Source organism: Ischnura elegans, chromosome 2 (assembly GCF_921293095.1).
Source record: "Ischnura elegans chromosome 2, ioIscEleg1.1, whole genome shotgun sequence".
NCBI lineage: Eukaryota > Metazoa > Arthropoda > Insecta > Odonata > Coenagrionidae > Ischnura > Ischnura elegans.
This window is the reverse complement of record NC_060247.1, coordinates 54,602,565-54,746,743: the sequence shown is the minus strand read 5'-3', so window position 1 is coordinate 54,746,743 and position 144,179 is coordinate 54,602,565. Positions and strand designations below refer to the sequence as shown.

General features: G+C 37.1%; 3 protein-coding genes across 10 annotated transcripts; 2 read left to right on the top strand and 1 right to left on the bottom strand.

Moving 5' to 3' along the window:
• Positions 1-18,102: 18,102 nt before the first annotated feature.
• On the bottom strand, positions 18,103-22,346 carry LOC124174060. Its single transcript, XM_046553196.1, has 3 exons — positions 22,224-22,346; positions 21,192-21,590; positions 18,103-18,865 (listed from the first exon to the last, which is right to left on the bottom strand). The coding sequence occupies exons 2-3, from the start codon at positions 21,581-21,583 to the stop codon at positions 18,331-18,333; spliced, it is 927 nt and encodes a 308-aa protein (XP_046409152.1). The 5' UTR covers positions 21,584-21,590; positions 22,224-22,346; the 3' UTR covers positions 18,103-18,330.
• Positions 22,347-35,455: 13,109 nt separating this feature from the next.
• Positions 35,456-64,138, top strand: LOC124153751. The gene is made up of 6 exons (XM_046527100.1): positions 35,456-37,462; positions 42,599-42,833; positions 45,108-45,278; positions 52,174-52,463; positions 56,107-56,406; positions 61,963-64,138. Exons 1-6 carry the CDS (start codon positions 35,657-35,659, stop codon positions 63,064-63,066), a joined length of 3,906 nt encoding a protein of 1,301 aa, XP_046383056.1. The 5' UTR covers positions 35,456-35,656; the 3' UTR covers positions 63,067-64,138.
• Positions 64,139-66,108: 1,970 nt separating this feature from the next.
• LOC124153749 (HMG box transcription factor BBX) lies at positions 66,109-108,119 on the top strand. 8 transcript variants are annotated; one of them, XM_046527092.1, is made up of 12 exons: positions 66,109-66,578; positions 66,702-66,798; positions 67,797-68,106; positions 68,255-68,581; positions 78,797-78,953; positions 80,027-80,208; positions 81,235-82,172; positions 84,969-85,241; positions 97,921-98,001; positions 98,086-98,246; positions 101,604-101,777; positions 106,188-108,119. In XM_046527092.1, the coding sequence occupies exons 3-12, from the start codon at positions 68,092-68,094 to the stop codon at positions 106,277-106,279; spliced, it is 2,400 nt and encodes a 799-aa protein (XP_046383048.1). In that variant the 5' UTR covers positions 66,109-66,578; positions 66,702-66,798; positions 67,797-68,091; the 3' UTR covers positions 106,280-108,119. The 8 variants fall into 8 exon arrangements, with proteins under 8 accessions (XP_046383048.1, XP_046383054.1, XP_046383055.1 ...); XM_046527098.1 differs by having other exon boundaries at positions 66,132-66,578; positions 98,098-98,246; XM_046527097.1 differs by having other exon boundaries at positions 66,133-66,578; positions 68,258-68,581.
• Positions 108,120-144,179: the final 36,060 nt, after the last annotated feature.

Sequence of the window (144,179 nt, the reverse complement as noted above, 5' to 3'; positions counted from 1 at the left end):
CAGTAAGTACGGAGTTCATGGGAGTATTTATTTATACCTTTGTGAAAATGATTCCCACTGAATTCCTGTACATCTTCCCTTCTGCTAATGAAATATTATTTAAAATAATTTTGAGTCAATATTGTTTGAATGCGTAGAAGAAATATCAACATATGATAAATCGAGGCGCCCGCATATTTAGGTGATATTTTGGAGATAAAAATTTTAAATGAAATCTGAACTCGTATTCCAAAGTGCAGGGCGATGCGTTATTAGTTGAAAAGGTGAGAAAATTTGAACCGCGATTTACGGCCAGGTTTTCGGTAATAAGGTAATCAGATAAAAATTGGTACCTTGGTATTATGCTCCTTTCAGCGTCCTCTTCTGGCTATTCACATATGTATATCGCAAGATCTGGACAGTTAAGAGATAAAAATCACTCATCTCAAGACTAGCGTACACATCCGCTTTAAATGCGTTTTTTCGTCGATTTTGTGTCACTTTTCCGCAGTATGTGAGCGTGTCACGAAAAAATAATTATCAGAAAGGGTAGGCTTGGTTTCCAGTCACAGTGCAGTAAAAGGAGAGATATTTTAGCGATGGAAAACTCCGATATCAGCGTGGTCTTTTTCGACGTCGCTCCTGATTTTTTGCGGAATCGGAGGTTACTAGAAGTACGATAGGCAGGTACTACTACATCTCTAATATGTGCTGTTATAGAAAACTATGCCGTACCTTATTTTCCTGGGGGTAACAAGAAATTTTTGGAGCATCAAACACAAAATCTTTAAGTTCCATAAATACCCTTTCATTGTTATTTGCATATGTTTTGCATGCTAATAACTGTGAAATTTCAATTTTAAATATAAATATTACTTGATAATGTCTTTGCTTTAAAGCGTACCAAGTAAAAATACCTATATGTATTTTTCCTGCTGCCAATCATTCCGGGTTTTGGACCTGGATTATAAGGTTTAAAATAGAAAACCAATGTAGAATTAAGTGAAATAAGTAGAATATGTGTAAGATTAACAAGATATTTTCGGGACTTCAGGATACTCATAAAGTGTCAGTTTCAAAAAGATCCCTTATTGGTCATTACATCTAGCATATTTAGAGATATAAATGATATATTTGTCTTACATTGTGCGAAGTAAAAGTACCCTTTCAAGCACATAGTTAAATAAATTAACACAAAACATTTCCGCACTCCAATTAAATTTAAATCAATCAACTGTTGCTACTCATTATTTTGGATTTTAGCATTAATTTCATGACTGTTAAGAGTTTTTCCTTGTTTTATCAAAGATTTATTGGGAATTTCGGGATTGGCTAATATTTTCCTCGCGTCCACATCTGCAACGATCTTATCTAGACGCAAAAATATATTCAGTGCATTGTTTACATGGTTTTTCTGGAAGTAGGTCAAGGGGAAAATGAAAAAGACTGGGGTTGCGTTAGGATAAAGAGTATTGAGTAAGTTCCGTCGCTGGTTCTAGTTCTGTGGATGTTTTTACAATTTGTGCATTGCGGGTGACTCCGTGAAGTTATCACCGTGGCTAGTCCCGGTATCCTTATATTAGAATAGAGCGGTGGTTTGATGTACTCGGTGGCCCACCCTGTTAAATCTTTGTTAGACTGCAATACCTATCGGTATTCATAAAATGATTATATTACTCTCTAAAAGTTTCTTCATAATCATCATCATTAGCTAACAATCCGTGGAATAGTTTGATGCAGCCCTCCATTCATCTCTCCTAAGCCTTTTCACAGCTAAGTATTTCTTCTCTTTTACATCCGTTATAACCTGTCCTCTGCAACTCATTCGGAGCCGTCCCTTTCCCTTCTTCCCTTCCACTTTTCCCTCTATGATCATTTTCATCAGGCCACCGTGCCTCAAAATCTGGCCTACAAGGTTATCCTGTCTTCTGCCTAAGGTTTTTGGGAGGCTTCTCTTTTCTCCCATTCTTATTAGTACTTCCTCGTTACTTGAACGGTCTATCCATTTTATCTTCATCATTCTTCGGTAGCACCACATTTCGAATGCATCCTCTCTTGACTTCTCTGCTGCTGTCAACGTCCAAGCCTCGCTTCCATAAAGAAACATACTCCATAGGTAGCATCTGATGAATTTTTTCCTTACTTCTATGCTTGTATTCTCAGCTGTAAGAAGATTCTTTTTGTAGAAAGCCCTCTTCACTTGCGCTATTCTACTAACTAGTTTTTTGCTTTGTTCGTCCATCGTTGGTAATTCGGCTTCCTAGGTAAGAAAACTCTTTCACCTCTTCAAGCTTATGCTTTCCTAGGTTAATCTTTGTCTTAGTTTCCTACATCATAAAAAGGCGCTTTTGGGTAGTTATTAAATCATTTCATTGATGTATGTAGTCATCTGCCGTGTAACATGATGATTATGAATTGAGTTCACTCTTTGGGCACAGCTTGGCTTCCGGATTGTCCTCCGCGTCGATACATCTTCGTAGATATTCATCTCGATAGATAACTCCATACATTAGCCCTTAACGTTCACTGCGGGGTCTGTAGGACCCCATAAAAATTTGATTTTTAGTTTCCTTAGTGAAAACTGAGGGCGGAGAAATTTTATTGCTGTGTAAATTAGGGTGGCACTCCTGGCTACCCCCACCGTCGCGACTGTCAGTACTTTGTGTCGACTTTTTACGTAAATGATATCTTTTGTTTTTCTTAATTTAGATACAAATAATGAGTGATTTCTCAAAATGAGTCAACTTGCAAATGAGGATATACTAGCAGCTTTACGTGAATAAGATGGATGGAGGTGGTTGTGAGAGTGACCTTGGATGAGATGATTCAGATCTGGACCCGGACTATTAGCCAGAAGAGATGGACGAAGAATCAGATGAATTTACAGTTGATGCAGATAGTGAACAAAGCAAAGGTGAGGTTGAATATGTAATTCAAAATACGACAAATGAAGGACAAAGTGAAACTGAGGGAGAACCCGGTATTAATAATATAAGAAGCAATTTGCTTAGAGGAAAAAAACTATGTTTGGACAACTAAGGTTCCTGAAAGACGAGGCAGAACTGCTGCTCGTACCCTGCTAAAATACCTTCCATTCCAAGGGGACTGCCAAAACTGTTCGAAAATCTGCTTAATCGTGGAACTTGTTATTTGATAGCCATGCTTAGGAGGAAATAACAATTACAACAAAATGAAGAAATTACAAGACTACAATCTCTCGAAGAAAGGGAATGTACAATCCAAACATATCACTACCATACAAGTGATGAAGAGATGCTAGCCTTTATTGGCTTTCTTTATACGGCGAGCCTCTTGAAGAATGGAAAGAGAAATCTTATTGCATTGTAGTCATCTGACCTGGGAAATCACTGGAGTTTGTGTGAACCCTGTGTGAGCTTGGTGTAACTATTACGGGGGTGTGAACGTTGAAGGTTTATGAAATTATTTAAAAACTACCCAAAAGCGCATTTTTATGACGCAAGAAACTTTTAACGTGTAGAAAGATGAATTGACGCGGAGGAAAACCCAGAAGCCAAGCTGCGCCTACTGAACCAATCCGCGGAAGCGTCCATCGACATGAATTCACTCTTTGCCTAATTCGCTGTGGTAGCATGCGAGATAGATCAGTATGACTGTTTGAATATGCATTGAGATTCACTTCAGTTATTGATTTGACGAGAACGAAGCCCCTTTTCTGTGGAATTAGTTAGGTATTAGTTTATATCGGAACACTCCATAAATCCAGGCTTTGCAGAACCCTCAAAATAAATTATTGGATGCGTCGACCCACGCACGTGTTTCAAAATCCTTCGCTAATCTCCCAATTTGCTACAAAATCTCACGTACCCTTTCAATCCGTTAATTGCTACGGCAAAATATGTGAAACCACTAATTAGGGAAGCTTGAACGCAGTCAAAATTCTGCTTTCAATTCGGGCTGTGTAGCAGAATGATGTTCAACTCATCTATTTACCATGAAATCCGTATCATCACTCTTAGAGTGTAAGCCTCAGTTGTTTTTCTTTGAGCATGAAATATTCGCCTCAATTCCTAAATAAATACTAAATGTGCATTTAAACCAGGTTTAATTAGAAGTATTTGTGGAGTGTCTTTTTGTTCTTTTTTGAAATTTCACTAGCAATAAATTGGCCATTTTTGTAATGCGTTGATTTTGTAAAAAAAACTTTACATTTAAAGGATTCATGTTAATTATTTGGCTTCACTAAAACAGTAATCGGCTATTAATATTAATTTAATAAACTACATAGGAAAATAAAAGGCTTAAATAATTTTCCTCGGTCACAATACGATTGAATATGAAACTTTTAAAATTTAGCTCAGCAACCTCGCAGAATTATTTTTGATGGCAATTTTTCGATAGGTGCGCAAGATAACAAAAGTATTGGTCATGCTTAATCATGCCGTAGAAGAATGAATTTTTTTGGTGTTCCCATCGCGGTGATATGGCTCATTTTTTTCAACTGACTGAAGCTTCTTTTGAATTCCACCACATTCTATAGAACCCAAATGTTGAATGAGTGCTTGATTGCCTTATTTGTGTACTGTTATAATTTCAGCGCATTAATTCATTATGCCTTAAATGAGGCTCCTTTGGCGCCTTCGTGAACCGGGGAACACTCTCGCATACTCGTCGTACGGTCGGGTTTTATATTTGCTTCACCAAACTGCCTACATTCATTCGTGTCCTCGACTCCGATTGCAGAGAACTACGCTGATAAACCAAAAGGGCGTTTAAGTTATAAGGCGTCTTAATTTAGGCGCGAGAGCCTATCAGGGTGAGAAAGAAAAGACAAAGCGAGAAAAGAGGAGAGGAGAAGGAGGCGTTGGGCCATAAACTGGAATCGGTGTCATTTTCTGGGTTCAAAGTGATAATGGAGCTGCGCGGTGGGGGTAGGATAGACCTTGGGAGAGGATAGCTATCCGTTTTACGAGGGTTGAATCGTTAGCGAACGTCCCGGGGAGAGATAGCGTACTTAACGACCGCTCGTATTTAAGCACCCCGACACCCGAGCGCTTCGATCGCTCGCATGGTCATTGCTCGCCTATGCCGGGAAATTCTAGCGTCGAAAATATACTGACGCCGCACATTTGACTGCAATGGAAAAATAGGGGGAAAATTATTTTTTTCGATGTTATTTTTTTAATTTTTTAACTGAAATTTCATAAAGCGATACCAAACTACCATTTAATTCATATTTTGACTAAGCACTTTGATAATTTATCGATCGAGTATGTTAGCGCTTGAATTCTTCAAAATATATCAAAATATAGTTGATTGGTACAGATGCATTGTTGAGCCGCGTAATTTGGCGTTTGGTGTCCAATGGAGAGTGTCCATTGGACATCAAACGCCAAATACCTAATATACAGTGTTTACTCATTTTTCGTTAACAATGATTAACGCCGCGGCAGCAACTACTTTGTAAAATATACATAAAATTGTCGGATATTCTTGCTAAATTGAATGATAACCAGAATGCAGGGTTAAAGGACAGAAATGACGGATGAACATAAGATACTTCACCCAATTTTCCCTCGTTGTTTTCCATGTCCGAGGCTGTACCTCATTTCCTTAGAAAAGAGGAAAAGAATGCTGACAGAGAAAATATTTGGTTTTCATAGTTGAAGTTTTAGGGTACTAACAGGTCTCCATTTAATTACTGTGAAACTTTCGCCAACTCATTCAGTATATAATCAAGACCCTCCTCCTTAGTATTAGTCCTCCAAGACATAGCCTAGTCACTAATTAATTGTTTCAATGAGCTAGTCAGCGTGTATTGTGCAGTGTTGAATATATCGATGAAATGATATCATACTGAAATCAAATCAATATCATACGAAAAGTGTGAAAAGATCGATAATGTCAACCTTTTTCAAGAGTCTTACGTAAAATAGTTCTGGTAATTGCGACTATAAAATTTGAATTGGTATCTTCCATATTTATTTGGAGAAAATAAACATGGTATTGCAGGTTTTACTTATCGAAAACAAATCGATCGAGCACTATTTGTCGAAAAACTTTTAGATCAAATATCGAATACAAATTATTGGATTCAACTGATATGGTGAGAGGTATGGCGACGGCCACAATGTCCTGTGCAGTCATTTTTTAATTTATTTAATTTTAAATTAACTCAGAGAAATGGTTAGGCATGGCACACCTTTTATGTACCTCTGCGAGGTACGTACATTTTTTTTCATCGCGCATCCAAGAATCTTAATCCAAATCCCAAATTCTTACATCAAAATTCCAGAAGATCGCGTGTAAAATATATTCAATTCTGACGTTTAGTACACGTGGCAAATTAATTGGCCGAAAAATGTATGTCTCGAGTTTGGTATTCGACCCCCTTGGCCTGTGGAAAATGGGTTGAAATTCGTGATGAACGTTTATCCCATGAGATACCGTGTTAAAGTGGATTTATTCATTTCGAAAATTATCAAACTTTCCTTTTTTCGCTCTTTCAAAATGTGTGACTTGTTTTTTTAATTCGGATCAATGCGTCTCACGGTTTGTGCTACGAATTTGTATCAGTCGTACAATACAAGCGGTTACCACTTGAAGTAAATAAATTACCGCGAGCGAAATGGTAGCACCGTTTGAGAGATAAAAGATGTAATATGAATAATATGTGAATTAAAATGCGAAACGATTTTTAATGAAAGTCTAGTATTCAACGGATTAAAAATTTTATTCTAATTTTCGTGCATAAAACTCGCCATTAATTCCCTAATATCTTTATGATTTATGCCTACGTAATATTAAAATCTTATTATACAGCCATAAAATAATGCCAGTTTTAGGTATAACTGAAATCAATTTCTCATTTTATGATTACTCAAACATGAAAATTTTGCATTTCTTACCTTAATGTAGAAGTCTTCTCCTCGAATGGTGACATTAAAATTTATTTAAAAAAATAAGTTATGAGGACAGTCGTAACAAGTCAGCCCCTTAATACTTTACCTACTTACCTCAAATATGTGATATGTATTAAATGAGCCATTATAAATATTTGATTCTATTTACGTCGGTGGTTATTTTTGTTTCATATGATGTATATGCTTTGAAATGAAATAGCAAATGATTCATTATTTTACTATAAAATTTACAAACCATTCACAGCTAAGGTTTTCAGCCACTTTTATGGTACAGGGTACGGCAACGTAATTTTCTTTTTTCAAAAGTTTTTAAATCCCATTTTATCGATTATAAACTTTTTACTTGTTTCTTATAATGCAGGCACGTATCTAAAGTTCTGTTTCACACAATTTTGAAGACAAAGCCAAGTAGGTGTCGTCCCCCATTCTCCAGACAATGAGTAAACCATTTTCTGGCGTTTGCCATGGCTGTTACCAGCATATCAGGGGGTACGCTGGCAAATTCATCCCAAATGTTGGTATATAAAGCTTGCAGGGTCCTTGGACTGTGCATATAAACATGAGATATCAAAAAATTCCATTGAAAAAAATCACAAGGGGCCAAATCGGGAGAGAGGGCCGGTCATTCCAAATCGCCCCTATAGTCTGTATACCGTAAGTTGGCGGACGGGCCCGCGAAGTACCTGTGCCGCGAGCAAAGGAGGGGAGGAAAGGACCGACAAAAAAACTGTATGGGACCGACACAGGTAGCTGGCGGGTCCGTTCTCCCGTCCCTTTCCTCCCCCCCCCCCTCGACGAAGGCAACTAGCACCTCTAATAGAATTATTAACTTTTTTTACTTTCTCATAATATCTCAATCTAAATAGCATAATTGTAAAGTACTAATAAAAAAACTAAGAAGAATGATATAATACACGAAGTGCTCCGATCATAAATAACGAAATGGTCGAAAGTTAAAACGAAACATACAGTATAACGGCTAAAAAATTACTTTCGACCATTTCGTTATTTATGATCGTAGCACTTCGTGTTTTATATCATTTTTCTTGGCTTTATTAGTACTTTACAAATATACTATTTAGATTGAGATATTATGAGAAAGTAAAAAAAGTTAATAATTCTATTAGAGGTACTACTACAAGTTGCCTTCGCCGGGGAGAGGAAATAGACGAGCTAACGGACCCTCCAGAAACCTGTGTCGGTCCCATACAGTTTTTTTGCCTGTCCTTTCCTCCCCTCCATGGCCCATGCTCCCCTCCTTTGCTCGCGGCTCAGGTACTTCGCGGGCCTGTGCGCCAACTTACGGTATACACACTATAGTTGAGATGAACCGCTCAGGGAAGTGTTCCTTCAAAACAGCCGTCTATGCTCTTGAAGTGTTAGCCGACTGAACGACGCATGATGGCGATTGAATTTTTCATTAATAAAACTTTGTAGTCATGCCTCTCGAACGAGACCACTGGCGCTCCGCTACGACATCAACCGACTGAATGGCGACCATTTAAAAAAAAGAAGTTATGTTGCCGCACCCTGCATATTATATCCAATTTGAAATCATTTCAGTTTATTACGCTATTAATAAGCTTTTCACGGTTATCTGCCAGAAATTTCTTAAAACTGTCTCGGGTCTTTTCCCTCCGTGTGTACTTTTCTAAAGTCACCCCGAGCTAGTGCCCTGTCCTTTTAGCCAACGCGGAAGCAACGTTACACGATTGAATTCCGTTGCGTGCCAATAGGCAGTCGATACGGAAAAGTCCTCTTTCTGTTGAGTTTTACAGATGAACCGGAATCCGTTGCGACAAACAGTGACAGACGTGCCAGGTGGGTGAAAGTAGTGGAATTCCATAATGCTCTAGAAACGGCTTCCTCCCGGCGCGACGCGTACCAACTAAAGGTCGGCTGAAAGAAAATTATGGTCACCCGTGAAAGAAAAAAGCTTTCCATTTCTATGACCTTCGACTAGGTGGACAGTATTCTTAGAATCTCAACGGCTGACACTGAAGAAGGTAATATTTCATGTGGCATCCTGTGAGCGTATCCGCAAGGCCCTTTTCTTTGAGAAACTGACAGTAAACCTCCACGCGTAGGGGCTTAACTGGCGACCAATTACTATTTATTGGGTGATTTTAATTCATCCTTTGCCTTAGTCTTAGGAGGAAATTTGGCTATTAATTCTTTCCACCTGAGAACAAATTTTTTACTCGATCGAGTTGTTATAACTTAAACTATTAATTTTTTTTAATTTATAATGGCATGTATGAATAATTATGCGTTTATTTGCACTGTTCATATCTAATCTAAACCATTGTCAATATCGTTTTTCTGTGTCTTTAACCTAGTCACAACATTACATTGAGTGTAAGTGAATGAGCGGATGTAATGCGTTGCGGTTATACGTTGTTATATCGATGTGGTTTATTTCCACATTATCTTTTCCACTTCCCGTAAACTTTTCATTTTGTTTACTGCCGATCTATTACGAAAGTGCACTCTGATCCACATTTAGTGAAAGCCACTGTTTTGGAAACGATGGAGCATCAATGCATAAATATAAAGCATAAATGCAAAGCTCGTTTTAACCGGAAATTCCGAAATACTGCGTAATCTATGACTATGTATTTGTTTTATGCATTCCTAGAGGACGCCAGGACTTCCTGTTATGTTTTTCCGATGGGCGTTTTCCAAAATGGGCAGGAAAAATCCAGTGCTTTAGAGGGCAGTGTCGTTTAGAGGAAACGATAAGCCATAATTTTCAATTATGTATAACCGTTGTCCAGAAATATTATGGAGTGAAATCTAAAACAGTAGGAAGGTCTAGAAATCCAAGAATTTCTGGTTATTTAGCAATAATATAAATAAAATAAAATGTAAACAAGCTTGTTTTACAAGAATAATCTTTTATTGGACCACTAAAACATTTCCAGCTGTATTCCTCGTGGCCGTATTTTAGCAAATAATCTCAACATTTTATTTATAAGTAGTAAGCATTATTTAAAAGCTCCTTATCTGGTACAAGCAATATCTAATGGCTTTCTCGTAGGATTTGCGAAAGGTTGTCGATTATTTAGAAGAATTGTATTTTTAGAGAAGTAGTCTAGTTGGAATAAAATGTTTCCCAACGACCATAAGGATGATACCTGAGTGTAGAGGCGGATCAATTACGGTTAAGGGTAAAGAAAATGAAGTACAGGAGGATTCCATGCCTAAACAGAGTGAAAAAGTGTTTTTTAGGGTAAAACATTGTCAAAGCCGGATAAGAGATAATTATTTGGTATCATATTTTTTCCCCCAACATCTTTTGAGAAAAAAATTAACAATTCAAAAAAATATTTCATATTTTAGAAAACCTTTAGGGAAATTCTTTCACCAAAAAACCTCATTTAGCAACCAATTCCGGGTATCATAAAACCTATGCGCTAACACCTTTTTTCCTCCTACCCTCCCTGTAACACCTCTGCAGATGACTCAATGACTTTCGAGGAATTATCATCCGTATCAAATATTTTTAAACATACAGGCATGCACTAACCGGAGTAAAGGTAAACTCCCCGATATTCAGTAGGCCCTCGTAGTTACGTATTTATTTTTGGCTTTAGAGAAAAGAAGACGAATAATTTGGTTCTTGTCTCCATCTTGGACAGTTGTCTGGTCAAATGGGCACAGTTAGATCTCCGGGGTGTCCTCCGTGTCGATTCGTCTTCGTGACGTCAGTTTCGCCGGCGTTGCAACTGGCGCCATTAGGTTTGAAACCTCAGAACTTCAAACCTGAAGACACCTGGTACAACGTCGGCGAATCTGTAGTCACGAAAATGAATCCACGCGGAGGACAACCAGGAAAATTGGCTCCACCTACTGCACTATTCCACGGAAACCTCCATCAGCAATGTCTGGTCAAATTTTGAGAGATGAATGCGTCTGCACATTTGTTCCTTTCGTGAGATTTTTTTCTAACCCAAAAACATATCGAATACCACAAGTGGTTTGGCATGAAGCACTATCAACTTCTACCTTGAGGTGGGAATCTACATAGTTGGCATTTATTATCTTTAGGTTTTTTTATTCCCCTCCAGATTTGATGCGCGTTCAGGGTAACATTTACGTCTTTTCCTACACCATACTCTTTTGGTATTTTTTTTTTATAAGAGCATTTTTGTATTGCCTACTTTTTTTTACTTCCGTCCACGTTCAGTCGGCACGTGCTCATTATTTTTTTCAGCAAGTCGCAAAATCCCCGGCATGTGTGCCCTTTAGTATCGCATGCATCCACTGTATTCTCGATTTCCCGTCTGCGCATCTCGCCTGGGAATCGCTCGTCATTATATGCAGAAAACTTACTCCGCGGTGAGGTTATAAAAAAGATCCTCTTCCGTCTCCGGGAAAATATGGGTGTAATTATCTCCAACTTGTCCGGTTGCTATTACTGAATTCCGGAAGCTATCAGTGTGTTACATTTCACTGCTGAGAGACTTAAAACCTGACAGAAGCTTCAGTGCGTGTGCATATGAATGATATTTTAAAATTTTTCGACTCATTCTTAACATGTAATTCCAAATGATGTTTACTTCAAAGTTGCGCTACAACACATGTTGCTTTGGTGAGTTGGATGCTCTTGATTCTTTGATGGGTTAGTATATTTTCATGCCGAGTAAAATATGGAAAATCTCCCATTTGAATTCTCGCAAAATCTCTAAATCTGTCGTATTACGACAACGTACTGAGTGTGTATTATAAACGATTGTATGGTTTGTTCCCTTTTGCCAGGAGCGTGACGTCGTGAAACCTTATTTTCGAAAAGCTATATGCTTTCATTTTTTACTGAATGATATTGTTTTTGCGTGGCATAAAAACCTAGTATGCTAAAATGTAAGAATTCCAGAAAATTGCCACAGCTGTGTCATTACGGAAATCCGCGATATTATATCCGTTAGAAAGCCTCTTTCACTACTATTAGGAAAGATTGTTCTGTGAAGCCTTGCGATTTCATTTTTGTATTGGAATTAATAGATATAAATTGTAAATTATTGCTCGAGTGAGCTTTCCTGGAAAATTTCTAACAGTATATATACCTCTTATGAGTAGAATTAGAAGCTCTTCGGCGATCATTTAGTTCAGTGCAGGTGTTGGAAAATTATATTTTTTGTCATGATGAATGGCAATCCATATTTATGGACTGAAACCTTGGAATCCCTTATTTTAATGGTTAGCTAAAGTCTTCTTGAATTGTCTTTCCGTCAATACTATCTGTCGGCCGTTTTGAGATTGGTTGACTAGAAAGTAAAGATATATAAAAGTCAAATATCGGTCGAAAAGAAATATTTGATTTCTCTTGAGCTGGTGAGTGATCTTCTTGCGTTGAAGTATTTCTTTATTCGATTTTTATTCGATTTTTATGAGCATTATTCAATGTGACCTTAAAAGGTGGATACTAATTTTTATATCATCATCATGACGCGTTTGTATTGACCCTTTTGAATTCCAAAAAATTTCATTTTTCCGAGTTTGTTCACTCTTTCTTCAGTTCCTTTTATTAGCACCTCATGACGACTCTTTTTAATTTGAATACTCCACTTGCATTTTTGAATGATTTAAAGAATGTAAATATTTACTAAATCTGTTAGATTTTCTCTCTCTAGCGTGTTTCACGAAGTTGCTGTATTTATTTAGCAATAAACTCTCTTCATTCAATAGGAGCTGGGCAGACCAAAGAATTAACCAAAACCACAGAAATCTTGACGAAGGGAAAACCTGTCGCCACATCATCACATTCGAGATTTAGTTTTCCTCCCGTGGCACCCGGCGATTTCCGATAGAATATTGGTTCCCTAGCATTTCATATTGGCGAGGTTCCCTTGCCTATGCAGTGGAAGCAAACTTTTTTTGTCGAACCGGCGGAAGACCAGTCAAATAAATGATTTGTGAGATTTATCCATGTCTCTTTGTTTCATTCTTTGAAAAATTATTTTTCAGCGTCTAATGGAAGTTTATTGCTTTATTCAGAAACTCAAATTGCATTTCACCTACGATATTGACAATTTCGCTTTTTCACGCTCAAAACATGCATTGCAAAAGCACTGTTACAGAATAGTTTGACCACGAAGATTCGTATGTTTTCTCTCGAACTTTTGTTCGGATCAACAATCATTAATGAACAGATATGTTGAGCTGAGAAAGTAATGCGATTGATATCAAAGTATAAGTTACCTCTAATCACCTTATCCGTATCTTTGTGAAAATTGTAAACGCTTTGAAGGTATCACTTAATGCAAGCTCATGTGATATTGGATTGCCCTTTTTGGTCTCTGCCCTTAGTCTTTATTTGAACAAAGAACTGAAAACCAGTCTCACAGCGGGAAACCATTGATAGAAAGTTATTTACTTTCAAGGCTGCCTCAGGTGACATTCTCCGGGATTAAACCTCGTCGCATTGTCCGAAAGTTAAAAATTCAATGAATTATGCTTGTTTTAGCCGAGTAGGTGACAGGGATTACAGTCGCGGTGGTGTAAATTTGTAACCTACATCCGTTCCACTGGAATTTTATTATTTATTATCTCTTCATTAACTCCACTTCATTAAAAACTGCAGCTTTAATTGATTTCCTCCCACATAAATTTCTGATCGGAATATATTCCAACGCTCCGTTCAGTTTTATTTTTCCCATGACTACCATGAGTTTAATACTTCCCTTTGTGTGTCGTACGAATACGCATTCACTAGCGTGTCTACTCCATGGCATTTGGATCGTTGCCATTCCCGATACTCAGGGATTCGCAGCTGCTGTCAATCCGTAGCGAGCTGAAATAAATGAGAACGTCTTTTTTTTCGACATTTTTATTTCGTACATCGTTATATCTTCCATCGCTTCTCCAGCGGAAATAATCTCTTTCAGTTCTTTCTGAAGAGGGTTTTTTTTCGCCTTGGCGAAGATTTTTAAAATGCAGATCCTGCTTTTTCTCTCGCTATAGTCACGACTTCATCCACCGTATTCAGAGAGGATGGCTTGGTGCTGCGGAAACCCATTTGTAACGCCCCATGTATACTGAATAGTCGCTGTATGTACGAGTATTTTTATCGCAACTTAGTAGTCATCTCCATGGAATAGCATTTCATTATATGACTTACCCACTGAATATTTTTATATCACAGCACGTTCATTTTCATTCCAGCAGTCTACCAGATTCGAATTCTCCAGATGTTTTTCTCGTCGCAAATTTCGCACCACTGCCGACTTATCAAGACTCTACCTCGCATAGTTGCTCAAATTTTACGTAGCGTATTCACCGATTTAAAAAATGAAAATAGACATTTTTTTCAATCTCAGAAGGGCGGTCCATGATGCTCAGACAAATGTCATGACAAATAGACCTTTTATACGAGCCAGTTGAATCTTATCCCATTTAAATGTATTTCATATCCTAATAATACTTTCGTAACTTTCACAGGAATAACTGCATTTTCAGTCTGTGACAACAAAAATGCACATAAGAAGCTCTCTGTCGACTATGGTATTAATTCAATTAAGCATTGTATGTTTTAAGTAGAAATTTCGAAAAAAACGCATTTATATTTCCACATGAAGTCATTTTTTTCTGTTCAAGTGTGTATCTTTGGGATAAACAAAATTTTTACAGTTCAGTTTATGATAGTAATAATAATAATAATATCGCTTGATAAAGCTAACTTATTTTTGTGCTAAATACCTACGTATAACCAGAGTCACATTAAAACCACCGCCTGAGCGCAAAATGACGTTCATTTAAACCATGGAGCGCTAACGAGCTTCCGACATGGCAAAAACGATTACCAATTCAGTGAGCTTTCTTTTTCCATCGTGAACAGCACCACGACCTCTTTTGTTGGCAGCGAGAATTTCTTAGTGACTGCGTGCAGCGGCTAACACAAACTTCTGTAGATTTCAGTTGTTTAGGCCTCGGGTTATTAGAGGAGGCCGCCTACTTGGAACAAATTTCCAGGATAGAAATACAATAGAGAAAGTGAATTGAATTTTCTCCATTGAATTCGGACAAGAAATTGGGTGAAGGAAAAAATGAGGCACGCTTCGATGGCATTTTCCCAGTACTTCAATGAATAAATGCAATTTTTTAAACACTAGGAACCGATGTTGTACATTCTCCTTCCCCTTTGAACTAATACCGAGGCCGTGTCCTCTTTTGACTACTCTCTTACCTCTCCTTAAGTTTTAAAAATACGCTTCTTACTTGCAGGCTGTGTAAAATGTACACATTTTTATTTACTCTCAAAATTCCAGAAAAATGCATGTAATTTTAGCAGATAGATAAATGAAAATTAATACAAATTATACCCATTACATCTAATATTTTACCTGTAAAACAGTTTTCTTTTAAGGAAATTTTTAAGTTTTTTTAAGGAATTTACTCTGTTACAGAGATATTTTGAGTGTAATCTTTTGTTTTACAGGACTTGTCGATCTATAGTGAGCTATTTGAATCGTTGATGTCCATTTCATACAAATAATTTCACGGCAATCTCATCCCAGATATTTTTGGGGTTATCAGTGGAATTCAATATCGGGTTTGCCCCGTTGTAACCACTACATGTGAGGGAATCTAGGTACTTGTTACAGACATACTTCTCATACTATATCCGCTGTCATTTAATCACCATATTACTCATTTTTTGTGCATTGAAGTTATTTGTTCTGAAGGAAGGGAGTTAATCAACTTTCTGTTCGCCACTTTTATGGTTATTGAGAGCACGATTTTAACTTGTCCATTGTAGATGAAGCAGTGCGCGACAATAGGAAATAAAAAGAATCGACATGTATCGTTCCAAATTTCCTCACTTACCTTAAGACATGTCATTCTTGTATATTTTGGAATTAGATGACGAAACTGGAGTTTAGTTAAGATGAGACCATTTTTGGGACACAAAATAAATGTTGGTGTGGGCCACAAAATAAATACTCTACCGACTACCGCTAAACCTAAAATTCTGTCATGACAAATAGTTCGAAATTTATGAAATATTCATTCTTTTTTTTTTCATTCATTCATTTCATTTTCATCGCCCCTTTTCTCTTGTTATAATCTTTCTGATGATCCCATAAAATTAATTTTAACTTGTATCTTTCGGGAACGATGGAATTAAAGACGCGAATCCAAATTCCGGATTTTTTAAAATAAAGTATCGCCTTGGAAAAGAAACGTGGGAGGCGCGAAATTCAGGAAAAACAACTGCTACTTTCAAGTAATACAGAATTATCATTTGTGGGTCAAATATACTTATGGGAACGTAAACAACTGAGGCGAATATTTTATTGAAATTTGGCCTTCTATTGATTTTCAAAAGACTAAAAATATATTAATTACGTGGAGTTTCGTCATGAAATTTCTGTAAATAGTAGCTGTGGATATTACCTAATAAATTAAGTAAATATATTTCCTGCCTTTAACGGCTTTCCCGATTTATCTGTAGAATTTTTTATCCGAGACGCCTGAGTTTTATGCTATCTTGCATGTCTTAGATGAATACTAGGTGGCATTATATGTGGATTCAGGGAAAGTATGCGTCTTGTTTTTAGGGAATGAATTGTAGGATTAGTGGATCTATTTTTAAGGTGAGCCGCGAGAATTACTTATCTGCTTGTGAAAGTTTTCGATTTATCAATGTTTCCCATCCTCATATTCTGTGAGGGCATACGTAATTGTAGATTTTTTTCTGCAAATCAGTCTGAGTTTTCGATTGAACGATTTCATCGTAAGAAATAAGGTAGACTATCCCTATCTTACTTTATATCCGAATGTTGATGCCTGCTTACTTTTTGTCAATATTACAGTCATCTATAATATATACCGTTTCAAATGCACGAAAAATCTGATTTTTTCATACTCTTGATTCTGGTTATTTAGGAGAAATTTATATTGCATTGACTAAGAATTAAAAGCATTTCCAATTACATGAAGATATTTCAAATATTCTTCAAATCTCAAATAATATTTTTTATCTTCGATGCTTAGGTGGGGAGCTTGATGGCCTAATGGATAGAGCATTTGGCTACAGTCATGAGGATCCCCCGTTCATATCCTGGTGAAGCCGCAGCACACCTAACCAATAGGGTCGTTTCCCAGTTCTTTTGCCTAAATCGAAAAATTATTATTCCTAGAGTACGTGTTTTGCGCTTTTAGATTTTTAAATGACAATATCTATTTTATGCGATAAAATGAAAAGTGAAAATTTTCAAGTGTGCGAAAATGCGATGGCTAAGTATGAATGCTGGGAAAACCCCGTGTGACATCATTCTGGTTCCAGCTGCCACCGCCTGAGGCCACCTTGGTTCGAGGCTATGAGCGCCGATACGATGCAGGCTGCTAGCAGGTAGCATAGTACCCTGGTAACAGGTAGCGCTTGGCTTAAATAAGGATTATTAATACCATATCAAGCAAAGGAAACTTTCCAACCATAGGCAATTTTAATAAGTGATTGTTAAGAAATGTTTTCCTGAGCCCTGTGCCACATGCGTGCATTGGTAATCTCAGACGCTGTGAAACTCCTGCACCCAGAACCTGTCAGTTTGCTTTTATAGCAATTTTGCTGAACATATGTTGAAGCAACAGCCCTTGTACAATAGAAGTGCTATGGGAGTGAGGATAACTCAAATCGGTGACTACCAAACATCAATTCAAAATGACATTCAATCAGTATTCGCCAAAAAACCATGGGAGATCACTTGGTGGATTGCCAGTTAGTTCATTGGTGTGATATACCTACGCTATATTAACGCTAAATGAATTTTTTTCTAAGATTTCATCACACAGGATTCTCATTTTTCAGCCAGTTGCTGTTTTATTCCCAAATGTTATACTCATGGCAGATTGACGCTATGGATAGTAGATGACACTAGCTAGTCAGTATGTACAATCAAGGGCCAAGGATCAATTCAGGAATTTTTTCTATGGGGGGCACAAGAATCTGAGAGGCAAACAATCTCACTCTTAAGATTGAAAAAAAGATACAACAATTACCTACTATACGAAATATTATCTCCATTTTAATATGAAAGTTATTAATATGGAATAAAATTATCAAGATTCTGTGATACTCAAAACAACATAATGATAACGTATTAAAAATTTTGTCTTTTTTTTAAGCTTCTGGGGGAGGTCCAGTCCCCACTCCCTGAAATCCGCCTATGTCAAGGGCTGTTCAATTCATGCTATCTTTTTCAAAATTTAAGACAGCAAATTATATCTCATTATTTTAATTCTGGTATGATTTATATAATTGCTATAATGAATGGTTAATGTAATTTGGGACTGAGCAAAGAATTGAATGCAGGAAAAGGCTTCATGATAAGGTGCAACTAAAATTTGTCTCAAATGAATGTGAATTATTTCCTCCTTAATGTAAAATCAACATGATTATCTTGCCACCTTTCATTCAAGGAATTATTTATTTTTATTGTGCATATTTTTAAGGCACTTCTTTTGCTTCACTTTCATCTTTTTCCTTTTTCACGGCTTCCTCATTAACTTCTTGCTCTCTTTCTATTTCAATTAAACCTGATTCATTTGTTCCAGCTGCATTTGAAATAGGTGGCTCATGGTCAACTTGCTTCTTTTCTTCTAATTTATTAATTTCCCTTTTCCTCATCATAACTGGTAGGGCATAACTGTCACCAGTACACATCAGTCTTTTCCTTCTTTTTTTAGACTTGATTGTTTGGCCTTTTTTGGTACCTCTCTGAGCATAGTGATCATCATTCCTGTTAATTTTGGATAGTGATCCTAATAGCTGGCCTCTGTTCTTTTCCAAGTTGATTCCATCATCAGCCTCAGTCTCAATCAAGGAGAGATACTGAGCATATGCCCGTAAATCTGTGGGCTCAATGTTTCTCACAAGGCTTGGCAATGATTCATCACCAATTTTTTCTCCTTGATCTAGAGAAAGTTGGTTTTCATCTCTTGAAAAATCATCTGAGAGTCCCTCCAGACTCCATAGTGTGATACTGTTGACAATAAAGTCATATGAGCATTTTTTTGTGAACCCAGCATTTGAAAAAATGCTAAATTTATTTACAATAACAAACCAGCAGTTTTAACTTAAAAAGTATTCCAAACTCCAAAATTGCGTTTATGTAATTAAGCCAGCATATTTTGCTTAGTTATCAGAGACCATAAATGAAATCTTTAGCTAGGCCAGTAGCCTCAGGAAGGGTGCCAAAGCAGCCCCCAAACTTTTTTTCAGCTTTCCCAAGAATATTAAAAGTGACCCACTTGACTCATCTTGAATATGCTGAGAGCATATGGGATGCGTCGCAGAAAGACTTAATCCATGAACTGAATGAAATACAAAAGAAAGTTGGGCGATTTGTCAATAACTGCTAAGGGCATTAGGCAGGGTTACCCAGATGTTGAGCAAATTAGGCTGGGAGTAACTAGAGACTTGGAGACTGCGTGCTAGGCTTAGATAGCTTGAACAGTTGAGAATATTTATCTTTAGGAGCGACAGGGAGTACATCATCTTAGAGCCCCACTTTATTTCCAGGTCCGACAGAAGCGATAAATTAAGAGAGATATTTTGTAGAACAGATAGATATGGGAATTCATTTCTCTCGCCAATCATAAAGGACTTTAATAAATGCTAATCATAATTTTGTTCGAGCATTTGCTTAATATACGTAAACGGCTGGTGTCCCAACAACCTCTGCCAATAGGCATTTTTAGGGGGCTTGGAGGGTATTATGTAGATGTAGATGACACTTGCATATCTGGTCATTCACATTAAAACTTGTTTTGTTTTTAAATGCATCTGTCCAATTTTATGTACATCTCTCAATAAATTAGGCAATGTGTCAATAGAATTATGTAGTATGTATTTCAATTTAATTATTTAGAAGGCATGGTTGAGTTGCATTAGACTTGCTACCTCCATAATCAATATCTAGATGTATTTGCCTCACTTAAGTTATTAAGGCTGTGATGTGAAAAATGTTTCGAGGTAGGTTCATTTTGAGAGGATTCATTCAAAACAATATTTCCCAAAATATTTGGGAGGTTTGAATCCCTTTGCCCCCAGAGCTCAGAGAAATTTTTAAGTTAAATCTATTTTACTTAATTGGATTAATATTGCTTATAGAATAGTGTGAGTATTAACAAAATATCCTTCAGAAGGCCGTAAAACTCATCATTTTGAACCATTTATCTCAAATTCTTTTCTGGCGGAGAGCCCCCGCACCTGCCGCTTACCCTGGCGGGTATACCACACCCCCAGGCACCCCAGCATTAGTTGTGCCTGAAACCCCCTCAGCTTTAGCTAAAATTCTTAGCTGCACCCTGTTGTTGAGCTCATTTGATGAGGGGTTACTTTGGAAGAGAATGAAAAAAAAACTTAAAACTTAGGTTGGGTTAATACGTAAGGAAGAGGAAGAGAAAAAGACCCATAGATAGAATTAGGAGTTAACCCATAGTTATCTATTGCAGGTAAAATTTAAAATTTCTCTCCAATTCATCATTTGAATGATATTTCTTAGAATTATGTCATTTCTGGACCACATTCAAAAGTTTCTTTCTGATGAAACCCTTCCTCATTACCATCTGGCTCATCCTATTCCTCTGAAAAATCCCTTTTTCTTCTCCCTCTTTGCTTTGGAATGCCTTTACCAAGGTTCTGGTAAAAAATTGCTACCATGGATGTAGCCATTCATTATAAAATCAGTCAATATCCATGTCTATTCTTGCCTTTCTGTCGGCTTCCTTTCATATCTCAAGAGCCCAAATTGTTATGTTCTGTTACTTTTCTACAGCTTTTTTTCACCAGCAGTGAACGAGAAAAGATATTTATCATGTGTGCCAAGAAATATGTTTCTGGAGTTATGTAATTGTTAATGTTTGAATGCTTTATTCATTTATGCACTGAGAGCCAGTGGTGCAGCGAGAGGGGGGTTTTGGGGGATAAACACCCCCACCCAGAGCTCTGAGAAATATTTAAGTTTAATCCATTTTACTTAATTGGATTAGTATTAATTATAGAATAGAGTTAGGATTGATCAAATATCCCTCAGAAAGCCGAAAAACTTGCCATTGAACCATTAATCTTAAAATTTTTCTGGAGGAGGGCCCCAGCAACTCCTGCATACCCTGGTAGGTATGCAATACCCCCACACCCCTAAGTATTAGTTGGGCATATAACCTCCCCTAGCCTTAATTCTTAGCTACTACCCCTGCTGAGGGCTGGAAATATTTTGTCAACCGGCAAGAGTGTATGTACAAATGTATATGTAATTTCAATGCCTTTGGCATGAGAAAATATAAGAAGAAATCATATTAACTGACCGTTTAGGACTTCCTTGCTTCTCTGCCGCATTTCCATCATTTTCTTCAATATCTTTTGTTTTTATGGCATTTCTCTCAAGTTCATTATTTGAGACATATACTTTAAAATTAATTTCTGGGGCACTGTTCGAAGTTTTTTTGTGATGAAATCCTTTCTGATTATCTTCTTGCTCATCCTTTTTCTGAGAAAAGTCTCTTTTTATTCTCCCTCTTGATTTTGTAATGTATCTATTCTCAGACAGTTTATTACCTTGACCTTGATAATGAACTCTGATCACATCAGATGTTTCATCAGGGATATGTAAATTCTTTCCAAATGCAGTGTACTTGCAATTGTTGATATTTAAATGTACAACCAACAGAAGGAATAGCAATAATTTCTCTTCTTTCATCTTGGTGCTAGAAAACAATGCATTTCTACTTATTATATTATTCAAAACACATATCCAAAATACCAGCATCTTGTTACATGTCTGAAATGTTCAATTGGCATGGTAAGGTTCTAACTGCAACATTTTGGTGAAATATGAATTCATGAGATAGGAGTTAAGCCTCTTTGACTAACTGGCTCTCCCCGCAAGTTCAGGCAAAACACAAAGAAAGCTTCAGCTGCCAATAAATTCATAAATATGACAACATAATATCATAACAAAATATGTATATGCAAGAGAGGAACTCAATTTTCTCAAAACTAGCAAGCTTGCAATATAGTTAGAACCCTGTCAAACTAATATTGCAGCCTTATACATAGTATTGGGCACAGATACCTCTATCTACGTTTAAATAGATATCCACTGTCATGTTATTTACTCTATTTGGTGTATGATTTTTCATTCAATATCAGAAATTATTATTATGCCTGTCATTAAATGTCTCTTAATGTCTGCCAATGCAGCAAATGCACATATCTTGTGTCTTTTGCTGATGGATTACCCAATATGTATGTATATTTTCTCAAGTGGAAATGTTTAAGAATTTTGAATTGGTTTTTCTGAATAAATAGTTGCACCCTATGTATATAGATTTGGCTACCTTAATATGCTGTGGTGAGAACACTGTCCAATTCAATCTCATTCTTCCATGGTTTCTGTCAAATACTATTTTTATTACAAAAAATACAGCAAGTTATTTCTGATTAGTCTGTAGTAATATTAAACAAATGCTTGTTTCCATGGTGAAGATTGGCTCTCATGAATGAACAAAAATCCCAGCCAGCACATGATAAGTCATTGAGATAAGGTGAAAGGAGGAAATAAGGAAGGCGCTTATCAATTAGTAAGCTTGTTATTGGTTTCTTACGGTTAGATGCCAAACTTTCAGTTCTTCCGTAGATGTTGTTTTTATTCCATCGTTTTAGAGTATTAATTAAGGGATTTATGTATAAGAATAATTTTTCCATTCTTGGCACTTCTATAATATGAGTAGAAATTGTAACATCAAATGGCCATAATAAGAAAATCATTCACATTTATAAACTGATTGCAAAACGACGGTCGTAGGAAAAACACATAATTTCTCGAGAATAGCAACGTAGAATGATATGAAAATGTCGGTAGAAATCTCTAGTATATATATATTGTATTCATCGGGGTATCAGACCATAAATTAAAATTCATAAACGTTATATTGTGTGGACCTTGAATAATTTCAGTTTTCCATGCACCTGCCAGCCAAGTTTTTCTACATAACTGGATTTTGAAGTGGTAACTACATCATTCACAATCATCAGTTGCCGTGGTGTAGTAGAAGCAGCGTGAAGAGCTATGGATGCCTAGGTCATACGATTGATTCTCCCCATAGTTAATTTTTTTTCTTTCTGCATTCTGATTCTTTTCAAGGATAAAGTACTTTTAATATGCTTATTGTATCTTCGCCAGCCGGTCACTTGCAGTTGTTAATTTTTTTCTATGCACAGGAAAATCTCTTATCAGTCATTAAGCTCTTATACAGACTCGCTGAATTTCACTGGTAGGCTTTAAATTCATGTTGGGTTGAGAAGCGTAGTATGTATAGTATGCTGTTCAACCTTTGGCACTCCAACAGAAGCGACTTACGTTGTCTGTGGATATTTGACGGCATTCCTTACCTATTCTTCCCTAAATCTTACCCTTGCCTTATATAAGCCCCTTCGCTTACGACAAGCTGCTTATCAACTTTTTCCATAAGAAACGGATAACTCTCTTCCTTTTTTTGCGCTATCTGAGATAAATTCAGAGATGGGCAAAATTCATTTGAATTGTATGTTGTAACTAATTTAGACACAAAATGTGAAATATGTACTCCTAAAAATTGTATTTTTAATGCAAAATTCAATTTTAATTTCAAAATAATCTCTTAAAATACAAAATGCAATCAAACTGTGTGCTATGGACTTCAAAATTTTCAATTCCGCAAATTAAAATGCCTTTAGCTTCTATCATTGTTATTGGAATGCAATAATTTAGTTCTTCCATGCGAATTTATTGAACTTGCTCGTAAAAGACACTGTACTCTGTTGTAGGATCTAGCATATGAGTGAGGGAGAGGGAGGGGTTGCAAAGGGGTAATTGAAGTTGATGGATATGAGGGGAGAATTCCCATCATGCAACAATTTCGTTTATGAGGAATAATTGTTTTTGGATCATTGGAAATATTCTCCATTATAAATTTGAAAGTGTGTGATTTGTTGATTTGTTTCCTTTCTCTTTCACATGGAGGATTTGTGTGTCCACATTTGACAATTCACTTTTATGTGGGAAACTCATGTCGCAGTAAAAGTTTTTATTTATTTTTTTGAGGAATTGGCAAAAGTTATTGATGCATTAATGATGGTCAATGGCAAATCTAGACTGGGGTTGGGGGAGCTATAGCCCCCCCTTGGGTATCCAATTTTCACTAGATATAGTGGTAATATCATTTGGACCCCTTGTCCCCATATTGGACCCAGCGCTGGCGATAGTTTTCACTGCCTGGGTAGACTGAATGCTCACACTGTTTGCCGCAACCGATACCTCTTGTGCTGTGCAGGGATTGCATTGGGCATAGGCTTGCCTCTCCCTTCATACTGCAAAATATATTTAAAGGAAAGTTTTTAGCCTCCGAATATCTTTAAGATATCAAGAGCTGACCTATAATGAGGAGTTTCAGAGCATGTTCAAACACCAATAGGCTCGTTCGTCCATGTTTTAAAAATTTTTATTGTGATAGATAAGAGAAATTTAAAGGCCTGTGTTTCTTCATTTTGTAATGCATCACCTATTTCCTGACCTATGTATTTGCAGAGAAAAATAGATGGCCTTCACCCTTTCATAGACAAATTAAAAACTTCACACGCTCTTGCCAGGCAGACAACCTATTCTCAGCTACTCCATTCCTCAACACACCAAACATGTGCAAGATATATCTTACATCAATGAGTTACAGTTAGAATTTCAGAGAGAGTAAATTTATGTTCTGTGACGGTGAAATCCATCAAGTGCGTATCAATTTTTCTTGCACTCTGTCGTGGAATAGATGAATCTCTTGATCATCAGACATTAGGATAGGTACTTTACAAATCAGCTTCACCTTTCACAAAATCAATTTTTATTGATTTCTCACTTGAATCAATCAATTCAGCCATCAAATATTTAACCCTTTCCTAGTGGCGCGTACAATAGAAAAACGTTTTCGCGCTACGAGTAGCATAAGAATATTTTAAACCTCTTTGCACAGAGCTCTTTTTTTGGGGGTGAGTTGCCTGGGTATTTTCATCCCTCAGGGCGCCCGTCTCTTACCCTGGCCACTGAACTTCACCCTCTAACCCTATCATAGCACGAAACCACTGTCAACTTATTGCGTTACCAGTTTTTTTTTTCAACCAAACATTGTAGTTGATTTTAAATGATTTACTCTTCTAAAAGAATTACTAAGGTTTTTTTAAGCATTGTGGAATTTTAAACGGGTTTTTATCGTTTATTACAACAAAGTTAATAAATATAAGGTAATAAGGCTATAAGTCTGGAAGTCCATTATATTTAACGCTAAAATTCAATTTAAAAATTGCTTGTGCACAGAACAAAACGAAGAATTCATTTCAAAGTATAAAAGCATAGCAGTACCAATAAAATATATGTATCACTGAAAAAACTATTGAAAACGTAACTACTATGCAACGGATTCCTGCGGTGAGGATGGTCATAAATGAGTGGGAGGGTCGGGCTTTATTGCCTAGGAGTGGCCCTAAGGACTCGCTAAGCTGGGTCTCAGGTGGGGCCCGAATGCATCGGACAATTGCTATCTCAGCGGTCACTTCCCTTCCCTCGCGTCGGCGGGAGCTGACATCCGGTCGTCCGCGAAAAATCCGCGACAGCTATACCCGACGTCAGGTGATCTGCGTATGAAAATGCCCGTCAGCTCCATCTGACGTCCGGCACAAAAGGGTTAAGATGCACATCCTCCTTGACAGCTTTGGACAGGGTAACGAACTCTTCCTCAGTCTAAGACGTGGCTGCTGTATTCTGCTTTTGAGCCTCTCATTTAATTGCCACATCGGCAAGCTTGTAAACATACCCTGTACATCATTGGCATAACTAGGAATATGCTTTGAGGGGGTGGAATAATAATAGGGGGTGGAGTCCAGGAAAATGTTTGAAAAATGACAGTGGATATACATTTTACATCATTTTGGCATAAAAATTTAACTTTAAGCAGATGCAGTTATTAAATTTCAAAACTAGGCCATAGTTTTAATGAACATTTTTATTTCTCTGAGGCTTTAGTGGGGATCTATTCCCTCATCCCCCTATTGTTACACCACTGCTGTGTATGATTTTTCATCCCTGTCATCAATGGTAAAATATTCATCATTAAAACCCATAAATTAGTCTTTTTATACTCAAGGCTCTGATTTAAAGTCCCTTGAGGTACCAGATCTGAATTATATACATTTATTTTCAAAACTGCCCTTCTCTAAATTCATTTAATATTTACATTTAAGCATTATGCATACTCCTACACATACAAAGCACTTACATTATTTCAGACAATTATAAACTCACATTTTCATCCAGCCTTATTATTCAATGTCCTTAACCTTTTCCCTACTAAAGACAAAAATATAAGTCTGGATGTTTCTTGACCCAGGAGACGAAAGCCGCAAATTTTCATCGCAGATTTTCTTACGTAAGGGTACGAATGCCGAATATATAAGTTTCCTTGCTCTCCCCCTTTTATGACGGTCGCTGGCGTGCGATGTCTTTGTTTCGGGACCCAACACTGCAGGGCTTAGGCTTTACTCTCGAAATCTGGGAGCAGGTACCCCGACCCCTCGTCAGATATTACCCCTCTCAGCAGTAAGGGACCGCGGTCATACAATTGTTTATCCAGTCATTTTGTGAAATAAATATTCGTTCCTTTCTCAAAGGTATAAACTAAGAATTGAATTATTTGTCTTTTGAGCAGTGTTTGCAATTTTTGAATGAAATTCTACGATAAATATAACTATTATCTCAATTTCAGTATAAACATCAACAAGGAAATTTTTGCTGTATTAAATGCATTAATATTGATGGTAGAGTGTCATTCAAAATTTGACAATTCCCAGAATAAAACGAGGAATTCAATTTGAATTCTGCAATTTGCGTTCAAGCAACAATTATCCACGTAGCTAATTCATATAATCAAAGCATGATTGACCGTGAACCAATGCGGCTGGTAGGGTTATAAACCCCAAAAGGAGGGAGCCCAAATACCCTTGGAGTCCAAGATAATGGGTACGTAAAGTAGATAATCGAAAAAGGTTGTTGCTGAGAGTGTGTTGATTATCTGCGACACCCTTCTTAACGAATGTTCTGCAAAAATGCTCGGTATGGAGGGGACAGAAGAATCTCTCGGGGCTCAGTCCAGAAGTCATGCTAGGGTGAGAACTCCACCGTCTCGAAAGGTTTAAAAATTCAGAGTATTAAATAAAACATCGAAAAGGCTGGATACTTAAGAAAAATCGTTTTCATCATATCTGCAGAGTACATCCAAACAAATGTTTGCTTTGCCATAGCTCAGTAATTAAGGAGTTGCGACCCTATGTTTATGAACAAAAAATGCTCAAAATTTTCTCTCCTACCATGCCTACTGAAGTATTGCATATTACTCCTCAAACTCCTCCTCCCTTATTCCATTTCCCTTTTTATATTTTTTAGCATATCTGCCCTCATCATTGTCCTGACATTCCATTCATTGCTGCCTTCCTCTTCTCCAACTTCTTGTACTTCTTTTCTCCTTTCATGCTCCAGATAAGTCTTTGCAAGAACTTTGCATGATACGGACCTCAAGGACCTTGCCAACCTCACTTCTATCTACGACACCCACTCTTCCAAGCCGAGTCCTACAATTACATCTGAGGCTCATTTGATCAAGCTCAATGTTTTCAGGGAAGAGATACATATGTATGTAGTTGGTAGGCATTCCCACTCTCATTCCAACAGTGTTTACAACATGACACCATGACGTAAACTATCTTTTGCCTGGTTTCTACCCTTCAACTTATCTCGCCCTACCAGGAATAATTGCAAATAAATCCCTCCAGTGCAGCTCTAGGGGTCATCGTGATGTGCTAGCCTCTCCCTTTCGACAAGATCGTAATCCAAGGGAAAGAATTTTCAGCATAGAATAGAAATTATTCTTTTTAAAAATGGAATACAAGTTTATTATACATGCATAATTACCCATAAACATGCGTGCATATTTTTTTCATTGGTTTGTGTTATACTAATGATATATAGTTAATGAAACTCTGGAAGCTCTGTTGGATGCTGAAAGACTTTTATGAACTGACATATGTATGTACTGGTAGAAAAGGAGTATATGGGAAGGACAGTAACAACTAACATAAAGAGCATTCTCTCTCACATTTACGGGCCAGTAACATACATTATAACACAGAGTAAGTATATACTTATACTCTATGATGATAACTAGATATATGTTATTTTTATTTTTGGCGTCAGTTAACGCTGTTGTCGTAAATTGCTCGGCTGATTGCCTGATTTCGGACATACTCCAGGTGTGTGTAATTCAATCCTTATGATAAATAATAAATGCTTCCTTTATTATACCTTTCAAATTTCCAAGTGAATTTCATTGCTATGATTTCATCATGGCAAAATTTGTTTTTATCACTATGTTTATTTGCTGCTACACTTGAACCCAGTGAGAAATGGGTGGTGGAATCCACGTGGAACCCACGTGGAATCCACGTTGAGTGGTGGATATTTGGTGGTGGTGGATATTGAGTGGTTGGACCCACGTGGAATCCACGTTGATTTCAAGTGGATTTGTGGTGATTATCATAAAATGTTAAACAGAATTTCTAATTTGTGGAACTTAACTCTCTGGTGACATTGCGTCATTTATCATCCTGAAACCACGCTAGTTATGTGAAAATGTATCGCACATTCTATTTTTATATAATTCGTGGAAAGGCAGCCATGAGAGCACATGAAAAATCGTAGACACATATATAGAAGGTTTAGATATAGAGTGGTTGAGGTTTTAATGGTTTTAGGACAGCACCTACTGCTGTTTTAATTTTTCCACCAAATTTCCACGTGGGTTCCACGTGGATTCCACCACCCATTTCTCACTGGGTTGATTTTTTCCATAATATTCGAAATCCTTACAAGCATTTCATTTGGCATCCTCCCCAACAAAAAAATGACTAAGAGATCAACTTCCCCTAACCCAGTCTCATGCCGCCGAACTCGGAGAAACTGATCAGGCCCGAGGATATAAAATGGGCAATGCGTTTCCTGAAGGAAAATTACTAGATGGAAATACTTAACCATAGAAGAATTTCCCCACTTTTTGGCCTTATTTTTCATATAAGAATTATCAAAATTTCCCGTATCTCCGATTATTGAAAAGCTCATCCTTTATATGACTTGTATTGCTTCAGGAGAGAGATGTTGCATGATCAATTCATGTCAATTCTCCAAGCCTTTCAAATCAACGAGAACCTATATCTACGTTCTCTGACTCTAACACTCCTCTGATCGACTGATTATTAAAAATTAGCCCCGTTATAGATGCATTCAAGGAAACAATGGACAAAGTTGTGACCCCCTCACGTGACCTGAGTTTGGAATAGTATATGGTTCCATGGAGAGCTAGGCAGGGATATAGGGAATATATGAGTGGAAAGCACTACAGGTACGCAATAAAGTTGTATATGTTGACGGAAGCTAACTTTTATAACAGTGTAGCCAGTTCTAAATTCCATCCAAATGGGAAAAATAACGTGACGGGGACACATGAGGAGAGACAAGAAAGGTCTACCTCTATCAGTTTTTGCTTCCCTACTTTTATGTTAGTCTTGACTTCTTCCCTTCTGCTGCATACTAAGATCTTGGTTTTCTTTGTGCTTATTTTCAGTTGATATCTACCCATTACCTTACCCATATATTAATCAGAATATTTTTTAAATCCCTCTCTGTTTCTGCTGTAACAGCTATGTCATCAGCAAATCTTAGAATGCTAATTTTTTCTCCATGGATATTCACTCCCAATGCCTTTTCTTTGATTTCATTAATGGCTTTCTCAATCTAAACGTTGAAAATTACGGGTGACAATGAACAGCCTTGTCGCACTCCTTTCCTAATTCTTGCTTCTTCATAGCTGGGCCTTGATTTTATCACTGCTACTTGGTTTTTGTATAAACTGTGTATGATTCTTCTGTCACTATAAAGAACACCAATTTCCTTTAGAATTCCAAGCATTGTGCTCCAATCCACTCTGTCAAATGCTTTCTCTAAGTCCACAAATGCAATGAACATTGGCTTGTTCTTTTCCATTCTCTTCTCTGTGAGCAGTCTAGGGCCAATATTGCTTCCCTTGTGCCTTTGTTTTTTCTGAATCCAAATTGGTCCTCATCCAGATACTCTTCTGCTTTTCGTTCTATTCTTCTATAAATGATCCTTGTCAGTATCTTCGACGCATGAGTAGTCAAGCTTATGGTCCTAAAGTCTTCGCAGTTCTCCGCTCTTTTCTTCTTAGGAATAGGGATTATAATGTTCCTCTCAAAGTCCTTTGGTATCTCACCTGTGGAATACATTTCACTAATGATTTTGTATAGCTGCATACCTTTTATATTTTTATTAAAAAAAGCATACCTTTTATATTTTCTATTTGAATGTTTCTTTTTAAAAATCATATTATTTGATAATAGTAAGAAAATAGATTACAGGGGCATATAGTATAAATCTATATCATTATACATAAAATCTTTTACAGAGGATATCAAATTGTTCAGTCGCATTTTCCATCATAGGGAACAACACTTTTGCAGGAAATATTGGTAATATGTACTCGCAGTATTTATTTCAGTGCAATAAAACATTTAAAATTGTATTTAAATGTATCATTTCCAAATTACAAAATTAATATTAGCTGCATTACTATTTTCATTGGTTTTTTCCAGATAGTGATAAAGTCTGAATGGGTTTTCACTGCAGTACTGACAAAGAGCAAAGAAATATCGGGAACATGTAGGTGTATTGCATGAAGGTATCACAAGTTTGACAGGATGCTTGGAAAATTTTAATTTCAAATTTTTAACAAACGAAGGATTACTTTTGGGAAAAAAGTGTGAAAACATGTACCCAGCATCACAAATCATAAGATCACGTTGTTAAAATAATAATAAAAAAATACAAATTTTTGCCAAAAAGTCAGCCACAGTCTCCAAAAAACAGTCAGCACGGAATATGTTAATTGCCGTGCACAGGAAAACCATACATATATGAAATGTATGGCTTTCCTGTGCATGCAAATTGACAACAAAATATCAGTATAGGCAATTTGCATTCCACCATAACACCCACCCAGTGAGAAATGGGTGGTGGAATCCACGTGGAACCCACGTGGAATCCACGTTGAGTGGTGGATATTTGGTGGTGGTGGATATTGAGTGGTTGGACCCACGTGGAATCCACGTTGATTTCAAGTGGATTTGTGGTGATTATCATAAAATGTTAAACAGAATTTCTAATTTGTGGAACTTAACTCTCTGGTGACATTGCGTCATTTATCATCCTGAAACCACGCTAGTTATGTGAAATTGTATCGCACATTCTATTTTTATATAATTCGTGGAAAGGCAGCCATGAGAGCACATGAAAAATCGTAGACACATATATAGAAGGTTTAGATATAGAGTGGTTGAGGTTTTAATGGTTTTAGGACAGCACCTACCCAGTGAGAAATGGGTGGTGGAATCCACGTGGAACCCACGTGGAATCCACGTTGAGTGGTGGATATTTGGTGGTGGTGGATATTGAGTGGTTGGACCCACGTGGAATCCACGTTGATTTCAAGTGGATTTGAGGTGATTATCATTAAATGTTAAACAGAATTACTAATTTGTGGAACTTAACTCTCTGGTGACATTGCGTCATTTATCATCCTGAAACCATGCTAGTTATGTGAAAATGTATCGCACATTCTATTTTTATATAATTCGTGGAAAGGCAGCCATGAGAGCACATGAAAAATCGTAGACACATATATAGAAGGTTTAGATATAGAGTGGTTGAGGTTTTAATGGTTTTAGGACAGCACCAACTGCTGTTTTAATTTTTCCACCAAATTTCCACGTGGGTTCCACGTTGATTCCACCAAATTTCCATGTGGATTCCACGTTGATTCCACCAACTTTCCAAGTGGGTTCCACGTTGATTCCACCAAATTTCCACGTGGATTTCACGTTGATTCCACGACCAAAAACACGTGGTATCCACGTTACATTTCCACCTAATCTCCACCGTAATTTCCACGTGGGTTCCACGTGGATTCCACCACCCATTTCTCACTGGGCAGTGGAAAATTTCTGGCTACTTATAGTATTTTCTTATGTTCAACCTTCGTTCGTTATTACATTGATATGCATTGGGATTTCTTAAGATGCTTAACCACAACTGAACTTAAACAATCTTTTGCATAGAATGCATATACATACATATTATATGTACTATCACACTTCTTGCACTGAAAACATCATCTTTTCATTTTAGATTGTCATTTCATTTGAAGGGTTGGATTAAGATCATAGTTTTTGAGGGGTACCTATAACTGTCCTTCAGTTATCATATTCTTGTAACTTCAGTTATGTCAAAGGTATTCTCAAAATACATTCTCAATTATACGTTCTCAAAGGATCCTTTCTTCGGTGATTTCTAAAATTTCATCCATGATTCATGGCATTTTCTTGGAATTTTCTCACTGAAACTTCCCTTGTGACCTCCTGTGAACCACTTTTCATATTTTTCCAGCTATCTTCCTGTGATAACTCAGTCAGATGTTAATCTATTTTGTTCTTTTCTGCTCTTCGAAATGAGTTTTGGTAATGTTACTTAATTTTTTTCCATTCTTCACTTTTTCTTGTATTTCAAATGGTATTTATCATTACTAGATTATGACTAATGTCAACATCTGTCCCACAGTAACTATTTTCACCTCGTTCACAAAACTTCTGCTTCACTAAATAAAATGTAGTCTAGTTGAAAATTTCTTTGTCTCCTAACAATTTACATTGGTAATTTCTTTAATCGTGATTTTTAAGCAGTAGGTTGCAACCACTTACTTATCTTCTGTGCAAAATTCCAAAAACCTTTCTCTCCATTCAATTTTTATTTCTTAATCCATAATTTTCATTTAATCTTTGCCTTCACTGAAGACAGCGTTCCAATATCTTAAAATAATGTTTTCTTCGCTTCTCATGTGTTTTATTCATTTCATAATATCTTAGTTCACACCTTCAACTTCTTTACCTTTGTAGCCTATCTATAGGTAGATATAGATATACATAGATAGATGATCATGGGCATACAATATACAATCCTGTACCATTGTAATATCTTCAAGTATAGTCTCTAGCTATCTTTATAATAACTATCTTTTCATTATATGTACTTCGGGAAGCTTTTTTGGGGACAAGGGTCATGACCACCCCAAATTTTATCAAAAATTATTATTAGTTTAATAGTTTTTGTATGCCTGAATGTCAAATATGTTCTCTATCTTTTGTTAACCCTTTCGCGCCGGATGTCGGGTGGAGCTGACGGGCACTTTATATGCAGAACACTTGACGTCGGGTATAGCTGTCGCAACCTTTTCTACACAGACGACCTGATGTCGGGTATAGCTGTCGCGGGGGATGGGAACCGACCGCAGCGGTAGCTATGGTCGGTGGTATTCAGGCCCGGCCCGAGACCCAGCTTAGCGAGACCCTTGTGCCTCCCCTTAGGCAATTAAGCCCGACCCTCCCACTCATTTATGATCCTTCCCACAGCAGGAACTTGCGGTGAAGTGGTTGAAACGGCAATGGTTTTTGCAAAGAATAATTTGTTGCAAACTCAAATTTTTTATTTATTTTAATGAATTCTTCGTTTTGTTCTGTGTGTAGGCAAATTTTAAATGAAATTTTAGTGTTATTTTTAACGAACTTCTCATGTGAATGCTTTAAAACCTTGTTCTTTCATCTTACGGGATGAAAAATATGTAATGGGGAGATGCTGTTGTTTTATTGTTTTATCGCTCATGAATGTTACAATCCAAATAACTTCCTACATTACATACCCTTTATTTTCTGATCCATTCATTTTCCCCCGAGTAATTACTAATACGCCGGTATTCTAAAGTAATGTAACTTGCACATCCAACTTTATACCTACGTTGTATGCCCTATTGTTAGCTACTCATTTTGGGTGGAACATGTGCTCAGCTGACTGACGATGTCTTGGGTAAACTACGTGGAAAAACCAAACCTTCCACTCTCACAATGGTATCGCACGTGCATTCATACAGTCCAGGTGTTGAGCGCTAATGACATTTTCGCCGAATTTTTCGATGGCCCTCTCCGATTCTAAGAAAAGCGATCCTCAATATGCTATTGTGCTAGTTCTTTCATGGGTTTTCAGGCTTGCATTCCTTTTTCCCTACCCTTTTTCCTTTATTGCTGAATGCATCCTCAACTTCTATGAAAACGTTATCACTAAAACCCATTTCTTAGTACTTATGCCTGCCCATACGAGAATGCATTCCCTCTCTAATTTCTCACCTTACCGTCAAAAAAACTTCAAACATCTAAAACCTTCTGAAAAATGAAAAGGTCCTAACTAGGTTATTATCAACGCTAGAAACCCATTTAAAATTTCACAATGCTTAAGAATATGTCAGTTATTATTATGTAAGTGTAATTTCTCAGAAGTCGTAATCAATAATTATTTATGAAAAAACACGGTAAAATAATAAGTTGACCACGGACTCCCGCTATAAGAAAGGGTCTGTGGGTCAGGTGAGAGGCAGGGATAATGGCCGGGTGTCCCATTGAGTTGGGTCCCAAATCCGAGGGACGAGTCCGGGAACCTGGGCAACTCACCCCCAAAAAAGAGCTCCGTACGGAGAGTTTTAAAATGTTCTTATGCTACTCGTAGCGTAGTAAAGTTTTGCTTTCGTAGTCTCCGGCAGGAAAGGGTTAAGAATAAAAATTAAATTTAACCTCACAAATGTGTAAAAAGTGGGTAGGTATTATAAAAAATTTTACATGGTAGAATGCCCCTCTCCCAAGGGGGATTTCCATATCCCCGGACCCAGATCATGACAGAACAGTTTGATGCAGAATCCAGCCTTCCAGACATACAATAGATACATTTTGTGCGGCGAGGGTGAAAATATTACGCATTGGTACCAGAGTGTAGAATAGACAGTATTTAGGCAAAAGAAATGTTTTTTCCAAATGAAATTTTCGTTTTTTACTTTATTTACTCAACATGGGCAATGAGATGCTCATTGGTGTCAGTATTTTCAAGCAGTTATTTTGTAGTTGCATGAGAAATAATAAATTATGAGGTTGAATCATTATTCGTGAATTCTGTGTTAATATTCAACAATTTTAAAGCATTATATTTGAGTCATGATATCAAAATTATAACTAAAAATCACCTATTCCCACAAGCAGTAGGTATTGAACTCATACTCTATTGCATTTTTTAAGTCTTCTGGAGGCATGGCCGAAACATTTATTTGAATTTCGTCCTTCGCGCTATATTTCAGTTTTTGCCGGCATCAATTTTTCAAAATGTTAAGGCTCCTAATATAAATTCTCTTTATTACTCATTTCCATCAAGTACAAGATCGAGGTCTCTGAGTGATCCTTTAGGCCTTTTTAAAATTCGCGGTTTCTGTGGAAACGCTTCGTTTGTGAATTTTGCACGTTGTTTACCCTGCCACGTAGTTCCAATAGATGGCACTGTATTTCTCAGTTGTAAATGGCGTAGAGCATTGGGTTTGTTTCTCATAGACGACGCCGTGCATCTGGAAGTTAAGTAAGGCACGTAGTAAAGTAGTTGTTCATGTAGAAAATCATTGCTTTCTATTTAATCTTTCGCTGTTCTGTAATTGAAGTGGAATTTCTATCGTGGGCTGGAGTGTGGAAATGAAAATTAGAACCCCAAATAATGGGAGACGAAGATCAAGCATCGCAGCACCAAACGCGAGTTCTTCTCGTAAACGGGCAAACGGTTATTCTTCAGGGAAATCCTGGAGATAATGCCATTAATGAGATAAATGCTGATATTCTTCAACAAGCTTTGCAAGAAGCTTCGGCTATCAACGATCCTCCTGTCCCCGAGGAGACCCCTGTTGCATACCCAACTAACGATGCACCTCAACCTGAGCAGCCTGCAGGTGACAACTTGCTTGCCATCTTCTCTGGAGACCAAGGTGAAACGCATACTATACGCTTAACAGTAGAACAGGCTGAGGCCTTGGGTCTACATTTCACTGTCGATGGCGAAGAGAATGATTTAGGGGGAAATGATGATAATAAGACAGCTATTTCAGAAAGTAGCATAGCTAACCAGCAGTTAAGTTTTGACAATCCGCCTCAGAATGTGGCTGATGGCATACTCTTGAACAACAATGTCAATGCTGGAAAACTAACAACCACAATTCAACCACCTACTTTGACAACTTTGCAGAATTGTGAGAATGTAATGCCAGAACCTGTTGTCCCTAGCACAAATCAGAGCACAATGATCACGGGCGGTGTCAATCCTCAAATATCATTGATACCGCATTTTGTGGATGGTACCATGGCGTACACTGTAAAGATTGGAGAGACCCCTGGTAGCTTGTGCCAAACAAATGCTAATTTGAATTTCCAAGAAGCTGTAAGCGAAGAAAATTCTGTAAGCCTCGCAAATCAGTTGAACTCGGCTCCAAACATTGCTCCAAAATGTGTTACTTCCCTTGCTACCACTGTGATAGGATCAATTCCTGACATTATTAGTAGCTCAACAACTCAATCAATCCCTTTGTTAGAACAAAATGACCCGTCTTTGGATCAGAATAAGGTGTCTTACATTGTTTTGCCTACTCGAAATGCTGGCGAAATGATCACTACAACAGCGAAATTGAGTGAGATAGGACCCAACTTAGCATTTAGTGATAACAGTGAAAATCAAAGAAAAGTTCCAAGTCAAGTGAGAATCATACCGAAAACTGCCATTATGTCCTCACTTAGTATTCCCAGTGATGGGAACCGTTTGACTTTGTCAGGAAATACGCAGCTGACTACTGTGACAACAGCTGCCCCAATTTCCACGGCTGTGGTTAACACCTCTCTTGGGACTACATCGCTGGATCCCATCGTATCTAGCACCCCTACGGGAAGTGGTATGATACGAGTGGTTGCCAAGAAAGACTTCCCAAACAATGCACAGGGTAGTGGTGTGAGTGCAACCAAATTAATTCCGACTAAAATCAAACCCTTGGTAGAAGCAAATGGAAGCACCAAGTTAGTCCCTGCAGATGGAACTCAAAGTGCTGCAAACTCGTCTGTGAAACTTCCTCTTCCTAACTTCAACAGTGAAAAACCTCTGGGCTCAAGTGACAATCCTATTCAGTTGGTTCAACAGGGACAAACTTTTCACAGCATGCAACCTCTTAGTCGGGAGCAGTTGAAACAAATTGCGACTGTGTTGCAGCAAAGACACTTTGATACCACCAAAAATTCGAAAAATGTTTTATATGACGCTGAGACAAACACTCGCATAATATACCGTGTTGTGTACCCTGAAGATTGTGATCTTCGTGACCCTCGCTCTCCGAGTGATTCCCCGGCTGTTCAAGCGTCCCCTTCCCCGGCTCTCGCTTCTGTAAGAGGAAAAAGCCGACGAGGACGGCCACCGAAGTCAGCCATGAAGCCCGCCCCTGTCAAAAGGGTTGAACCAGAAGAGGTTCCTGATATCGACGTCAATAAAGTAAGAATATTTTCGTAATCCAGTTGTGTTTTCTAAGATCTTTAATTATGTTTATTTTGTATTTCGCACATTTAGGTGTTTAGAAACCTTATGATTTTAATTTTGAAAATTATAATTCTTTGAGTAATGCCATGATTTGTTACCAGATTCTGTCTTAATGGCAGGATATATTTATTTACTATTTTCATTATTTCTATTTTACTGTTTGTCCTCTCCCTCAATGGTAGATATACGTTGGGAAGTGGTACCTAATGATCTCTGAGCAGATCACAATATCTGAGACTGCCCAGAAATTGTCTACTTTTTGAGGGGATTACCTTGACTTAAATGCGTCTGATATAGACTTTTCTGCCTCCAATGAGTGCTCAACGCCCTTTGCATGTGTGTTTCTCATTGATTTTTCTTTTTCTGTGCATACCAACTTCTATCTGTCTATCTTCCTTTTCTATCAAGCAGAGACATTGTATTATTGTTATTGGTGTGCCATTAGCTTATGGTAATGAGTTTGTTGATTAGCTACTACAGTTATTTGATGCAACTACTCGGAGGTTCTTACCTATTCTATTTTATGATCAAGCTAAGGTCATATTCTGGTGCCTGTGAGCCAGTATATAGCTTGTAAGTAGTGATGAAATGTCTAAGGGAACGTTATGCTTTTTAGGATCTATAGCTTTAGCCCTTTTGGAGATGTTCTCAGTTGATTAGAATATTATAGCTGGTGTAGGATATCACTAATTGTAGGTATAAATGTCTTTAGTAGCAAATGTGAAAAATGATAAATTTTACGCTGAGAAACCGTGATTGGAGAAAGTTACTTGAAGCATTAGTTCTGTGAAAGCATATCACTTAAGGTAATTGCTTGCTTATTGGCTCAGAAAACAGTACACATTGATTGCCCTGAACTAGAAATCGAACCACAAGCCTTTGACTTTTCTTGGCCACTGTTCAATCACTAGCATATCTAGTTTACTGGAATTCTATGATAATTGACCAGGGTCCTCTGTACCTAGTGCTAGAACCATGGAAATCAAAGAACCTGGATTACGTTGTGGTCTGTGCAGTGGCTCTCTGCTTGGTTCGATTTCAGGTTGAGGGGAAGTTTTCCAGTGGGCATGGTGTGAAGTTCACCGCCATTCTCGTGATGAAATGTATTTAGTAAATAAATATATAGTTTGGTATGTAGTAGATTAAATATAAAGTAGATTGGGCCACATAAATGTAATAGGCATCTGGTTCATATTTGTGGAAGTGTTTGGAAAGAGAGCTTTCTTATCAATGGAATTGGTGGATGTTATACATGTCTGGGGTAGAAAATATGCATATGAGGCATCTTCTTGATGTTTGGACAGTGGTTGAAAGTTCTGAATGGGTTGCATCTGTAAATATGCTAGTATTATCATGAATGAGAAAGTTAAGATGCTTGAGGAAATACCTGAATATGAGCCATTAGGAGTTTAGTGGAATAAATTAGCTTTTTATAAGATGAGAATCTTCATGAATTCGATTCTGGAGGGAAAATATTGCTTCTTTGTAATGTAAATGACATACAATAGGGAATTTCCTTTAGAATGTCATTCCGATTGTTTGAGATTTGATCGGCAAAGCTTGGATAGTATTTAATGAAATTATAATGTGCTACAGAAACAGAATGTAGCTATTAATTTAGGTATAAAAATTATAATTTTCACATGCAGACTAGTTGTGGTTGCATTTGCATGACTGATTCCATTTTGAGATAAGGGAGTGAGGGAATTAGTGTGGGGAATTGGAGATGTGAAGTATGGGGAAGACCGTTATGTGATGGTCTCTGTATTGATTCCAGTTTAAGACCGCCTGGAAAAATGTTAGTGGTAACTAAGTGAGGATAGAAGTTAAAGTTTTGTCTGATGATTTTTGTGATATAGAATCAAATAATAGGAATGGAATAATTGAATATATTGTCATCATGGCATTGAGTTTTGTGAGTGTAAATGAAACGCGTGGATAGAAAGGAAAGTTCTAAACTTTACACACGCATATCAATGTAAGTAAGGCTTTGTGTTTCAATTTTTAGTTAGACATACTTAATCTGGAAGCAAGTTATCTAATTAAGTAACAACTCTGGTTTTCCTGTTGAGTAATTTGGATTCCCATTAGGTTGTTCATGTTGAACTTAATATTTGGTTGAAAGGGTTGAAAGAGGGCATTTATCGTATAGAAATGAATTCTATGGAATGGAAATAACTCAAGTAGCAATCAGTTGGTGTAGACAAATTGTGAAGTAACTATAACCCGGGAATGACATTGCTGCAGAGAAATTGCTTTCGGTGTAAGCCCATCTATCTTTTGGTGCTGAGGGCTCTATATGATTAATGGAAGAACTTTATAATTATTGCGAGGCTGCAAAGAAACCAAAATCAAGAATAACTGAAGTTCAATAGTTGTAGGCGGAATGATATAATAATAGTGAAATTGTTGGAATTAGTTGGAGAGGCTTTAATGTACTGTGATCTAGTAATTGTTACGGCAGGTTAAATGAACATATATGTACAAGAATTGCCATGAGAAAAAATTCCCCTGGACCGGGAATCGAACCATGGATTTTTGGCTTTCCGGGCTAATGTGCAGACCACTACGCTATCCAGGTTCTTTAATTCCAATCGCAATTATACCGAGGCTCATGATACTAGGTGTAAGGTGTTAGGTTATAGAAGGTTAAAAGGTAAAATGTTAAGAAGGTTAAATGAAGCATGGTGTGGTATAGGAATTATGAGGCAAAGGTCATGGGCAGATTTTTACGTGGATTCAGGGTGCCTGCAAACTGGGAAAAGACAGGAAACGTTTGGGATCTTGTAATCTTTTTCGAAATGTAGCAATTAATAATTAGTCAGTGCCATACACTGTGCAGCATATAGTGCCATGTAGGTGTAACTTCCCACTCAACCACATCGGTTGTCTGGGCTGCCAAAGTTGCCCCCTTCTTTTCCTCTCACTTTGCCTTCTATGCTCTCCTATTGACGACTTTGCTGGACATGTTTGCTTGGAGGGGTTGTAGCCCACAGTATTCCCACACAACTTGTGGAGGAGTGTTGTGAGATGGACAACTAACTAACAGATAATGACATGCAGTATGAGTAAACCTTTTCAAAATAGTGACTTCCAAATTCATCCCTTCATAACTTAATGCTATCCTTCACCCTGAATGGCATAGCTTGTTGCAGGCAGACAAATGGTTTGTGAACTCTTGGATTGTAAATTTAGGTTGGATTAAAGGAACATTGTGGTCTCCTTTGTGAAGAAAATAGTCAAGAGAAACCCAATGCTGTACAAATTTACCTAAACAGCATCATATCTGGAGCATAACAAAATTCTTAAAAAAGCCAGAGCTGTGTAAAACAGAAATGGATTCATGTGCCTGCAAAGCACATGAACATTCTGCAGGCAGACCGTGTTGATATCTATTTCTAAATGTTTGTATCTCAGGTGGATAAACAGGCAGGGATATTGATGGACTGGGATCAGTCTGTGTGAGCCAACATATCTAATGAGAGGACCTAGTTATGTAGGGGCAGCTGTTAAAATTATTTTGGTGTTCTCTATCAGAAATACTTTTTTTGAGAGTGGGTTCTGTGTGAATGAAAACATGCTTGAGAACCTTCATGAAGACTATTCTATTTATCTGAGAAGAGTTTGGGATAGAAATTTTCGTATGGGATGTGAGGCGTTGGTTAAAATTGATCCAGAGTTGATTGGATATGGGCATAGAGCAATTGCCAAGTACAGAGATACACTTCAGAAGACGCTAGAAACTGAAATGGCAAAGATGTGAAAAGTACAGGGAGAAGCAAAGGAAGAAACTCGAGCCATATAAGTTAAAAGCGGATCAAGCCCTGAAAGAAAAAAGAATGAACTGGAGAAAATATTAACATGACCAAATGAAAATTTTTTCTTAATTTTAGTGATACTGACGAATGTCACCTGCATTATTGCTTTCTGAACATTTAGTGTAGTACAACAAATTTTCATACAAAGTTCCTTGCTATTTAATTATTTTTGTCTGATCTTTGAAGCTGAAGGATTAATTGACATGTTTACTTATTTTTCTGTTGGTACTGTCTCTTTTTTTTTTAATGTTTCATTCTTATGGGAATATTTTTTCATAGAAATGTCCGATTAGAAATAATCAAGAAATATGTTGATTTGTGCTCCCATTTACCCAATTTCATTAAGGTGCATTTACATATTGAAAACTTGTAGTGAGCAATTTCTAAGATGCTATGGAGGAAAGTGCTTGGGAAAATTCAGGGAAATGATTAAAAAAAAGTGGTCATACTGGGATTTACATATTGTTATCGTTAATGAGAAATTCAGATGCTTTGGGAAATAGCTGAATACGAGCCAGTAGAAGATGAGTGCAATGAATTAGTTTTGCAATGCCCAGAGAAAAACAATTCATACAAACCTAATTTCCCTAATTTTGAGGCCTCAGTTTTGGAAAAAAATTAAAAACACATGCTTGAATATAGTCCTCCATGTATTCAGATAAATACGGTATCTGTTTGTGCTCTCCCTATGTTAGGATATATAATCCTGACCCTGCCTTCAAAGTTGATGTTAGGCCCTTATCAACTTGTACTCTTTTTCAGTGTCTCATGTTTTAGCTTCTTGAATTTTTTAAGGCCATTTATACAATAAAGCTGATCTCTAACAAAGTTTCCATGCGTACTTTCACTTACTACTTCAAGTGGCAGACAAGTATATTGATTATTGTTTAAGCATAGGTAACTTTTACTTTAAACTCTTTGAAGTTGAAGATGCCTTATAATTAACACGTTGCGTACGGATGGTGAGAATTCTCGTCATTTTTTTCCTGAATGTTCCAGACGGATGACGAAGATTCTCGTCATTTAGGCGCGTCAACCTAAACAATTTTAAAGCGTACAATACGTATTCGCTTTCGATATGCTTTAAAATTGTTTAGGTTGACGCACCTAAATGACGAGAATCTTCGTCATCCGTCCGGAACATTCGGGAAAAAAATGACGAGAATTCTCGCCATCCGTACATGTGATGAGACGATATTATTCTCTGGAAAATTCTCATTGAAGCGAATGAATTATTTTTGGTAATTCATCCATACCTACTGTTTTACTTTAGGGAGACAAGGATGAAAGAAAGAAGCAGCTTCCAAGGACTCGCTCTGGTCGTCTATCCCGCCCTCCTCGCCATATGGTCAAGGATTATAAGCGACTTCACCATTTAGACTTTGCTGAGCCAGACCTCGATGATTCTGATGGTGGTTACTCGGACTACCAAATCAGTGAAGCTGAAATGGAAGACGAAGTGAGGAGCACTAATGAAGATATGGAAAGGAATGAAGCGCTCTTAGCAGGTAAGTAATAAAGGAAGCTCATGACAGGGTGGCTGCTCTCCAGGGAAACTGGTAAAGTTGGTGAATTTCATGCCATCTAGAGACTTACAGGAAGTCAGTGTAAAAGAAAAGAACTTTAAAAAAATTACGTTAAGTGTAGAAGTCAAATGTTATTTTTCATTGTCCTGTAATCTATAGATGAACCAGAGTTCAGTAATTAACATTAATGAAGTCGTCCAATGGAATTACCACATTTAATTTGGCAATTTCTTCTAAATTTGTTGTGGTGTTTAGTTATTTGCAAAGGCGTTGGCGGTTATTTTGGCCAAGTGGAATTTTTCGTAATTCAATGAATAACAAAACTATGACCGTCGTTTATCAAATAATAGACCTATGAAGGAATAAGGTGCCAGGAGCAGTGGCATAGCCAAGATTTTGAAATGGGGGGGGGGGGGTCTACTTGAGATTTTGGGGCCCTTCTGGGGTGTGTAGAAAACACCCCAGGGCAAAGGAGGTCTGGGGATTTTTTATTTAAAAAACACGATTTTTAGGACTCAAAAATAGTAATTTTGTACGAGCATTTATGAAAATAAAGAATTTTTTTATTTATTGAGGCTACCTCGTTATTGACACCTCTTTTAAAGGATCAAGGGGGGATTGTAACCCGGAAATCCCCCCCCCCCGTGGCAATGCTACTGGTCAGGAGTCTATGACATTCCTATAGAGGTAATTTAAAATGTATAAAAGAAGATTTTTAACCCAGCTACTCATCTGCAAAATTTACTCAACAGTTCATATGCCTAGTGACTTTGAGAAGAGCAATATTTGAATTCCCATAAATAAAATAGCAATAAATTGTGAAGATTTTAAGACTTCACATGCCTCAAAAATTATAGAATCACTTGCTGGAGAATATAACAAAGAGCACAAGAGTTGTCAGATGAGTAGTAATTCAAATTCAGGAATATGAGGTGTAGTAGAGGAGAAATATTGGTTCTAAGTACAGTCCTTTAGAATCAAGAAGAACCGAACATCCATAGCATTTTTGTACTCGAAGAATGCCTTTGACAGCAAAATGGAACAAAAATATTCATTAAAAAAGTAATTGTTAAAGAAGGCATAATAATCGATCAGAGGAAATTAGAGTGTATTCTTTTAAGTGCTATTATTTATTGATTAATCTCATTTCTGATTATCAATTGGAACTTCCATAATTTAAGAAATTCTAACTTAACTGAAACAAAATAGCCATGATCGCCAGTATTCCATCAAAATCTGGTCTCTGGTTTCCAATAAACAATTCTTAATTAATTATTTTCTTTAATTAATTCTTAATTAATCATTGAAAATTACAGAACAGCAAATAGTCATGTCCACCACACCATGATTTATGCTTATTAGTTCCCTTTTAAGTCACTCAAATACTTGCGGTCCAATTCTTTTTGCCTCCTTTAAAACTAAATTTTTAAAGGCGGCCATGATATAGGCCACCATATTACTTGCTTTCCTGAGTTATTGGGCAAAGTATTCGGAGATATATGGTAATTATTTTTCAAAATTAAACAGGGAAATTAGGAAATATCTCCGTTAGGGAAATTTTTTTAAAAAAATTTCCCTAACGGAGTTTCAAAAAAAGGCTTTGTCATAGAATTGTGTTTGCCTTATGCAACCCTCGTGTATGCAATGACCTCTTAATCCCCCCATGATATTTTGGCACTCCGAATGAGCCCATAAGAGTGTATCCACTGTATTTTCATGAATTCATGAAAATACATATTCATGGAAATACAGTTGATGCACCCTTATGGGCTCTTTCGGAGTGCCAAAATATAATGGGGGCATAAAGAGGTCATTGCATGCACAAGGGTTGCTTATCCTCCGTTCAGTTTATTTTCATTACTTAAGGAAAAGGTGATTTTAGAGACCTATCTGTACTTCTCTGTGGTTCTTTAAAGTGGGAAGTTAGCCTGATCTAAGTGAGAATACTGTATTGGGATCGAATGTGCCGCTGTAAGTCATGCAAGTGATAAAGTTTGAAAGCCATAAGATAATTCTTATAGTCCTTTGCAAATATTTTAATAAATATTCTCTCTATATTCATCCTCTTGTTCTGTTCATGCTATTCATGGTCTGTTAATTTACCAATAAGTTCTTAAAATGGTTAAACATTTGTGCTATATTCTCAGTCCCCTCGGTATCCATTTTCTTCAAGTCCATCTTAAATTTTTGTAAAGTTTGTAAAGCTCTGAGTTGCTTTTATTGTGGATACATTTTAACCCTCAGTGTATTTTGCAGGTTTGAGCACATCAAAAAGAAAAATATCCTCTCACTTCCGGTGTCCAACTTGCCAAAAAGTTTATCTTGGGCACAGGAGAATGGCGAGGCATTTTGAAATGTATCCAGATCATGGCAGTATAGAAGATCTCCCTAAGCCTTCACAACCTCAAGCTGCTGATCCAAACAAAGGTATAAATCTTCTCTTTAATCTCCACATTTATTATTCATATTAATGAACCCTTTTTTTAAATTGGGTGGTCGACTCTTGTCACAGTGAAGGTCTTTTGAGTGTGCTGATGGATATGGGAAGTATGCCATACTATGTTGGTTTGGTTATTGTAGTTCCTTTCATATTTATGTTTGGCTAGAAGAAAGGGCTAACTAATGTTCGGCTAACTATGGTGTATTTAATTGCTGAAGTCGTTTTAATAGTCTATCGATTACTTTTTTTACTGTTTTGAGATAAAAAAATGGAGTTAACTCTGTTAATTGTTAAAATAAATTAAAATTGTTGTTCACAATGAATTGAAGCCTGAAAAATGCCAGTAAAGACAAATTAGGTTTTTCCTGGGAAGGAAAATAATTTCCTTGATGTATTTTAGAATGAGGGCTTGAAAAAGACGTATACAGTCGGATCCGGATTTAACGTCTTCGCATCTAACGTTTTTCCGCATTTAGCGTTTATTTTTTTGGTTCCTGATTCATTCCCTATTAGGACAATGTAAAAATTATCCGTATTTAGTGTTTCCGCATTTTGCGTTTTTCCGCATTTATGGTCGTAAAAATTTGTCCCGCTCAAGATTTTTTTTGCTCGATTTTACGTTTTTTCATGATGGTTCATCCAAATCTTCGAATTTATGCTCATCAACAAGAACAGTCTCATGAAAGTTTACCAAGAGTCGATAGAATCTACCGGGGAACGCTTCTTCAATTGCTTTCTTCCGTGAGCCCAGCGCTGCGACCTTCAACTCGCAAGCTGGATGATTTGTCTTCTCGTAATGTTTCGCTCCCCTTCTGATCCAAACACCAGGCACTTTTTGTATCATATCCGATCTAATGGAGCAAATTCATCCCTTAATAACCTCGAACTACCTTATCCTTCACTTCTTGAACTTGACTTCGATGATACGTGATGACTGATGACACGAGTTATCCTCCGAGGGCCGGTACAATAATGTTTTCTCGTAATGTTTTCAATCGATGGCTTATGCCCCTTTCAACTCTACTCCCTAAGGGCAGTCCATTATTAGCCCAATATTTTTCCAGTCGGCTACTTTCTCTTTTCAAAAGAGGAGGTTCAATATCAATTGCGCAGTTCACTAGAAGATTCTTTCTGTAATCCATTCCAAGGTCAGTTTCCACGGAGGAACAGCGAAAGAACAGAGGAAGTGTTTCCCCTGTCATGACCGTGAGTGAGAGCATTCTTTCCCTGCGGAACAGCATTATTTTACATCGTAATTTAGATATCCCGGAGCCAATTTACCGACATTCGGCTGGTTGATATCGATGTCGATTCAAAAATATCTATCTGGTGCTAATTAATGTCAAAAGAGAATGACGATCGGAGTTTTGACGAACTATCACGGTCCATGACTCAAAATAAATCGCTCATACTGGAAAAAAAATCACCGCTTACTCACGGTAGAATAGATGAGCGCGGAAAAATACGAAAATCCAGCAGGTATCCCTTGGTGGTTGACTTACGGTTGATAACCCTGATGAAATTGCCAAACTCCAGAGGCACTGACAATTTTTCTGATGAAATCCAGTTTTGTTGAAGATTAAACCTTTTCACTTAACTTAAAGTTTAGCTAATCGTTATTCAAGGTCCAACCAAATTTCATTAAAAGCTGCCGAGAAACGAGGTGAGTCGGAGTCAAGGTGATCATCAACAAACAACCTCTCCCGGTTCCATTCAGACCTGCATGAGGCCGCGGATATATGACAACGAATCTGGTGCCATCATCGAGTTGAATCACCATCGACTTGTACGCATACTAGAAATAAGATTCTCCTTTTTTGGATGACCTCGAAATCCAAAATGTGCGCACGGGAGGCTTTTTAAAGGCTCATAAATCCCTCGTTTCGCCGAGGCAACAGAAAACGTTAAGTTGGTATGATTCCAGAAAATCTCCCTTTTACTAGATATTCGGTAGTTAAGATATCGGGATTAGCGATCTTCTGCTGTCCCTTTATTTCACTCATCTTTATAGATGCAATGACGATTTTTCAAGTACCTACTTACACCTTTTCTTATTAAATTAGAAATGCTATAGTCACCTACATGTCGCTTTTACAGAAAAAAATTTAAAATTTCATCGAGACCACTGAAATGTACGTAAAAATGGAATCACTATAATTTCCATAATAATATTCCGTGTGGGAATGCTTTTCAGTTGATGCATATTAAAATTTTCTTAAAATATTTCTTTAAAACAATTGTCATCCTCTCATTACTTATTTTTACTACCCATTATTTAGCTGATTCCTGAAAAGTATTATCCAACCTTCATAGGGCTGAAAACACTTAATCAATGAATTTTTTGCTGCATGCAGCACCTTTTAGTTATGTAAAATAATATTTTTTATTCATAGAAAGCCATTTCAATCATTACAGACCCTAAAACCTGAAAAAAATGGCAGGTCCTCATTTAGTGTTTTTCCGCATTTAGTGTTTTAAATGTTGTCCCCCCTGAAAAACCTAAAATCAGGATTCTACTGTACTGTTGCATCACAAAATACAGTGCAACGTCGATAAAACGAGATTCCACAGTGCTCAAATAAACACTCCCTGTTTAGCGAATTGTCACTTTAACGGAGGTGGAGCAAATAATAGTCAATATAGGTACGTATTGTAAACACTTTACAGGAATAGGAATGATGGCGCGGTGGAGAAATTCGTATCCTGTTAACGCAACCTTAAATCCAGATGAAAGGCGATGTCTTTTTGCATCATTAAATTTCCTTACTTTAACAACAGCTATTCAAACAATTTATAAGCGCCGTACTGAATAAAAATCATGCAAGGCATTGCTTTGCCAATCATTATGCCAATGCACAACTGACAAAGCCAGTTTTCTATGTACTACTTAATTAGTGCATTTATGTGATCATTCAATTATTTTCCGCGGAAAATTCAAACAATTATTGATAAAACTGTATAATGGTTATTTAACCATTGGTGTATGTTTATCGTTCCTGTACATTACGCGGCAGTTATGTGAAATAATGTATTGCATTTGTTTTCTGCAGACGAAAAGGGTGGAAGGTGGTAGAACGATCCTGTGTCGGAAGACCTTTTCTATCATCCAATGTTATGTCTTCATTATCTGCGGTAAAAAGTCTACTTAGCTTTCATAATGATGTGGTTAAAATTGCCGATGTTTCGAAGAAAAGGTCCATTTTGAATGTTACACCTGCGACGTCATTGAAATAATGCACAGAGTGTACCCACGGCACTGCAATAAAAACAATTTGAATTAAAATTGGTAATTTTAGAAAAGATATTTACTTGATATTATTTTACGAAAACTATTACGCAGATATTATGCTGATGTCACTTAAGTTAAACAAAAGAAAGCTGCAAGAAACTGCGAGTGAAATAACGCACATGAGTAATATATGCGACAAAGAAATGAAAAGGAATACGCATCTGATGACCATAAGGCCAACAAAACTTATGAGTATGAGTTTATTGATTTAATATTCTGAATAATGACTGCGAAACATGAAAAAGGAATATAGAATTTTTTAAATTAAATAAACTAAAAGCACAGAACCAGCTCTTCACACGATCCATCGTTAAGGCGCATTATCTGCCTCTAGAACCATCATTGCAAGAAATACCTCGTACTGCAAGTATTTTGTCAGTTAGTAGGCTGTAAAAGAGTTTCGATTCAGCTGCGTTATATCTGGCGGGGAATACTTCTTAAGATATTCTGCTAGGATCAGAGTTTTTTCATCCACGACTTCGGGTTTACACCACAGACATCTCCCGCAATTATGAAGGGAAATAACGCTTCCGTGCTTACAATTAGTATAAACAACTTTCCGAACGCTTGAAGATCTCCATTCTCAATCTATCACTGAAAAATACTCCACCATATCCATTTTCTCAGTATATAGTTCCGACAGACTTAAGTTGGCAAAAGCACCCGGACAAAGCTACGCTAATCATAAGCTTCTTAGTCTTCATATTTTGCATTCCTTTGGCGCTTTTGCTGTGAAGGTTTGTCCTCCCTCACAACGGCAGACCTAATCTTCACTTTTTTTTAAATTGAGAAGAGCGAATAGGTAGATAAATTAATCACGCCACTCTTGTATTTTTCTATTATATTCCTTTTTTCGCTTTGACATGTTTTGCGGTTTTGACCGTGGTCTCTACCTTCAAATGCTCTTTGTTCACGAAACTCACGGATGTGTGAGTATGCTTTTGACTGCTTTCTGCCGCCTAAGGAACAAAAGAAGATCAAGCATTCGTGAATGTTAATGCCACAATATTTTCAGCAAAATGAAGTACTTACTGATCGAATGACAGTTTACCACATGAATTTTAGAAATAGAACTCCATGTTACCTTTATTTCTAACAGAATGCCAGCAATTACACCAATTAGGGACTCTTGGTGAAGGTTTTCCAGTGATGGAAGCATTCTTTATGGCGAGTTTCAACACCAAAAGGGTCTCGTAAAACCGATTTTTTTTACATGTTAATCATAGGGTCCATTGACAGTGCTTCGACTTTCTCTCGTAATGGTGGGGGTCTCGCAATAGCCTTTACTCGCTTTAACAAGGTTCCACTGTAGTTAATTTTTAGCATAAAATTATTTAGGCTAGTTGAAAAACAATGCTGCTCATTTTAGGAGTCGTCTCATAACTTACTGCTTGTAAATGAAGGCAATGATCGCCATGGTGGTTGTCAGAGGCCTTCTCATGCTCAGATGGAGTAAGAATATGTACAATGCATGCGTAAAATCAATAACTCCCTTAAAAGGCTGGTGGCGCAACAGAAAATTTCAGCCTTATGGTTTGCCTTTCTGCGTAAATCATCAGGAATTTTATTTGCCGTCATAACAAACAACTTTTGATGGCATCGGTGACTGCCTGAATGGATTAGCTAACTGATGATAGATGATGGCCCTCAATGACCAACACTATTTGGATCGCTACCTTTGGCAAAAATCTAAATGTGGCCAGAACCTGCTTGTTGTAAAACGAGTAATAAAAAGAAAAGAAGAGTAACTTATGCTATTTGCTTTTGGTTTTCACCACAAAAAAGACTAAGGACTACTGGTTAAACATATTATGTGTATTTCAGGGGGAATGCCAGTGCGTCACCATCAAGCAAGTATATCCCCCTGTAATTTAGAGGCTTCAGTTTTGGGAAAAAATTTTAAAAAATGCATAGGAATATAGTCCCCCCTTTACTTTTACTACAGGTATTTTTGGAAAAAAAGGGGGGACTATATTCAGATAAATAAGGTATACGTAAAGTCCGAAGCCCGGTCAAGGTTTACTCAAAAAGTCTCTTGAAATTTGCTGGATGGCATCTTAAAAGGGCTTTGAAAATCTCTCATTTGCCAATGCTGCTCATGTTCATCGATTGCCATTGCTCTTACTCCTAGTATGAGGTAGTCCAAAGCGAAAAATCCATCAGCCATTCTTGGAATGTTTACTATATAACTTGCTTTACATGTGCATTCATCTTCAAAGATCCATACCGCCCATATGTTTTAAAAACACTACATAAAAAGCTTTACCTTGGGTAGTTCTTGTGGGTTGTTTACTGCATTCACGTCGAATGATGGCTCTCAGACCCAGCAGTGGCATAAGCGGCAAAACTCAGTGACAAGCAACATCACGAATGCCTTTTGTCACTCAAACTGACATGAAAAATAGTAATTGTCGTACAGTGGAACCTCGTTAAAGCGAGTACGGGCTATAGCGACACCCCCGCTATTACGAGAGATAGCCGATGCACCGTCAATTGACCCTATAATAAGCGTGTTAAAAAATTCGTTTTAACGAGACCCTTTAGGTGTTGGCTCTCGCCATAGCGAGGCTTTCACCGCCGGAAGACTTTCATGAAGACTCCTTAACCTCTGTAATTGCTAGCGATCTGTTAGAAATGAAGTTAATGGAGTGCTCAGTCTCAAATTTATGTGGTAAACTGTCGTTCGATAAATATAATGATTGACGAAACAATGCTTTGCATGATTTTTATTCAGTGCGGCGCTTATAAATTGTTTGAATAGTTAGTCGTTATTTGAGTAAGGAAATTTAGTGATGCAAAAAAACATCGCCTTTCGTCTGGATTTATGCTTACGTTTATGGGATAGATGTTTATCTGTCGCCGCACCACTCCTGTTCTTGTATATCTGTTCGCAACAGGTATATTGGCTATTATTTGCTCCACCTTCGGTAAAGCGACAATTCGCTATAGCGAGTGTTTATTAGTGCACCGTGGGGTGTCGTTATATCGAGGTTGCACTGTATGTGAGGCTCTTACCTGAAGGACGCGAACAAATGATGGCAACTGGCAGTACAGGTGCTCTGCCTGATTTAATACACCCAGACTCTGTATTAAACAAGTAATACAACTATTAGACAAGTTTCTTTTATAGAAGTAACATTTTTTTCGCATTGCAGTAGTTAAAGAGAGAGCATAAACCTCTTTGTACTTCGAACTTTGTGAACAACCTACATATATCTTTACAATGTTTAATCATAATTTACTTACTTATGAGTAGGATTTGTTCAATGTTAATGAATTATGTTGGGCTCAATGAAAGTTATATTTTTACCTACAAACACATTGAAAATTTGGTGAAAAAATATAGAAGCATCTCAATGAAATCACTAATTTTTTTGTGCCCCATGGATTTCAACATATACTAGGGTTCGGTGTTTTAAAGAAATTTAAAAACTATGTATGTACTATGTATTTAGAAACCCAAATAAATGAGTTATTGCATAGAGTGACACTACAGTGTGTATTTTTTTCCTAACTTAGCTTTTTGAACACGTACATTATTGTGCCTCTTAATTTTTCCTTATATTTCTAATTGATAATTTTGTCCATTCTAGAACTTCCCCAAGAGACTGGTGTAAATGATAGGGGTAGTGCAACAGCAGAGAATGCAGATGGTTCAAGAGTCGCTCCTCCTGCTGCCGGTGAAGGTGAATCAGGAACCACTCCATTATCTGCGCCCTCTGCAACATCAACACCTCAAGCACCCCGTACCATAATTGGTGGACCAAATGGCATAGTCAGGCATGGTGGCCCTCCATATAGAAGGCGAGGGAGAAGAAGGGGACCTCATGCTTACATGACACCAGAAGCCAGGAGTGAGCGAAGGCTGGCGAAGCTTAGAGAGGTATGCTCAGTCAGTTGATTAGTAGTTCAGTCTGACAGTGGTGGCAAGGTGTTAAGTTCAATTATGTCTTATAAAAAACCTTCGAATCTAATCAAGGGTCAATAATTTAGCTCTGCCTTTATGAAGTACCATATTTGTCTGAATATAGTCCCCCCTTTTTTTCAAAAATGCCTGTGGTAAATGTTAAGGGGGGACTATTTTCAGACCCATTTTAAAAATTTTTCCCTGAAACTCAAGCCTTAAAATTAGGGGGGGGGCACTATATTCAGAGGGGGACTTATATGGAGGAATACGGTATTTTCATTCGGGTAAATATTTCATCTTTTTGTGACTGAATTCTGTATGAGTGAAATAGTGGGTTTCTGAGTAATATTAATTGAAATGTAATATGTGGTACATTTGTACCTTGCTAAGCACAGATTCACTGTGATGCAATTGTTTTTCATAGATAGGTATTTCTTGCTTAGATCTGGTAAATTTTCTACGTGAAAAAACTTCAGATATTCATAATCCTCTCAAATCACCTTCCCCTTTAGTATTGAGTACTGTTGTGTATCGAATATGCAATCCTTGTGTATGTGATAACCTCATATATATACCCTGATATTTTTGGACCATGAATGACCCAATTAGAATGTATCTATTTCTAACCTCCAGTAACTTTTCATCTATGGAATGGCCTCTGTTATTAACCATTTTATTCCAGCCCTGTGCAGGAAATACATCATTTATGTAACTAATGACAGCGTAGTTTAATTTTGTTGATTGAGATTCATAGTCTCACATTTCCAATTGAGAACTCAATTGTTGTAGAAAAGTCCATGCCAAAAAATGAATAGCAAAAATGGCTGAGGGATAGTGAGGTAATTCTTGTGTTTAAGTTGACTTTCGACGTTCTAGTGAAAATATCAGAAAACATAAACACCTGTGCATTTAATGTCTTTTTGTGATTTATGTCTTTTTTACTACTGTCGGTGGAATGGTATGTGGTGGAGATTGTATTTATTCAGTAAGGACTACGGTATGATCCATGGCAAAAATCTTATGGGAAAAGCACCTGACAGGTTCTACTTACGTATGTGTGTGCCACTCCAGCTGCTGTGATGCACCAGTTGCTGCTTTTAATTGGGAAAAACCATTAAATTATCATATATTTGTTACTCTAAAGTATAATTCTTATAAAAATGCAGTAAAAATGTTCTCCTGAGTGAAGGAGTTGGCTGTAATTCCATAAGGTGAAATGTTGATGAAATTTTCGTCTTGATAGCTGTCATGCTAGCCATTAATTATACACATGTTTTATGCTTGTTGTGTTTCAACACTTGGACTAGTAGCCTTCAGTTTCTTGCTCCCTACAGTTGGGTGTTCAACCTTTGAAATTCTGTGCTGAACAGTGTCCTCTTAGGAGAAGAGTGCGTTACAGCAAATGCAGCCATGGTTGAAACAGTGGGTTTTGTGTAGAGGAACACGGTTTGCCCCATGAAACGCTGTTTTTCAAACTTGATTTAAATACGTATAAAATTTTATCATGACCATCATATGGCATGAAAAAGCTGATAAAAAATTTAATATCCTCGCATTATTAGTTGCACCATTTTTTGCACACACTTCATGGGCCATTAGTTCGGGCTTAAAAAAATGTCCTCTGTTTTTGAAACCTGTCGCATTGAATTTGAATCCCATGTATATGAAACTTGACTCATAATTAAAACTATAGTAGTAGCGAGACTTGAGGAAAGCAGGAAGGTTTTGAGTACTGTTTAAGTTTCAAAGTAGTATGTTCCGCTGGTGATATGAGTGCACCCACATAAGTGCTTGAAATGTGAGGTGAAAGAGGGGTTCATAGGTCAGAGGTCTTGGGCCATTCCTTCTGCTGTGTCAGTTGAAGAGGTATTTTATGTTGCCCACCTTTTCATCATCAGCATTGTCTATGTAGAGGGAATCAGAAGCTGTGCTGAAATAATACATGATTTCATTACTTAGATTTAGTGAATGAAAGAGAAAGTTGGCGAAGAGAAATAGAGGTTTTGAAATACCTAATCATTCTGTCTGCAAAGTGTCACTCCACTTTGGATGACAAAAGAAATCCTTCAGTCAGGAGAAGTGCAGTACCACCTGTTGCACTAGCAAAGGTCCTTAAATCTAAATTTCCTGATGAGAACCTATTTTTAAGAAGTTTTTTGATGTGATTGCAAAGGAGATAGATCATCATATCTTCATTGTTATGTTGGAAAACTATACATTAGACTCTCGTTAATATGAACAATATTACTACGGAGTTCTCGTTATTACGAAGCATATCGTTGGTCGCGACAAAAAGGCCCATCCAATCTTCAGTAAAAGAAATGTTATTGCAAAATATTTGTTATTATGAAATTACAAACTTCAGTCCCAGTCCTGGCAGTTACAAAATGAACTTCATTACGAAGTTCCACGAATAAACAATGGCATTTAGGTGGATATACACTAAGCTTAGTTTTTATAACTGTGCCACATTTAAGTTCTCCTCATGTTCTGTGCCCAAGAGCGTCAATTATGGTTCTTTCTTTGATGTACACAAAAGATCTTCATTCCAGAAATTTATTCTTGTAATTTTTCAAATAGTATTGCTTGTATGTATTCACATAATACTGCTAACTATCAGTTCTGGTTCCTGAGCATGCTTTCAGAATTTAAGTAGTGAAATGATGTTTCCTTTAACGTGCAATTCACAATAGGGTGGTTTCCTATTATTTTTTTATTGCCTATATCGGAAGATTATTACTCCTGGAGTACGTATTTCACGCTTTTAGATTTTTAAATGACGATATCTATTTTTCACGATTAAATGAAAAGTGAAAATTTTCAAGCGCGCGAAAACGCGATGGGTAAGGAAATCTCTCCGTGTGACGTATTTCTGGTTCCCCCTCCCGCCTTGTGAGGTGACCTTGATCGAGGCTCTGAGCGCTGATAGGACGCAGGATGCTAGAGGGTAGCTGAGTACCTTGCTGTCTGGTAGCGCTTGGCTTAAAAAAGGTTTATTAATACCTTATCAAACGAAGGAAACTTTCCGACCTTAGCCAGTTTTAATAGGTGATTATTAAGACATGTTTCCCTGAGTTCTGCGCCTCATGCATGCATTGGTAATCTCAGACGATGTATAACTCCTATCTTCTCCTATAGAAACTAGGTCCCTGTGACGTCACGTGGAGTGGCATCGCATGGGCGCCAATCTGGCCCTTTTCAAATGAGGATAAAAATGGACCATTGCCATTCGTCTAAACCGGTATTTCTAAAATGAAATAATTTGTATATTATGAATGCAGTAATTGTGGGTAACAAATCGCAATCAATGCCTTTCGGTTTCTTTGATGAAGGAAACTACCCTATTCTGATCAAAAGTTTCCTTTTGAATTATATGTATGTATGTATTATATAAGCTGTAAATCAGATGCCCACTTTTTCCTCTCTTTTCAAAATTTTCTTGATTATTCGTTCTATTTCTTTTGTTAGCATTGTTTTAACCATCCTCTTTAAAAATGACTGATCAGAGCTCTGCTATACTTAGTTCAAGTCTTGCTCCTTGGCCATGTACTTTTTATTATCCTGCCGCTGTGAATCATCATAATCTAATCCCAAATGTTGTTTACACTTTTTTTCACAGCTTGTTGGAACTTGTGAGCCTCGGGAAGTTGTTGAGGTGGCTGGGTCCATAGTGGCTGACTCTTTGACATCATGGGAGTTACTCCTATTGCGTGCTGAAGGATCACACCGAACTGGTACCACAAGTACTGCTCATATTGGAACAGTTTGTCAAGAGTTACGATCTTTGCTGAAGGAAGCTAGCAATGTAGTGGGACCGATGCTTGTGCCTATATCCACTCCTGAATCTGTACCTGCCACCACTAAGCTAGTTGATAACGAAGCTAAGCCAAAGAAACCTATTAGAAGTCATCGCCTACAGGTAACAAACTATGATTAATTCATCTCCAAGCTGATATTGCTAAGTAATTTGTAATTTTTAAGTTTGCTGTTAGTCTTAGTGCTTAAAACTATTTTGACACACATGATTGATGTTATAAAGGTTAGCACTAAGCATTATTCTATTTAATGGTTGGTGTGTGAACTAATTAAGATGCCTCTTTTTATTTATTTGCTGATAATTATTTTGCTTTCTTAGGGCTTGAGAAATCATTTAATGCTCACATAGCTGTAAAAGTTGGGCCATTAAGAAAACCCCTTCTCAATTTTATTTCATTGGAGTCAAAGGTATTGAGCCTCTTGAAATATAATTAAAATAAAAATTTTGATGGATTTTCAGATTATAAAGTAGGTTACTGGTCCTCAGTGAACCTTTCAGCCAATTTTCCGAACTGTCTGACTTACTGGTTAAACATTCGAAAACTTGACAAAACTGATATTGTCGGCATGATGTATTTGCAAAATTATCCAAAAACTTCCGCCGCATACCAAACATTGATCTAGACTAGTTTCGCTGTTTTTATAGCTTTCTTCAATGATAACAAATACAAGTACACCCATGTCTCATATAGCGCAATTTCGATTAGCGCAATTTCGATATAGCGCAAATTCGTTCCTCGGGGAAATATTGCAACGCAGTGTAGCCTAATCACAAATCTTAAACGCTCTCGTGATAAAACGTGAACTTGCGCTAAGTACACACGAAATTTCTATCATTTTACGCATATTAATATTATTGCTTGCCTTATATCTTCTTTTTTGTTTATATATTAATCGAAATCCATTGCTGTGCAATGACCAAAAGTATTACTCGTCATTGGGTCCAGATAGCCGGCCTACCGAAGTAATTTATCTCGTCTCCTTAACAGAATGAGTTAATTTAGATCATTAATTAAGCGTGGGGCTAGTGGAAATGAGTTTTTTTTTAAGCAATCCCGGTTGAGACGTAATTTTTGCCGTCATAGGTTATTGGGCGATTGACTTCCAGGTAGAGGGTCTACGCTAAAGCCTTCAAGGTCATCGCTATTCACGGGGGGGAAATGGAGCGGTGGCCGAGTTGCGTATGAATAGCACCAACACATAAAAGGTTCCGCTATAGAGTCTCAAACACAATGGCTTCGTTCCCTCCCCGCAGTCGTAGGCCCTCTGCGTCTCAGGAATACAGTTCTGCAGTAGAAGGTGATTTAGATAGAGACATTCAGAGTAAAAACCAAGAGAATATGGCAAAAAATAGGAATGCGTGTAGAAAAATCAAGAATTTATCAAGAAAAAACATAAACATAGAAGAGGAATTGAAAGAGGTCAATTGCTTTGAAAATGGAGAGCGTCAAAGCGATATTGCGCGGAAGTTTAAACGCACGAAGCCTTATTCTGAATAAAGACGAAGTTAAAACATCAGTGACCTCAGCCGCACCAACTTCAACCAAGTGGTCTACACATACGGAAAGTTCATAGTGAATCATTACAAAAAGACGAGAGTGGTAATTGCTCCCGAGACATTTAGTGAAAGCTCCGATTGGTTCCAGAATTTAAACTGCAAGCAGGTATTTTCAGTGCGGCGATATCAGGTGAATCTGCAAGCGTTGATAGCGCAGCCACCACAACATTTTCTGATGAACTCCAAGCTGTGGTTGAAAGTGGCTCCTTTCCCCTCAACTAGTTTTTAGTGTTGACGAGACGATATTCTTTTGGAAAAGAATTTTCAGGGAAGGAAAACCTGGGTCAGGTTTCAAGGCATTTAAAGACTGTTTCACGTAGCTGCTAATGACTCGGAGGACTTCAAATGAAAATGATTTATCACTCATAAACTCCGCTAGCTATGAAATGGCATTCAAAGTAGCATTTTCCTGCCATTTCGGTGAGCGACAAAAGGGCCTGGGTGACACGATAGTTGTATTTAGACTAGTTTGAAAAATCGTCAACTGCCGGCAACGCATTACGAACCCCTGATATAGCAGATGTTAGCCCACCCGCACGACAGGAGGGAATTTCAAAAGCACGTAAGAATTTTTTTTAACGTGAATAAAAGTCTTTGAATGCGAGCATACTATCTTTAAAGATGTTTTAAACTATAAACATTTATATAAATAATGTTTTATAAGGCTTTTTATGGGAATATAGATGTTTTAGAGGAAATTCAATACCCTATACCTATGCTACCAGGAACGCATCCCTATCTTCCCAATGTTAAAACGCTCTCGTATAACGCAAATTCGTATAGCGCAAAGACCCCAAGGAACGCATCCCTTGTGCTATACGAGACATGGGTGTATGGGAATAAATTCACGGAAACTGGGGATTTAATATTTTATAAAATTGAAAATCCCCAGTTTCTTTCTTTATATATGTTGATACTCAACTAGATTTTGTATGATAATGACTCTTAAGCTGTTGAACTTCGTTAAATACCACGGAAACAAAAGAAAAACTGTAACACGAGTGATAATGAGACTTCTGTGGGTTTATTGAACACCTTCGGATACAACGAGTGCTCGGTTTTGCAGGTAATTTCCGAGGGATTATGAGCACTCATTAAACCGGGCTTCTACTGTATGTGCTCTTTCAACCTAAAGTGCTGCATCAAGCCACCAGTACAACGAAACTAATTGGTATCAACTTACATTATTGCACTCCAAGAATAAAATCAGATATTCAGCAAAATTATGGTCCCCTTTGCAAATGCGTAATACACAAGCATTCATTTTAGGGGTCCTTCATTTTCAGGCTGGAACCAATGTAAGTAATGAAGTGTAGAACTGAATCAAGGAAGAAAGTAGTCATTTAAATTAGAAATAGATAGATTGAAAAGGACACAATGGCAGCTATGGCATTTGATGATAAATAATAGCAATTGCTTACCATCACTATAGGAAAGGTTTTATGGTGAATGAAACAAGGTTGAGGAATTTACTTCCCTTGCAGTGTATAACATTTGGAATACTTAGATGGCCCTATGAAGACACAACCCTTCTATCATCTCTCTACAGTGAAGTCATGCTTATTGCAGTCCCATCAAATTCATGCTTATTTCAGTCCCATCATTGTATGCTGGTTTTATTGCATTCAACTTGATTGTCAATGATGTTAGCTTTCTTAACACGTTGTGCACGGATGGCAAGAATTCTCGTCATTTTTTTCCCGAACGTTCCGGATGGATGACGAAGATTCTCCTCATTTAGGTGCGTCAACCTAAACAATTTTAAAGCGTACAATATGTATTCGTTAGTACATTTTCAGTTGTCGTTCATTATTCATAATGAATTGATGCATCATAACGTTTGATTGGGTAAAGTTATATTCTAAACATTAGCTTACCCCGGTATGCAATGTGTTAACAGTCATTGATTGTTCTCAGTTAGTTATCTAGTGGTAGGAAATTACTACAGAAAAATTCATACTTTGCACCTTTCCAAATTGTAGCTGTAATAAATATGTAATCGGGAGGCAATGATGGAAAAAGAGGTTCATGGGATTAACTTCCTTACGAGTATCAACTGACTGGCTAATAGGTTTACATCCTATTCTCTGCTTGAATCACTGAGTGAGCATGAGGTTAGTGGAAATGGAGGATATAGTAACTTCCATTTTCTGCTTGGTTGTACCCTTACATGTAATGGTGTTATTATAGCTGGCTTCAATTTTAAAGACTCATTCATCCTATTAAAATCAGGATGTAAAATTTTAATGCAAAATAAACTATTGTTTAAGCATTACTCACACGCCTCCCCCTGCCACATGCCTTTTAGGCGGCTTGTGGGGTATGATGTAGATGTACTCATCAACCATCTTGCACAACCATAATCACACTTTCTTGGATTTTGGGAAGCTCAATAGTTACAAGTCCATAATCAAGCAGTTATGAAGAGTTGAAAATGAAATTTGATTGAGATAGATTTGAGAAATGAGATTGAGAGACTCATGGAATGGTACTAGTAATATCTCCTGATCTACCAAGCCACATCAGCCAGTGGCGTAGCCTGGAGGGGGTCCAGACCCCCCCCTGATTTATAAAAACACCATACAGTGCAACCTCGATAAAACGACACCCCACGGTGCACCAATAAACACTCGTTATAGCGAATTGTCGCTTTACCGGAGGTGGAGCAAATAATAGCCAATATGGTATACCTGTTGCGAACAGTTATACAGGAACAGAGTGGTGCGGTGACAGATAAATTTCTATCTGATAAACATAAGCATAAATCCAGACAAAAGGTGATGTTTATTTGCATCACTAAATTTCCTTACTCAAACAACGGCTAATTGTTTGGTGTTTTCTTGGCCATGGTGCCTGCCATCAAATTATTTCTATTCATGCAACTCATGGACGTGCGGGTATGCTCACGACTGCTTTCTGCCGCACGAGGAACAAAAGAAGATCAAGCATTTGCGAATGCTAATGCCACAATATTTTCACCAAAATTAACTACTTATTTATCAAACGACAGTTCACCACATAAATTTGAAACTTAGCACTCCATTAGCTTCATTTCTAACAAATCGCTAGCAATTACAGAGATTAAGGAGTCTTAATGTAAGTTTTTCCGGCGGTGAAACCCTCGCTAAGGCGAGTGCCAACACCAAAAGGGCCTCGTAAAAACGAACTTTTTAACACGCTTATTGTAGGGTCAATTGACGGTGCATCGGCTATCTCTCGTAATAGCGGGGGTCTCGCTATAGCCCGTACTCGCTTTAACGAGGTTCCACTGTATTTTCCTTCTTTAAAGTAAGCAAAAAATCATGAATTTACAAAATATTTCTTTGTCCAATGAAGTTTTTTGATTATGAAAAGTGTTAAAATTAGTTTAAAATCCTCTTCTTAGTACCCTGTTTTTCTAAAATTTCCCCCACTGCTATCGGCCGCCCTCCCTCCTCTCCCCCCCCCCCCCCCCCCCCCCCCCAAGCGAAATTCCTCTGATCTGATAATCTGATGCAAATTGATGATATGTGCAGGGAGGATGAATAAGGACCATTGAAATGCATAAACTTGCTAGGCGAACATTAAAGATTGTAATGAGAATTTCTTGATTGTGTAAATGGACATTTGATCATTGTTTTAGTAATTAGAATTATTTAAAGTTGGCTCATAAAATTATTGAATGAGCACAGAACCATGAAGTTACATTTCGTACTACTGAATGACTGGACTGAGCAAGACAAGACTAACATGTACGTATTTACTGTGCACGTAAACCAAGGGATTTAAAATGACTCATTGCCCATCCCTTGAGCTTCTCATTGAAAGCTGTCCTCACTTTACAAGACATCACTGTATTTTGATCATCTTCATTTGCTTAAAAATGTATTGGCATATTTAGAAGACTTGAGGAGCTAAGAAATACTACCTAGAAGCGCTGAATAGGACAACTAGTAAGAAATTTGACTCATATCATTGTCCCTTGATGTTACTTTTTTTACATTTGACTCTCTTTGCCACATAAACATCATATCTCATAAAATGTTTATCATCATAATAATCACAGTGTAAAAGCTTATACGTGACATATCTGAATGGTTTACGATATATATTTTTTTTCAGATTGAAGATGAAAGGATAGCATCAATGCTTGGTGTTAAGTGTGGAACTTACCTTGTGAGCGAGTCTGATGACCAAAAGTTACTCTATCGAACACCAGTGAGAGGGAATCCCTTGGATGAGTCAGTTACTCCAAAAGAGGAGAAAGATTTGGAGGACTTAGTTAGTCCTGAAGGTGAAAAGAATGCTGACATGCCACCTCCATCAGCAGAGCCAGCAGCGAAGAAAATGAGGCTTGATGAAGGTGATGATACCAACAAGGATGGTGAAAACAGTTTGTTAAAATCTGACATATCTGGCTCAACTGGAGATGAATGGAGTAAAGAAGATAGTAGTAGGAAGGATGATTTAGTAGACATGTTGTCAGGTGACATGTGTGAGTCAAGTGAAGATAGAGAAGTGACCTCATTGACTTTACCAAGTGCTTCAGTTACCAGTGATGAGGTGGTTTCTGCTACCTCACCTTGTGTTGCTCTTTCGGAAGTGGTAGATGATGTGGGAGAGGTTTCTGCATCTGGAGACCATAGCTCAGTCCAGGCTGTGGATGAGCTTGTTAGTCAGCATCTGAAAGAGATGAAAATTGAAAAAGAATTAGATTACACCATAGACCCTAAGGCAGTACCCGTGACATCTATGAGTGCTGTCCCTGATAATTGTGGTGGCAGTGTTACATCAGCTACTATACCCCCTGCCTTTGAAAGTCTTCAGGACCATTTTCAGACATCAGGGGCAGGAGATACAGTTCAAGCTGAGCAAATGGGAGTAAAGTGTGAAACTCAGGATTCAAGAACCATCCCCAGTGAGTCATTTTCCTCTACGCTAGGGTTGTCAGAAGTTGTCAGTCAGCAGGTTGATAACTCATCAAAGTTGCAACATGGACAGTGCATGGACAATGTTATTCCAGGGGACAGTGTAACTAAAGACCTTCACACTGATCATGCAAGTAGTAAAGTTGAAATTAATTTTCAACTTCCTCAAGATAGATCTATGAACCTGGATTTGACTGGCAGTAGTATTGATATGAGCTTAGACTCAAACATTGAGAGTGGTCCTGAATTGGATTTTGAAGCATTAAGTGAAGAGTTCAATAGGAATACTCAGAGTTGATCCATGAGCTCAAAGTTGGTGTAAATATGATGTAATGGTATTTTGTTTATACTAGTTTGATATGACTTCCTCCCTAGGTATGTTTTCAATTTCCTCTCATGTACATTTTACCTACTGTACAAGGAATTGGCCTGATGAATTTTCCTCAGCCTTCTATTAACTAAGCATATATCAGAATGCTAAAAATTTTATAAGAAATTGTAAATATGTCTGATGAATTGATGTACAGGAATTTATTTGTATCTTTCCTTAGCTCCTCCAATTTTTCTCAAGAAATATGGTACAAATCCACTTTGGAAACATAGTTTTCATACATTGTTTGGGGTAAGTATTAATATATAGCATTGTTTTTTGTTATGTTGTCATAACATGGCCATTATATTTTGCACTGAGTTATACCTTAGTGTTTGCTCACTCTCTGAAGTTAACTGTTGTATTTGTGCCAAAAAGTTTGGTTATCACGAGCAATATTTTAATTGGAAACAAAACTCCAGTGGCAAGTGATATGTAATCATGGTTTAATGTAACGATAATGATTTAGTGACCTTTTTATGTTTCTTAAAAATAATAGAAATTGGAATTCAGTTCAATGGGACATCATTGCCTTATATTTTAAATAAAATAAATTTCTTGGCTTAAAACATGTAATAATTTTAAATTTGCAAGTGGAATTTTGAGTGTTGAATGAAAAGGGCATACTTCGTGTGGATCATGAATTTATGGATAATCTGAATTTTATTCATTTTATTTTTGCTTAAAATAAAATGGATATTTTCATTACCTTTTATGTAAGGTACTTAATGTATGATTTCTTCAAGAAGTTACTTCGTTAAATCCTATCTGAGATGGGTGAACAGACTTTTAATGGTTAAACTTTTCATTCCATTCCATGCAATAACAACCTTCAAATCATCATTGGTATTGCTTTTAAACATGAGGTGCTAAGAATATATTAGGGTCTCAAAGTTAATTTTAATTAAAATTTTGTTTATAATTGCTTTACAGTGTTATGTAAATGAGGAACATAGTATAAATACATTTCTTGACAATAAAATATTTTGGTTTAATTATTTTTTATGGCATGATTTGGATTGTACTGCAAGTCCACCTATAGCTATTGAAAACTGTTTAAAGCTTTTGTGGATTATCATTTGGGGCGATGGATTGCTAATTCTTCATTTAATTTTGTTTCTCTGATATCCAAATTCTGTATTCTGAGAGATGTATGTGTTGAAAATCACAGAGTTAATTCTCTTGTCATTTTTTTGGAATTGCAATTAGACTTTAATTGAAGGTTGATAAAATGTACAGTTGGGTTACAAGAGTTTGGGTTGGAGGAGTAGATTTGAGACTCTTGAATGGTTGGTGGTTTGTTAAAGAGGCAGTTAATATACTACATATGGATGTTTATTTAAGGGTCTTTTGGGCTCTGGAATATTTTTTTAATAGAGTGTAATGTATGCTGAATTTAGGCCTCACCCAATCGCATTGTGTGCACACTATGAAGATTTCATGCTCCCAAAAAGGGTTAGTTATTGGTTTTCGCCTAAATGGTTGGGTAACTGCTAGTTTGCTTAAGTTAGAATAAATTAAACTCCTAACCTAACTGATGATCCTTAGTGCCTTCATCTTTGTCCTTGTTTTGGCATATCACTCTGGATAGATAACAAAATAGTGCCACGTAAATTTTAAACTGATAAATGAACGGAAAATCTTGTCCAAGTATCTCTACACCTAAGGTGTGAGTCAAGGAGTGGAATTGAGGGGCATATATATACTATCCTCTTAGTTACAGAATATTAAGGCCGTTTTACACGGTACACGGAATTGTGCAATCTGACGTACGTGTGAAGGCACAATCAAAATTGTGTCGTGTAAAGCGGTGAATTGCTAGAACACATGCGTGGATGCGAGACGTCAATGTAGCCCCTGTTCTAATTTCGTTCATGCATTCGCACAATTCTGCACCATTTTAGAAATTAATGCAGCTCTAACCTGCGCAATTCCGTGCCCCGTGTAAATCAGCTTTTACTAAGTGTTGTGGACATGCATTTCTCAGAATTATTTAAATATTGTAACAGGAATGGGGCCAATTTACTGGATAATTATTCTGCTTGAGGAGGTTATGGTTATTCAGTTTTTCCTGGGGAGAGATAAGAATTTTGAATTGTCCATCCATGGAACTGGAGTGAGCAGAATGGCAAATGAAATTGTCTCCATAAATTGAGTTGAACTCGGATGTTAGACTCGGGTGAGGGTCCTAGGGGTTAGTAATCTCTCAGCAGTAGTGGGGGTCGGAACAAAATTATCTATGAATTGTAGCTGCAATAAATTATTTATTGTAGCTGCCACTGATGGTGTCTTGATGTGAAAAACTACTCATACAACTAATCCCAGTAACCTTAAGTGGTCGAATATGTGAGTAACTTGGGGTGCACATTGGCAAGGACTTCTGAGGAAGAAAGTAATTTGGAAAGTTGAAGAAAGGTCCCAGTGTACTCTCTACTTTAAATTGCTTCACAAGAGGGTTGCAAACGATATGAAGACGGTTAAGTGCTGTCAACTCAAGAGATTACACACTGTTAAGCACGCGATATAAATTTCATATATCTATCTCCAGAAAGGTTTTGCCCTAATTCCTTCATTTTGGAATTCCTTGACTGAAAGCATTTTCGTATTTCGGCTAAATTAGAAAATAAGGTCTTCCACCACAAAAATTCTCGAAGATTTATATAATAATTTAAGAGAGGCTATTGCCTCCTATGCTATTGACAAATCGTAACAAGGCTAGGTTGAATTAGTAGGTCAAATTTCGGTGTATTTTATCATTACGCAATTCTCATGTTGACTCTCGAATTAATTTTAACTGAGAGTGGAACCTCGTATACTATATACCGACTTTATTTTGACAGGAACTAAAAGCTGAGCTTATTTCTGAGTGCGGATGATAACTGTGGCCATACATCTTGCTAACGTGTAACTATTTTGTACATTATTAGTGGTTTTCATTGCAATTTCTCCGCATTCCATTCTAATACCAAGGTAAAAAGGTTTAAAAACCGATATATAAATGGTCCTACCGCTGAAATATTTCGCATTACATGACAACGAATATGGTTGTTGAAACACGCACGTCCAGTCGTTTAAGCAAACAATTCTCAAAGTTTTATTACTCATCATGGTATCATTTCCCTCTCCCGGTAACTACTGTTCACGTGTTCCACTTAGAGAGTAAATCAAGAGCCATCGAAGCATCGATAAATATTATTGTGCAAAGATCAAATAACCAGCAGTAATATTAACAGAAAACTAAACCCGAGGATCTGAGACATTTGTCAGTAATGGCCCTTGAAATGAAATCAACGAACACAAGATCGATGCCGCACTGAAGCTTATTTTCGTCGCGAAATTAAAACCCCAAATGCCCCAAAACGTGAGAGTGAAACTTCCTTGATTGGGTGGCACCCTTGATCACCAGCTGATCGCGGAAAACAGTTGGCGGAGAGAGCTTCGTACGTATTTTACTTGGTCTATATTAAATAAGATGCATATTGACAATACATACTGATAATGATAAGAAATATGTCATTTTTCTCTGATATAAATTTAATGTATCCGCATTTTGTGTGATATAGTTTCTCGGAAGAGTTGCCAAGTCTTTTCAGTGTCGATTGACTGCGAACCTGACGTCACATCATTATGTGATACTGTGGGGATGTGGGGAGTTCCTCGGTGAGTACCCATAAAGTTTTAGCAATATATCTATCTGTATAACATTTTGTTGAGAGTGACAGTGACCAGTGGATTTGTCACTTTAGTTTGCCGGTATGGGATTTATTTTCTTTGCTGAGATTGTGAAATTTCATTTAAACTTTTGTATGTGAAAAAGGTAGTACGCCAGTGTTTGTTGAACGGTAAGCAGGGTAACCTTGAGAAGGATTATCATTGTGTGTGTATATCTTTGTTAATTCTAGAATAGACTAATTGATCGAGTATAATCGTGCTCGTTACTTTTAGATATTCAGATGGAAGGTTGATTACAACCATATGTTAGGCAACAAGTTCTTACATGTTGACTGGTCGTTGGCATATGAAGACATATTTAAAAGTAGGTCGGAAGGTAATATCTATCAGCGGTGATTCCATGTATTGTTTAAGTGAAATTTTTCTTCAACTGGTCACGCTTAGTTATTGTAAAAGTGAGCACTTGATATAGTTTTTCACCATTATCATGAATATGGTATATGTAAAGGGATAATTACGAGTTCATTATCACGAACGAAATATTCTTTCATCGTATCATTATGTTCCTTTTTTGTTAATTATGGAATGGTAGACCGAAGGGTCGGAGAACCCGATGGATTATTAGTTTTAATTGTATGTACATTCTTTTTCTGTGATGTTTGGGATATTGCACTTAAGCGAATATTTCAGAAGTCATATTTGCGCGATGAGTTATTTTCCATCTTACATGGAGAACCCTCTAATGTGGAGCAAGTAATTGCAAAGTGTGAATTTAGGAAGTGTTTCACTTAATCTACGATTTTTGCCATTGCCAAGCGTGATGTGCTTCGTTTTACCTACGTGACCAATGAATTTTTGATATCGTTTATGTTGAGATTTGTGTACATGGCATTTTGAGAGAGCGAGAAAAACTTATTAATATTTCTCTCGTAAATGCTATTTTTTAGACTCCAATATCTCTATGTTTTTCTTGGTCTCTATTTCAGTGCGTCATGTCCACCTGCGAGGATTGGTCGATTTTAGGTGTTTTATGAGAGAATGCTGGCACAATATTAATTTACTTACACTTCGTGATCTTCGAACTTCATTGAAACATGAAGTGAAGGAGGACTAAAGTCTATAATTCTCTTCCCAGCCTTTTGAATAAATATTTTAGACATTATTTACTTACGACAATTGACGCAATAACTTGTAGTTGTTAATAAATTGGGCACTTAAATAAGAGGATAATGCCAAGGTCATGGAAGTCGTCATAAAGAGTCTTTCAGTCTTTTACCAGATATGCAGCACTTGAGGGTAAGTCTTTTAGGCCTATAATAAAATGCTTTTGAGCTTGATTTCATTCATGCATAATGAAATTTAGCTCTGATTTTTTGCTGCCTCTAATCAAAGCAAAAGTTATTCAGAAACTGCTCAACCAAATTCTCTAATCATTAATTACCAGCAGAAATTTGAAGACTTCCCTAGCACGTCCACTGTTGCATTGGAAGAGGGATGTGGAATAAAGAAAGAAGAATTGGATGTGGGAGATACACGTGAAGAAGAGGAGGAGGAAGCTGGTGAGAGCAGCAGTGGTGAAAAAGGCTCTGAACCAGCTCATCATGCCAGGCGTCCCATGAATGCTTTTCTTATTTTCTGCAAACGTCACCGTGGGGTTGTCAGAGAGCGTTATCCACAATTGGAAAATCGGCAAATCACTAAAATACTTGGTGAATGGTGGGCAAATTTGGAGCCGAATGAGAAGGCATCGTACACAGAACTGGCTAAACAGGTACAGTAATGATCTCGCTTATTTATTGAGTGAGTAAATTGATAATATTCAGATCAGAGATGGCATCCCTGTTATTACCCAGTTGTATTTCGTAATACATGGATCAAGCTGTTCAAACTGTATAAATATTTGTGTATTGGAAGTAGTGGTTGACACTTAGCGCAAGTCAGTGAAAGGTGAGACTTCTTGTCTGTTAGTTATAAATTAAAAAAAAATTAATTCATCTACACAATTATATCCAGTAATCTTGTAACCTGTCTTTGTCATGCATGAAGTATTCTAATTCCGGAACACATGCCTGGAAAACAGCTGGTAGGTATGCTAATTTTGTACATTCATCAAAGCAAGGACTAGTTTTTTTCTTCTTTCTTGAGCTCGCCTACCTAACTACACTCTAAAAGATACAGTAACAGCTTTTTAAGGTCTGACAGAGGATCAAATTGATGAGGTGGCTATTTGAGGGTTAAGTTTTCATATCCTGCAGATACCGGCTCTAATAATGGTGGCGGCGGCCAAGTTTTCAGCGAATCTCACGTTGATGCTGCTTGGAGAAGCACTCTCTCTCTTGAAGGTGATTAAAAGCCACTGCCTGCTTGGCATCTTACATTCAAAGCATGCTGATGGTGATTTCCCCAGTGGTTGATGACTGAGGGGAGGGTGATGACCTCTGCTATAATTTTCGGAAAAATTGAAATTATGGTTCTCCTTATGGCTTTCCAATAAAGTTTCCATGTCACCTCCTTACTCAGCAATGTTTAAAAATTATTGATGATTATTTAAAAGCCTCATGTCAACTCATATCAGACTTCAAATGAATTATTGCAGAGAGGATTGGTGTACTACCCCAGCCTGCACAACGTTGTAAATAGAACTAAAATATACATGAACTTTCTGTATATAACAGAGATAACTTACACATTAAGTGAAAATATATCTGTACATTTTGGTGAAAATTTAGAGAAAATCTGGAGACATCAAAGAGAATGATTTCCTAAATACGACAGAAATCATTTCCTTAACAACCAGAAGGGCACTATGTAGTGCCCAGATGCCGAACTAACGGCGATTTTTTAAAAGTACACTACCGCTACCTGAAACCGGTACTACATTATCAACATGCCTACAGTTTGCTCTTGTTGCTTTCTCTGAAGAGGATGAGGATTCTTCACATTTTTATACAAAATAAATTCTAAATTCCATAACAAATTATCTTTATTTGGAGACCTCTACACCTTAATTTAGAATCAATTTTTTGACACCCTCGCCCTAGGAAGGCGAAACCATTCCCTCATGCTCCTTCCAGTAGTAAGCTCCACTTAGGGCACTTAGTTCCCCTCTGTTTTCAGCACCTCTGCAAAGGAAAGTATGACATTAGCTGCTAAACGTAATAACGAGAAAAGAATGAAACTCACTTCCAATGCTGTGGAATAGGTAACAATATATGTTCTTATATCGAAACGCTAATTTTCACCGAATCTTAAAAATACTTAGGTTATATAACTTATTTCACACTCAAAACAAACCTCGGGGGGGGGGGGGGGTAAGCGTTGCGACCACATTTAAAAAATGACTTATAAGGCACTTATCTTGGTATGAGATGGGTAAATTTTATGCTGCAGTAGCCATCATAGACGGCAAAGGATGGTGGACAACAATGCCAGATAATGACAATGTACCTACACCAATGAGACAATGTACCCACCTTTTATGTTGTTCTGCTAGAAAGTAATTTGATAATGCTCGTTTCATTTATTACTGACGAAGAAGGAAAGAAATATTGTTATGTAATACGTCAATCCAGTAATAATGTATTAGTAAATGCTAGTCGACACTCCGTGGTTACAGAATCAAAACCTCGATAACCAGACTAATATGCGGAGAATAACAACGAAAGAGAAATCAATGATACTCACTTGAAATACAGATCCAATTTTTAAAATACCCGTCTATGTAAATTTCAGGGCGTGAGATGTGGATGCGATGGTACAAGATACTTTTTCATTTTCAATTGGTTTCACTAATACAACTCAAGGTACAAGGGACAACTAGGATAATAAACATTCGTGTTTGCGATTTCAATCATATTGATAGTATGAATCAATAGTCTTGCTTTACAGCTTTTGGTTAGCAGATGGGAAATGTCTCAAAGAGGGTATTTAGGACAACTCGTCCCCTAAAACATCCCTATTACATGCAGCTGAATTCTTATAAAGTTTCACTATTATCAAGATAAAATGTAATTCCTCAATACTGCTAAGGGACTAAAGTCTTTCTTAAAATCAAAGCATTAGCACTCACAAAATAACAGCCTTTCACGCACAATAGTGCACCTCGAGAATTTAAAATGCTTGATTGTATGTTATAATTGTTTCTTGAACTGTGGAAAGAAAATATCAATTAGCTCTCCAACCGCATGAGTCCTCGGAATATAATTTAAAATTAAATTCACTGCATTATAAGCGCTAGATCCATAAATGATCTAGTAGGCTCTATGCGAACCGGAAAGATAGGGAAATACCTACCCTGTAATTTCTCTAGTGATATCTTTTCCCCATTTTTTCTCTTCCCTATCTGTAAAGAATTTATGCTGTGCTGGCTTGGATCAATATGCAGTATACGCCCCCTTTAAAACAACTACATGTATCTGCCCCTGTCTGTCTCGACATCTTTCACTCCCTCTTGGCACAAATGACTTAAGCTTTCAGTCACCTCATTGGAATACCATATCAATTCAACACTGATTTTTATTTAACCACTTTAAAACTCCTATTAGTGTTCTGTAAAGTTCTCAATGAAAATTCTTCAGAGAAAATTTTTTAAATCAATATTGACTGGAATATTCAATGGACAGAGTTCTTCTCCAAGCAGGACCGAGTGAGCTTTATATGAAAACTTGACCACCACCATTTTTTGAGCCTGGGTCCACAGAATACGAAAGTAACACCCTCAAGTAGCCACCTCACCAATCTGATCCCATATTCAGGCCTTTTCTAGCTGTTACCCTTTAGCTTTTTGTGTGTAGTTACATAGGTGAGCTCAAGTAAAAGAAAAAAAGAATAGTCCATTTTTTGATGCAAATTAAAAATTACAATATTGGATGTTAGCCTGCAGTTGACTGTTAATGCTTCATTACACAGGGTATGTAATTGCGCAATCTGACTTGTACGAAGGTGTAGACAAAATGGTGTTGTGCAAAGCGGTGAATTACTATGCATGAATGTGAGATGGCAAAATAGCCTGTTCTACTTTTGTTCTTGCATTCATGCAATTGCACACCATAATGAGGAATTAATGCAGTTCTAACCTGTGCAGTTACATGCCTTGTGTGAAATGGCCAAGAAGATGAAGAATTAGAAGACAGCTATGAAGGTATTGTAGAAGTAATAAAGAGGTGAAGAAAATGGTGGGTCCGCTTGTGTTGTGGATGGTGGTATGTAGAGGTTAGCTTCAGGATAAGTTAGCTCATACATTAAATAAGCGGTGGTGGATAAAAGGGGATGTCATTCCGAGATGATATTGATCTATCTCTGGGCTAAGTAGGACTTTAAAATGATGTAGACATCTTTGAAGATGTTTTGACATATGATGAAAGGAAGCTGCCTTCTACAAATAGGTGTGCTATGAATCCCCCGATGAGAAGGTAGTAGCTCCTCTGCATATGACTGAAAGGGGAGGCCACATTGGTCAGTAAAGTAACTCTCATTTCACTGCAGGCGTGGAAAAATTAACTTTTATGAATGTACTACACATTCTCAGCCTTAAATTTTTAGAGCCTTATTATGATATTTGGGAATGATTTTACTTAACAAATATTTCTCTTAAAAAATTTCAATTGCTTCAGTTTCAACTCTTTCAAAGTCCGTATCAAGGTAACAAGCAGTAATTCAACGCAAGCCACCTAATCCAGAAAATTAGGGTGTAGGGGTAAGGGAGGAAGAGGGTAAGAAAGGAGCCTTTGCTTCAATGGTTGTGGTAGTGTGAAATGGAGAACAATATGAAACCACCGCATCATTACCCTAGGAATACTTATCTACTCTTTGATTTCATTCTGCTTTATATTCAGATGTGATAGAACCTGTTTCAATTAAAATATTCCAAAAGTAATCCTTCATTCTGATACCTGAGTGAGGACTACCTGAGGTGGTATATCAGTCAAGTATGATAAATTTTTTTTATGGTTAGGAACATAGAATGAGAGTTGACTTTGGACCTGCAGAAGACTGAAGAACCTGGAGGTAGAGATGAAAATAATGTGAAATGAAGTATATTTGAATAGTAGTGCTGAAGTTCTAATACTGTTCAAAAAGAATTCTGGAATTTGTATCATATGTGCTTCTTGATGTGCATTGTAAAGATAGTGATGAGGAAGACAAGGAGGTAGCTAGAGATACCATAATTGCATAGGTTTACCTGCCTACAGTGCACTATTAATATGAAGAGTTAGAAGATGGCTATGAAGGGAAGTTGAAAGTAATAAAGAGGTGTAGAAAAAGTAATTATCATATGTCATTGAAACACTTGTCAATATGCAAGAATAATGGAAAAGTGTGGATTAGGAATGTGACATTGCCAAGAGGAAAGGAAATTGGAATGGAAATGAGTGTGACTCAGAGCACAAGAAAATAGTATCCAACACAGTTTATGAATCACCTGTTGAGTAAGTACACATATGGAAAATACCTAGGGACTTAAGAAGATATCATGTGACTCTATTTTGGTGAAGCAGAGAATTAAGAACCAGATGAAGAACTCCAAAAGCTACAGTGGGGTAGATATTGACTGGCATAATTTAATAATGATGAATTGCCATGTAAACTTCAAGAAATTTAAGAAAAAAGTGAAACATATGGCATATAGAAGAATAGGATGAATCTTACCCATCACTGTATCATTTCATTGAGCAGCGAATCACAAATAGAAGATAATATGACTTAGAAATTAACGAAAGATAGTTTGAAAAACATTAGAAGTTGAATACAGGAAACAGAAGTCTTTGTGAGAGTAAAGTAATTGAGAAAAAGTTATGCATCATGGGAGAAATAATAGACCTCATTAAGAAAAGAAGTTGTGAAAGCATCCAAAGACTGAAGAAAGAAAACTTTACCACCAAGGAATATGGAATTAAACTAATCAAAAAGAGAGAAAGCTAGAGAAATTTTGATTAACAATGCATTCGAAGATTTACAAATAACCTTACAGTATCTGGAATAGTGGGAGTGGCTAATAGGATAGTGAGGAGCCTCTTCAAGGAACAAATTAGAAGATGCAATTCCGAATGACTTAAATGGAGATCTGATGTTTGAAACAAAGAAAAATTGTAAATAGAATGCCTGGAGGAGTTACACAATGGAAAAAAATCTTTTTGCCAAGTATGTAATTGAAGAGGAAGGTGAAGTAGATTTAGGTGGCTCAATCCTAAGACTAGAATTGTATTAAAAGAGCTGCTGTTCAAGACATCTGGAATTGAAGGTATTCCTGCGGAGCTAATTCAAAATGCAGATCTGAAGACTTGCTCTGCTGTACTGGAAATCTCCAAAATGTACTCAATGTAATGCCTTATGTCTCTTAGTCAGGGTCATAAAATCATAATTTTAGGATCAGAAGCCTGAAAACACGTGCATCAAAGACATTGAGAATCTACTAAATAATAGAAGGAGGAGCACAAGAGTGCAGAATGAATAATTTTCATTCAGGAAAAGCAAGAGTAAAAGGGAAGCATTATTGCCCTTTGGCTGCTCATAGATGAGAGGTTGGGGAAGGGTTAACCTATGTTCATTGCATTTGTCAGCTTAGATAAGCCTTTTGATAGGGTTGATTTGATATCAAAGCTTGGGACTCCGAAGGAAATTGGGGAGATACACTGTGAATGAAGAAATATAAACATTCTATGTAAAAACCAAGCAGCTATACGTATTAAATCAGGAACTAACTGTGAAGAAATGAAAATAGGGTAGGAGTCAGGCAAGGGTTTGAGGTAGAAAGGGCTAGGGCAATTGTAAGAAAATTTGCTCTGTTCCCTTTAATAATAGTAATTTTAATATTAACTTTTGAAAACCTTTAAATTGAATCGAGAAGGCTTCAGGAGAGAATACCCCCAGGGAAAAATTAAAATTCTGGGATTTGGTGATGACATAGCAGTCTTAGCCAAGACACAGAGGAATCTGAAGACTACTGGAAAATATGGAGAGGATAATATGAGTTGCAAATCAGAAAAAAATAAACTAAAATATCAGTATGCTGCAAGGGAGACGAGGACAAGACCAAGATAAAACCAATAAGTCTAAAGCTTGAAGAGGCTCAAGGGTTTTTTTATATTGGAAGCTGAGTAATCACTGATGGATGAAGGAAGACTGAAACGGTTAGTGGAATAGCACAGGTAAATAGGGAATTCCTAATAAAAAAGAATGTGGTTACTGCTGATATTATGAGCCTAGAAGTAAAGAAAAAATTTATCAAATGCTATGCATTGAGATTTCTCCTTAAGATAGTGTGGCATTGACATTAACTGCAGCTAGTCAGGAAGGGAAGCATTCAAAATTTGGTGCTACAGAGCAATGATGAAGATAAATTGGATCAACCAAGCGAGCAGTAAGGAATTAGATTTATATGATGTTTAGGAGGAAAGAGAAGTCTTCAAAGCATCCCAAGAAGAAGACGGAACCACTCAATAGGTCAAATCATGCGGCATGATGGTCTAATGAATACAGTTATACGAGGAAAAATGAATGGGAAGATTGTCAAAGTTGGACCTCAAATTAGTTACATCTAACAAGGATTTTAAAGAAAAAAACACAAGTTTATACATTGAAAGCCTAGATGAGTGTAGATTTTAGAGAGAGTCGCATCCAAGGAATTCTAGGATTGTGGAGCTATAGTAATTATGATACTTGAACCAAATGATAGCATTAAATTATATCGGTGCTTTAACAGTTTAATGTTCAGAAACATTGAGGTTTCAATTTGAGCTTTATGATATAAGAAAAAATTGTTGTCTTCCTCACAATCCCTTTTTGAGGAAGGAAAACATTTCAATAGCTACTCCAGCTTTATGTGACGGTTCTGAGTATGAAATATGAGAATTCTCAAGATTATATCACATTCTCCTTAGCATGGGCTTTTCCGGAATTTATTTGAAGTCTTCCTGGTGGTTAAGGGAGGGTGATCTTATTGCATCTATCCTCCTCTCAATTTGATTAGCAATGAAATTTATCACCAATAATTACGAATCTGTTTTCAGGGGACAGCTTCTCCATTCTGGCCCTACCTTAACTCTACCGATGCTGCTGTTTACTGAGTATTATTTTTCCTCTGAGAATCTTATTCAATACCTCAAAATATTGGCTAAGGCATAGACGAGGGGATCAGTAGTTCTCCTTCCAAGAAATTATTTGGCAATACTTTTCATTCCTAATTCAGTTGACTCTGGATAGATACTGGATGTCTGGCTCCTTCGTTAAGAGACCTATGATAAATTCTCGGTACACTTATGTAGGATAAAATATGATGTGCAACACTGTGATGCTTTAACGTGTGGAGTAGGTATATGATTGTGGTTAGCCGATAATCAATTTACCAATAATCGGTTAATGATTACTGAGCTCTTGTTTTTCTTTGTAAAGTGATGAACAGTCAGTAAAGGTTGATAATCTAGTTTATTCTTGAGACAGCTTTAATGGCAAAATAGAAAGATTATTACTCCTGGAGTACATATTTCACACTTTGAGATTTTTAAATAATGATATCTATTTTTCGCGATTAAATGAAAAGTGAAAATTCTCAAGCACACGAAAATGCGATGGCTAAATATGAATGCTGGGAAAAGCCCATGTGACATCTGGCTGCTGCTGTGTGAGGCCACCTGGGTGCGAGGCTATAAACGCCGCTTTGATGCAGGCTGCTTGCTGCCGAGCATGGCAGTAGCCTAGAGTACCCTGCTAGGAAGTAGCGCTTGGCTTAAATAAAGATTATTTATACCCTATCAAACGAAGGAAACTTTCCAACCTTAGGTAATTTTAATAGGTGATTATTAAGAGATGTTTCCCTGAGCTCTGTACCTCATGAATGCATCGGTAATCTCAGACGATGTAAATATCTTATCTACTCGTATAGAAACTAGGTCCCTGTGACGTCACATGTAGTGGCATCGCATGGGTGTCAATCTGGCCTTCTTCAAATGAGGTTGATATTGACCATTTACATTTGTCTAAACTGGGATTTCTAAAACCAAATAATTTGTATATTATGAATACACTAATGGTGGGTAACGAATCGCAATCAATGCCTTTCATTGTTTTTGAAGAAGGAAATAACCCTATAGTGAAAATTTCATAATAACGTTTCTTTTACAATGGACTGGATTATCATTTTCGTGAGGGCCTACGATTTGCTTCGTAAAAACGAGAAGTTTGTAATGAGGTTGTTCGTACAATAAAACCTCTATGTAGTGAACCTCTATACATCATAAACCTCCATACTTCATACCACCCCTATAGTCCCATCACATTTACATGTAAATTTATAGGCAAACCTCAATATAGTGAACCTCTTTATCACTTGAAACCTCCATTTATCATACCAAGGAGACACCCCGAGGTGGCCTGAATACCTCCACAAATCGAACCGAGACAACTGCAGAGAACTCTCACTTTGGGCACAGTATGAACAAAGTTTCAAGTAATCCGATGTGAAGTGAAGAAATTGAAATGAAATCATAGGGCAAGAGCTTGGCAGTGGAAAATTGTTAGGAATTTTTTTTCAAGCAGATGACTTCTAAGGAAAACAAGAATATTTTAAGATAATATTTTGTAAGAAATATACCTCCTTAGTTGCAAAAAATTCTAGAGAGCACAATCAATGCTTATTTTTATATAAATGATAAGATGCTATTGTCATATCAGATCCATCTTTCACCAATTTCATTTCTAAAAGAAACATTCTTACAAACTTCGTTATTATGAAGCTGCGGTTTTTGGTCAAGTTAGAAAATACTGTTTATCGGACATTTAGTTTGGTTTGTGCAGCTTGTCATAGTAATTTCAAGCCAATTCTGTCACGGGCCTTTACTTGCTTATCCGTGTGCAGGACAATATCTGCTGTCCACTTGTAGAATGAGCCAGACTTAATGTTTATCAACCCAACGTCTGATGTTATTCGGCTATTTAACACCAGAAAAGTTTTTTTTTTTTAATGCCTCTCTTATGAGCAATTTAGACTTTCATACGCAGCTGTTCTTCATATATATTTTTAATATAAATGTCATTTGTGAATCTCTCTCTTAGATTCCTCTGTAAGATATGGATTTTTTTCTCCTCGTTACAGCCTGTGTCAGGTATCTATCCACTCTAACGATGCAATTAACTGTCAATAATAGCATGCGTTAAACAGTGAGAAATAATCAGTTTCATTGCTAAGTTATTACTGTTGGTAGAATGTAAAAAAATAGTAAAATATGTTACACCCATGGAATTCTGTAACATATTTAAATATTAAGCATGGAAAGCAAAGAAAGAGTTAACGCTTTGAGGTGTATTTATGTGCAATTAAGCTAAGTGGTATGGCGTGGTACGCCAAGGCGTGATTTTTCACCGTAAGTCCTTATGGTGGTCAACCTGTTAAGGATTGCATGACCATAGAGCTCAGCAGGTTTTGAGTGTGGAGGACCCTCTGTTGAACCTTGTTGGACCTTCAGGTGATTTAGAATGGCTGGTATATTTTCTGCTTTGCTAAGTTTGCATTCACATTCAAGACTTGCCACAAATATCCTAGAAATCCCCTCTATAGTGTCAATAGTCATACCTTTTTCAGTATTGCCAGAGGATATTCCCTTGCCTAAGAGCCTTTGATGGTGTTAAGTTAATGAGCATAGTTAAAGCTGTTCTTTTTCCTGAATTCATGAAGGTATCTTACTGGCCAGTATTCTTTTCCTAGCTGATTCTTATCCTTCATTTATCTCCTTTTAGGTGTAAATCTCTCTTCAAATATAATACTCTTAGCCTAATTCACTGTTTTGGTTTTCTTTTATCCTTAAAAATCTTTGTGCTCTCCACAGAGTTTATTTTAGATAGAACTTATGAGCATGGTATGGAAAGGATACTGAGGGAAATTAACTTTCTGATCAAATGAACTATTTTTTTAATGAACCATTTTTCATACGCATAATCATGTCTGTGAATAGATTGTGGAAGTACTTAATTATTTACTGCTCTTTATTTTCAGTATAAAGAGGCATTTCTGAGGGCAAATCCCGATTTCAAGTGGTATAAACTTCCTGCTCCTCCGCTACGCACACTAATGACTCGTCCATCAAATCAGAAGCCCTTGAAACTGGATTGCCAGGTTTCTTGTGGAATAATCACTCCTGGAAAACTTGCAGGTTAGTTTTGTCATGTTTACTTGTATGTTTAAAGCTCAGTTGCCTTAATGTTGCTCTCTCAAATGCTTTTATTCTGTGTGTAACATGTGAATTGATTGAAAGGGAAACTGTTAACTCTTTATGGTGACTGAGAACTTACTGTTTCTTTCCATTGATGGAATTCCTTTAATTCATTGCTATCACAAGTCTAACTCTAAATTCTATTTTGTGGGAAGAAATACGAGAGTGTGAATATAAAAAACAACGATAGAATGCCTTTTTCCTGGATGTAGACAGTTACTTATACCACTTATTTTTTTAAAATAAGTGGTATAAGTAACTGTCTACATCCTGGTATAAGTAACTGTCTACATCCAGGAAATAATGGAATACCACATAGTTAACCAAGAGTTAGTGAATTTTGATAGAAAGCCTGATTACATGTGGAGCAGAGGTATGGGACATTAAGGAAAAAAAAGAAATAGTTTATTGACAACTGAGAGAGATTATGTGAGAAGGAGTTGCAGAAAGAGTAGACTTGTTAAAGATAGAAATTATTCAATAATGGAGATGATGGAATTGAAAAAAAATATGGCCCACGAGGTAAAAGGGCAACTACTTCGGTTTGGCCACTTTAATAGAATAGATGACACAAGATGGCCCGAGCAAATATTGGAATGGAGACCTCCAGAAAAACTGAGAAAGGAAGACCAAGAGTGAATTGGAGACAAGGAATACAGAGAGCATTGGAAACAAGAGGAATGAGAGAAGTAGAATATCATGACAGAGAGGAATGGAAGCTGAGTGCAGGAAAACAATGGCAATTGTAAAAAACCTGCTGTATAGTTCTTCTTGTTGTATGTGCTTCCAGTTGGTGTCTTGCTCCTACCTATACTTTGTTGAATCTAGTAGTTTTCAGGTTAAAGAATTTAAAAAAATCATGAAAATATATCCTTTTGGCCAACCTATGGGTTGTGCTAAATGTATTTATGTAATGGCAGTTATAGAAGGTGCAGTTTTGTTAGACAAATGTGATTTATTTGTGAGTTTTGGTGCTATTAAGTATTAACATTGGTGGTCATTTATTGTTTCAGATGAAACTCAAATGGGAGGTCTCAGCAGTCTCCTATCTTCTCCACCAACTACACCAACCTCCCCACACATTCCTAAACCTCCAAAGAAAAGGTATTTGGAGGCAGCTCTGGCCAACCAGGCTTGTGGGGGTGATTCGCCTGATTTTGAAGCTGCCTCTGATAATGTCCAAAAATTTACTGAGGTAATCTTCTAGCCTGATCATTTGAGAATTGTCTTTTAGGTGATGTCTGTTAAGCTTTGGCCCATGGTTTACAGAGTACACTCCCGATTATCTGGGCTAATGATGGAGAGAGACAGCATGAATAATCCGAAAACACGGATAACCCAAACTTACCCTTAAATGTCTTGTTATTCTCATAATTTACCAAAAAACATGCAATATATTATTATTCATGCAGTTATTCTGTTATTTTAGAGTGCTTCCTGGACTCAATGAGAGCTTTCTTTGCAAGTTCCCAATCTTTTTAGCAGAGTGCGGTCGTGCACTGCGAGGCTTGGAGAACAGGAACACGGTGCTCCCGTGAATGCAGCAAATGCACGATCACTTCCATTTTATGAAGGGGATTCTAACAGAAATAATGAGCCCTGTTTATCCTAGCATTGATGCAGTAATTCCAATGATTTTTGCATCCGTTTTTATTTTTTTATAAAGATTGCGGAAAAAATTGAGCGAGAGTAAAAAATCATGCATGGATAATCCGCAACCCGGATAAACCGCTGCTGGATAATCAGGAGACTGCTGTAAATGAAGAGAATTTTTTGCGCAGCAAAATTAATTTTTTAAAATATGTATATAAATAAAACTATTTATCCTGTAGATGTACACATAGGGATGAAGCAAGTCAAGAACATTTGATTCAAGGAGAAATTATCATCATGTTCATGTGTTACATACTTTTACTTACTATTACTTATTTGACATAAGTTCAGTCAGGACAAATATAATTCAGAATGTGGAATAAAAAATTGATCATAATGTTCAATATAAAATGCAAATTTTGTTAAAAAGTTTTGTATAATGTTCTGGAATCACTTTAAGTACTCTGATAAAAAATGCAGGTTATTTATCAGTTTTTATCTAACTTCCAGTCTGAAAGTGCTCTCTTTTCTATGTTTTTGAGGTCATCAGCTGACTTATTGTAGATTTGCATAGTACTTTTGTGGTGACTATATATTGTGAGTAATAGTTTCTTTCTCCTTCTTTTAGATACCACAAAAAGTCCCTGTGTCAATTGCATCACCATCCAAAGATACTGCCACAACATCACCCAGCAATGACGAAGTGCAGCAAGGGGACAATAATAAATTACCCTCCTCAACATTTGCATCTCCCTTCACTAAGTTGCGTAGTCATGCGAGCAAACTGGGTCAAACCAAAGGGAAACAAACGGGCAGCGATGAACCCATACAACCATCTAACATACCTCACACTGCTGCTAGGGGTGTGGAAACCACAATAAAAACATCCCAGCAGCAAGTCATTGATTGTGTAGTCGATAGACTTTACTCGGGTGCAAGAGTGAAAGGGGGCTCTACTGATTCTTGGAACCTTGTATCTGATTATGAAGACAGTGGGGGTGATCCATACGTCGGTGACGGAATGGGCGAGCCACAGGTGGAGGGGACAAACTTGAATGCTCTGTCGAACCAAGTTAGTGATTACAGGCAGTTGCATTCATCATCCCAAATTGACCCGGCACCATTAGAAAGTGCACCTTGTGACTCTTATAACTGTGATAGAATGAGCGAAGCTGACAGTGCCATCTCCAGCCGGGATGATCTGAATTCGTCCTTTGGGGAGAGTGCGTCCGTAAGCAGGGTAATGAGGATCGCTGACGAAGAGGAAGGCGGTTCTGAGGAGAGATGTAATGCGGGTTGCAGTGTAGATGATGCCACTAGTGTTGTAAACTGTCGAGTGGGCTCCATGTCTCAGGGTGCACTCCGTAAAGTGGTCAGGGAGCAGGGTAGTGGGGGAAGGGGACCACAGCACAACCAACCCTCTCCCTCCTCTTGGAGCACTCCTCAGGGAGAGACGAGGAGGAAGTCACTCAGGGCGTGCAAGGGGAAGAGGTACCAAGAGTTTATGAACGAGGGGAGGATTGCGCGTGGCAAGAGAACTAGGAGACCTATGTCTGGCAGTGACTGGTAAGAAGTTATTTTTATTGATCTTCACTCTCAGTATAAAGTTTGAAGATGTATGTATTTCCCCTTTAGAGCAGGGGTCTCCAATTTACTAGGCCACCAGGGCCACACTCCAAGATCTGAATCGCCCTGCGGGCTGGATAGCAAATTTGCCGATGACTGAAATATTCGATACCAATGTCTACTGAAGAATCCGGTGGCGTATTTCTTATTTACGAACAGTTGAAGGTGACTTTGACGTGCAGTACAGTGCTGCAATGCTCCTAGCAGCGGCTCACAGAGTTCAATGAGCGAGAATCGGGCGCTACTTGAAACGAGTGTGCGGGCCGGATGAAAGCCCTCCGCGGGCTGGATCCGGCCCGCAGGCAGCATTTTGGAGACCCCTGCTTAAGAGTATTTTCTCTCCTCATTATAAAAGTTACAGAAAAATTTTTCTCCTTTTATGAACTGTCCTTTAGTTTTGCTGATTGTCGTATCTACTTCATTTAGGGCACAGTGACGTCATGGCAAAATTACCAGTGCTGGAGCACACTTTCCTTAACTTTTTTAGAAGTGAAATGTTACACCCTGCGTTTTTTATCCCAAGTTATTCTTTACATTTTATTATAAAAAATTGTTTTGGTTACGAAGGTATGTTAAAAATTTTGAGGCAACATTATTGATAAAATTGTTATTGTTGTTAATTGTTATTACACTTTTATCAATTGCTACAATTGATAAAAGTGTAATAACAATTAACAACAATAGCAATTTTACAATAAAGTTGTTACAATTGTTAAAAGTGTTATTTGACTTCTTTGTCTATGTTAAGTGTTATAGTACTATTATGTCTTTTGTTAACCAGTGCCAGAACGGCATTCTGACACCATGACACCAGTGGTAGGGCAGTCCTATAAGTCTTTGATAGTCATTGCATGGTTATGCTGTGCTTTCACTCCTGTACTGCTTCATACAAAAGGTTGGTTTGGATTGTTGAGGGTAGAGCTCACCCCATATGCCACTGAATGTATGGTAGAGGGATATAGAACGTTTCCCTTTGCTACCTTGCTCTGCAAGAATTTTTAGAGGGAGTGTTTAGATAGGAGTCATTTAACTCTCCTCTTCTCCTTTATCTTCTATTCTATATTCTTCTATTTTATATTTGTTCTAATAAGTGTAGCAAATTGCCACTGCCAGTTCCACATTCGATGCATAATTCATCTACATTATTTAACATTTGAGTAGTTGCCAGAGGCTCTGGAGATTAAATTATTTTACAAGTCCCAGTTCATGTTTCCAGAACTAAAAATATATGCATGGAATTGGTGTTTTTATCTATTTACACTGCAGTTAGTAGATTAGATAGATTTGTTTCACTCAAAAACACCAATAACAGCTTGGCTTTTAATTCTCATTGCTTTCTATAATCACAGTACCAATACTCCATATTATAAACCTTATGTTGAACACTAACTGTGATATTGCCATCATTTTTTTTTGAAGATGAGTCCTATCACCAGCATACTTAAAAAAATATTTCCATGTGAGGATAAACGGAAGTTCTTCACTTACAGCAAGGGTCCTTGAAGGGAACCTTGATCAACCCATTCCTACCAGCTGGTAAGATGGCGTATGTTGTATCTTGTTATTTGTCTTGAAAATTCTTGCTTGGATTTTGGTAGGTAAACCTGATATAGCTGTTTGTTTGAAACCTCTCAGGTAATTTAGAAATGAATTTTATCAATGGAATCTCATGTTCCGTCAAAATCCATAACCAAATTATAAATCAACTGGACTCAGTTACAGTTACTTTTTAAAATTTCTATCAGTTAGAATGTCAAAAAGTTAGTAGTTGCTGTTACAAGTACAGTTACGGTTACTTTTTGTAAAACATTTTGAAAACTGCCAACAAGATTCATGTGAAATGAATGATGGAATGTTTCCTTAGAATACAAGATTAACACATTGCTTTTGGTCTGTACTTAGGCAGATTTTGGCATGTTGGAATAAATTAGTTCACGCAAAGTTCTTGGCACACACCTTTCGCTGCAATCATAATAAGAAAGGTAACTATTATCATGCGGAAAGAAATGAGTACCTTGCAAGTAATAGTTACATTTTTTTCAAATGTAATGATCACAAATAGAAAATGGCGTAAGTGTTAGCGTTAAAGGTAACCAAGTTACTTTTACTCAATCATTCCCCATCTCTAAATGTTGCCATGGAGTCTTAATGAGATCTGGATTGGAAATTGTTGATGCACAAGGAACTGAGGAGGGCTTAATTTGAAGAAAATCACTTACTTGATAACGTTAGATCCCTGTCCTTAAGTACATTGTATCTTCTCACATACCCATCTTCATTGCATAGGTAGTATCTCTTTCTTCTAATCTCTGTAAAGGAAGGTACAAGTTTACTGGTGCATCCAAAAAATTGAGGCAGTTATATACTCTACATTAACATCCAATAAACTACTCCTATCAATAGTAAGGGCCTAAGTTTAAAATTTCAACTTCTTTTATTGCAGCACACGCGTACAACATTAAATAAATTGTAATTGAAAGTGAGTATGATCTTTAGCAAAGGAGTGATCACACTATGATCCTTCATTGCTATCTCATCAAAATATTTTTGTTTCTCACAAAAAAATACCCTCATAAATGCCTGTGGAGTGATCAGTCAATCATCTTTGCCAGCTATGAGAGTTGTATATCACCAGTGTTTTGTCTGTTCTTGAGAGCATTTGCTTTATAGAGCTTCCTCTTTTCTTCCATATGAGAATATAGATCAAGAAAACATTCTTTTTGATTTCATGAGCAGCTTTGGGTACCCCATGCCTGTCAAGGAAAGAAGAGATTCTGAATCATCTTCCTCAGCTAGTGAGAAAACTGATTCTGCTTTTTCGGAGGGCAGCAGAGGTTCTAGGGAACCTGATGACCACAATTCTACTTTACCTGCCATGGGAATGATGGATTTGCCTGCAGAATCCCAGAGTCTGGTGGACGAGAAACAAATAAAGGAAGAATTTATTGAAATGGAAGATGAGGCCCCTCAGAATTCATTATATGGCTCCAATGACACTGCCAGAGAGAGGTGAATTTTTTAAAAATTTTATTTTCGAATAGTAATATGAATTCTATAAAATTTATGGAGGAATGAGAAAATTCTATGAAATGGGTGTAATTTGGCTACGTAGTTTATTTAAAAAAATTTAATGCTGAAGTGTTCAGACAAACTTGTTTTCCCTATTTAAATCATTTTACTTGATATGAGACTAAGTTATTCATTACTTATGAAATGACTGAAATGGTACTACTTTATATTTCATCCATAATTTGGCCTTTACACGGTATTGGTAGCAAGTTTCATTATTATTATTAGTCTCTATTGCAGAGTGACGTAGCCAGGAATTTCATTTGGGAGGGGGTCTAAAATTAGGGAGAAAATTTTTGAACAACAGAGTACTAAGTAGAGGGTTTTAAACTAATTTCAACACTTTTCATAATAAAAAAACTTCATTTGTCAAAATCTTTTGTAAATTCATCATTTTCAGGATTTTGTTTTCTTTTTTGAAGCAAAGTAATTGTTTTTTATATTTTAGGGAAGGTCCGGATCTCCTGGACCTTCCCCCTGGCTACGCCATTGCCCATTGCACAGAATTTAGAATGGTTAATATAATTCATTAGGTATTGTAATTGTTGGGCTAGCAGCTTGCTGAATCGCTAGTGGGAGCCTTTGAGTATCTTCCTTGTTTGAAATATTTGTTGCAGTGAAACCTCAGGTACAGAAATTTGTTAGGACTAGAAAAGTGATGACTCATCTATAGGGAAGAGTAATACAGAGGTGATATTCAGGTGGTATATTCACAGGAGCAACCAGTGTGTTCATTTTTCTTGAATAGAGGACTCACAAATGTAACAACTACAGCCTACTCTATCTTTTATCATTTGGAAGAATGATGAAATTAAGAATTTGATGATGAGGAAAACCGTGTTAGCTGTTGCTTACAAATACTGTGGAAACCTCAAACATAAAATGTTTAAAAGGAATGATCTCGCTCTATGATTCTTGCTAGGAAAACATTTAAGTCAAATTTTTCAGTTGGATGACTGTCTCAGGAATCTTATGCTTACTGCTAAGTTTTTTTTCTTTCCAATGATAGATTGCAACATTTTATTCTAAAATTTATTGTTGAAGGTTGTTGAGAGGAATCGAAGAATTTTTTTCAATACTTAAAATTGTTTATTAATTCAGGGATTTAATTGCCACTACTCTCCATTCCCCTTTTCCATGCTAACTCTTTTACTTTCCTATTGTTCTTAGTTTCGTCTTCGTTCTTGACTTGCCTCACGTGGTGCTTGTCTTGTGATCTTCCTTGGAATCTTTCCTTTCAATTTTTTGCACTAGTATCCTCCCCATATGCAAAATTGCTCTTGCTAATGATTTGGACCACCCACCATGTCGTTCGATGCTTCACAATTGCCTTACCTCTACTTTTTAATTACCTTCTCATTCGTACCTTTTTCCACCCTTTCTACCATCAATATCCTCCTCTGGCATCAGGCCTTTACGGCTTCTATTTGTTCTCGATCATTTTTTCCAATGGTCTATGTGTCTTAACACTTGAAACCCACACTGCCAGTTTTAATGCATGCCCTATTGCTGTCATAAACTTTATCTTTTCATGTCCTTCAGCCCCTTTTTTTTATTACTTTGGTGCAATGACTGATACCCTCATGAATTTCTATGAATACATCGTAGGTCACTGCTGGATCCGATAACTGTGAAATGATGAATAATGATCAAATTGGAAAGATATGGTGACTTCCATGCTCGTGATGAGCATTGCTCAATTTGTTGCATGAAATTTAAACTTAATGTCCAGATGAAGATAAAGCCCTCGCATATGCTCAAAATTGACCCTAAAATTATTTAAAAATTAATAAAAATAAAAATTGAAGAAATCAGCAAAGAACACCTGGCAATTAGAGAAACTTAAGGAGCCAAAAAATCAACAGGCCTTTCAAGAAGTAGTGGAGCGCAAGATAGGACTAGATCAGTCTGAAAACTCAGTTGAGAATAACTGGACTACCTTAAGAAGTGGATTTCAGGAGGCCGCTAGAGAAGATCTAGGGATAAGAAAATGTGTTAAGAAAAAGCCATGGATCAGGGATGAAATCCTAGACCTCATTGCAGAAAGGAGAAAGTATAAGAATACGAATACTGAGGAAGGACAGGCTTGCTACAAGAGAATAAGGAACGAGATTTGCTGCCAAGCGAGGAAAGCCAGAGAAGCGTGGATGAGGAAAATATGTGAGGACGTACAAAATAACCTCGTAAAAGGGAAAGTGGAAGCGGCCTATAGAATAGTGAGGAATCATTTCAAGGAACGAAACACAAAATGTAATAGCATAAGGGACAGGAATGGAAACATTCTAATTGAAAACGAAGACAAAGCCGAGAGATGGAAGGAATACTTGGAGAAATTATACAACGGGAGCAAACTTAGCTCAAAAGTTCTCGAAGAGGAAAGTGAAGTTGAAAAGGATGACATTGGAGCAAGCATCTTAAGATCGGAATTTGACGCTGCAGTAAGAGACCTGCGAAAGAATAAGGCCCCAGGAATAGATGAAATTCCAGCAGAGTTAATAAAAAATGCAGGAGAAAAGGTCTTAACTCAACTTTATAAAACTATCTGCGATATGTGCTCAACAGGAGATTTACCTAGTGACTTCGAGAAGAACATCATCATTCCCATACCCAAAAAGAAGAGAGCTGAGAAGTGCGAAGAATTTAGGACCATAAGCCTGACGACACATGCGTCGAAGATTCTGACAAGAATCATTTACAGGAGAATTGAACGAAGAGCAGAAGAATTCCTGGATGAGGACCAATTCGGATTTAGGAAAAGCAGGGGCACAAGGGAAGAATTTTGGCTCTTAGGATGATCATAGAGAAGAGAATGGAAAAAACAAACCAACCTTCATAGCATTTGTCGATTTAGAGAAGGCCTTTGATAACGTGGAATGGTATTCAATGCTTAGGATTTTGAAAGAAATCGGCGTACTCTACAATGATCGTAGAATTATTCATAGTTTGTATAAAAACCAAGTAGCTGTGATCAAATGTGGACCAAACTGTGCAGAAGCGAGAATAAGAAAAGGAGTGAGACAAGGTTGTGCGCTTTCCCCCTTAATTTTTAATGTTTACATAGAGAAAGCCATCAACGAAATCAAGCAGAAAGCTTCGGGTGTCAATATCCACGGAGAAAAAATTAGTATGCTGCGATTTGCTGACGACATAGCAGTCATAGCCGAGGCAGAGAAGGATTTGAAGAAGACGTTGACAAACATGGAAAGGACAATGGCCAGATATCAGCTGAAAATCAACAAAAAGAAGACTAAGATATTAGTTTGCACTAAAAGAGAGGAGGCTAAAACAAATATCAGCCTAGGAAAGCATAAGCTTGAAGAGGTGAACGAGTTCTCTTACCTGGGAAGCCGAATTACCAGCGATGGATGGAGCAAGAAAGAAATACACAGTAGAATAGCGCAGGCGAAGAGGGCTTTCTACAAAAAGAAGAATCTTCTTACAGCTGAAAATACCAGCATAGAAGTAAGGAAACAATTCATCAGATGCTACATATGGAGTATGTTTCTCTATGGAAGCGAGGCTTGGACGTTGACAGCAGCAGAGAAGTCAAGAGTGGAAGCATTCGAAATGTGGTGCTACCGAAGAATGATGAAGATAAAATGGATTGACCGTGTGAGTAACCAGGAAGTGCTAAGGAGAGTAGGAGAAAAGAGAAGCCTCCTAAAAACATTAAGCAGAAGAAGGGACAACTTAGTTGGCCACATTTTGAGGCACAATGGTCTGATGAAGACAATCGTTGAAGGACAAGTGGAAGGGGAAAAGGGCAAGGGACGGCCCCGAATGAGTTATATCGGACAGGTTATAAAGGATGTAAAAGAGAATAAATATGTATCTATGAAGAGATTAGCAGATAGGAGAGAGAAATGGAGAGCTGCGTCAAACCAATCTTAGGATTGTTGACTAATGATGATGAAAAAAATAAAAAAAATAAAAGATGGGCATAGAAAAAAGATTTATAATTAAAAATTTCATTTTAGGGAAGTATATACTGGGGAATAGCCATTTTGTTATCTTAGATGTGTGACTTGATTTTGACTAACTTTTGGCGTCTTGATAAGGAAATCACCTCAGTTTTTATCTATCACGTTAACTTTTTAAGCTACAGGAAACAGTTTTAAAGTATACCGGGACTAGCCGCGGTGATAACTTTTACGGGAGTCACCCGCATACGAAAAAAACAAAATCCCGGTCAAGGCGAATGATATTTTTCTCTGTGGATCTTTCGCACTACAGGAAACAATTTTTTTGACTCTTACTTCGTATAAAATTTGCAAATGAAGGAATTAAAAGGAAAAGCTTACTTTTATACTGTCCATACAGAATGATTTAATGCATACAAAGGTGCAGATGCGTGTGAATTGACAAAATAATATTCCAGTGCCTGTGCAACTCCAAAGCTAATTGCAGCTAATCTTACAAGTGCGGAGAATGCTAGCAATTTGGAAAACTACTTGGCATTAACTTCATAAAGAATATTTTACTAGTCTGCATGGGTCATACGGAGGCCCATTAAGCTTTGGGGTTCGCGGTGGGAGTTACCTGCCAAACAACTAAATTGAGAACGTAATGCAGGGTGGTGTATCTTTTCTGTTATGGAACAGCTTATCTCAATCCCAGGTTTCAAGCACTAGTGCCATTACTCAAGGGTCAAAAATATTTTTAGAATGTCTAATTGTGGAAAGTGATTGACATATCCGACATATAACTACTTCAAGGCTCCTGCACTTGAAGCAATGGGCTATTTCACTCTTGGATTTGAAAAAAACAAACTTCTGATTGGAAAAGAGTATGTTCACTGGTGAAAACGGCATCTGAAGAAATATATTTTAAACGAAATGTTAATTATCACCGCTGCACTCCCATGTACTTATAAAGTAAACAAAAATGGGGGATTAATGGCTGCTTTATTCATGCAGTGGCTACGAGTGTTTGGCGCTACAATTAATGAAAGAAATAAAAAAGTATTACAGTAGAGACTCGTTATTATGAAGTTCAGAGGGCCGAAAAACTGGAGGTTAGTGATAACGAACTTCGTAAGAATGTTTCTTTTTAGGAGTCATCACAAAAATACCTTGCCAAAATTTCTTGTCTCTTTAATATCCCGCTCTTATAGTCATGCTGCGGACTAGATTCAGAGTTTTGTGTATGGTTTACTTAGAGGTCCGTGAAAGTAGCGAGATGCAATATCGCAAAGTACCACGAAATAATGCAAAATCTGTAAATAAAAATGAAATTTCACATTTTGGCGATTTAGGTGAATTAGCGAAAAAATCACATCTATGAGTCATATTCTATTAAAGCCTAAGCCTTCATTGTTTAACACTGCCAACATTCATTTGCTATATCTCATTACGATTCCAAAGTCAATTGGCTTGTTTAGTCTCGTACATAATGCATCCGCATAATATCGTGCACTGTAGTGATTTCTCTGCCAGAATTTGCTGTTAAATTTATCACAGCTTCTATCTTCAATTCCCCTTTATCAATCCTGAAATATTTAAATCGTTTCTAAATTTTATATTTGACTTAAGCCTTGCAGATGTGTGTACTGCCAATGGTGAAATAAATTTATTTCATCAATTTAGAATGAGGCGCTTTCTCACCTTTAGAATTAGATATTATGAATTAAAAAGTGCTGAAAGAAATTTAACACGGCCGCGAAAGAGCGGAAATACAAGCTCACGCACCTGGCACGCCTCAAATCCGAGCAGTAATTCCGGTGACTCATCGCAATGCATTAGACAGCATTATTGGATAACTTGTTGCGGGAAAACCTTGAATGTGGGTCTAAAAATTCTGTTGACTTAAAAATGGCCACTGGCTGAGAAAGGGCCGCCGTTGACGGCACGGCCCACAGCGTGGCAGAGAGTCGTCTGGTCTGAAAGCGGCCTGAATTTCACGGTGTCGTGACGTGAACGGCGGCCGGTAAAAAGTCATTTCGTCAGAAAGCGGCCTCAATGTAGCACTGCCTGTATTTCACACTTTAGACGGCGCACCGCCGGGCCGGATTGAAATGGGTGCCGTGGTGACCATGCCGGCAGTCAAATGTGTGATTCGATTTGTTTAAAAACATCCATAGACACGTATGGTTATTTGAAAGCACAAAGCGCTGGCAGTTGGGGGAAGGGAAGGAAGGAACAGAAAGGATAGGAGGAGAGGGGGTTCTCTTTATTCGCGGACAGACTGTCGGATATTCAGCTCTCCTCTGAGCTTCAATGCAAAAAAAATCATTTCGACATTGGCCAAATCTAATATCTAATTCTTCAGGAGAGAAAGTGTCTCATTCTAGATGTTTCAGGATTGATAGATGGGTAATAATTTTATAAGTTTCTTTGAATTCGATTATTTTTAGTTGTGTGTGCTTCTTTCACTGCATTTCCTGGCTGATTGGCAACAGTTGAATTATCAAAACTAAGCAGTATTGTTGTGTCTAGCTGCTGTCCTACCTTCCCTCAACTCCTGGGTGAGGGGTATCGAAAGGGAACCCTCGACATGAAACATTTTGGCCAATTTGTAAGTTATACAGTAATGTGGTTATACTGTAGGTACCCAGCAGTCAGTTTGAAAACACCATCATGGGTGGTTGTGTTTTGCGGTTGGACTTTTTTAAATCATGGTTCCAGCTTTAAATATCGAGCAAAGGAAAGGAATTTTAAAATGCCAAAAGCTAGTGATATCGTTCATACCAGGGCAAGTGAATTCAGCTCATAAGGATTTTATGTTAAAAGCAGAGCGACAAAATGACAGCTATATTACCGTGCTAAGTTTGCGATAAAAGATTTGAATTTTGAAGATGTGACACGCAGTTATATCACATCAGTAGCAATACACATAAGCGTGCGAAAGAAAGGGGACCAGCAAAACGACAGCTATCATTTGAACACACAGTCACTCAGTCAAAGAAAGCGAAGGAGGAGCTCTTTGCTACTTCTGAAGCATTTTTAAAGGCTTTATTTAGTGTCGAGAAACTTGACAATCCAAAAATTCTGGAATGGCTCTTGAAGTATACACTTATATGGTAGTGGGGATTTGCCGTTTGCTGATCGTATTCACCAAGACTACATACTTGAACCATTCATGTGCCTTGAACCAATATAACTTAAACCATTTCCTTCATTTAGTTCAGAAATTTTGTACAATCAAAATTGTGTTAATTGTTATGCAAAATGCTTAATAAAAGTATAAGTATGCAAGAAATGTGTACTATAAAATAATAAAACGTCTATAAACGTGGAAAAATTGTAGCATTATAATAGCACCGTCAAGATTTTCTATAACACCTAAATCACATGGTTTTAAAACAAATTTTAGCAAAAAATAAAACCACTTTCATGGACCTTTAGGTATACGCAATGAAATTGTGTACACTTACATAAACAAGCCAATTTGTTTTTTACAAGAGAAGAATGCGGCTGAATGTGGGTGGTTGTAATTGATGCTGTCATTGTCCATGACCAATTCAGCGGTTCTCTAATGCTAGCATCAGATGTTCACGCAAATTGCAAAGTAAATTTACTGGTGAGCCATCATGCATAAACCACATCTCTAGTCTTTGCTGACGTGACACATCCTCCATCAAGGCAGGTTTTCTATTGTGTAGAAGTTGATGATGAGGGGCCCCATTTAACCCTTAGGCTGTGGGAGTTCATGATTTTAGCTACCAGCCAATGCAGAAGAGACCCCTGTGCAGGAGGTACCCCTGCCACGAGGGCTGCTCTGGTAGAGTTAAGCTCCTTAGCGATCCTTGTGGTCAGGGAAGAGCTCAAAGTGCAAGATATCCCGGTAGCAATAAACATTTTGGGTCAGCACTGCAGTCAGCGTGCTAAACCTATAAAAAAATTCCCTCACCCTTAGGGTTAATCTTTGTGGTAATGTGTATGGGACCTTAAGAAAAGAAAGAAAAATAGGTTATTTATGCATAAGGGACGTGTTTCATGGATGGAAGTCACATTTAGTACCTCCTATGAATGGATGTCAGGTTGAACATATCCCAAGACCAAGTGTACTGCAGGTTGCGGAAAGTGTGTGTTTCCAGACCGTACATCTTCAGCTGCAAATGAACAAGTGTACATTACTCAGAAAGTATGTGTTTCTGGACCAAGGTTAATTGGACTTTTTTTCTTGTTTAAATGGGTACTACCACCTCTCAAAGTACACCCATGTCTCGTATAGCGCAAGGGATGCGTTCCTTGGGGTCTTTGCGCTATACGAATTTGGGTTATACGAGAGCGTTTTTACATTGGGAAGATAGGGATGCGTTCCTGGTAGCATAGGTCTTGGGTATTGAATTTCCTCTAAAAAATATATATTCCCATAAATAGCCTTAGAAAACATTATTTATATAAATGTTTATAGTTTATAATATGTTTAAAAATAGTATGCACGCATTTGAAGACTTTTATTCACGTTAAAAAAAATTCTTACGTGCTTTAGAAATTCCCTCCTGTCGTGCGGGTGGGCTAACATCTGCTATCTCAGGGGTTCGTAATGCATTGCCGGCAGTTGACGATTTTTCAAACCAGTCTAAAAACAACTATTGTGTCACCCAGGCCCTTTTGTCGCTCATCGAAATGACAGGAAAATGCTATTTTGAATGCCATTTCATAGCTAGCGGAGTTTATGAATGATAAATCATTTTAATTTGAAGTCCTCAGAGTCATTAACAGCTACGTGAAACAGTCTTTAAATGCCTTGAAACCTGACCCAGGTTTTCCTTCCCTGAAAATGAAGGAACGAGAATGCATTCTTTTCCAGAAGAATATCGTCTCGTCAACACTAAAAACTAGTTGAGGGGGAAAGGAGCCACTTTCAATCACAGCTTGGAGTTCATCAGAAAATGTTGTGGTGACTGCGCTATCAACACTTGCAGATTCACCTGATATTGCCGCACTGAAAATATCTGCTTGCCGTTTAAATTCTGGAACCAACCGGAGCTTTCACTAAATGTTTTGGAGCGATTACCACTCTCGTATTTTTGTACTGATTCACTATGAACTTTCCGTATGTGTAGACCGCTTGGTTGAAGTTGGTGCGGCTGAGGTCACTGATGTTTTAACTTAGTCTTTATTCAGAATAAGGCATCGTGCGTTTAAACTTGCGCGCAATATCGCTTTGACGTTCTCCATTTTCAAAGCAATTGACCCATATCAATTTCTCTTCAAGGTTTATGGTTTTTCTTGATAAATTCTTGATTTTTCTACCCGCATTCCTATTTTTTGCCATTTTCTCTTGGTTTTTACTGCGCATAGCTCTATTGAAATCACCTTCTTCTGCTGAACTGAATTCTTGAGACGCAGAGGGCCTATGACTGCGGGGAGGGAACGAAGCTATTGTGTTTGAGACTCTATAGCGGACCCTCTTGTATGTTGATGCTATTCATGCGCAACTCGGCCACCACTCCATTTCTCCCCCGAGAATACCGATGACCTTGAAGGCTTTAGGGTAGACCCTCCACCTGGAAGTCAATCGCCCGATAACCTATGACGGCAAAAATTACGTCTCAACCTCAACCAGAATTACTTAAAAAAAACTCATTTCCACTAGCCTCATGCTTAATTAATGATCTAAATAAACTCATTCTGTTAAGGAGACGAGATAAATTACTTCGGTAGGCCGGCTATCTGGATCCAATGACGAGTAATACTTTTGGCCAGTGCACAGCAATGGATTTCGATTAATATATAAACAAAAAAGAAGATTTGAGGCAAGCAATAATATTAATATGCGTAAAATGATAGAAATTTCGTGTGTACTTAGCGTAAGTTCACGTTTTATCACGAGAGCGTTTAAGATTTTTGATTAGGCTACACTGTATTGCAATGTTTCCCCGGGGAACGAATTTGCGCTATATCGAAATTGCTCTAATCGAAATTGCGCTATACGAGACATGGGTGTACATGTTGGACACTTTTTTTTCGAACACGCTGTATAGTATAGACGATGGATAGAATAAATAGGGTATTATACAAAGAAGTCTTGATTTTTTAATGAGTGAAATGATGAAGATGCTGAGCTGGTAGGAAAATATCATTTATGAAGTACCATTTGCGAGCTTTTATTTTGAAAAATATTCGATTAATATCAGAGGAAGTCTGTGCTGTGGGGGCAAACTAAACGCTCTCTTAAGTGCAGAGTATGCTTGTCGCTGTGACTTGAGCAAGAGCACCCATTCCATAGCAAGGTATTTTTATTTTAGCGTTTTTCTTTTCACCCAAGTTTATTTAAGAATCAATGCACAAATAGTTAAAGGTCAATTGCATGTAAGGAGATTGCACACTTCATATGTGTGGGAATCCTTTATGCAACTGGATTATTAAACTGATTATTATAGTATAATTGGTTGAACTAAATATACTTTTGAGTACTGGAGCACTCATAAAAATTATGAAATATGCATTCACATGCACATCTGTAAGCGAGTTACTTCTACATTTCATTTTACGCGTGTTAATCTTACTGAATACCATGTAAATTATGCTGATTTAAAGATGAAGTCTAATTGCTACACATATATGTCTATGTAGTCAGAGAAATTTTAACCTAATTTGATGTGGTTTTATGGGTGATATGCCGTTAGTTGATGAGTAATAATGATTTCATGTGAAATTTTGAGACAATCAAATTTCACACCTTGAATGTTTGGTTATTCATTGCATAGTGTCAACTTGTCTGCATGTTCCAAATACGCCATCGTGCCCATTCATTTTTTCATAAATTATGAACCATTTAAAATTTTTTCAGTGTAAATGCAGGGAATGAGTTTGATTGTGGTTATAGGGAAATCACTTAGACCTTAAGAAGAAGTGGTAAATTGCAGGAAAACGTAAATTGTGGCGGCATGAAACTTAGGTTCCACTGCAGCTGTATCAGGGTGTGACTGGGAGTAATCTGGATATATTTCGTTGTTGGATATGTCAGAAAGCAAAGTGCTTACGAGGGAGGACCCAAAAATAACTGGGCGAAATTTTATAAAATTCAGAATTTATTTTTCTTGTGATTCAAATGTTACTCACCTTCAAAGTACTCTCCATTAACACTGATACATTGGCTCAAACGTTTTTCCACTGGGTGAAACCATCAGTACTTGTTATTTCCAATTCCTTGCACTGCTGCCTTCGATTATGTTTTCACCTCTGGAATGTCATCAAAACGTTTCCCTTTCATCACCCTTTTCATCCGGAGGAACAAAAAGAAATCATAAGGTGCAAGAGCCGGTGAGTCGGGTGGGTGTGGAAGGGGAGTCATACGGTTTTTTTTACCTAAAACGGTTTGATCAGGAGTCATCAAGTGAGGGATGAATTTCAGTGCAATTCGTTTTATTTGCAAATCTTCAGTTTTCCTGCTGCACAGTACTTAATGAAAGATTAGATTGTTCAGTGAGTTTATCAATAGTTTCCTCCTATCCTTACATACGGGTACATAAGGGCATGAATTTTTTCCATGTTTTCATCAGTTCTGGACTTGGAAGGCCAGCCCAGGAATTTAATATGTATCTTCGATTGACATGTTGCCGCGCTTGAATTGCGAATACCAATTGTACACTTGATTTCTTTTCAAGGCATATTCTTTGTAAGCTGTAGACAACATATCAACCACATACAATGCACTTGCACTGAGTAGAAAACAAAATTTCAATTCTGTGTGCTGCTCTTAAATATCATCCATTTCCAAAGTCGAAGAGGTCGAAAAACTCTTCGAACAAAAACTGTCACAGGGGCTTGCTACAACCATCCAAAGCCATGCTGTTTTGCATACATCAGAGTGATGTGCATAGCAATTTCTGTCAGGTTATTTTTAGGTCCCCCTCATATATTTATGTAACATTTCCATGCATGCAAGTTGTTACAGGTGAAGTGAGATTAAGGCTCTCTTGTAGCATTTTTATATGATTTGTAAATCATTATTCACTAAGGCATGATAGGAAATATTTGTACATATCGAGTTTTTTGTCTGACTCGCTCAAAGTTTTTGTTGGTTTCTCATCAGTAATTTTAACATTATTTGGTAATGTCTCCATGAAATGAGCTAGTTGTAAGCAATTGTGCCTGCTTTTTATTTTGGAAATATAATTTGCATTTGTTATGCAGACTTTGAAATGGCCAAGCAATTGATGAAGGATTATACCTTCAGTACATGTTACTGGGATTCACTCTCCCATTTCTTTCCAATTTAGGGTCTCATTGCATCTCAAAGTTCTCCTATTGCAACATATACACTTATTCAATTTGTATCCTATTCTAGTTAATTTTTTGACTGTTATTCCACACTATTAAAATTAAAAGTGCAAATAATATAGGTACACTATGCATGACAAATTTTTACCTTGGATATGACTGATTCATTAATAAAATTATGCTACATGTGCACCATCTGGTATTAAAGATCGATTTATACTTCAAACTAGTACATCCATCATAATTATGCCACTCAGTTTCTATACCTAAGAACAAATAAGCTATTTCTTAAATTTGGCACCTTCAGTATTCCTAATGGATTGGGGTTAAATTAAATAGGTAATTATACTTTCTATAGTTTTTAATGACTCAGTAAAATTGTTTTCTTTTTCTTTCAATGCAAACCAACTCACTTAAATGGCCAAAACTCATGCATGCACAACTAGTGATACTAAATGTAGAAAACACTCAGAAACCTCAGAAGAATCTCTTTCCGATTCATCACCAAAGAAACGGTTCAAAGCTGCGTGAGTAATATAATGTGTCAAATATTTGCCTTAGTCATGTTTTCTGAAATAAATCCTAATTACTTGCAAATTTTATTCATGAAGATTTCTTTACAGGGACTTCAACCTTGATGAAAAAATTGAAGCCCTACCTTCTTTGAGTCTAGAAGAATTTCAGCTGAAGAAAAGGGCCAAGAAAAAAAGGAATATACAGTGTGTAAAAAGAAGCTCGGGTACCAAAGTAAAGAAGGAAGACCACCAGATAGGTAATTAATTCATATTTCTATCTTGATTTTATTATTATCTGAATTTTGATAGTTTTGCTTTTGGGTGTGTGAATGTAAATTCTTACTTATACCTTTCCTGCTATTTATTTGTATGCAAATCTATTAATTCCTCAAGAATTTAGAAGTATTAGTGCTGTTGCAATGTGTTCATAGGAATGGTAAGCAGAAGGTTCTGTGTTTGAATCCTAATTCAGCTGAACTTCTCATCTCGACAATTATTAGGTATTGCTGTTAATGTGGTGGGTTTGTTGTCCTCATATCGCAGCAAAGTATGGCATCAGGGTCGTTGTATTTTCCCTGTCCTTGAAGCCATAAATTACTGGCTTTATCACCCTTTTTGGATGACAAGGGTTTGGTGTCAAGGGAAGAGATTTCTTCAATTGCTAATTGGAAAATTCTAATATCCACCAATTACAGAGAAGCAATTGTCATGAAGCTGATTAATCATAAAGAATTCCTATATGATTTTTATTTGTAACTTATCTTCAATGAAATATTGTTGAAAAATCAAGTTCGCTGTTTTCCGTGCAGCTTTGATAAATTTACCTTTAAGGGCCAAGTGTGCATGAATTTTTTTTGATCGGCTGTAAGCCTCTAAATTTGGCAAAAGCAATTTATTTAGCTATGTTGTGTGACATCTTTTTAATATTATACCTTTTTTATTTTGCTAACATTTGCTTTTAGTTTTTAATAACATTGTGCTCAATTACTTTGATAAATGAAGGACTGAGAAGGAATTCACCTCCTTCATTTTAAAATTCTTCATAATGCTTACGTTGTTTGGAATTAGTGCAGTATTGAATGAAAATGTAATCATGCAATTATCATCGTAATGAATTGCTAACAGAAAAATTCATTAGGAATGGGAATTAACCCATGGACTTTGTATGTTGGATTATTGCTTTATTTAACAAAGTATTTAGTTGTGGATAGAGACTTAATGTAGGTATGTATATATAAGTATAGTGGTGGTATTATTAACTCCATGCATTGGGGATACTTTAAATGCATGACCTTTCTTGCATTGTCACTTGTAAGGGATCATCAGGACATGAAGTTTGCTTCCACTCTTTTATAATGAAAAAATACATTTTCTCAAAAGGTACGTACACAGTTTTAATCATATCAGAGTCAAAACATTATGCTCCATCTGTAGACACAACCAATGGAATTCCATGCCTGGCAGTGATTTCAGTTACCTACACAAAGTTGGACTGAGCACCAACCGGTACCAAATATTAATTTTGATTCAATTTTATCACATCTGACCTCTGTCCTGGGTGAAACTTTACATCAGCTTTCACATGCAACTGTTCACAGAATATTTATTACTCATGGTAGCTTTGATATGCATGTACAAATAAATGCAAAATCAGGGTTCCCACTCAACCGTGAAAACCTTAAAACCGTGAATAAGCCGTGAATTTCGTCTACCGTGAAAAAACCTGGAAATAGCCATGAATTTTGCCATAAAACCTTAGAAATCCCTCAAACTTGATTGTAGAACTACGATAGACGGCATTAAAGAAAAATCGATATTTCGATCATGTTTCAAGGCCGAGTCACGTGCAGATAGTGTCCACGCATTAACCTGCACACGTCTATTCGAAAGTGCAATTATTAACTGGTACGTGTGCCATTACAGCACATTGACCTTAAGCCTGCGATTGGAAGACGTTAACCCTGGCAAAAAATAAGGCACTTCTTCACTTTCCTGCCACCCTGCTATCTTCATTTTCCCACTCACACCCTTTTAGCCGGACATGAATTTTGCTAACGATAGGTGACGTCGTGAGAGATAGCACTGTCATTGCTGCGTTTGCATTCTAGGTATCTGTTGTGTTTGTTACATTTGTAGTTAACGTGCGGCCGATGGTTGTTGCGTGGTCAATATTCCTTCCTAAAATGCCTTGTCTACAAACCGTGAATTTGATGACATTTAGACCGTGAAAACCTGGAAAAAACCGTGAATTTTATAATGTAGTCAGAGTTGAAACCCTGAAAATGTTGTTTGTGTGGTCCAGCATGAAATCACAATGCATTAAAAGAATTCGGTTGATATTTACTGTAGATTAAAGGTACCGCAAAAGAAGGCTTCCTCATTAGCCACACTCTCTTAAGTGTAAAATTAAAAAAAAAATGTGATGGTAGCTACCCCCTTCTCATGTGTTGGTGACATCATTAGGTTCTGTTTCATTGATTCATTTAGGGTGAACTGCTCATTGAGAGTAGGAATTCATGATGAGTCTGTTAACAACAAGAGACAATGCAATATCAAGGTTGAGGAGTGACTGAGAAGCGGTGACATAATTGGCAGGAGTTGAAGTATGCAATAATTCAGTGTCGTACAATAGAATTGCAGTTCATTAATGCCAAACTTGATGGAGATCTTGAAATTTGAATTGTTTTCATTATCACAATAATCATTTAAGGTAAATTGTTTTTGTTTTGAGTTTCACTTGCAAAGAAGTTTTATGTATCAGAATTTGTTAATAACTTAATGCCATTTAGCATTTCATAATTCATGTCAACAGTCTCATACAGAGTCAACTCATATTCGAAAGTGCTAGTGCCATCAATTGTTTGCAGTAATTATTTTTAGCAGCTTTTATTGAAAAGTATAAATAAATGTAATGGAAACTTAGCTGCATGAATAGTGTTCATTTTTAACACGTACCTTAATGTGGTTGAATTATAATGACTTGTTTCAAGGAGTTGTCGAGGTCACTGCTTCTCTGGAGTACCCTAGAAAATACATAGGTACTGCTTAATAGGTACTAAAAAATATGTCAAAATAGTCGTTGCAAGTTAAGCGTATGTATAAAAAATATTGTGATGATATGAAATTTATCCTTTATTTATCTGGTATCAATAATAAAAACATCTAGCATAAAAAACTCCTTGCTAAATCAGTGGATTTCATTGCTGTAAATCTATCAGAATTGACATGCATATAACATTTAAATTACTAAATATACAAAAAAATTAAATATGTATTGCCGTTCCTTATAAATTCCAGCTATCGGTTATTCATAAATTGTACGCTACATGAGGAATTGAGATTGTGTCAGATAATTTGGAAGCTTGTAGATAATGTTTACGAAGTGATTTAGACTCTAGAAATCTGTTTTCTCAAGGCTGTAATAATGAAAGGGTCAATGTGGATGCTGCATGGCATAGTGTGGGAATAGAAGGCTAATTTATGCTATGTTCGAGGCATAAGATTGAGAAGATAGAGACTTAACACATCCACCATATTCTCGTGTTTTAAGTAGGTAAATTTTTGTATGCATCATCAAAATGTTAAGATCACCGAGCATGTTTATCTTTCAACAGATCTTGCCACATCAATGGAACAAAATATAGATAATGGAGCTGAAGGAGACTTCCAGTTGATGAATTATGGATCAGAGGGATCAAACTCTTCTACTCCTCTAGTGGGTAGTCAGAAACGTAAAGCTCGGAAACAGTGCATCACTAGATTGGATCCGAGTAGCAATGCAGGAAGAGGTAAATAACTTTTTCTTGTCTCTCTCTAATGATGTGATTTTGCTTTTTGTGCTTGTGGAGTTGGCTTTCTAAAATTATTGGAGGAAATTACTGCTTTACCTTTGGGATGTTGAAATTTTTAGTCCATGTGAATGTAACATCAAAGATTGAAATTAATCCAAATCTAATATAAAGTGAACTGCTGCTCCCACTATAAAAATCACAATTATATTTTATGGAAAATGTTGAGATGCAGATTATTACACAGCACTTTTTCTTACAAGTTTCTCTGATGTCTCATTTCCGAGAAAAAGTTATTTCATGTTTTTAACAACTCGTGTAAATTTAATAGTTCAGTTGTGATTTTAATATTGATTTATAAAAGTCAGAAATACCATTCCCAGCCAGCACATCATAAGTCATTGAAGTATGTGGATTGAAGAAATAAGGAAGGTGCTTCTTCGTAAGCAGCTTAGCCTTTTCGTATGGGTGACTCACGGCAACGGTGACAATCATCCAGAATACAGTTAGTCCTCAACTTATGAACTTCCAGGGATAAAAACATTCAAGCCCAATCAAAAAATTCAAGGGTGTCAGAAATTTCAAATTCGGCACCAGAGATGGACGGATCCAGGATTTGTTTTTGGACCCGAATCTGAATTGGATCCTTCCTTTTTTGCAGCCGGTTCTTCGGATATTTTCGAATCCAAATGCATTTTCAAATTCCTGCTATAAAACAAAGTAATTATTCAAGTTTCTTCTGGATAAATACAATCAAAGGAATGCTTTTTAGATTTACGTATGCATTTTAATATTTTTACTGATTAAAAATCATTTTTTTTAAGCTTTCATATCATTTTTAGAAACAATAAAATCTCTACATGCTCAAGATCTGAACTGTTACACTTGCGTTTGGAAATGAAAATAGGTTTCAATATTCGGATAGATCTTGTCACGTGTGTTTCACCCACAAATGCTTCAGTTGCAGTGAGGTGGATTTTGCACTTCCTAGCGATAGTTTCACATCACAGTGCACGCACATGTCGATTAAAATGTTTCTATGCAATGAAAGACATTATTATCAGTATATCATTAAATTAAAGTGCAACTTCACAATCTGCAATGCAATTAACAATGTTTAGAACAACATTAGGGTCAAAAGTAACCAGTTGCAGGAACAGAACGAGACGACTCAGCGAGAGGAGGAAGGGGTGGGCAGCTGAGCGCGTAAAGGATAGGTGGAGGGGAAGGAGTGTGCTCCCCCCCTCTTTCAAGCAATGAAGCTACGAATGAGGGAGTCAAGGGTGAACATGTCAAATCTTACTACAGTTGAGGGCCTTAAATCCGGAATCAGGGAACCTGGAAAACCAGAAATCTGGAACGTATGAAAATTCCTCTGCATAGTGTTTCAACTTTCCACCTCGTGGCACCACTTTCCGAGCCTTGTTCTGAGACAAGTAGGAAGTTAGCCCATGTTATGAACATACACTTACAACCTGGGCAGGGACACGTAGGGATCTCAAATATCTAGCACAAGAGCCAGAATGCATTTTTAAATTAATTAATTGACAAAATATTGAAGTATTTGCACATTTACTGTCTGACAATCGAATGTATCAGTAGATATGGAAACGTCTGCTAGCATATGCTATTGAGCATGAAGAAAATGATGTATTTATTGCTCATTCTCATCCAGTATTAAGCATGTATAGATATATATATGCTTCAGAAGCTACGGTTGTGATTTGACAACTTATTCGGCAAGTTTTTTTGGCTCCTTCAAATGTAGTGCACTTGAATCCATTTTAGGCGACGAATGTTCTTCTAGGAGTTGTTCCACAGGCCATCCACACATTCACATGTAGCTAGACCTCTGCTCCTATTACACAGCTGAGAGGATTGAGACTGTATATTTGCTATCCATTGGTTGCGTACTTTAGTTTCGAGGTGTGCAGTGAATATTTTACAATTTATGACTGACGTATGGCAGCATCCTCATGTCCGAATGATGAGACAAGTTTTGCTATGCCAATCAATGGTTGATTGGTGATCGCAATTTCTGAGTTATGGTTTAATTGGATTAAAATTCTCAGAAAAAGTGTAACACTTTTTCTGTATGCTGAAGACCAGAAATCTAAAAAAACCAGAAATTGAGAAATCCTTTGATCCCAAGCTTTCCGGATTTGAGGTCCTCAACTGTATTTTGTGACATAGTTGCCTTCAAAGCGAAGCAAGGCAAACGATGTGATTACACAGTTGGCATTTCCAGGCTGTATCTTCTTGTTTGATACCAATTTTCTTTTTCGGATCATGTTGAATTGGTATTGGTACAGTCTTCGTGTAACACAAAAAATTGTTTCAATGAATTTGAGCTTAAAAAACCTTAGTATGTTAGAAATGAGACGCTCTTTTTTGAACTTTGTGCACGTCATCCAAATGCCGAAAACTATTGAGACATTTTCAGGTCCAGACGTCAGTCACCTAGCATTTGTTCTCCAGAAATGGAGAATTGAAGCAGGTAAGATGAAAAAGGTCAATGGGTGAGATGGGGTAGGGATGAAACAAGCTTCCATTGATGGCGTGTTACTTGATACATATTTTCCTTCGAAGATAATGATTTATGGACTGTGCGGTCTCGGAAAGAAAAAAAATTTTTATGATCTGCGAGGCAGTCAATTTTGATGTGGTTGTTATCCTATTGCTTTGAGATTCTCCCAATATTTGTTCAATCTCTTTGTTAGAGTCGCACTATGTGCCTGTCATATTTCGCTGTAAATATTTCCAGCTGAAATCCTGTTGCATAATCCCTACAAAAGCTTTAAAAAAAACGATTGATGAGTAGGAAAAGCATTGCAGTGCAACGGCGCATGCAAAGGTAGAATTGGAACTCCTTTCACTCCATTTTATAGGACGCTGCATTCGCTGAAGCATAAGTTTTCAAATTTTGGATCCAGATCCGATGCCTTCAGCAAATTTGGAGCCGATTTATCCGTTAAAGGGCATTGTCTGCGGATATTGAGATCTGAGGTATCAGATCAGACCATCCCAATTCAGCACCTTTGAAATTCCACAGAGAATCAATCATTTGCCTTGACCGGGATTGAATGATTTATTATCTGTGGGCATTTCAAAGGCATTTTCGGTGTGTGAGCATCATCAATTTTGTGAAACAAGCCCATATTTTATTAACAAAAAACTATATATATTTACTATTAATGTTGCCATTCCATGAATAAATCAATAAATTACCAAATGTAATATAATTCAGAAATGGTTTCTGGAATGGAAATGGAAATGTGGCTTGCTGTATGTGATATTATGATATGAGTGATGGGATCATGTTAGAATATGTTTCATTTTTCATGAGTAAAAGCGGTTCCATGGCTTGAGGACACGAATAAGTGAAAATCTTTTAATGTCTGCACGTGCCTTGCGAGACACTCCGCAAACAACCACAGCCATGGCGAAAAACCAGAGTAAAAGTTGCAGGAACACATGGTGAACTTTTTTTGAGTTTCCTTTAAGTACCTATGCATTTGATACTTGCAGTCTTCTTGACCCAGTGGTGGATGTGGGAAGATTATCAGCTTCAAACACTGGGAAAATAGCAAGTGCTTCCATGTTATTCTGAGTTTTCATATTAACTGCCCAATATATTTGCCAAATGGGTAATTTTTTCTTGAGCTTAATAATAATGTTATATTAATCCTCAAAAAATGGGAGGGGTGAACAGAGTATTCATCCCTTAAAAACTTTTCCATTAGCTACCATATCATATACAATAAAAAGTGAAGAACAATGGTTATTTCAATGTTTTTTATAGTTTATTTTTAATTTTGACCCCCTAAATCTTTTCAACCCCAGTCAAGTTTGTCTCTCTCGTGACCCATAAAGCCGTGAGCCTTAAAACGTCAGTTTTTTCAATCAGAAGCAGGTAACATTAGTAAAAGTCCTTAGAAAAGTGATAAGTTTAGACGCGGAGTTGTTTTCCCTAATTTAGGGGTTGCTCGTAAAAATGGAGGGTGATAGAAAAAAACTGAGGTCATTTTCGCATTCAGCAACTCAAAATTAGCCAGGAACACCCTAAATTGTAGCTGGGCATTTTTTAACTTTTTTTTTCGCAGAACAGTGTAAGTGCATGGATTGTAGATTGCTTTTTCAAAGTATTGTTGACCTGTTGTTGAAAAAAATTTTTATCTGTAAATTTGGGACTAAGGAGTTGAAGCTTTATATTTATTTGAAAAAATTTACTACAACCCCATCAGTCTCCATAGGTATTGCAGAATCCTCCATTAAATCCTTGTGTATCTAAAGTCTTGTTTTTTTCAGCTATCTTTGGATTTTCTAAGTTTGCTCTTATCGGTTATGTGTTTGAAATATTTGTGTGAATGATACATTATTTTACTGTAAATTTATCAATTACCCTTTCAGATACAGCTGTTGTTGCTCAAGAAGTTTTGAATAACATTGGCCTAGCTACTTTAGCAGAAGTTGCTGCTGCCAAGATGAGACTGACAAAATAATGCCAAGTATTTCTTGGCAATCACCAGAAATTATTTTCTCATCTTTTAAAACTGAACGGTTACTGTTTTTTGTGGTTGATACAAATGTCTGAGTGATGAATCCAAAGCTTTATCATTTGTCTCTTGGAAATTCTTAAATTAATGATTTATTTATGTTTTATTACTTAAAAAGTCAATCCAGTTATTGACATTGGATTAATTTATCTCAATTTGGTTTAAGTATTTAAATTTTATCACTATAGTGATTGTTAAATGTTTATTTTTTTATTCTTAGTTGAATTGACTTTGAAAAATTTTCTATTTCCTTTGACGAGGAACATCTACCATGTTGTAATAAGCTGATGTTTCTTTTACTTCGTTAGTGCATGGATTTTAGATCTCTTCTCCCTGCATTTGTTACCTGTTATTGCACAAAATCTTTTATTTGTAAATTAATTTGACATACATTATCAAGTACAAAAATGCATTTTATTAATGGTTGTGTGCTGGTGGTTATAATTGTGTTCCACAGAATATTGTTAAGAGAAAGTAAGACATTTTCTTTCGATTCTGTTTTGATTATTCACTCACAAATCTTCTCAGTTAGTAAATAAAAGTATGATGGTCAATTTTAATCTGTTTGCTTGGTTGTGCCAATTACACTCTCATTATTTATAAATTGGAAAGAAGTTTTTATCCTTTCAGTGGAAACAGTAGCTCAAAATTTCCTTTTGTAAACCTTTATGCCTGAAAAATCATATTTACAATTACTGTGTGAAAGCGTAAGCCATAATTTGTTACTTGTCAGATGGTTAACTGCAAGGAGAAGTATCAATTGTGATGTTTTTGTACGTTGTGAAACAGAAAAGATTTTATTCGTTAGAACTATTTGTAATTACATGTCCTTTTGTAAAAAGTCATTGAATATCTTGGATAACTTTTGTCACAAATGGGCTTTTGACTTCTGTTGGTATTCGATATGACAAACATAATGAATTCATTAGGGTCAAATATATTGATTAACCTCTTGGTGAGGAAAATATTACTGGTGCTATATGTAAAACATTGTTTGTGAAGCTCATGGAGATTGTATGGGAACTGATGTGATGTATTCTTTACATCAAGTACGGGAAGTCAATGATTGAGCTGTGATATGGTATGAATTTGTATGGAAATTTGAGTTCATGTTTTTTTATGGTGCCTTGAACATTTAAGCCAAGAGTCCAGGTTTGGCTTCCCTGTATATGTAGATGCAGAAATTTGCACATGGAAGCAGCGTTGACTGTATAAAAAAAATATATATATATATATACAAACTGAAATTTCAGGATAGTGTCAAAAATATATATTTTAATCATACCTTAATATTTTCAGCTTATCATTCTGTGTTACTATGAGTTGGAAACATTAGCCTATAATGTTTTTTGTGTGGGAGGAGGTCTGAATTCAGGGATTCTCACAGAACCAATGGCATTTTTTAATCAAGCCAAAATTTTCTGAGTGTGAATGAAATCATTCTACTTTTAATATCTTCTAATAGCTTTAGTTTGACTGAAATTAAAGACTTTTGGTAATACGGATGTAGCATTGATAAGGAGAAAAATTTGTAAAAGAAGCCCTTCAAAATTATTTTTGAACCTAACTATGGATTATTTGCATGAAGAATATCAAAAGAATTTATTGTAAAAACTAATGTATTTTATTGGGCCTATCAGGCTCCTGTATATGTGTAAAAATAACATTTAGTTTGGTGCTATTGTTAATGATATCATTATTGTCTATCTAAATGCTAGTTTCTGCATGTTTTTTGTTTTTAGTTTTATCATGTTTGAAGAAAATATACTTAAATATCCAGCAAAAAGTGTATTTTCACTGCCCAAGAGTTGAACCCTATTTAACCAAATTTCAACAGTACCCATCGAGCATTTTCATGCACGAAAGACTTAAAAGTCAGCTCTATCTGGCATGGATTTTTCAACGCAAGCTAACGGACGTTGACTAGAGCTGACGTGGGAGAAGGGAAGTGACCGCTGAGGTAGCAATGGTCAGAACCATTCAGGCTCTGCCTGAGACCCAGCTTAGCGAGACCTTAGGGGTCACTCCTCATTAATTGGTCCTGACCCTCCTACTCATTTATGATCCTCCTCACCAGGGGTGCAGCTAGGAATTAAGGCTGGGAGGGGTTTTAGGAGCAACTAATACTGGGGTGTCTGGGGGTGTGGCATACCTGCCAGGGTAATTGATGGTGCGGGGGCCCTCCCCAGAAAAAGTTTTAGGATAAATAGTGAGTTTTGCAGCTTTCTGTGGGACATTTTATAAATCCTTAGAATATTCTATAAGTAATATTTATGCAGCTAAGTAAAATAGATTTAACTGAAAAATTTCTCTGAGCTCAGGGGGGGGGGTTATCCCCCAAAACCCCCATCTCGCTGTGCCACTGCTCCTCACTGCAGAAATCTGGTGTGAAGTGGCTCTATTGTCAATGGTTTTGGCATAGAAACATTTTGCTGCATTCTCCATTTTTTTATACTTTGAGATGGTCTTTGTTTTTTTTTTTGTGTGCAAGCAATTTTGAAGTGAAATTTTAATGTTACTATTAATGTACTTCTGGAGTTGGAGTCTTAGTACCTTGTGTTTACTAACTTTTTTATTATCAGTGCAATGATACCGTTTAAAATTTTACAATGCTTAAAAAAATGTCAGTTATTCTTACAGAAGAGTGAATTATTGAAAATCAAAAGCAATATTAGGTTTTAAAAAACACTGATAATGCAATAAGTTGACTGCTGGTTTTGTGCTAAGATAGGGTTAGAGGATATTGTCCAGTGGCCAGGGTAATCGCCAGGCACCCCATTGAGTTGGGTCCCAAATCAGAGAGACGAGAATGCATGGGCAACTCCTCCCCAAAGGAGATCCATGCAGAGAGAGGTTTGAAATTCTTTTATGGTACTTGTAACACGGAAAAAATTTCCTCCCGTAGATGCTGCAGGAAAGCATTAATATGCATTTCCGTTCCAACTTTTGACGTATGCTTTGTTGGATACCTGGCTTCATCTCTGTACGCTAAGTGATGAAGAAAGTGGTTTCATATTTTTTTTCTTTGATGAATTGAGGTTGTTTTTGCTACAGTGGTACAGCTTGACTGTGGCAGTGGGCATGATTGATGGAAGGAGGATAGGACGAACCTGGTTATAATCAGTTCAGATTTTGTTAGGGAAAGCTATCCTGTGGTGGTAGCATGGTAACCATGCAATGGAACTGATGAGTTCAGGCTTAACTTGGTGAAACCTTCCGATTGTGGAAATGAAATAATAAACTTTGTAATTTTCGCCAATATATTTGAAAAAGCACGACCTGGGTTTCATAACATGATGATGTACCCATGTTATGAAATCTGGGTCATGCTTTTTCTAATATGTATATTAGTAAACCTTAAAAAGTTGATTCTTTCATTTTCCATATTGCAGTGTAATAATATATTAACTTTATGTTTTGAATATTACTTTGTTTCATCCATTATTACTTCCAATAACATGCATTTATAAGTCAGTAAATGGGTATTTATCTAAGAAATTTAATGGCAAATATCGGCATTATAATGAATAACAAGCCTCTAGATAACCAGAGGTTGATTCATTAAGGATGAACCACCATCTAGGTACAAGCAACACATGTTTTCATGTGTGAGTGCAATTCCTTTTACCCAGCCATGATTAAACAGTGGTAATGAGGACCCTAGAATGGAGAGAAGCCTTGAATTCAATTTGGTAGCAGATTTTTTTGTTTCATGGGTTGATTTTTTTCTGTAGTATTTTTGCACACAAATCTAAGAGTTACCAAGTAATGCAGTATTTTTTAAGCGTTGGGAATATTTATAAATTATGGGGTATAGTAATTATGATAAATAGGTATTGACAGGAACACATCGAGCAATTTTCCTTTTTGAGGTGCTCATTAGAGCAAACCAGACAAAATTAGGAATATTGTTGTGTTGGCAAAGTCATTGTGTAAAATATATTTCAATCCTGTGGTGTGAACAGGAGTGAAATTGAATGAGAAATTGCTTAGGGTGATCATTGTTTATGAGTGCAAATAAAAGGCTGCTAAGTGTCTGATTACGGAGCACATTGTTGCACTAGGCAGTAATGCGCCTGCAGGGGAAGGACGAATTTGATATGTCAGAATGAAGGATGGAGAGTTTGCATTGGGCAGAGAGGAAAAGCATTGAGGATGCAGTGTCTTGCAGCGAGACTCTCGCCACCCTCCTAGCCATTGATCGGCAAAGTATGCCGGGAGGGGATATTGCAGACATTGATTCTTACTGATTGGCAATACTTTAAACAGCGAAGGTACAAGCCCCCTCTGTTTTGGCTCGAAGCTAATGACTTGATTTGAAATTTAGGTATTTATTGCCTTTCTTACTTAATTCAAGTCAGGTAGGCCTACGTGAAATTCACATGATGCATTCACATGATGCATATTAGGATAAGGTGCTGTTCAGGTTCTATGTTAGCATCAGTTTAGAGTTTACCTAATTTTGCTGACAAGTGGGAGGGGGTGTCAAACTACTGCTTATGTTAGACAGGTAGGTCCTTCTGTGGTGAGGAATGATGGGTTAGTGTAGAGATTTCTCGTTTTTAGATCATTTCATGTTCCTTCTTTGTTCAGATAAATGATATTTTAAATGTTCATCCAAAGTTAATTGTATGTTCTTTTGATTTTCATTGTTCACTTTCAACTTAAAGTCATAAAATGCACTTTTCCTGCTCAATATTGGTCATCAATACAATCCTCATACTGAGGAGGAACTGCTGAAATTCCCTCCTCGTAGAAGCTTCCCGCCTCCTCCTTGGCTGAGTTAGTTGCTGCTTCTTTCGCTTCCTCGTCACCTTTGAAATGTTGTTCGGGTAATAAATCATTCATTTTGGTATTTGAAGATTGTCTGTTGGAGCCAAGTTGGGACTGTAAGCTGGATATGTCAGAATATCCCATCCAAACCAATCCAAAATTTCCGCAGTGGTGGTAAGGCCTTCCATTGTCATGAAGAAGGCAAACATCAGAAGTCAACATTCCTTCTCCCATGTCTGGATGGCCTGACAAAGCTTCTTCAGGGATGCAGAATATCGGTAGGTGTTAATTGTTCCTCATTGTAGCAATAAATCAGTTAGGATATTTCCGTTTTGGCCCCAGAAAACAAGAGGCAATGATCTTCTTTGTGGACGTGACATTGTGATTTTTTTGCATTGTCTAGAGATTGTATTGAGGTTGCTGAAGAGTATCTGGAAAAATAGAACACATATCCAAGAATATTTTCTGTAAGTTTCACTTTGTTTCAATGGAAACTTGATTTAAAATAAAAAAACAACACATTTTCTGTGGATGGTGTAGCACCCTAAGTTCATGAACCCTATTCCTCACCATTGACATCTCGGAGCTGGGAAACAAGCTGTTGATGAATTTCAACGGATTAGAAACTATGGGCATGAAGAAATTGGATCACTCCATGCTCCGCAACTGGAGACAGAAGGGGCACATAGGTGGAGAAATGCGACGTTGAGGGCTCCATTTCTACAAATTGTTGGTACGGTATTTTTTACTCTACTACTTATTTAGTAAAACATTTGTCACATAAATGTACAAACCTAAAGGGAACTTATTTTCTGGGTGTCCCTCGTAGTTCATAAAGCTTTCCTTTAACATGCAGAAGTATGAAAATATTTTATGTTCATTCCATGTGCATTTTATGTTATTTTGTGCTTCGTGTTATTTTGCTATTCATTATAGTGAGCACAAAAAGAACATCATGATGCCCTGTTTAAGTTCATAACATGTTCAAATACTATTCATAAAAGATTTCCCATTGATTGCCCATTGAGTTCAAGTCATGTTTATCTAATTGAATACTAAAACATTTTTTTAATCGGCCCCTGTACCTCCGCCCTATTGGAGGGCTGCCCGTGGGAAGAATCAGTGGAGGTTGTTATACAAAGGAAACAATTTATGTCCTGTAGCAATAGGGAAATGTGCAAAGCATTAGAGGACCTGAGAGAGATCTATTTTGGACTCATGAGACTCCTATGAAAGTCAATTGAGAGGTTGAGAGAAATAGTGACTTATGAGAGATAAATTAGTCTTTTGAGAGACTCAAGATACTGACTGAATCAGATGGAGCTATTATACTATGTATTTGAGCAGTGGCATATTTAGGGGGATCACTGGGATCATGAAAATCCCCCAAATTTTTTCAAATTTTTAAATTAAACTAGGTTAAATAAAATATAATTTGATTGCTTAATTTTTAACACCATTTATTTGTACGTCTTGAACAACTCCTGATTGGTTTTGAGTTAAGATGGGCTTATAGGGGAATTGCTTTATCAGCATAAATAAACATTTTTGTATGATGGTATCATCATCACTATCATGCTCATGGTACATGCACAACTCACAGTACATTGCACATGATACCATCAGATGACGTTCGGTTGCCTACTGAACCTGTTAGGATGTTTCAAAAATCATATAGCCTACCAAAACCAGTTGGAAAAATTCCCAATGGGGATATTAGCGCTCAAAACGAAATTTTTTGTTTATCCCTAATTTAACGGATAGTTTTGAACTTTTATGTATGTGCTCATCATCATTGTAGACCTTTTAAAAGGAATTATTTTCTCATTTTCTGTTGTATGAAACAAAAATATTTTCTAATTTTAATTTAATTTTAAACTTCAAGTTGGCTTGATATACTCCTTCTAGATTTTTAACTCCATATATATCTAGAATTACTCAATTTCATCTGTTGTCAAGAATAAAAATGAAATTTTCTGCTCCAAAAAGCATAAGAAATTATTTGTAAAAGAAAAATTTACACTGAAGAATGCTACTCTTTCCAGGGGAATACTCCATACTCCACGGACTCAGGTCATGCCCCATCCCACAAATTTGAGATTGAATCCCCTCCAAATTTGATATATTAGAGGTGCACATTGTGTGCAAATGGATAGATTGTATGAAATGTGTGCAAATTTCATTCATATTGTCAGGGTCGGATCCAGGATTTCTTTCTGGGGGGAGGGGGGCACAAGCAAGGCCCTATCCAGGATTTTGTTCTGGGAGGGGCACAAGGATACCCCGAAAATAAAAAACGAACGCAATGATTACGGGACCGTATTAAAAATCTTGCATATTTTTTAAGGGTCTGGGGGGGGGGGGGGGCACGTGTCCCCATTCCGCCAATGCATATTGTGCACAATACAAACTGTATGCGTTTTATAGTTCTATGCTCCAATTGTACTGCGAATGCCAAATGTATAAACAGGTCAATCTAACCGAATTCCACCAGATGGTAGCTTCTTGGGTTTCCGATTTCTCATCCACATTTGGTAAATCCCCATTTGATTAGAGAACAAAAACTTCATTATTTTTGTAATGCTTGCAATGGTTCACAAGATATTCAAGTAAAAATAAATAATAATATCTATTCCATTTTTTCAAAGATTACAGAGTACCAAAGTGAAATATATACAATAAATGAAACAATAAAATTGTAAAATATTGTAAAACTGCAATTTTACGAAAGCGTCATTGCATTAGTCGTCATATCTCCAGAAATAAGGAAGCTATGGAAGCATGAAATGTCTCATTTTAGATGTCTGGGATTGAAAAAGATTATCAATGGATATTTATGAAATTTAACCTGTTTAATAATGCTTATAGCAAAATAGAATTTTCCAATCGATTTTAATGATTTAGTTGCCACTTCTATTTTTCTCATTTATGTGTTCATAATCATTCATGATGGGTCAGTAGCGGATACAGAAAACACTCGAGGGGGGGCGCAAAAGATATCTTGAGTTACCTTTACTTTTATCCCAATAAAAAATAATCAAGTAACATGCAGAGTTTAAAATAATTTCAATTAAATTTAATGCATACATATACAAGACAATGCCATCTTATGATATAAAAAAGTGATAATTGTGGTTCTGCAATGCTTGGCAATACGGGCGCGCCCCCTACGCCCCCCATCTGTATCCGCCACTGTGATGGGTGGCAATGGGTGGGAAGTAAGGTAATATGCAGGAGGGGTGAGTCAAATGGGAATAAACGAGTTGTGTTAAGAAAATAAAAAGAATCTTAGTTTTTTGAAAAAATGTTTATTTACCAACATTTATGTTGTTGCCTTCAAAATCATACCTACCCATTAGATATTGTGCACTTGTGCCAGCGCTTCTTCCAATTATGAAAACATTTCTCAAACTCAAATTTTTGGAATAGCCTAGGAGTTAAGGCGGAGGGGGGTTTAGGTGCAACTAATACCGGGATGTGTGGGGGAATGGAATATCCATCAGGATAAGCGGTATGTGCGAGATTAATAAATTGCGGAATTTTAAGATACATGATTCAAAATGGTGAGTTTTACTGCTTTCTGAGGTATATTTTATTAATCCTTACACTATAATTTTAGTAATATCAATCCAATTAAGTAAAATGTATTAAACTTAAAAATTACTCTGAGCTCTGGAGGGGTGTTTATCCTCCAAAACCCCCTCCCCTCGCTGCGCCACTGGCCTTTAGATCTGTCAGCAATTTTTAAAAATGTCGTTTATGCTGGTAAAATGACGGTCTTGTAAGGTTCCCTTTATTTTTTAAAATAGGAAAATATCAGAGGGAGCTATGTCTGGTGATTATGGGTGTAGGGGCAAGGTTACAGTATTATTTTTGGCCAAAGATTTACGAACTAGCAATTAAGAGTAAGCCGAAAATCCCCGAGCCCATAAAACACGTCTAACTTTATCGGGTACCTCAAAAAAAATAAAAAAAATAAAAAAATGAAGACTGCTGAAAAATTCAAGGGCATGCATATATACCAGCATAAAGTTTATATTACTATAGTATGCAGCTGCAGATTCAAGGAAGGGACAAGAGGTGGGCTGCCTGGGGGATAACCCACCAGTATTAGTGGGGGTTCGAGCAAAATGACCATTCTATCTTGTGTAAGTTGGATACCCAAGGAGGGGGGCATAACCTTCCCTAGCCCCTCTCTGGATTCGACACTGATAGTATACAATATTTATGCACAAAAGTAGGTATAGTAAAAAAAAATGACAATCGGACTTTCGAAACTCGCAAAATTGAAACATTCCCGTTATTTTCGGAACATACCTTGTATGTTCGTTACACAATTTTAAAATCATAGGGGCAATTACAATTTCGAACTGTTAGAAGAACTCAAGTTTTTCCCCATGTTAAGTAAATGTTAAACTTTCGGATCTAAATTGCACCAGTGGTGTTCGTCATTTAATTGCAATACCAGAGGAGGAGTTGTCACGATTTGAAAAATATCAATTCTCGTTTTAAGGCCGTTTTACTCGGTACACAGAATTGCGCAATCAAAGTTGCGTCGTATAAAGCGGTGAATTGCTAGAACACATGCGAGAATGCGTGGATGCGAGACGGCAAAATAGCCCGTTCTAATTTCGTTCCTGCACTCGCGAAATTCCACGCCATTTTAGAAATTAATGCAGCTCTAACCTGCGCAATTCCGTGCCCCGAGTAAAACGGCCTTCAGAACTCCTCCCAGTCTGGCTTATGTAATTCATTTCACAATCAACGCTTTTCGGTTTGTAGTACACTCCACTTTATTCACATTGCAGCACACGTCATAAGAATTAAAAATAAATTTCAGAAGGTTAATGGATTACAAAAAGCCGCTGTCTCTTTTCATTTTGAAATAATTTTGTTAAGTACGTCAAAAAGAAATTTTCGAAATATGAGGTAACTTTCACCAGTTAGATGGTTTGTCTCTGTTCTCTTGGATAGAGGTTATCATTATATGGGCCTGTTTCCGTCTAGAACGTTCTAAAAGTCTGGTTATTAACTCTTTATCGAAGCCATTCGACAGTTTTGATGGCATTTAACTCTACGCAGAAACTTTCTCCAGACATTGGGATATTTGTTGGTCTACTAAACGCTAACTCATGTTAACGCTTTGAACCAGCTCATTTTACGGGCGGGGTGATGGTTAGAACAGTTGGGGATTATAGATGCTGGTAAAGGTACTAGTTAAGGTGATTTTTCGCTAGTTTGAGAATACGTGATAGCCCTTTTACTTAACTTAACCAACTTAAATCCGGGAAGATGATATTTTCTCCTCCGTATTCTTTGATGAACTTAATAGATTTATGAATTGAATTTATCAGGGGCAAAATCCATGTAACTGACGTGTGGTACCTGATCACATACATATAATATTATTTTTATTTTTTTTCCCGGCGAACATTTGCAGTGAAGTTTTCTCGGGTTTCGCACCGGGTCGTCCTCCATTTCTCCTTCCAACGTTTCGATGGACAACTCGCCCATCGTCATCAAGGATTCAGGAATCCAATGATTGGATTCCTGAATCCCTGATGACGATGTGCGAGTTGTCCATCGAAATGTTGGGAAGGAGAAATGGAGGACGACCCGGTGCGAAACCCGAGAAAACTTCACTACATACATATTATATCGTCAGCATACATTTGAGCGGAGGATTTTTCGAGTTGAAAATTTTTTGTTCTAGACCCCCTCCCCCTTCCTCATTTCACAAATCCAGTGACCCCCCCTTTCCCCTAATTTTTACCCCTTGCCCTCGCCCAATGAAATGTATAAATAGGCTGTCATCCGAGACTCATGTATCTTGAAAATGGCATTATGTGTTGAAACCTTGGTCGGTCGAAATAAAAGAGTGTGAAAATAAGTCTACGTGATTTCATTACGTTAAATTTTATCGTAATATCTAACCTTAGTGATAGTAATAGCTCATATTACCAGAAGAACTTTCATTAAACACAGGGAGTTGGGACCTTAATTTTACATTTCACACCAGTGGGGTAGCCAGGAATTTCGTTCGGGGGGTCCAAAACCAGGTGGGAAAATTTTGAAAAAACAGGGTACTAAGAAGAGGATTTAAAACTAATTGTAACACTTTTCATGATCTGAAAAACTTCGTTTGTCAAAGAAATCTTTTGAAAATTAATGATTTTTCAATATTTTGGTTTCCTAATGACGGAAAGTAATTGTGTTTTCATATTAGCGAAAGGGGAGGATTCTGGACCCCCCGGACCTCCCTCCTCGCTACGCCACTGCTTATATGAGGGTTCTAGGTGAACCCTTCGAAGGATGCAACGCACCGGGGCCGGGAACCAAGCCCGTGGCTTATACGCCCAGACACCCGGGGAGGGGAAGGAAGGGAAGGAAAAAGGATAGAGGCGCCGCCGCGATAGGAGCCCGTCGACGCCTCTGGGAAGGGATAGGTACGGAAGGGACGGGACGAGGGAAAAACACCCCAACGCTATAGAAGCGAAGAGGGCCCTACTATAAGCGAAACCAAGCATAAGCAATTAATGTTCTAGCGATCCTAGTGGATTTTCCTATGAGGAAGAAAAATCCATCGATCGAATCGCTAGATGCCACTGCTTAACACAAAAACTATTTTTAAAACTTCCCATATTTTATTTTGCCAAATGTGTGCATAACTCTCTACACTGTTCTGTCTTATAACGTCATCGCCATTCAACGTAAAAGCAACGAGGTAGCGCAAAGCCCGCAATGCCAAAGCAGCTGATCTGAAATGAAAAGAGGGATGCTTCAGATTACATGTATTAAAAATTTAATTTTGCTGCGAGAAAATTTTTTAATTGTCTCTGAACAAGGATGCTGGAAAGGAGTAAACTCAGAGTCACATACCCAACAATTTTCCAAACTGGATTAAATTTCCATTATCTCATGCCTGAAGATAAGATTACAAACTCAACCTCGTTTAAAGAAAAAAATTGATTTTGAGAGCCATTGTTGGCATGTTATACTTTTAGTTCAAAGGCAGTCGACGATTTCATAGCGACGCTTAACATTGACACCCCTATCAAAAATTTCCAGCTATTTCCCAATTAACATCGGATTTGAAATCGCTCCGGTCAGATCTAGAACTGAAGTTGCACATCTTGCACAAGACCACAATGGGAATATTAAACACTATCCACATCAGTTCTTAACATATCATAATAGCTCCATACATTTTGAAACTGGACTTACATATTAATTTGGTACCGATTCCCAGACATTTCCTTGGAATCAATATACGATCCATGCCATATAATTTCTGATCTGAATTCTGTTTTGATTTGAAGTAAAAATAAGGATTTAAATTTAAATGGAGACAGATGAATTTGATGCAATTGTAACCCAAGAATAGGTAGTACTCTTTTAGCCAAGAGAAAAATGAGTAGTTTATGCCACAAAATTAATACCGGCGTCCTGGCGTACGAGGGAAATTCAAGCATGTCCCATTGGCCTCTTCTTCTCAACGCTTCGAGAGAATCGTTGGATCTTGCCCTTGTTCAAGAGAAGGGGCTAATTATGAAGATAAAAAGAGGGGAAGAGGAACTAAACGGGGATTTATTTTTGGCAATCCCGGTAATAAGAATGTTTACAAGGTCGGTGACGTAGCCAGGAATTTCGTCCGGGGGAGGGGTCCAAAAACAGGGGGAAAATGTTTGAAAAATAGGGTGATAACTTAAGGGTTTTGAACTAATTTGACTCTTTTCATAATCTAAAACACTTCATTTGTTGAAGAAATATGTTGTTAATTCATAATTTTTCAATATTTTTTTTATGAAGGAAAATAATTGTGTTTTTATATTTCGGGGGGGAGGGGAGGGGTCCTGACCACCCGGACCTCTCCCTGGCTACACCACTGTACAAGGTATCACTTAAGGATTATCCATACAATCTAGGTGACTTGCACGAATCACACTAAAGAATTACGAAAGAGAATTACGTGTTAGGTAGGGATAAAATATAGAGTGAAAAGAGGAAGACAGAAGAAAAGGAGAAGATTGAAAGTAGTGTTTGAATTTCCATTGTCAGAAATTAGCGTACAAATACCATGCCATTGTCACATCCTCATGAGCAATTAATGTCTCAGGAAGGTCAGACGTTGGGGAGGTGTAAAAAATACCAGTCAACTCAATTTCTTTAGGTTGCTATCTGAAAACTTCATTTTAATTGTTTTAGTTTATGGTTTTGTTTTTTTTAACCTCGCCTCTGTAAATAAAATACTGGGAGTCTTCAAAACAGATAGTAATTCTACTAAGTGGAAATAATTGCGAGAAGGGATAGCACCTGCCCATAAGTATCCTTGCTAGAAATTGTTTAAAATACCACACACAACCTTAGGAGCAATATTCTGGGATAGGAAGTTACTAACACCGCGACTCCAAAAATGATATCGGGTAGCATTCTTGGGCTGAATGTATAAGTATTTATGGATAATTAGGAAGTACCTTGGTGGTGAATTTTTAAAATGGCATACTGAGCAATCAAATACCTCGACGAATGCAACGGAATACCATCGCTTTCATTCATCTGTGGAGGTAGTGATCAAGATGGCAAAAGAGAGGTCATCTCAGTCGACACCTCATATAAGAAAACTTGCAAGTAACATAGTGATGCTATCGTACTCGGTCATGAAACTAAGTCAAGCCCCGGGTAGGAATTGAAAAGGTGACGACATTCTGTGTCATGGAGAAGGAAAACAGAATTCTTATCGCAATTTTTATACCAATTGTTTTTCTTACGAATATCCAAGAAAAATTCAGTTTGCAATAAAAATCTTGGATCAGTTTACAGTTAATCTTGGATCTAAGATTTCTATTGTAAACTGAAATTATAAAAAAAAAATTCGTAAGTAAATAGCCGCCAAAGAGGAGCGGAGTTTTGCAGAAAGATGTTTTCTCTAAATCTCTCATGATTTAATGCTTCCAGTTATTTAAATGGAGATTTTTATTCCAGATTGTTAAGCAACAAGTTTTTTGTACCTAATGAAGGGTTTTCCGCGGAAGAATAAAATTAATCTTGAAATATGGCTGTTCATAAGGATTTCATCATCCCCTAGCTTCCTTGTTTTAGGAGAAAGATATTGCATAGCAAATAATCAATTTTTTACAAACTTCATGTATATTAGGTTCATGGTGTAATCAATGAAAATTTTCATAAATAATAGTAATCTGAGCATTAATAAGCAATAATGGAGTCGAAAGTTAAAAATAATATAACCAAAGAAAAAAACAGGTAAATTATATCAGCTTTTAAGTATTTTGAAGTTGCAACATTTTTAATGTTGTAGGTAAAACTAAGGCGTTTATTCTGACAAAGAGTACATGAGGAATAAGATTTTTTTGTGCGAGCTACTGAAATGTTTATTCCGAAGAAATACAGTAGTTAAAGTATGACGTGTTAAAATATTTTGTATACATCCCTGAAGCTTGGTTATTTACTCTGACAAAATACCGGCCACGGAATAAAGAAGACTTTTTGGCGTGAGAAGTTGAAGAACTCAAGCTTAAGAAATTTAATTAGAGAGTTTTGCAAAATCATTAAGGAAAATATTCTGAAAATGAAGTACCTAAAAGATGTATAAAACTTCATTGACACGACACAATTGAAAATTTCAAGCGAAAAACAGTAGTTTAATAATTTTAAGGGTAACTTCAAACATGTTCTTGAAAATATTTGTCAATGCAACTGAATTATCTTAGCAGTCATAATTTAAGCATTATGATTAATTTCAGAGTCATGGTTTAAACAGTAATTTCAAATATGCCTGATGTTCCCGTTCAAATTAAGTGATTAATTGTATAATATATCAGAGAAATTTTAGCTGAATTTTCAACTGCATTATTGTGAGAACGGTGAGTTAAGATTTTTAACAACTAAAAAAGTAGAAGTCAAAATTTTTTTATAGGCCTGGTGATGCTGATAAATATTTTCGTTGAAAATAGTGGCCCGCGGATCGCTGATAAATTTGAATTCGACGAAATTGGCAAGAGTGGTAAAGTTTTTTTACGGGGCGGGGGAGAGGGTTTAAATGATGCTATTACAAAAATAGAGATGCTAATTTGTTTCAATACTGAGTTCTATCTTTATCTCAGCAATTTAAGGCCCCAGGTGAAGGTTTTTCCCACAGACAGTAGTGACCAGGGGATTTACTGGGATGTAAACGAGAGAAAATGAACAATAATGGATTAAAAATATAGAAATAGAAGTAATTTTATAAGATAGCCTATATTAATTGAGTCACAAGGATAGAAAACAGTGGCTACATACTGAATAGCAATTCCATGACGGAAAGTTTGACAATGAAAAAAATCTTGTTCAATTATGTTAACAATGAGCACAGATATTGCTAATACACAGCATTTTAATTTTTTGATGATCTCTGGATACATTTATTATTTTGCTTATGAGGTTAACGATTTCATTCAGGGAACTAGTTGACCTCAGCATGAGCAAGAGTTTTTGACCTCTGCAGTTGCGTATAAAAATTCAATAGATACACCCTTATAACGATGATTTCAAAGTAATCTAAGCAAAGAAATTTTATTCGTCGGAAGGATTGGCCAAATCATAATTAAGAATTTTTGACGCGAGTGGATGAATTTGAACTCTACAAACACGGTAGTAAATTTTTTCTACATGATTACACGAGTTACATAAGAGTTTTATGTCCCTGTAAAACTGTTCGATTGATTAAACTGTTGATTTATTATTAAAAATAGTAGCTACATGATAAATAAGATTTTTAAAGTGAAACATTGAAAAATAAAAACTCAAAAATACGGGAGTGCTATGATTGAATAGTGATTTCACATATTTAAAATATTAATGTGAAAGTGAGATATTCGTGAAATCAAGGAACGTTTTCTCGTTTATAGATATCAGCGGCAAAAGTTGTATTTAAAAATGTCGAAGAAATTGAAAAAATAAAAATATGTGAATTAATTTTTTCTCAGAATTTTTCATAATTTTTTCGCAGAAAACCTCATAAAATATAAGTAAATTTTTTAGACCAACAATTTCAAATGTCTGATGTTTCTTTTCAAATTAAGTAATTAATTCTGCGGTCATTTAGCCAAAAGAATAAATGAGAAGTTTTCGTCAAATTTTCAACAGCATAATTGTGAGTGAGTTAATTGTATTTGAGTAAAAATAAATGCTTGGATTTCAAATATTTTTATCGATCTCAGCGATGCTGCGGGTATTCTTCGTGTAATTAGGAATTATAAATAATTTCCGATGAAGGAAGCTGACAAATTATAACCAGAAAAATATAATAACCACCTTATTTTTAAAGCTTCTTCCATTAATTTAAGACGATTCTTGTAAAGATTTGGAATATCACGACATTCTGTGATAGTTGTGCTAAAAATACTGATGTAAAAAGTTTTAGTGAGCAATTTTTCTATAAGACTGCCAGTACATATCAAATCATTTTCGCGTTGAGTAAAACTATTTTCAAATTTTCTGTTGAAGCTTAGGATTTTTAGGTACAAGATCCTCGTAAGCAAATGCAAGAATTTTTTACGTGTTCATTTGAAATATTTATAGCAAAAAATACACAGTTTATTATATTTCAAAAATGAATTCAAATATTTGTATGCTCCAAGCAAAATAGGAGAAAATATTTTCACACAATATAAACCAACCGATAAATGAGAATATTCTGCGTGAGTAGTGGAAAATAATTAATCAAAAATACATTTTTGAATTTTGATTGTTGGCTCAAATATCGTGTAACAATGGAGTAAGTATTGTTTTTGAAGATGTGATGCTTCCGACAAAGGAAATGGAATACAAAGTGAGTTTTTCGACTAATGATATTGTCCTGAGGACGTAATTTCCTCTACATATACGAGAATTTCACGGTAAGTAACACTTAAAAAATACTAACTAGAAGAAGTTGTTAAATCACTAATACTATTAGTTTAAATATTTCTCATTTTTCAACTAAAACGCCTTTTGGTTGAAATTACTTTTTACGCGAGCAGTTGAAAACTTTATATTTTTTTTATACAGATCTACATTATTTCAACTTCAAAGCTTTTCTCACGTTCAATAATTTCTGATGCCTCTGGTAAAAATTAATTTTTTTCTGACAAAGTAGTATACACAGGATAGATAACAATTTTTTGCATGAGAAGTTGAAAATTTAAACTCAATATAATCTGTATTGAAATTATTTTACGGAGATTTCAAATATTTAAATGGTTCCTTGAATGTGAGAAATCAATTCCATGCAAATAGTGATCTGATATTTATAAGAATTCACATTAGTAAGCAGATGAAAAATTAAAAAATCAAAACATTTAGTGGCTAAGTGATTTTCATGGTGTGTTGAGGATTTTATTCTGGGAAAGTAGTGGCCAGCAAAATACAAGACTTTTAAAGCAAACATATAAAAAATTAAATGGAAAATCGACAGCAGTGGTTCAACTGTTTTAAGAGTGAATCTTAAATATTCAAGTATTCCTGATAAAATATTGAAGTTTTTATTCATAGGAAGAAGTGTCACAAGGATCGAAGAATTTACGACGCAAGCAGTTTAATTACCAACCTTTGAAATTAAGAAGATTTAACAGCATTTATTCGGGAAGATAGTTGTCGCACGATTTCAGTGACAATTTGTTAGAAAGAAAACATTCTGCAGTTCTATAATCCACAAATTAACTCAAGTATATTTTATGATACACCTATGGTAATTCATCTGAGGAAGTTACGTCTGCAGGATGTAAAAAATCTTCTTGACATGAGTGATTGAAAATTTCAAAATCAAAAAATACAGCAGTTTAATTATTTCAACTGCCTGTTCAATTAATTCTATTTCATGGTATATCACGCCAAAATATTCTAAAAAAGTGCTAGCTATATATGAGGAAATTTTTCTATACTTATACCGTCGAAAATTCAAATAAAAATAAACTATTTGAGTTATCGTAAGGATAGATCAATATATTTTCTATATTCCTGACATTTCTAACGAATCTGTCCTTGGCAAGTATTTTAAAAAGAGCGTGTTTAAATTTCTGGCGTGAAAATTTAAAACAAAAACTCAATGAATTAAAACGCAGTTAATTAATTGTTGCTTATTAATCTTTCATTATTTCCTAATGAAGATAAGGACTCCGGAGGAATCAGCTGAAAATTTCATAAGATAAACTTTTTCAATTAATTTAACGGTGTGTTTAAATATTTCCAATATAAAGTTCTCTAAAAATAACTACACTTGCACTATTCTGGTGTAGAATCTTTGGAAAAACATTATTTTTCTCAAAAATGCTCGAGAACTCTTCCGCAGAAACTTCTCCGGATTTTTCGTTTAGGTTTTATGCCTTCGTTAGGTGACTGGGAGGTCACGACTAAAAATTCAGCTATTTCGTCAATATCAAAGAAGACGGAAATTCTATAAAATTCTAATCCTGCGGGAAATTCCATAAAAATGCGTACGACCTTAAAGAAGTTATTTGCTTTTACTATTTAGCGATCGTAGGCAGCTACAAAATGAATACTTCCCAAAAATCTATAGCTCCCGTGGAGAAAACTCATGTATATAATTCCATGGCAAATGTAACAGTCACTCCTCAAATTGAATCACATATTAACATCTGTCCAGTTCTTTTTCTTCATGCATACCACATCGTCAGTGGCGTAGCCGGGGGGGGGGGGGGGGGGGGGAGGGGGCGGGACCCCCCGAAATATATAAAAAACACAATTATTTTCCTTCATTAAAGAAAACAAAATATTTAAAAATTTTGAATTTACAAAATATTTCTTTAACAAATGAAGTTTTTTCGATTGTGAAAAGTGTTAAAACCATTAGTACCCTGTACCTTGTTTTGAATACTTAGTACCCTGTTTTTTTTAATTTTTCTCCCCTGGTTTTGAACCCCCACGAACGAAATTCCTGGCTACGCCACTGCACACGGTTGTTACTCATTTTTTCGCGCAATCGAGCCGTCGTGGTGGAGACATAGGCGAGAAGAAATCGATGACGAAAAGCACCGCCTGGGAATTGTTGGAGGTAAAAAGAAATGGTAATGAGTTTTCGGTTAATTCTGCGCATGCGGCGAGGTGAATATAATCAGCCCAAAGTCCCTTTATCATCTTAGCAATTTCCGGCGACGGAGAAGGGACGCAGGGGGTAAGGGGGGATTGATGGAGTAATCCCCTTTTTCGAAAGGGATGCGACCCACAACACAATTTCGGTCAGGGAACACAGAACGCGCGAAGGTAGAGGGGAGAGGAAAGGTAGGGAGGAGGGAGATCCAAATCCACCACCACCGGCCTTCCCTGTGTGAGTGTGACGACCGGTTTTTATGGAATTAAGAGCTTCGTAGTGAGGGGGGGGGGAGTGTGAGTGGGATGAGGGAATGGAGGGGGGAGTTTAGAGGAAGGCGTCCCTGCTGGAGCTGGTCTATGCAGGGGTGAAGAGGCGTGCGGGGGGAGTGGAAGGGGTAGGCGGGATGCCTGGGGGAGGGGAGACCGGGGGACGGGAGGTGCGTTTGGAAGTTGGGCGTGGCTAGATGAGACTCCGCCTCCAAAACGCTGCTAATATTTTTTTTTGTCATCTCGCTCATCCATCTCTAACTCCTCTTCCCCCACCCCACCACGCGAACCCTTCCCCTCTGCAACCAACACCATCACCGGTGGGCACCTAAACCTTCCCGAGGTACAATCCCCGCGTCTCCAACCGAGGCAAGCGATGACATCTACCCTGGACCACCATAGATAGAGAGGTGAAATCTAAAATTCGGTTCAAATAGTCAACTGCGCAGTTCAGACCCATCCACCAGGGGACTTTTCAATAATTAATAAATGTATTACGCATACGTATCCTTCATTCAAGCAAATAACAACTAATTTACAAATATAAAAAGTCGTTTCAGATGTTGCCTTGTGGAAATTGTTAATTTTCTTAATGAGACATAAAAGTAAACTCCCCACAGTCTAAAATTTTCTCTTGAGGAGATAAAAACATCATTATAATTATTGGCTCTTCAGCCCATGAGAAATTTTGATTTTCAAAAAAATCTGCCTCAATTCATTTCCATCTTCCATAACTGGCCTCCTGGGGAAAATCTTCAACCGTAGACATTTTATTTTAATGAAGATGGTAAACTTGTCACCGAAACTATTGACAAATATAACAAGTTAAACTCCCACTTCGAAAGTGCAGGTATACACTACAGACGATATTGCGTGTAGATAATGCAAGCATTCCATTCACTGAGGAACTGATGAAATAAAGCTTTATGCATGATAAAAGGACACAAATGATAATTTCTACACTTTTATTTCAAAACTCAACAGCCGACCATGGTTTCAACACATTGTGTCATTTTCAAGGTGTTACAACCAGCACTCTCTTAGAACCTATTTATACAAATGAATGAAGGCCGATAACAGAAAACATACAACAAGTATATTCATTATGTCAATTTTTTCACCCAAAATGATTGTTAGCAATATCATGACTTCCCTTCCATCCCCCTCACACCAATTCTTAATGCCCACACCATTCTAATATATACCTTGGCCTGGGTGTAAATACTGATTGTGAGAGAGTGCTGGTTGTATCACCTTGAAAATGACGTAATGTGTCGAAATCATGGTCGGTTATTGAGTTTTGAATTAAAAGTGTGGCAATTACCATTTATGTTCTTTTATCATGGATATATAGAACTTCCGCAAAATCAATCCTGAAACAATTTTATACGTTAAAACTGTAATCGACGCTATGGCATAACTACACAGCTACAAAATAAATCTCCGGGTCCGAAAGGAATACCCGTCCTCAAGCAGTTAACGTCACTGATGGCTCTGTTTTCTTTATTTGAGATAGGTAATATTCACCATATCATTATCCGAAGAAAATATACCAATGAACTGGAACGTTAAAAACGTTTTACCGATGTTGGAAAAGGGAGACTGACAAGACCTAGGAAACTATGGACCAAGTTCATGAACGCCAAATATAGACAAGATTCTAGAATATAGCGTTGTTAGCAATATCATGACTTTCCTGGACAGTCGCAACTTCCTACATGGCTGTCAGCACGGCTTCCGGAAAGGTAGACCATGCGAAACACAGCTCGTCTTCTTTATTCAATAAGCTCTTAAATCTGATGAATCGAAAAAACAAGTTGAGGCATTATTTCTAAACTTCAAGAAAGCTTTCGACAAAGAATTTCGCAAAAACTTTTTATTCAAATTGCAGCCATACTGGTTAAATGAGACTGTATAAGTAAAGTGGATACTCGGCTTTCTGAGTGATCGTTAGCAAAATTACTAATTACAAGTTCTTGATGGAATTAGCTCTAACATACTTAGTTTAAGTGACATCAGGTGTCTCTCAAAGAAGAGTCCTCCTTTTGTTCTTCATTATATACGTATACATAAACGACCTATGCTGTAGAATAAGGGGGATAGGGTTGGTGTGGTTGCTAGAGTATTGGTTTCCCACCCGGTGGGCCCGGCTTCAAATCCCGGCAGCGGCAGAGAATTTTCAGAGACTGCCCGATCCCTGCTTTAATGTTGTGTGGAGGACATTTCAAGGGCAACACTCCGTCTATCGGATGGGACGTTAAGCCGTGGTCCCCTTGGCGCCTTTCGTTGAGAGCAGGTTGATGCCAACGCCGGGTTTCACTTCACCCTTCCTTACCTACCCTTACCTCATGGCGCAAATGACCTCAGCTGTCGGTCGCCTCCTCCAAATACCATACCATACCTGTAGAATAAGCAGTAATATACGTTTATTTGCTGACGACGCTGCCATCTATCGCGAAATTAGTGATTACTCTGACTTTGAAATTATATCATCAGATTTAAACTAAGTTCATGTGTGGAGGCAAGAGTGGGGACTCGAAATTAATCATAGCAAATGCACGGTGGTACATTTCTTGCGGGGCTCATCCAACCATTCCCATGTACATGTTTACTTTGAATTACGATGGCCTGAAACCTATCTTGAGGAACACACATAAAAAATATGTGTGGCACAGCCCTGAAGAAGTGATGATTCGTCAAGCGTGTGATGGCAATATTTTCGGATGGAAGATTAATGAGGGGTACTTTTTCGCACTCGTCCGGCCACATCTTGAAAATGCAGCGAGCATATGGTATTCGACGAAGGAATACACGCCTTCAGAATATATAGATACTATTTTACGTGGAACAAAATCTCTTATACGCCGTTGAGCCTGAATAAGCTCGAAGACACCTTAAGGCGGTGGAAGGTTGGGGCATCTGAATATGAAATCCCAAGAAACAATACATGTTTCACTTTCTGAATTTGTTGTTTTTTTTTTTGGGATTCGATTTTATGATAGACATCGCGACAAATATTTTTACTGCCCTAATTTTAGCTGCGCTTGTGAGCACTCTTTTGTTTTACGGCTATTATGCCCTCATTTTCTATACATTCGACTAGTAGTAGAATGTTATCCAGTATTACACTGCCATTAAAAATTGATTTATCTGGTGACAGGCCAGGGGATGTACTTAATCGCTATAAAAGATATATTACGTACCCACCTACGGCTTTGAAGATTTTGCAATTTTTGCTGAATTCGCAGTTAAATGTCCTTAAACAACTTAATTCGAATTTTATCAACTTCGACTTCAAGGTTATTGGACGAGTAGCTAGCTCCTCATGCTTGATAGACTGAATGAATATTAAAACTATAAGCTCCTTTAAAGTCTATGTAAAGACTTCACTTGGAGAGCAATTCGCAAGGTTGACGTGCTTAAAATAGGCATGGGAAACAGCCCTTAAGAATATTTTTGCGATCACTTGGTCCGTACATAGAACCTACCAATTCGGTGACATTTTATTTCAAAATACATTACAAACACGTAAAGAAAATTGTTGATTTAGATTTATTTTGAGCAATAGGAATGAGATTTCTGGACATCTTTCATTAACTTCTTGAGCATTGATTAGAGCTTACGAAAGGCGATTATAAAGGACTATTTCCCGCCAACCTAGAACCCGCCAATATAGAAAATGATAACAATCACGTATGGTATAGTATTTGAAGGAGGCGACCAACAGCTTAGGTCATTTGCTCCATGAGGGAAGGGTGGGTAAGGAAGGGTGGAGAGAAACCCAGCGTCGGTAGTAGCCTATTCTTCACGAAAGGCGCCAAGCCTTAACGTCCCATCTGTCTGACGGACTGTTGCGCTTGAAATGTCCTCCACACAACATTAAAGCAGGGATCGGGCAGTCTCTGAAAAGCCACCGCCGGGATTTGAACCCGAGCCAACGGGTTGGGAAGCCAATACTCTAGCCACCACACCAACCCGATCCCCGATAATATTCACATCTAAAAAATACGATAAGGCATTAAAATCAGCACGAAATAAAAAATGAACGGCAAAGCAACGGGAACGTTGGCTGAGGATCAACTTGATGTGAAACAAAGGTTAACATGGAGAAAGCTAATGTAATAGCTTTTCAATTATAACATCTGCACTGTACATCTGAGAATTAAAGGCACCGATGTCATAGAAAGACTCTGTTCACAAAGGGCACCATTTTGGAGATCATGCCACGATTCATTAAGCACAGTTTTATCAAATAAGAGATATAGGCAGAGATAATTCAGGATGTGGCAAAATTTCACTTGGAATAAAATTGAAACTTTACGAAAGTCGCAATTTCAATATATTAAAATTATTTTCATCACTTAGCAAACTTTGATTCGTGTCTAAATCTTAAGTAAAGAAATATTTTATTTTAAATCCTAATACGCTGAATGTAGATGAATCATTTTAAAATTACTTTGTTTACATATGCATAGAACTTATTTCAACCTAACTTTAATGAGAAGTTAAGAAAATTATTCAAGCAAATACATTTATATCCACTTAAAAGTTGAAAGTAATTGAATCAATAATAGTTTTCAACAAAAAAATATAATAATGCTAACAGATTTCAGGAAAGTGTTCCAAATTCAACCTTGTACCTCAAAGCAACGATAAATTAATAGAAAAAATCTTAGCTTAGCATGGAAACAATTATTGTATAGATGGAAACCTACATATGACCAACTACAATTCATTCGGAGAGTCACTAATGAATTATATTTATTTCAATTATTATTTATTCCATATATATTCCATTATTATTTTCATTGCATATTATTTTTTATGCTTAAAAGTGCACTACCAAAAATACAGGCAAACTATTGTATTTAAAGGTTATGTAGGGTCTTAAAAATGATCCAAGAAGAGTAATGGCTATGCTTCCAGGTCGGAAGACGAGATAAAAACATTTCTGATTTTTTTAGTAAAAGTTAATTATATTCTCCTATAATGTTTTTGAAGAAGCAGCAAAAGATGTGTGGTAAAATGTATACAACAATCACGTGGAAAAAATTATGTTTCTTTTCGTACATTAAAGCTGACGCCTTTTGCCAGAGGTAAACGAATAGAAATGAACTGATACAACTTCTAGTACAAAATTATCTTGTATAACTACGCCTACATATGGATATTGAGTGAAATATAATGACATCTTTTTCTTTGCAATTAAAAATAATTTGAAGTTGAATTAAAAGAAATGACTTCCTAAGATTATAAGTTGAGGCTCGCTACTAACAGATCAAAATAACTTGAAGTGCAATATTAGGTGGCTGTCACATTATTCAGAGGGAAAGCTAATAATAAAATGTGAGCGAAGGATAAGTGGAGCATGTGTTTGCAAGAATTTGAAAAAGTTGACATAAGAGTAGAGAAATTAAACAGAATGTTCTAGTTTCTATGGTCAGAAAAGACTTTTTGAAAATCCACGAGACCAAAAAAATGCACATCCCTATTCAGTTACCACGATTTCGTGTCACTAAGAATATTCTTAGTAATAAATATTGAACCGTAAAAATGTTGTCCATCACTCACGCAATGTCTGTTTTTATAGTTTTACTTACTTAAGTTACTTACCCGGTCAATCCATTTTATTTTCATCATTCTTCGGTTGCAACACATTTCGAATGCTTCCACCGCTGCTGTCAATGCTCAAGCCTCGCTTTCATAGAGAAACGTACTCCATATGCAGCATCTCATGAATTGTTTCCTTACTTCTATGCTTGTATTCTCAGCTGTAAGAAGATTCTTCTTTTTGTAGAAAGCCCTCTTCGCCAGCGCTACTCTAATGACTGTTTCTTTCTTGCGTTCGTTGCTAAAACAAAACATTGTAATAAAATGTAAATGATAACTTGTAATAACAAAACACACAGATTAATATTTCACTTCTAAAAATGTTACGGAAAGTGCGTTCTGGCACTGCTAATTTTGCCATGATGTCACTGAAACTTTGGCATTTAACAAACTTTAAAGTTTTTTTTCGACTTCCTCTATTTCGGAATGCTCGATACACGGCTCTTCCTTCAATACTAGCTCATTACGAAGTAGGAAAATTTCATCACATGCCTATCCGGTATATGGTAGAAGCCGGAGGTAATTGGCGTAAGGGCACGTATAGCTTCGTTATTCAACAATTTTGAATGCTGTGTGCAAATATCGACCGAGTAATAAAACTACCTCAGGATGTTTCATGCTCCACTTTTTATGCTCCACTGCATATTTTTACCCGCTTCCTTTATTTTCAGTCTTGCAATGCTTGGCACGAGAAATTTTCCTGGCTAAAATTCGTTCGAGTTAGATCCTAGTTTCATTTACAACGCATAGGTTTGTGAACGCAACTTCAGGGACCTGGAAATACCTTCGAATATTAACAAGCCTGCAACACATACTCAGTAAACCTACGAATCTCCATTGATTTAAATCCCGCAATCACTCCAACGAAAAGGCCTGAAAAAATTGGGCTTGTCCTTAAAAATGGAGACCATCGTGATTTTCGATGTAGAGTTTGGGTATGGTATTGCAGGAGGCGACCGACAGCTGAGGTCATTTGCGCCATGAGGGAAAGGTATGGAAGGAAGGGTGGAGAGAAACCCGGCGTCGGCATCAGCCTACTCTTAACGAAAGGCGCCAAGGGGACCACGGCTTAACGTCCCATCCGACGGACGGAGTGTTGCGCTTGAAATGTCCTCCACACAACATTCAAGCAGGAATCGGGCAGTCTCTGAAAATATTTTCCACCGCCGGGATTTGAAACCGAGCCCGCCGGGTGGGAAGCCAACACTATAGCCACCACACCAACCCGATCCCCGATCGAGACTTAGCAGAGGTGGTGCTGAGGATCAAATGGACGGGTTAAGGAAGAAACGATGTGTCAAAAATTAGAAGATAGGGAAATTTGGAGCATCACATGCTTACCCGAGAGGAGGACCCGGTGGATGGACCTTACAATACGACTCAATAAAACATTAGCTATTACGTGAGAAATACAGGGAGTTTGAGGAGGAATCTGAAATATTGCAGGTGGTAGGCATTGGAGACAATTTTAAGCAGCTTTTGTTCATAAACATGGGGTCGCAACTCCTTTGCTACTGAGTTATGGCAACGCAAATATTCTTTTGGATCACCTTTACAGTTGACAACAATCTTTTGGATGATCTTTGCAGTTGCCATGAAAACTGTTTTTCTAGGGTATTTGACATTTTGTTTAATTCGATTTTTAAGGACATTTAATAATTAAGGTTGGTCGAATAACTGCGATTATAATTGCTTGAAACAATTAATGTTTGAGATTAATTGTGCGAGAGCTTTCAGCGAGTATCAACATTTCGATTTCGCAATCTCGCTCATTTCGAGATTTATTGTTCTAAACGTAAAAGTAACTAAGGAGTTGCGACGCAATGTTTATGGAAAAATTATGCTTAAAATTGTCTCCCCAACCTCCTCCTAAAGTAATGAAAAACAAAAGTAGAGATACAGTATGATGGCGCAGGCAGTAAATTAGGTAGGAGTAAAAAGAAAATCGGGGAACTGCAGGAAATAGCTCGGGAAAGGGAAAAATGAAGGATTAAACTATACCAATCTTAGGATTGCATTGTTATGAATGGATGAGTGCGTCATGCGCTCTTGATATACAGATATATACTAGTCAGAGAGAATATTTAGCCTAGATATTCTTGCCGCTTTACATAAAAAGTAGGACGACGATCCTTGGGTTTTCATCTACATTTAATTCGCCATCTTTAAATGGCGAAAATGATCTTGGTTAAGAATGCCGTCCTTCATCATGACATACAGGGTGCCAGCTGGCACCTAGGTGCCAAATATTTCATGATGTATAAATGTGTGCTGTGATACCGTGATTTATGTCATAAAATATCATGTACACATGAAAAAATAATGTGCCAATGAGGATTTACAACTTGGCATGCCAATTATTGCCTATGATTTTACCAGAGATATACTTAAGAGAATGGGAGCTTTTTGGGATACGTTCATAAGAACGGAAACTCGATCGATGACTTATTGTCAGTCTTGAAGCTTTTCTTAACTTCTTAGGAAAAAATTTCTCGTCATCAGTGGTCAACAATCCTAATATTTCTTACCATCTATTTGTCCCACGACGATTGTCTGAGACACGATGGAAAAATTTCTAAGATTCTTAAAAAAAGTTTACGGTTCATATACAGATACGCGAATTGGAGAGTGTGCTTTGGTAGAGCAGCTTGTACACCAAAAAGGAAAGTTTAAAAACTACATATAGTTGCACAAGTTTTATCGATACTCTTGGAATACAAATGCTCGAAGTAACAACTCAGCTATCGCGTTTCAAATCTTTCTACCCCTCGGAAAAGTAAGGAGCAACCATACTTTTTTCTTATTCCCATTGGTAACATTTGTACGTGCATGAACTTCACGTTTTTTTTCTGCTAGCTGATGCGTCCAAACTCCAAACCACTGAGACGGAAAATTGCCAAAATAAGCGTAAACGTTGAGAAACTTCTACAAGAAGCACTGGCCTACCGATTCTGGCGACAAAAACTCCAAAATGATGAGGATATCATAAAATATAGTCCAATTTCAAGACAAGGAAAGGACACAGGGTAGAGCAAAAAAATATTTATGGCCGAAGTAGGCGGGCGAAGTTGGACAGTGTCGGAACCGTGTTCCGGAAGAGCAATCGTGCGATATACGCTCCCTGAATACCATATCCTTCAGCCGCACTTGGTACAGAATGTCTGATGCACTGGGGTCACGATACGTGTTACTAGATCTGAAGAAGAATGTGAATTGCTGGAGAGGACGCTAAAAAAATTGGTAAACTCCATTCGAATGCCAAGGGATTAGATAGACGAGGCCGTCCGTATAAACCCGAAAAACATATTTTCCGTGTTTTGAAATGAAAAAAAACGCATCAACCTCCATTTCCTGGAATTTAGGTAGCAATCGCACTTAAATTTTTGCGAAAGGATTGGAAACGATGTCGCAGTTATGTACGTACCAGGCTGTAGTATGCTGCCTTAGTGCCTTACTACGATTGAAAAAAATATAATGATCACAGAGTTCAAGATCCAAAAATTTCAGGAAAGCATATAACACATGTAAATAAAAACTAAAAATATTATTATCATTATTCACTTCCTGAGGCAGATAAAAACACGCATTTTTGTTGGTTGATAATTTAGAAACGATAGAATTTCAACAAAACATTCGCTGCGATAATGAAAGCCCTTAACCATTTCTGTAGGCTCCCATGAGAAATACCGTCTTGCTACAAAATTCCCCACTCTTGGCAAGACTTTCGAGATATCATTGATGAGGCAGTAGTGTAGTCAGTTTTATACCTCCTAAGATCAGAGCCAAAACGCACTATTAATCAAGATCGTGCTAAATTGAGGTTTGACGAGAATTAAGTTGGGATTTTATTTAAAAAATGCTAAAAGGATTCAGTCAATATGTATCGTTCATCACCATGCATAATATTTTTATGAAAAAGCTCCATTAGCATCGCATAAAATTTGATTTAAAAAATTTGACAAACACTCGCGCCTCGAGTTGTTTTACAGCTACGCAAGGGGAATCAGGCACCATTTCATCATCAGCTAAAGTTATCTTTTATTATCGGTTTTCATTAACGCCGTCTTGAAACTACTTATAACTCTGCAGCTGATTACTCTACAGAGAATAATTCTTTCTAAATTTTTCCGAGGAGAACTTTGGTATATTTTCAATAATTACCATTAAATATTTACTTACAAAGAAAACCAATATATTAGTATGCCACAGAAGAGAAGAAGTCAAGACTAAAATTAAAATAGGGAAGAATTAACTGATAGAGGTGGATGAATTCGGTAATTTGGAAAGCAAGATTACAAGTGACGGGAGAAGCAAGAAAGAAATTATCAGCAGAATAGCCCTGGCGAAGAGAGAATTCCATCAAAAGAAAGACCTGCTTACAGTGGGAAACTTAAAAATGGAAGTAAAGGAACAATTTATAAGAACCTACATTTGGAGCATGCTCCTATACGGAAGTGAGGCATGGACAATGACCGCAGCGGAGAAAGCAAGGATAGAGGATGAGAATGTAAGATTTACCTAAGCTTTTAAAAGTTAGTGCAGGTGGACTCTACCACCCTCTCCCTCATCAACAGTCCCTTATCTCCTTATCCTCCTTTACCTCCGGATCGACATCCTTATTAAACTGTGTATAATTTATTTCCATCACTTTTCTGGTACAGTCCCAAGGGCAACCAAATTGTCCCTTAAAAAATAACCACCATAGGAACTTGTGTCAATTAAATGGATACGGTCCTCCACTCTAGTACTATTACGACTGTTCTTCCTTCTACCCTAGGCAAGTTAATCAGCCTATCAGAGAGCTGTTATTCAGGAATGTAGACATAAAATCAGGTGAACAGTAAGAAGAAAATGATGAAAGAAAAGAGAGTGATTATGACAGTGTAAAAGATTTGTTGACAGTGAAAAAGTTTGAACTGGAGTGCTGTACTTCAAAGCTTTGGTTATCATGGTTCCTCAACGACGAGGGAAAAATGTTTCGTGATATATTATTTAAGATAAAGTCTTCCCCCTGAATGCGACCAATGAATGTACTCAAGTCAGTGTCAGCGCTCAGTTGTATCTCGGAGCGGTCTTTTTGGATGCTACATGCCTGAGCACTCGTCGATGATTGGCGGAAGCTCAGATATTAGCTCTAGTTGGCCAATGGTGTGTTGAAAGAGGATTCAAAAACCCCTACATTGCCCACTCTAGTTTTTCCATTCAGGGAGGCTGAAAATATGCTACGTAGTGGTCATCTCCCGCTGTGAGCGAGAGAAACCTGGCGATAGCGTTAGCCTACTCTTAACGGAAGGCGCCGAGGGGACCACAGTTCAACGTCCCATTCGACGGACGGAGTGCTGTAATTGAAGTGCCCTCCGTAAAGAACTCAAGCAGGGTCTTTGAAAAATCGCTGCAACCGCCGGGATTTGAACCCATATCCGCTAGGTGGGAAGCCAATACTTTAGCCACCACACCAACATGAACCCAAAGCAGAAGTGTGTCTTATTCAGCCAATCTCTGAAAGCTTAAATAAAAAACGCGAAAGTTGCAGCCCACTTTTCCTGAGTTGATGACGTCATTAGGTTTCTAGCTTATTGCCACGTGCCTTTAACAAGGCACTCAAGCATGGATCGGGTAGTTTCTGGTAAATCGCAGCAACCGCCGGGATTTGAACCTAGATCGGCTAGGTGGGAATCTGGTAGGCTGCCACACCAGTCTTTTCCCATTGAGTACCAAAGATCCAACATCCCCGATTACGTCACTGAGTTTTCGATTCATGCCGTTTGGTGCCAGTGCCAAAGGCGACACAAGTTCCCTCACTCCCCCTACCCCACCTCCGCTGCACTTGCCTTCCACCTCTTCCCCCGCCTCCCTTCACCCTTCCGAACCCCTCCCCAACACAACCCCTCGTGAGTCCCGAGCGAAAATTCAGGCCAGACTTCGGAGACAGTGCGTCGCCGTGAAGAGGACACGGATCGATGCTGGATGTACCCATTCCTACCCCTCCCCTCTCCACCACTCACCCCTCCCACTATCCCATCCTCTCCCACCCCTCCCCTACCGCCGTCTCCTGCCCGAAAAAAACCCGGTAGGGGTGGTTGGAGGCCGTGGCAAAGAGTGTAGGTAGGAAGATGAGGATACGTTAGATTCGTCAGTTCTCTTCCCTTTGAAACGAGTGCTTCTGGGCTGGGAATTTGATGCCAAAATTCACCCAAAATTCCATTGAAGACTTTTATGCCTCGTATTATCGTTATCGATAGCAATTCCATAATTTTATTTGAAATTATAAAAATCTTATACGGTTATCAACACGGATATTATTAGAGTAGCTGCGAGAAACTAACCATTTCTGTACTTTTTCAAGCAAAAATAAAAAACTCCGAAATGGAAGATGACACGTAATTTAAATATTTTAACAAAAAAATATTTGGCGAGGTAAGTTCTTCATGTACAATAAAGCTCCTCGTCATACCCCACGCAAGTGAACTAGTCCACCTGGTATTTAGTGCTTAATTAAGCAAATATGATTTTGGTGAGAAGGTAGCTAAGAGCAATGACAGAAGATTGGATTATTAACTGAGAAATTGGAAAAATAAATACCCAGACATTTTGTCATAAGGCTTTGGAAACGTGCTTCTCATGGAACTAAGTGTTTACTAAGTCTCACTTAATCAATATCAACACTCCAAATGAATAAAGAAAAGATTTAAAATGATTTGATGCAAACATATTTGGTATCGCGTCACGGAAAAATTGAAATATTTGTTACACTGTTTTCAGATTCGAAATTCCTCAAAAAAACATGGATTTATTGTAGGTAGAACAGCTTTCAGCTTCAGCGGAGTTCCTTTAATGGTTAGTAGCATAAAAAATGTAGCAAATGGGCATGACAATATATTTTAAAAATTTGCATTATATTTTCATAATTTCATTCCCATTTATCTTTTTCAGTAATTATTTTTTTAACATAACTATTGCTATTTACCCCGGCTATTCTCAATATTCACAAAGTTTTAGTTGACAATTCTTAGGGATCTTGCTATTCCCGTGGTCCTAGGTTGGTGGAAATTTCAAGAAATTTTGCAGATAATTTGATCGGTATAACCAGTGAACTTATGAAATTGAATTTTATGCCTAGAATTCTGAAAGAAATGGGAGCGGAGGAGTTTGATTTTCGAAATGACGAGAAGTATTCCATCGTTGGTCCACTGCACAGTAACCAAAATTTCTATCAGAGAGGAAAATTTATAATTATGTACATCTATTCTGATCTACCGCTTCCGAATGGCTTTTTATAGGGGGTAAATGAGTCGGAATAATTAACCGAGCAAGGCGGGTACTAAAGGTATGAATGCAAACATCAACTGTTATGATTGAAAGTTCCTTTTTGGTCCGATTCTACTTCTATCTTTATTTGCCTTATCAGTACAATATTATCTTTCTAACCACGATTCTGGCACTCTTAATTACCCCCTTGCATAAGTCAAGCAACACCTCATTATTCTTAGAATTCCGTCGGTACTCATAGTAAAATACAGGGAGTCCCTTCTATCTTGACCACCCGAAATAACTTTTTGTCAAGATGTAAATTCAAAAATGTGTCAAGCAAATGTCCATCAGCCGTCAGGGGGACATTAATTAGCATGATTGCCTTCCTTGTAGCTTTGTTATTCACAAAGATATGAACAGCGGTATGTCTTTTTTAAATGGCACCCTATATTTTTTATTCGGCAATTCATTTCCTCTCCTAAAGACTTATTAAAAAATGTAGCACAGTGGACCGTTGACATAAACAAAGTGCTATGAAAAATGACTGACTCTCTGGCGCTTAGTGCAGGCACGCGGGTATTGGACTTCACTTGCTGACGTTGACAGTGAACAAATGAAAACATAGTAAAATACACACCAGGCATTCAGTTAACCATCGTCCGTTGAATTGCCGAATAAAAAATATGGGGTGCCATTTAAAAAAGACATACCGCTGTTCATATCTTTGTAAATAACAAAACTACAAGGAAGGTAGTCATGCTGATTAATGTCCCCCTGACGGCTAATGAACATTTGCTTGACGCATTTTTGAATTTGCATCTGGACAAAAAGTTATTTCGGATGGTCAAGATAAATGGGACATCCTGCATATTAAATCCTTTCTGTCGTTTTTACTCGTCCGTTAGTTCCATTTCATCCACCTCTATGCTAAATAAATTATAAATTGTATTTCGACTCTTCGTATAGAATGCAGTGGCGTAACCACGGGAAGGGGAGGCGGGTTTCCCGGTTACAACCTCCCCCTTAAGCCTTTTAAGGAGGCCCCAAACACATATGGTCTCAATAAATAACTTTTAATAAATACTCGTACAAAATTACAGCTTTGAGTCTAAACATCACGTTTTCAACTTCAAAAATCCTAAAATTTACCCCCATTTAAATTTGGGTGAACCCCTTTTGCTCTGGGGTGTTTTCCATACACCCCGGAAGGGCCCCGGAATCTCCGGTAAACCCACCCTTTTCCCAATCCTGGCTACGCCACTGTTAGAATGTACCCCGTTACAATATATAATTGGTAACTGAGGGTTAGAGAATTCGTCGACACAAAAAGTTCGGTGTGATAATAGTAATGGTTTATAGATTCAAAGGATGCTAGATTTTTCGTAGCAAATTAAATTTCTTCCAGGGTAAGTTTCATTGAGTTCTTTTCGGAAGCAGGAACTTTGAAATGTCCCTGAATGTTCATGTATTGGGTTTTACAGTATATAATATCTCAGAAATTTTCTATGAAGTTACACACCAGAATTATGATTAAAGAAATAAATTAAATAAATTAATTTACAATTTTCAGGTAACTTGCGGGTCAGCTATTCCATCTCCTCCAACGTTTCGACAACAATTTGCTATTGTCCTCCTACGTAGAACTGTGTGCCGTGCAAGCAATTTTTTGTGCGATTTTTTTTACCTCTCTTGGTATTGGGGAGAAATTCTCTGATTGACTCTTTCTTCTCCAGTCACCTTCAATACAGGTTTCTACCTCTGAATAAAGAAATAGAAACCACTATCTGTACTCATTTTCCTTGGTACTGGATATATTTCAATCGGCTTTTTCTCTACTCGGTCCCAGAAACGGTTAGATCGACACGATGTTTTGGTCTAGTCTAAAATAAATTTATGTTCTCCTTTTCCTGACCTCTATATTTAATATTAAATTTGAATCTCGGAGGTGTCTTGTCTAAGTGAACCTTGTTGTCGAGAAGGAGCGAATGGAACGCTATTGACCAGACATTTTTAACATCAATTGTTGGGAGAGGGCAAATGCCAATAGAGTATTTCTCTTTTCATTGGAAGCCTACTCCGACCGACAATATCCGCGGATTTTGACCCATTAATTGCAACCAGTGACGTTATGGCAAACTTAGCAGTGCTGGAACGCACTTTACTTAACTTTTTTTACAAGGGAAATATTACTCAAGTATTCTTTATAGTATAGTATAATAGTACTCTAGTAATAGTCATTATTTACTTTTTATTACAATTTTTTTATTTTAGTTACGAATGTATGTATTAGAAATTTCGAGGCAACAAAGTTGATAAAAGTGTTACTTGACTATAAATTATACCTTCTGTTAACAAGTGTCGGAACGGTGCTCCAGCGCATTCCGGCACCGTGAGGCCACTGATTGCAACCCTGCCGATGATTATAGCGGCACCATAAGATATAAGCTGCATTTACAAGACATGTTATCCACCAGGTATGTTAGAAACGGAGAATTTATTAGCATATTTGTACGAATAAAATGCACCGTTTTATTTTCACTAAATTGCGGAGGGCAACGAAATGAAAAAAAGAGATATATCATAAACTTGGCTTGGATGGCTGCTGAAGCCTCGCTAATTCAGCGGTGAACTCTCTCCTAACCCTAAAATTTACTCCAAATGATCCATTAATGCATAAATATGCAATGTTAACATCATCCATATGAAAATTTCCATTCTTCAAGAAAACGGAATGCTAACGCAACTAGCATTTACCAGCCCCTAATTAAAAAAAAACTTCCATTTATCGTGGAACCGGAACGTCCATTAAAACTCTTCGAGGTTACACCATAAGTATATATAAGATTTAGTCAGCCTCCGTCGGCCATAGTGTGGGCAAGTCTGTGGCGAGTGGATTTTTTGGGTATTATCAAAGGACTTCCGGCTCAGCCATAGTTCGTGGAAGATGGGTATGGATGGATGAAACCCATGGTAAAGAGTTGAAAACCTGAATATTTCTATTATTTTCAAATCAAAGTTCATTCCTAATCTAATCACTCTCGTGAATGCTCAGGACCGATTAGTTCCAATGCACAGTTTCTAATAGGTACGTCATTACGCGCACGATGTAAAAGTTATTGGGCACGCAATCCACTGTCTTAATTAAAAAATTGAGCAACGAAGCAAAATTCACCATATTATTTGTAATAAATTCAGACCGGCGAAAAATGAGGACAAATGATAAATTATAAAAATGGCTTGGGTGATTGCTTAAATCGAGTCAATAGTTTTGAACCATCTGCCAACCCTACCTTTCGCTCCAAAGGGCTCATCAATATGTAAATAATAAGTATTCATTCCGGCTAAGCCAAATGACCCTCACATGATTAATTTCAACCTTTATGGGAAAGATGTGAGATGCAGTATGGGACGTCGACTCTGAGTTGCAACCTGCAATAAGTGAAACAAGTCTTCTTCTAGGTCTTTCACTACAGAAAATTAGGTAATGGACAATGTTAATTCATTTTAGGAACAAGTGCGGGTGACTGAGAGATAAGCTTCCGTGGGATCTTCGAAAAAAAGCACTCGCCGTCATTTTGGGCGATGCGGGATACCATAAGCGAAACTAGATTTACTGTTCCTAGAGAAAGGGTAGATCATCCAATAAAGCAGAGGTTCCCAAACTGGGGGGTGTGGAGAAAGTCCAGGGGGGGCGTGACACCCAAATGAAATAAATAAAAAAATTACAAAAATGATTTCCTCAGATCTTTGAAATAAATTCTTTCTAAGTTTTCATAATTGTAATCTTTCCATTCTGCATTACCGCATTCATCAGTGAACAAAAAAATCTACCTACTCACCGTATCAAGTAGGCACATACTTGTACGAGTGCAAGTACTTGTGAAAGTAGGAGTTGGTATGTACGGCAACGTGGATATAGGGTATTGCAAAATGGAAAGCTGATATGTGTAGAGGGGGGAGGGGCGTGGTACAAAAAAGTTTGGGAACCCCTGCAATAAAGAGAACGTCTCACTGAATTTTCTCTTGATAACAGGGAATACTGAGGCCAATGATGACAAGAGGAGTGTTAGGTAGAGGAGAAATTGAAGTTGCCAATGTTACATAATGTTACATGAAAAGGTCGTCTTCTTCATCTCAAAGACAAATTTCGTTTGTTATAAGTAAAAGAAAAAATATAAAAATTTCCACACATGAAAATTTTTGAAATATATTTTCCATATGGCATACGTAACTTTGATATTCATGTACTTTTCTACACTTCGGAAATTTTAATCTTCATTTTAATTTTAATGATGCGTGTTTTCATGTTGTTAATGTTACATTGTTGTACTCTACTATCCACGCAAAAGAGGTAGAATGCTGAACTTTGTATGAAACTCAGATGAAGGTCCATAAGGTCGTGTCATATGTCGTTTTACTCATTGTTTATTCGGTTACAACAATGAATCATTAAACATTGTTTACACGTAAAAAGTTAGTTTCTACGGTCGAAAGAGTAGAGAAAAGCACGCGAAAAACTATGAAAACGGTGAAATGTTCGTCTTCTTCATCTCGACACGGGCAAACTCTTTCATTGGTGCATTTAATTGTATTTTTTTATAGAGAGAACGACATATTTACATCAGAAATAACTTTTTAAAATGAAAATTTACCCATTTTTCTACTTTTTTAATGGCCGAAAGGTAGATTAAGATTTACGAAGTAAAGAAAAGTACTTGAATATCAAAGTTACGTATGCCATATGGAAAATGTATTTCAAAAATTTTCATTTATGGAAATTTTTATATTTTTTTCTTTTACTTATAATAAACAACATTTGTCTTTGAGATGAAGAAGTCGACCTTTTCGCCGTTCTCATAGATTTTCACGTGTTTTTCTTCACTGTTTCGACCGTAGAAGCTAAAGGTTTTAATTTCAGCCATTATTAATCATATATTGTTTTAGCAGAATAAAGAATGAGTAAAATGACATATTGACATATTTCACGACCCAATGGAGCTTCAGCAGAAATTCGCACCTTCAGCGTTCAATATTTTGTTGCGCCGATAGTAGAGTCACCACCGGATTGCGTTCCCACTTTGAAGTGTGCTCCGTTCCGTCGCTGCAAACAACATTATCGAAACGCGTCGAGTTAAAATAAAATCCATTAGAAATATTGCAATACCTAATTTTACTAATATTAAGAACTTCCACAATATCCTGCCTCATATCATACAAGAATTGAAATAATTTTTCAAATTTTAAGCTGTCCATTTATACAAACTTTTTCCCAGAATTTTCAGTGCAAATAATTAAAAATAAAATCGAAGAAAAATTCGTTTGGAATTCAATGCTTCTCAAATGAAATTAAAAAAAATGAAGAATAAAAATATCCCAAAACTTTTTTATTCCAAAAATTCTTTCTCAGAGCGCCTTTAAATCCGCAAATAAAATTTTGCGATTCTTTCTCCGGTAGTCTGGGTTGTGTGTTGATGAATAAGTCAGTCGTTCATGACACACTCCTTTATATACATAATAAAAATATCACATGGACACCCCAGCATTCTCATCTCGGTATCCTTATCTTCTCGCTGAGTATCGATTGATTGAGCAGACGCACCTTTTTGCTCAGGCTCACAACACCCTTTCTCGCTCTGCGCTTCTCGGATGAAGGCAAACCTCACCGTTAGTGTTTTCGTGCGTAGCACTTAAGCAAAGTTGGAGATTTCTTCGATTTCTGTGAATAGAGTTCATCACCACTCCCTCTCCCTTCACCAACCTCCGAGTAAGTCTTCTCCGTCATTCTATCTAGTCCTTCTCCTCGTGTAACATCGAGAGTAATGACCTGGAACATGCTTGGAAAAAAAAATTAAAACATATC

Excerpts from the sequence above, each read along its gene's own strand:
- LOC124174060 (XM_046553196.1), bottom strand. The coding sequence starts at position 21,583 with ATGAAAGAAGAGAAATTATTGCTATTCCTTCTGTTGGTTGTACATTTA. Across the intron at positions 18,866-21,191 it reads AAGCAAGGAAGTCCTAAACG|TATCACACTATGGAGTCTGG; the intron begins GTCAGTTAATAT and ends TATTGTCAACAG.
- LOC124153751 (XM_046527100.1), top strand. The coding sequence starts at position 35,657 with ATGGGAGACGAAGATCAAGCATCGCAGCACCAAACGCGAGTTCTTCTC. Across the intron at positions 42,834-45,107 it reads GAATGAAGCGCTCTTAGCAG|GTTTGAGCACATCAAAAAGA; the intron begins GTAAGTAATAAA and ends TGTATTTTGCAG. Across the intron at positions 56,407-61,962 it reads TTAGAAGTCATCGCCTACAG|ATTGAAGATGAAAGGATAGC; the intron begins GTAACAAACTAT and ends ATTTTTTTTCAG.
- LOC124153749 (XM_046527092.1), top strand. Across the intron at positions 85,242-97,920 it reads AATGACACTGCCAGAGAGAG|TGATACTAAATGTAGAAAAC; the intron begins GTGAATTTTTTA and ends ATGCACAACTAG. Across the intron at positions 101,778-106,187 it reads GAGTAGCAATGCAGGAAGAG|ATACAGCTGTTGTTGCTCAA; the intron begins GTAAATAACTTT and ends TTACCCTTTCAG.